Source organism: Phycodurus eques, chromosome 13 (genome assembly GCF_024500275.1).
Source record: "Phycodurus eques isolate BA_2022a chromosome 13, UOR_Pequ_1.1, whole genome shotgun sequence".
NCBI lineage: Eukaryota > Metazoa > Chordata > Actinopteri > Syngnathiformes > Syngnathidae > Phycodurus > Phycodurus eques.
In genome coordinates this window covers 6,113,031-6,240,691 of record NC_084537.1, presented here as the reverse complement: position 1 = coordinate 6,240,691, position 127,661 = coordinate 6,113,031, and the positions used below count along the sequence as shown (strand labels likewise).

The 127,661-nt window shown below is 40.4% G+C and overlaps 3 protein-coding genes across 5 annotated transcripts; 2 read left to right on the top strand and 1 right to left on the bottom strand.

The window, feature by feature from the left end:
- Positions 1–46,900: 46,900 nt before the first annotated feature.
- On the top strand, positions 46,901–48,880 carry klf17 (Kruppel like factor 17). The gene is made up of 3 exons (XM_061694427.1): positions 46,901–47,045; positions 47,116–47,986; positions 48,073–48,880. Exons 1-3 carry the CDS (start codon positions 46,977–46,979, stop codon positions 48,246–48,248), a joined length of 1,116 nt encoding a protein of 371 aa, XP_061550411.1. The 5' UTR covers positions 46,901–46,976; the 3' UTR covers positions 48,249–48,880.
- Positions 48,881–49,842: 962 nt separating this feature from the next.
- Positions 49,843–56,304, bottom strand: ppp1r35 (protein phosphatase 1, regulatory subunit 35). The gene is made up of 6 exons (XM_061694580.1): positions 56,046–56,304; positions 54,545–54,755; positions 54,238–54,376; positions 53,618–53,739; positions 53,441–53,531; positions 49,843–50,293 (listed from the first exon to the last, which is right to left on the bottom strand). Exons 2-6 carry the CDS (start codon positions 54,725–54,727, stop codon positions 49,989–49,991), a joined length of 840 nt encoding a protein of 279 aa, XP_061550564.1. The 5' UTR covers positions 54,728–54,755; positions 56,046–56,304; the 3' UTR covers positions 49,843–49,988.
- An 11,345-nt stretch (positions 56,305–67,649) lies between these two features.
- slc6a9 (solute carrier family 6 member 9) lies at positions 67,650–121,454 on the top strand. 3 transcript variants are annotated; one of them, XM_061693745.1, is made up of 13 exons: positions 67,650–67,705; positions 100,981–101,137; positions 106,100–106,231; positions 107,133–107,400; positions 109,201–109,333; positions 109,488–109,622; positions 109,935–110,038; positions 112,453–112,690; positions 113,402–113,536; positions 113,943–114,042; positions 114,641–114,741; positions 116,191–116,361; positions 117,587–121,454. In XM_061693745.1, the coding sequence occupies exons 1-13, from the start codon at positions 67,676–67,678 to the stop codon at positions 117,827–117,829; spliced, it is 1,947 nt and encodes a 648-aa protein (XP_061549729.1). In that variant the 5' UTR covers positions 67,650–67,675; the 3' UTR covers positions 117,830–121,454. The 3 variants fall into 3 exon arrangements, with proteins under 3 accessions (XP_061549729.1, XP_061549727.1, XP_061549730.1); XM_061693743.1 differs by lacking the exon at positions 67,650–67,705 and adding an exon at positions 84,097–84,375; XM_061693746.1 differs by lacking the exon at positions 67,650–67,705 and adding an exon at positions 93,946–94,077.
- The last annotated feature ends 6,207 nt before the right edge of the window (positions 121,455–127,661 follow it).

Sequence of the window (127,661 nt, the reverse complement as noted above, 5' to 3'; positions counted from 1 at the left end):
CTCCTTACATTTCTCTTATTCTTCCTGGTTCTCTTTGTGCTCGAAGAAATTGTTTATTTTCTTCAATAAATGCATTTCCATGAGCAGCAACATACAAGTTGTTGCATTTTTCTTCAAATGCATTTCTCTCCACTTCGACCTGTCGAATTTTCTTGCTTTGTTTTTCTCAATCAAATACAAATTCAGTTCGGTTCAATGTCTCTTCTTTCATACTACAATCTTTCCGTTTTGGGAATTCCGTGCTTGGCGTCTATTACTGGAATTCTAGCATTCTAGCAAGCTGCCGGTGCAATAATTATTACTGATGAAGCAATTACAGTAGGACTAAGTAGGTGGTTGTGGTTAATCATGGTAGTTATAGCCAAAGGTGTTGGCGTCGAACAGGGGGGAAAAGGGGGACAAACTGTTCCAGGGCCCTGAACATTTGGGGGGCTGTGATCATTGACAAATCATTTTTAGAAGGAAAACTCCGTCCCGCCAGATTTTATACTTATAAAGTATTCAGACGGTATCCTATGACAACCCCCGTTCCTGCGGATGACTTTTCGTAGTCATTCAGTAATCCTTCACTCCATACCGTATTTGACATGAGGTAATCCCATAATTAAAGTTGAAGTTTGTCAAATGGGAAGAGCCAAGTGTGGTTGTTTTTGTTAAGATATTTACAAACATTTAAACAATGCTTTGTTAGTGGAGACTTAGTGTACACGAGTGCTGCTGTTATAGTGTTTGCATACATTGGGCACACACCCACTGAGAACAAGTAGCTTTCCAAAGCTTCTGAGAAATTGTTTTTGTATTTTTTGCCTATACAATCTGTTGATTAGTAGTATTTCCCCCCCCCCCCCCCCCCCCCTCTTCTTTTGAAGATGAATAACACTTTCTTTTCCTCGCTATTTTCACACACAATATCTACACTTGTGGGTCTGATCAGTGTACTTTCTGACATAATTGCACCAAACTAATGAATAATTAGAACAATGCAATGTAATTTAAAAATGTTACCAATATAACAGCACCTGAACTCACTCGCTAACTACATCTCCATTCAGTCGCAAACATGCAGACCTAAGTCCAAATCATTCAGCACAAATAAGAAAATACAGTTGGTTTCTCACAAACCTTTTTACAAGTCAAAGTCAAAGTCAAATTAATGAATTAATGTCGAACATTTCCCAGACAAAAAGTTCCAAAATTATTTTCAGGGCCAAGTACATAAAACAAAATACTAAACCTTTAAACATAAAAGAACAGCAAAAAATATAGAACACAAAACGGGCTAGATTTGAAAAAAAAAGGCATTTTTTCTTGTTTGAATTTGATCAAAAACTAAATAGTACCCTAACCTCCTAATGCTTTAAATTAATGGCAATATTGCATCTTAATGGCCAAATCAAGTATTTTCAGCAAAGCATGCATGTGGCGTTTCTGCCACGTTTGTGGTGTGTGTTGCGGCAGGACTCGCCACCGTTGTTTTGGAGTGTGTCGCTGCAGGGGATTCTATGTGGAATATGCTTGGTTATATTACTACGTGTTGCGATATCCGGCTTACTTTTTGATACATTTCCATCTAAGTGTCCAGAATTGCACGTCACATTCAGGGGTCATTTAATCATTTGGTCATTACACAAAGATGGACAGAAGTCAACATAAGCACACAACATAATACTGTACAACTATGAACTATTTATGTTATCATACTTGTTCAAATAAACTGATTGTGATCTTGTAAGCACATTCAGTTGTAATTTTGATTTGAATCAAATATAATATGAATATCAATGTTGGAGGGAATGCATTATAGATTGATACACTAATAAGAGTGAAATATTAATCTTCATGAAAACATGGGCTGGTCTAAGCCATGAAACTCCATTGCTGAAAATGTGTCCCACTGCAGCCCCTGCCTCAAAGTGATGTTATATGCTAGTCTCCCATTTCTTGACAGGTAGACAATGTGAGCAGGCATTATTTGAAATGTGTGTTTTAACAAGTTCAAATGTGTTTATGCTGGTGTCCTGGTTCTATGAAAACAATCTTTAAACGCTTGAAACGCTTGAAAGACAAACAAGATGATTGTCGACCCAAGGCGGAGGAAAAAACAAGTAACACCGCTTGTGAAAACCTTCAAACTCCATGGTACCCACGTCAGCAATGACCTCATATGGATGGACCCACAAAACGCAGTACATCATCAGGAAAGCTCAACAGCGACTGTACTTCTTGAGGAAGAGAATTCCTCCCAAATTGCTCTGTAATTTCTTCAGAAGCTCAGTGGAGAGCATCCTGACTAACTGCATCACAGTATGGTATTGGAACTGTACTGTACGAGACAGTAAGGCTCTCGGGCGTATCATTAAAACTGCACAACATATCTGTGAGGTAGCCTTCACACCACTACACCTCATTTACAACAGCCGCCATGCCTTTCCCCCCGCGGACTTTTAATACATACACCTGTACCTACTAACCCTCATACATACATACAGTACATACATACATTTGCACATCCTTTGAGGCTTGGGGTGCTGGGGGGGGTGACAGTTATGGGTCATCATTCCCCTGTGACTGTCTCGCCTCACCCCCACCAGTCACCCCGATTTTAATGCACGACACCCCACCACACATGATCACGGTCAAGGGATAATGGTCACTATAGTAATAGGGTGGGTGTTGGGTATTCACATTTGTCTTGGCTTGACTCCTGGGAGATTCACTAATAAGTTCCATAATAACACAAGTTGGGTTAATCACATTTTCTCCCAAGGTTGAACCTTCTTCTGGGCAAAGAGATGTGTGTGGTCGTGGTAAAACTATTTAAAATGTTTTTTCATATTGTCTCTACATCACAGATTTTCACCTGTTGTGGGTGGGTCTGGAACGTGTCCTGCGTGATACACTGGGGTTCACTGCAGTTGACTTGATGCCTCAGGCTCAACCTGACAATGTGGCTGAAGGAGTGGAAGGGGTTTAGGTACAGTACATGGTCTGTCTCGTGTTTTACTATTTTCCACTTGTGTCACCTGCTTTATTTGCTTAAAAGTATGTTTTTGCGGCTTTTTACTCTAAGACAACAGTACATTATTTGCATTGCACCTCAAGGTGAAAGATAATGTACATTTAAATGAACATTGACATTTGCTCTTTGCTTTTTCCAAATAGGAGACTTAACACATTTAAAAATCAGAAGTGAGGAAAATGTCAGTGTAAACACAGTTGAACAAATTCTGTTTGGTTCTTCTTGAAGTTGTTTGCTTTGCAAATATAAGACTTTGGTTGTAAGTTGAAGTTTTCACACATAAATAGACTAGCATAAATTATTGCGTTTTTGGTAATACGGTGGTACTTTGAAGTTTGAAGGGCACAAATGTTGCACAACCATGTATCATCATGTCACACGAGCCTTCAGTGTACTGCAGCAGGCCTGGGTCGTGGATTGTACTGTGTGCTACATCTTTTGTTATCTTCGACACTCCTACTTGTAATGGTAGGCTGACCGCTGAAAGATGAACCACAATGGAGACAACTAAATGTAGAACAATTACGCAGACTTGTATGAACCAAAACAGCACACGGGTATGAGACACTACAATAAAAGGAAATAAAATGAAAAACAACGATGGCAGAAGGTCATCGCGAAAACAAGAACACGTGGCTAGCACAAAAAGAGGTGGACTGAGCAAACCAAAATGTTGTGGGTGTATTTCACCCAAGGATGATGAAGAGACCAGGACGAAGGATGTTAGTGCCAGACACAACCAAGTGTGGCTTCCAGATCCTGATTAGCCCACTCGGTCTGGCCGTTCGATTCTGGATGGTATCCTGAGAATAAGCTTGCTGATGCTCCCATGGTTCTGCAGAGCGCTTTCCAGGCCCGGGATGTGATTTTGGGTACCTCTGTCAGAAACTAAAGCGGAAGGATTGCCATGGATCTGAAAATGTACTGAAAAGGTGCTGGGACAGAACGGCCCCCACTCCTGATTCCGAAGCATCCACCTCTACAACGTAAGGCAACTCCAGGTGAGGATTTGTAAGAACGGGTGAGACGTTGAACAGATGCTTCAAATGTACAAACGCCTTCTCGGCTTCTGAGGTCCATTCAAATGTTATTTGACAGATGTAAGATTTGCTGCTGAAATTATGGATAAATCACCTGTAGAAATTGGCAAAAAAATCTGAAACAGCTTCCTTGATGTTGGAGTGGGCCAATCAACCACAGCCTTGACATTGGCTGTATTGGCCTGAAGTTGACCCTTCCCCACAATGAACCTCAGAAAATGAACAGAAGTGGAGTTAAACTCACACTTTCACAAACAATTTGTTTTTGAGAAGGCGTTGTAACACCAGGCACACCTGTTGGCGGTGTTCCTGATTATTGCGAGAGGAAATCAGAATGTCGTCTTCCGTAAGTAAACAAAACAGAACTGGTTACTCATATTATCTAGAATGTCATGTTTTGGAAAACATCAGGTTCAGCAATAATGCAACACTTTCCTTCCAGTGGAGCCGCACCTCAATACCAACCAAGGTTCAGAGCAGCTCGGAGGCTCCGCCCACCTATCAACCAAGCAAGACTATTGCTTGAGAGAAAAATGACATCACCACCAGTCAGAAACACAGAATATGAAACTACTTCTATTGAAGCATGCATCATACACCAACCACTTTGGAAAGAAATAACTCATTCATGAAAGGCAGAACATAGGTCTGCTATTGTGGTTCACTCAAGATAATGAGCATCCCTCCAAAAAAAAAATTCTCAACTCAAATATATCCAGAGGAGAGTATTCAACACCCTGCCCTCATACACAGAAAATGAAATACTTAAACACTCCCCTCCAGGGTTTTAGCAATAATGCCATTTCCTTTAGTTTTTGCTGTGGACTGAAAACATTTTGATTTGCTTTTATTTAAAGGTACTTACATCTGGATCTAATATACAACTTAGAAGTTTAAGTTTGAATCCACCCATTTTCCATGCGAGGAGAAGTATTGGAATATGTCTAACAGGTGTGTTTTGTTGCCCTGTTGTGTACAATTACTGTGATTTCTCGTGTATAATACGCACCCCCAAAGTTGACCTCAAAATTCTGGAAAACCATTCTACCTAGGTATAATGCATTTTTACAATGCATGATTTTGCTTCTACCCATATAATCAAAACATGAAATATGATCTGTATTTTGTTAGTTTTTTTCAAAGAATTATTCTGGTTAAGCACTTTATTTGAACACATAATACTTTTTTTAAAATTGACTTGCTCTTATTTTGAAATTCACAGCCCTATTTTTATTTAGTAAATTAGAAAACACACATTTGTGCTCATATATTTGATTACCCAGGCAGAATTTGTAAGACCTCTAGGTGGCGGTGGCATTTTGGAAATAAAGTGTTTTTACAACCACTAGATGGCGGCATACATTTATACAATGTGAAAGTTTTTTCCATTAACTGATGGCGTCATGCGATGATGGTTATATCTATTGTCTATTGTGCATAGAACAGCGAGAGAGCGGCATGGCTGCGGCGTTAACTCTGATGAGTACAAAACATTTTGGAGTTTAAAATATGATATTTTATGTACAGTAACTTTTTTTTGTCAAGCCATTCGCGTTTGTCAATGGATTTGGAACTAGGAAGCACACTAACTCATCGCGGCTCATGAAAGTGACTTGTCTCTGATGAGAACAGTACGTCAATAATGTCACCATGGCCATGCACATGGGACTGGTAAGTTTGGATGAAATGTGAAATGAACATTTTCAAGCTTTTTTCTTTTCCTCCTCCAAGTGCATGTGTCTATGTATACCGATACATACTAGGCCTTGAACCGACTAGTCAACGCATCGACTTCACCTCTGTGAATGATGGTTATAGCTTGTAGTCGGTTAATTGCCCATCACGTGTTTCATCACAACTGACCCCCGACTCATCGAATCACAAATCACAGACGCCTTCAGAGTCTTACAGACAGTCTGAACTTGCAACCATCCACTCAACACAACTGCAGGTTTGCTACAATACATTATTGCAACACATTCCCACCTCTTGTACTTTTAAAAAAGTATATGGAATTATGAAATACTGTAACGAGTAGGAACCCTGCAGTCGCGTTATGTGAATCGGTGTTAGAGTTTGACGAGTTCAAACTGTCTGCTCCACCATGAACGTATCGGAATGTGATTGGATAAGGAAATGTCTGAATGTGATTGGATGAACAAGTCGGGGGGTGGGTCCTGTGCACCTGAATGCATAAGTAAAGGCGTCCGCACTGACGTCACTACAGCTATACCGCGTGCAGTTTTGAAAATGTACTGCAGTTCTTTCCAAGTCGGGGTGTGGCTACAGCTGGTATTGTCGAGGACGCCACAGGGTGAAGTTTCCACTGCATTTTGTGGCCATTTCCGTGGCCACGGTTTATGTGGAACCGAGAGGAACGCTGAGTACGTCATCGCAGCATGTGACTAAAACGGACCAATCACGAGAGATGAGACGCAGCAAAAAAAAATTGCCGCGTGCGCGTAAGTGACGCATAGGGCCAATGTGTCGGTCACGTGATACAATGTTGTCGGCCGGGCGAGCATAAAGCGGCCTTAAACTTGTGTTTGGAGGCACATTGTCAGGGCTGCTGTCTCAGCACCCTGAACCCCTCCCTGTGTGTGTGTGTGTGAGTGTGAGTGTGTGTGTGTTCGCAGGTGCAGGAGTGGAGACACGAGTTGGAGCTGGGACCAGCTGCGATTCATTATCGTCAACGGTGTACTTAAGCCGGTCCCCAACGCCACCTCGTCGCCAGATCGTCTTGTATAGTCACACTGTCAGTCGCATCGAGCTCGCGAAGTCGTACATACTAAATCTCCACACCTGCCTGCCTGCGGAGCCCCCCCACGCCTGCACACCCTCTTGCCTGGCGAAGCCCTCTCCGCCTGTTTCCTCGCCTTCACACCTGCCTGCCCGTGGATTCCCTTGTCTTGCCAAGCCTCAGCACCCAAAATTCTACCTGGGTGACTCTCCCTCCCCTTTTCTGCATATTGCTTTTAAATCAACGTTACTTGTTTGGCTCATCTCTGCTGTTGGAGCCTCTGCTCCATCACGAATCCTAACACACACAGCCAGTTGACGACTGAAAAAAAAATATGTATATGTATATACGTATATATGCCCTGCGATTGGCTGGCGACCGGTTCAGGGTGTAATATATATTCAGTATTTTTACCACTGCTGAAAGAAATTAAGCACACTACAAATTGGATTGTGAAAAAGATCACCTTCTACTTCAAAACGAGCGAGAACACACCTAAAAATACCCTCCGATCCCTTTTCACATCTTCCACTTTCTTGGCCTCACCTAGCTATCTCTCACCTCTCTCCCGCCATGCATCTCTGTGCCTGCATGGAGGAAGAGGGATTTTGATGTTGTCCCAGACAATGGACAATTTGGGTGATTTCCTGTGTGCCAGTGTCATATGATTTTGTCCTGAGGGTGAGCTGATCCTGAGCCTATTGTCTGTCTGGCCTGAGCCGTGGAAGTCAGACTTCCCTCTTTCTCTCAGTCTCTTTTCATGTGGCCTGTGTGAATGAGCCTAGTCCATGGCTATTGTGGTGTGATTTAGTGATTGCCTCATAGGATCCAATGACTGAGGGCTTGACATGCAGTATTAACAGTGTATTTGATACTAGTAGCCATACCTTTCACAGGGATCGTCTCTCTGCGTACGAAAGACACATGCATTGTGACAAACAATAGCTTTTGTTTTGCTGGATAAAGGAGGTTTTAGAAGTGTATTATCATCCCGCCGATTAGATTTTAATGTTAAGTTGCACTGATGATGATGGTGGTGATGATGATGATGAGCCTTTTGTTATGTTGATGACATTCATTGTCATATCCTTTCAAAGATGAATTGAATTTCAAGCAAGCGGAGAGTTATAGCGTCAGTGCGTCTTGTTGGTCGAATTCCTTAGGTGTGCTTTTTGTGGAATGGCGGTGTCAAGCAGTCAATTACAGGTGACATGAGGAAGCATGAGTGTGCATCTGTATGATATGCCAGTTTACACACTGGATTGACGTGAATGGCAGCAATGATCTCAATCAGGAAATGTCAGCCTGAATGTTGGGTTCTTTTTTTGCAACAGCATGTTTCTGACAGGAGGATTTAATTAACCACGAATGTCAACAATATGAACATTCAAAGAGATATGCCGCAGGTTTCTTCACAGAAGCACTAATTTTACTTGTGTTTGGAAGTCTTCTTCAGGCTGTTTAAAAAAAAAAAAAAAAAAAAAAAAAAAAAAAAACCTCCAGAAATATGCTTGTTGTCATTGAACATGTTTTTGTCAAAGTAAAGCCAAACACAAGTTCTTAATTTACCTGGGTCATGGCCTCTTCAAGTGTCATAGATACTGCAGGTTTGGGAATCTCTTGCTAACTCATGATTCAAGTACAATTCGATTCGAATACTTATAATTTTTAAGACCATCATTATAACGACCCATGTTACACATACATTTAGGTCCATTATCTTTTATTAAAGCAAAATGAAAGCGATGAATTCAATGACAAATGTTTCCATCACTGCAAAAAGCCACCGGTGGTGTTTCGTGTGTCGAGTACGGTATTTAAATTATTGGCCTCTTCTATACATGACCCCAGAACACACCGCAATAAATAAAATAGAACAGCGTGAGGTTAAAAACCCATATTCTTAATGACAATGCAGTTATTTTCTGGGAGCCGTAATTTATTTACATATCTGTCTGTGAGCTTCCATTGGAGCGAAGGGCCCTGAGTTGTGGGGCTGGAAGGCAAGTGTCTGCTACAACAGCCTCACAGCCTGAGTTGTCTGGGAAGTGACTTAACAAAATGTCGTTGCTGTCAGCAAAGACATGAATGTGATCATTTTGTGTATGATACAGTTATCCAAATACCTGATTTGCTTTCACTTCACACGATTTCACTGTACCAACTGATTTTACTGATGTTTACCTAGCAGTAATAATAATTATGAAGCGTTGCCACAGTTTTATTGTTTTGTTAGTGTTTACCTGAAATTGCTGCTCATAGGACATATCGGAAATTCTCAGATGTCCCATTTTAACTTCTGTATTTGTTTCCATTTATTCATGCATCATGAGCTGGCAAAACCTTGCAGATATCTTGCTGTAAACCTTTTTGTTTTGAACTGACACTTCTAGTTTCCTCTGCACATCCTCCTTTGGAGAAAAAAACGAAGAACAACTGTGCCTGGGCCTCCTTGCTATCCCAATACAGAAATGTAAATTTAAAAGGGTCGTAAGTAAGCCTACTGCTGTAGACAGAAATGAATTGTTCCTTGGCTTCTCAAAAGTTGCTTATCTTCAGGGTTTGCTCCAAATGACCACTGAGTTGCCCGTAGGGTTGGCCATCGAGAATCGAGAACTGAATGGAACCGATTGGAACCGGGGCTAACGTCCCGGGTCTCCCGGAATCGTTCATATTTAAACATTTCGGTTCCCAGTTCTGATGCTTACAGTCTGTCGACCCCGAAGATGAAAGTGGTGAATAACAACTAAGAAGAACGTGCACAAAGACGTGCTTGTGCCCAACGGCGACGGCAAACTAAATTGTGTTTTAACTATGTTAAAATATATGACCAGTCGCCTCAGTGCATTTCTTGGAATAAGATTATATTATGCAAAGGCGGCTGTCACGCTGTGTAGAAGTCTGATGTGCTCCCTCCCGCGTCGAGCCTCAGCCTACACCACGCTGAACTTCAGTCAAGTCAAACTAGGTGAGTGAAACAATAAAATACGTCTACGCCAACATTGAGGCAGCTAACAAGTTAAACGGTGGGTTGCACTTTTGCAATGATTTTTTTAGCGTTTATTTTAGTCTTCAAACCAACCTATGAGCCGATGGCACAAAATAAAAAGCTCAACATTGAGCTAAAACTTCACCAAAGGTCAAACTAGTAACTTTACATCGCAATGAATTGGGAAAAAAGTCACATAAATGTTGTCTCACAGTATCACAAACCCTAACCTTGTGTCTCATCGGTGGGTAGGTAAAGGAATCAACGTTTGATAGTATTTGGTTCCATTTATTACTTTTTCTTGCCGTGTAGGTTTACTTTTGTTTTCAAAATTCGAAAGTGCCGTATGAAGTTATTTTTCATGCCAAAATGCTGAGTTCTGGTGCGTACCCTTAAAAAAAAAGACTACAAGCTTCAAACACAAAGTCAAGTTAAACACTTGCACATACAAAACCATTTGATGTGATAAAAAAGTTGCAAATAACAATTTTAACAATGCTATATTTTCTATTTTTTTTTTATGAAACATTCATTAATGAATATTAAGTCAGTTGGGTTAGTTCCACACACAATGCCTTTTAGTTCATAGGTTTGACATTGATACTGGTTATAATGAACCATTTATATGTTATTTATATGTTCTTTATGTTATAAAGAACCCCGAGTCAAATGTTCATTTTAGTCTGTGCTGCGGGCTGCTAAGAAAATGGATGTTCATAATTGCGACACCCTTTATTTAAAACCATGCAAACGTTTTTGACCCAATCCCATAAAAAGAATCGAGAATCGTTTGAAACCGGAAAGGAAATGCGGAACCGGAATCGCTCAAATTCTAACGATGCCCGACCGTAGTTGCCCGCAGACTCTCTCTTACACAGACACACACAAGCCACCAATATAGTTGGTTTTGTATTACAAAGTGATGGCTTGCATAAGCTGAAGCTAAAGTAGTGATGATGAGCGCAGCAAAATGTTTGTGTGGAAACATGGGTTATCTCGGGCTTATCTCGAAAGGCATGACAGCCGCAGACTATATTTAAATGAGAACGGTTATATACAACTAAACTATATAAACCAATAGATGGGATCATTTGTACATAAATAAGACAAGTGATGAAATTGATACTTGAGAGAAATATACTGTAGTGTTGTATGTTGCTCTTAAATGCATGTTATGAATTATTTTAAGGTCATTGCTTATATATGTTATAATTTATATGGCATATACATTATAGAATATGCACTTATGAAGAAATATAAATACATAATTATATTATGATTAAATACTAAAAAAAAAATCATTATTCAAGAATTAAACACTCATTGGCAAGTGCCCTCCAATCTTCGCTCTCTACTCACCATCCATACCACCACCCGCGCTCTCTGTTCCAGCAGTTTTATTAACCTCTTCGTTCCCAAAGTCTGCATTACTTTTGTTTGATCTTTTCAATTTTCTGCCGCAAATGACTGGAACACTCTACAACAAATAATAAAACTCACCTCATTCCTCCCAATATCATTGTTTAAAAAGTGAGCGAGGGATACTTTACATGATTACTGCTCCAGTTTTTTAGTTATGCATCATATGCTGTGATGTGACGTATTATGTAAATATGTAACCATATTACACTGTACAGCATATGTATTTATTTGTACTTGCTTTCATTTTGCTTTGTTTTAGTCTTCTGTCTGCAGCCAGGTTGGCATTGCGAATGAGAATTTGTTCTCAATTGCTTTATCTGGATAAATACGGGTTAAATGAAAAACAAATACATTTGAACCCTGAAGAAAAACTGAATGAAAGCAAAAACCTAAATACAAAAGCTACAATGAGAAACACAGACAACACAGAGCACAGGTTACAGAATCACCACAAATGCTGCCAACTAGACAAAGACTGAACAGAAAGAGCAAACTCAATACATAGTGTTATAACAACTAGGTACAATAAGACAAGACGCAAGTGGAAGTAGAGTGCTGATTGGAGGCACAGGGAGGCTGGTCATAGCAAGATATGCGTGTAAGTAACAACCACACAATTAGTGAACAGATACAAGAAATAACGTGGTCCACTGCAGCAAAAAAATCCAAACCAAAACCAAACAAAATGGGAACTGTAGCATTAGTGAGTTTTAAATGTGAATGGAAATATCAGTAACCAGTAATCTATGTTAATACTGCTTTTGCTCTGCGTAATTATTTCACAGTGTCAACATTAGGCTTGACATCCTGGAATTCTGTGAAAAAAAAGAGAGACAAGACATTTGAGAGTTACAGGAAATTACTTTGGGCTTCAAGAGGAAGAGCTTCCAGTCAAAGGCTTACGTCGCTGACCCAGACAGAGGCAGTCCGTACATACATGTTGTGGGTATCGAGTCTGACTAGACCTGAGTTATGTCCAAACTAATTCAACATTTTCGTGTAATACAATTTTTGTTCCTGGAATGATGCCGACCTGCGGGTTCAGTGTCTTGCCCAAAGACACTTTGACAGCAGACAGTCAGAGCAGGGATTCAAACCACTGACCCTTTGGTCAAGTTTCTTGCATCTTGGATCATGGCAAATTGGGCCATAGACAACCCCGATAGACTGGTTTAACCAACAGGTTTTCACTCCACTATTTTGTAAAACAAACAAACAGGCATAAAATGATCTGGCTGACTTCTGGTTGTGAAATGCCATATTGTGTTGTAAAATCCAATTAATGTTCTTTTAAAGGTCCCATATTCTACCAAGCCAACTTTTTCTAGTATTTGGGATGTTATATTGGGTCGGTGGTGCCTCAGTAAACGTGAACAAATTATTAAAATCGTCCACACATTCCTGAGTTACAGACGTTTTTCTGTCGCGATGTCTGAAATCAGCTCATCTGAATTTCTCGAGCTTGTCTACGTCACTAGTGATGATCTCCGCCTACCTCTTGGCATCTGACCCATCAACTGTCAACATAACAAACGTGTTCTATATGGACAGAGATATGGACAAAGCGGATACAAAACTGGGTCAAACAGAAGTAGCTGTGAGAGGGACCTTTTCTGAATACTCGTATGACAAAACCGAAGTGTTTTTTTAAATGAAATTGACACTTTTGTACAAAGTCCATGTTGGAGAGTCACTCTATAGAGGTCTAAATAGCCAAAATATGGGACCTTTAATACATTAATTTCTACAAACATGAATCCAATCGTCATGAACCTTGAACCTTGTTATTCACCTTAATTCAATCCACTCTGTCGTCAAGTGAAAAAGACATAGACAGTCACAATATACGTCGCTGTCGTAGACAGATGAACAGATATATTTATAATGATAATAAAGATAATATTAAATATATATTATAATTATATTATTATTTTTTTATATTAAATAATAATAATACTGCTATAAACACATGTCCTGCGTTTGTGTACTGTATTATAAAACAGACTAAACTAACACTACAAATCTAAGAGTGACCTAAAACACAGAGTATTTTTCTATCCTTGTTGAAGCTTTCCAAAAAGAAAAGCAATTCATTGTTAGCTCTTTGTGAAATTAGTGGTCGCATGCTACTTTCGCTCGCATACTGTGCATCTCCTGGGGGCTGAGCGCCCCTGTCCATAAAACCTAGTGACGAGAGTTATTCTATATTCTAGAGTTAATATTTGGGGGTTATGTTGTTTTAGACACCTGTTATGAAAGTAACTGCCAAAATCACTCACTTGACTCAACTCATGTTCATGTGCTGCAGTAGGATTTGCATAATTCCTCAGAAATCCCGTTTTTCTTTGTCACAATAACAGGTTTAGCTAAATGGAATATCTCCATCTCCAAAGGGGCTGCAAAACCAATCAGTTGATGAGAAACAAGACTTGAAAAGATGGAATATTACACCTGGCTACCTGAATGCATGATTAGTCCCAAGACACTAGAACAGTGCAAGTCATGTACAGGTGTGTTTGTTTGATTGGATGCCACTGCCGGACTGCCCCTCCGTGATTGGTGGCCCTCGTCTGCCATTCGGTCCACCAATTGCCACTAAACAAGATTGCCGAATGGCTGTTGGGATCCCATTTAATCATTTCATATTAGACTAAATTGTACTCTAAGTGATCAATAACTGCACCTTTTGCTTTGTATGCACTGCTGCCACTTTGTTCAACTGGAGCTGAGTTGAACTGTCCTTGTGTTGCTCGCACTGACAGATGGAATTTGCATGAGTACTGAACTACAGACCCTTTCCAAAAAAATAGAATATCATGGAAAAGTTTATTTATTTCCATAATTCCATTCAAAAAGTTAAACTTTCATACATTATGAATTAATTTCAATTTAAAATGTCAAGAATGTATTTGTTTATTTAACATAATTTGGGCTTCCAGCTCATTAAACCCACAAAACCAGGAATTCAAAAAATTATACAAAATTTTGCAGGCCATAAATGTTTTAAACTGAGTGTCACACACTAATCATCTACTAAACTCAAAGCACCTGCACAGGTTTCCCCAGGCGTCATTAAATTGCTTCAGTTTGGTTCAATTGTCTCAGTTGGGTTCAATATGGGGAAGACTGCAGACTTGATAACTGGCCAGAAGACCATCATTGATACCATCCATAGGATGAGTAAGCAACAAATGTTCATAGCTAAGGAGGCTGGCTGTTCACAGAGTAACAGTGGTGTGTCCAAGCATATCAATGGAAAGTTTCGTGGAAGGACAAAATGTGGCAGGAGAAGATGCACCAGCAAAAGAGATGCGGATTATCAAACAGAGACGATTCAAGAATCTTGCAGAGATCCAGAAAGATTGGAATGAGTCACAGCTTCAAAAACCACCACATTCAGACGGATCCGGGAGATAGGCTACAACCGTCGGGTTCCTCGGGTCATTTGTGCTTGATAAATACACCCCCAAAAAAAGCAGCACTGTACACCGCAAAATGCAAAGTATGAGTCCTGAAAGTATTTTAAAGCCTGACAAACACAAACGCACAGGAAATTACAGTAAAAATAAAATATTCCCCAATGCAGGCAGGTGGCAGTGGCAGGGCATAGGGGTATGGGGGTGGTTTTGATTTTTATTACACATTATTATACTATCCCCTCTGTGCCTCCACTGCAATTCATATTATCTATGTATTTTTTGTTTGTTATTGTTGTTGTTGTTTTTGACATTTTACTGCCCCTCCTAGGTTCCAATATTTTGGTAAACTCTGTAATATAAAAGGAAGTAGACTCACATTCACCGTGCGGTAATTTTATTGCATGTGTCCCAATCAAAGTAAACGGACCGCACTTATATATAGCGCTTTATCGACACCTTCAGAGTGCCCAAAGCGCTTTACAAAGCACCCATTCACACACCAATGGGCGGTTGCTGCCGAGCAAGGCGCTGCCAGGTCCACTACGAGCAAATGAGGGTTCAGTGTCTTGGCCAAGGACACTTCAACATACAGACAGTCAGAGCCAGGATCCCAACCGGCAACCCTTTGGTCACTGGACGCCCCGCTCTACCAACTGAGCCACAGCCGACGGTAAAGCCGAGTCTCTTCAGAATGACTGCGTACGATGGTCCGTGTAAGCACCATCCCTCAACGAGTGACCGAGTTACAGAGTGACTGTGAACCACATGGCTGACTCATGAACTGAATGACGTATCATTGCAAGATTTGGTGACCGAATATTTTCAACAAATCTCATGAACAGAACTGTCAAAAGAACTGCTGTTCCTATCACTAATTTACAGGAGTGTAAGTGTAACACGTGTGTGTGTGTGATAAGTGAGTGAATAATAATGGAGCGTAAGGAGAATGGAATGGAAAAAAACGGAAGTGAATTCTACTTGGGGTTTCCGATTGAGACTGTGCTGTGGTGCCAGTGTTGCAATGGCATCTAAATAGAAAATCTCCAAGAGCCAATTTGCGGCCAATCTGGACACTTTGAAGTTTGTCGGCGGTGAGACCCCATGCTTCCTTTCCGCATTACAGAGTCACTTTGCGGTTGTTTTCTCAAGGGAATGAACAATACGTGCCTTGAGCCATGCGTGTGCATTTTTGTGTGTGTGTTTGTGTTTATCCATAATCCGACAAGGCAGAGTACAGGAAGGGTGCCAAACTAAATGCCTCAAATTGTATAGCACTTGTTTAGCTCTCTCTCTTTCCCTCTCTCTTGACATTGTCACACAGTAGAAATTCCCTATGCATATGTAAAATAATATTCAAAGATGTTTTCAGGTCGACTCAGTCAAGTCTGTCCAACATGATGGGTTTTACTTTCGGTTGTAGATGGCCACTCTACAGTAATAGATACATCGATCCTAATACCTGGTTGCAACCTGTTTTACCTTCAGAATTCTCCACATTCATTGTGGCATAGCCCCAACAATGTGCTTAAAGCATCCTTCAGAAGATCTGTCAGCTGCACATCCATGATGAGAACGTATTGTTATGTTTTAAGAAACCAATTTGAGAGAATGATGAACAATGGACCCAATGGGACAGACAACATCCGCCACATTTCACTATCGCCAGCCTGACACTCAACTGCCAGAGTAACCATGTCTAAAATGCATTTGGTTTTGGATAGGCTGATGACATATTTGCATTAACAAGAAGTTGACCTTAATGAAATAGGCAGTGAGTGTTATTGGTTATTTATGTTGATACATTCCGATTCACAGATGATGGGGTTTGTAGAGCCCTGCAATATATTCCGTGTTTCATATCATCCTCCACTCTCTTGTGCTCACTACCTTTATTAGGAAGGACCCTACAAGCAAGCAACAAACAAACTTTTCACGTGCCATTTTCTAAATGACACACGCTTGCCAGCGAGAATGGCTGAGTTTCAATTTTCCACTGCTACGAGCTAATAGTCTCCGGGGGTAGCATTTCCTTCATGGAGGAAAGTGCAGAAGACATTTACCCCGTGCCATAGCAGTCCGGCTATGGACCCACTTCAGTCTGCTTCCTCCATTTGTGTTTGTCTCAATCAGTTAATCCTCGATTATTAAGGAGATCCAGTGGGGGTTAGTTGGTGGTTTGGCCAAAGTGTCTTTGCTCGAACAAAATCTGTTTGTACAATGGAATTAAAATGAAAAAAAAGAGGTAAATAGAATGTGAATGTATTAGAATGGTTTTGGAGATTTCTAATATATAAAAACAATCATAATACAAAAATAACAATTGTGAAATTGTATGACAGCTGCAAAGGTCACTCCCTCAGGTAAAATCACAACTTTTAATCAATTTGACATTTCATACATCTGACACATATTCATAGTTTGTCCTACACAAACACTTAGGTACGAGTGATTTGTGAACCTCTTAATTTTGGGGTTCTCAGGCCACACAGACTGCAGGGATTTCAGGGGGCTTTCCCTCCACTTCCCACATGCACGGTTGAGGTGAACAGTGGAGACAGGGCTGCATGGGAACTTGTGATTACTCATGATCAGATGAAGACAAAATGATTGAGTTCCTGTTCAGGCGACACACTGATGTACAGTACACGCTGATGATGTGCACCAAGTACTTTTGGACATAAACAAACAAACCAAAATCAAATGATATGTGTAGCTATTATTGTATATGTGTGCTTAATGGCAATTTGCAAAATAATTGGAAAGGCAAGTTTCAGGACAAGATGATTGAAGAGAAAATGTTATGTACGTATAGTCCATATTTCAAGCAAAATTTGCATTTAGCTTAAAACATCATATGATCACTATAGGGATGTGGGAGTGACCCCATCCTACAAACAGTAATATAATAAGCGCGGGTGAAGTCACAGTCGGGACTATAAATAGAATATCAATAAATCGAAACTCATAGGAAAGTAAGTGTCATCAGTATATTACAATAGTCCACGCTATTGCAGGAAGATGGCAAATGAGTTGAGCAAAGTTGTTGAACAAGATACGTTGCTATAGTGGATGCAAAAAAATATATTCTGTATATTTTTCAGGACTGCTAGTAGAGTTACTAGTTCACAACCAAGGTGCCCCAAACATGTCCCACAACTACGGGTAAGTGTCGGTGTGTGGGATCTCTGTCCAATGGACCCTGTTTGCAGTTTTGGGGCCTATTTGTATGTTCACGATCAATACTGAGTGTAATATTGTTCTTTCTCTGCCATGAAATTAGTTTTGCATTCCTGCTGAACATTTTAAGAGTTTCGTTCACTTAAAAGAGTGCAAACTTAGCCTTGCCTATCTTTCTAAGTATATTAACTGCTCCTTCTGCCATCTTGACAGTTGATGTCCCTCTGGCTTAATCCCAGAGAGAGATGTGAGCAGATCAATGATGACTCATTTGAGCTAAACACTGTCATTACTGTCAATCAGATCAACGAGTAAGGAGGACTGAGAGAGTGAGTGCATATGGGAGAGTCACATAGGAATTCTAATTGGCATAGGTGGTGTTGGCTGTATAATACAGTTGATGCAGTCAATGTGCTTCTACTCTATCTAATCTATTGAATGGTTGAATGTCATTTTGAAGCTTCCTGTTTATTTTGTAATACACCAGCTTTGTATTTACAGTGTCTAAACTGGGTCTCAAGAAGACTGGCATAAAAAAAAAAAAAAAAATGTAGTATACAGAGCCTTTCCCAAAAATTAGAATATCATGGAAAAGTTTATTTCCATAATTCCATTCAAAAAGTTAAACTTTCATAGATTATAGATTCAGGGCCCACAATTTAAACAATTTAAAGTCTTTATTTGTTTATTTTTACATAATTTGGGCTTCAAGCTCATAAAACCCACAAAATCAGCAATTCAAAAAATTGGAATACTGTGAAGAAATCAGCCCAGATTTTGCAGGCCATAAATGTTTGAAATGGAGTGTCACACACTAATCATCTACTAAACTTCAGTGGATTATTAGAGTGGAATGAGGCGGGAGCCACAGCTTCAAAAAAACCACCCCATTCAGACGCATCTGGGAAATGCGCTACAACTGTCAGGTTCCTCAGGTCAAGCCGCTTCTGAGCCTGAGCCAACGTAGGAAGCGTCTCAACTCGGCCAAGGAGAAGACTGTTGACAACTGGACTGTTGGCTAGTGGTCCATGCTCCTCTTTTCTGATGAAAGTCAAGTGTTCCTTTCATTTGAGAATCAAGGTCCAAGGGTTTGGAGGAAGATGGGTGAAGAACAGAACCCAAGCTGCTTGAGGTCCAGAGTGAAATATCCACAGTCAGTCATGATTTCGGGTGCAATGTCCAGTGCAGGTGTTGGTAAACTCTGATTTCTTAAATCCAAGGTCACCGCAACGGTCTACCAGAATGTTTTAGAGGACTTCATGATTCCTTCTGCTGAGAATCTCTATGGAGATGCAGGTTTCATCTTCCAGCAGGACCTGGCCCCTGCTCATACCACCAGAAGGACCAAAACCTGGTTTGATGCCAATGCCATCACTGTGCTTGACTGGCCAGCCAACTCTAAACCCCATTGAGAATCTAAGTGGTCTGATAAAATACACCTTCAGTGTCTGTCATCTGCTCAAACATGAGGTTCATAATCCAATTGGCCTGTAACAATAACATTTCTTTCAGACAATATATTTTCTCCCAAAATATCACAATAAGTTTTTATTTGATTTTATTATTTTTTTAATGCCTCTAAAATCATGAAAAATAAGGCCAGCCCTTATTATTTTTTCATTATTTATTTTATTGCTTTTAAATCAGCATTATTATTATCATTATTATTATTATTATTCATTCGTCTTCCGTACCGCTTCCTATCCTCACTAGGATCACGGGGGTGCTGGAGCCTACCCCAGCAGACTCTGAGCGAGAGGCGGGGTACACCCTCAACTGGTCGCCAGTCAATCGCAGGGCACATATAAATAAACAACCATTTAGAGTCGGCAATTAACCTACCACGCATGTCTTTGGGATGTGGGAGAAAACCTACGCAGACATTCAGTAGTTTGACAGCTCATCAAGAAGTTTCATTCCTTGCATTTGTCTCACGTTAAGTCGATTGGCATCCGCATTGGAATTTGATTTAGGATTTTTCGAAAATTCTACAAAAATCACACGAAAACATGTTACTGTAAATACGTAGTCAGAAAGAAACAAATTTCTATCCTCAAACATAACAAATGCACACCCCCGTCTAAAAAGGCAGCTGTTGACGGGCGGCCTTGAAGTTCCTGTAAGATAAAAATGTCTTCTTAGTTTAACACACCAAAGAGAACGATGTTGTTCACAAACCTGCCAAATTCGAATGATTAAAAAAAAATCAGTGTATCTAAATTAGGCTTAAAAAATCGTGCAAAATCAAACTGTTTTCTTCTCCTCTCGAATGCTGAAACCGCACCCCTCTCGAACTGTAACTCAAATGCCACAAATCTTTCTTATGCTCACACAACTCTACATGTTTGAGACATAGAAATACGTCTGCTTAAAGCCTCCGGTGGCTGGAATAGTACCACCATGTTCCTGGCATCGCTCACTTAGGCCACACCCCTTGAAGTCGTACATACAATGCTACAGTTGTTGTTGGGACTCAGTTTGTCCCATTAAACAAAAATTACACTTTGTACAACCACTTTATCTCTTTGCATCATATTTTATTATGTTTTTATGCAACACGATAATTGTCTTTATTTTTTAAAGAGTGACCAAAAATGGTGGGGATTTTTTTTTTATTTTTTTGGTGGCATGTAATGGAAATACTGGTATTTCAATTACGGTAATTTCAATGGGGACTATCGGTTTCAAATATGGGTAAATCGAGTTACAAGCTTGGTCACGAAATGAATTAAACGTGTAAAAGTCAAGGCACAACTGCAGTCACTTCTTGATTATATATCTTGTAGCACTTACTTGAAGCCTGGAGACAAGGTCTCTTGTGTCACTGTTATATACTGTACGTCTAGTGCTTTGTCCTATAGGCAGGGCAGCGGGGCGAACGCTCATTCGAATGAGAATTTGATCCCACATCTTGTGACTCGACTGTGGCAACACGAGGTCCAGTCCTGTGCGCCCTCTACGCAACCCAAACGGCATGTGGGTGACCCGATTCAGGCTTTCGTCAGTCTGTCCGTGCTAACTCAACATGACCTGTCGGATGCCTGAGCTCAGCTTTGCTCTGTCACAATGGCTTCCAGGTGAAAGAAGTAACCCAGAGTAAATACACACGGGGGATACTCTAACATTTCAACACACACATACATATGCATAAAGATTTGGACAGGATATCTTGCATCTACATGTCTATACTGTCCAGAATGTGACACAAACGCATGCACACACACTCACGAATAAGCCAAGCTTTGTTATATAAACAAAGATAAGACCCTGCCCTACTAAAACTTGCTTACTTACCTTTCTGTTCAGCGCTTCTTTACACACTTTGATCCCCACATGAGAGATTACTGCTCGTGTTCGCTTGAACATCCTGAGTTGTTCTCATCCTTTTTTGTTGTCTTTGGCAATGTAAATATGTCAGTTCTTGTCTGAGATCGTGTGGGTCGACAAGTTCGACTTCAGGTTGTACAGTTAGGCACGTTTTTTTTTTTAAGCGTGTGTATCGAACACTGAATGATGAAATGTTGGACATGATTTTGACTTGCATCCCAGATAGTTTACATGCTATTCATTCATAGGAGCCGTTAAATATGTCAATGGGTAGAATTGCGTGCTTGACAAAAACAAAAACAGAATAAGAGTGCGGTGTTGAAAGCAAATCTGTTGACTGAATTGAAAATAACCCGACGTTTATCTGCTCTCAGTGATTTTCATGTCATGCAATGAGACACAATAGCTGTGTAAAATTATTATTATTATTATTTTTTTTTTAAATCTAACATTTGTCTGTATCAGGCGGCACGGTGGACGACTGGTGAGCACATCTGCCTCACAGTTCTGAGGACCCGGCCTATGTGGAGTTTGCATGTTCTCCCCGTGCCCGCGTGGTTTTTCTCCGGGCACTCCGATTTCCTCCCACATCCCGAAAACATGCGTGGTAGGTCGATTGAAGACCCCAAATTGCCCGTAGGTGTGAAGGTGAGTGCGTATGGTTGTTTGTTTTCGATGTGCCCTGCGATTGGCTGGTGACCGGTTGAGGGTGTACTCCGCCTCTCGTCCGAAGATAGCTGGGAGAGGCTCCAGCGGGCCCGCGACCCTACGGCGTGGTAATGAAAATGAATGAATGAATTTGTCTGTATCAATCAAATTGGATTCTTATCATATATATATATATTATTACAGTTGTGATTCTCTTTTATACTGTTTTTACAATATTTTTGTTATCCATTGCTCTTTCTTCTCTGAATGTATTATGTGTTTAGGCCGGCCACGATAGCAAATTTAAAAAAAATATATATTTTCCCAAAAAGTTTCACGATAAACGATAGAATTGTGGATGTTTTTTTTTTTTATGCCATTGATAAAATGATATGACAGCATAATAAAGAATTGTACACATCTTACAAATTCTGCCCTTGTAGTCAAACATATGAGCACCGCTGTGTAATGTTCTCTCATGTACTAAATAAAAGTAGAGCTGCATTTTACAATAAGAGCAAGTAAATAAAATGAGAAAGTTATATGAAGTTATAAAAACAAAAAAAAAAAAAAACATTGGAATGTCCTCTTTTTTGTTTGTCAAACAATTTTACATATTTGAATTTCACAAATCTGGACTAACATATATTCACGAAAGCTTCTAATTTTTGCTTGTCACCTGTTAGCCCAATGCTTTATTTTTATTATTTTTTTTACTCCCACCAACAAGTCCTGACATACAGTGTTTCAGACTGAGTGTGTTCCCACTCCAGCAGTGTTATTTGCTGTTATCCCAAGACTACAGGGGTGTTTGATATCGTCCCCCGTGGTGCCCTCTTTAGACCCTCTTAAGTGCCCGGTGGGCCAGCCCAAAGGCTAGGGCTAGCCTGTGATTGTAGCCCCCAACCGTGTGCGGAATGAGGGGGCCTGCCTCCCTCCAATTACATTCAAACCAGCCCCATGAAACGCAAGGCTTTACGGCTCTTATCCAATATGAACCCCAGGCAATAGAGGGCAGGGAGAATAGGACAGCAGCAGGTAGTAATGGTGCTTCAATGGCAACAGGCATTCCACAGTGTGAGGCCTCTCCCACTGCAGGGTACTGCTAGGGCGACAGGTGAGCGATGGATGGTGGAACTGCAGTGTGGATTCACACAATGATACACGAACGCATTCACCCAAGGCATGCCTCGACAAGTACCACACGCGCGCGCACACACACACACACACACACACACGAATTTACATTGATTTCCTGCAGATGTGAATTTCCTGCGTGTCATAACTTTATAATTAGTTATTCAAAATGTGAGGGCAATATTATTATTTTTAAAGTTCCAATTTAAAAACAAAGTCTTCCTTGAACCATGCCCTAGGCCTTTGTAGTTTTTGTGTAATCCCGCTTAAAAAAAACAATGATGAAAACATAACACCCTTGGTGTAGGTCAACAATAGTTCATTGTTGCGCAGCAAATTCAGATAGAGCTTTAAGATTAAATATAAAATAATATGGCCTGATTGCCTCATTCCTGTATGTACGAATACCGCTAATCAGAATCACAAAGATCAAAACATGGCTGCGTCATGGTATTTATTTTGTTATTTTCTACATTTACTGTACATTAGCTAAAAACCAACGGAGAGAGTTTGAGGTATCGAAAACTTGGGCCGTGCGTCGCAACTCATAATATGGAGCTCACTTTGGCACCATGGGTCGTACGGCACCTTCATTTACCTGCCGTATTCCCATTGTTCTTTCAGAATTTTAGAGTCTATTTAACCCAAACATTAAACAGTAAATTGAGCTGTAGGCCATCCATAAATAAAAATTGTAATTTTATGGTAGACGGGACCCCGCAAAAGGGGGTGGGAAGCGATTGTAGCCCCTGCTGTGGGGCCTATTTGCTGCACCTTTGATTGAAATGTACTCCATAAAACAAGCAGCGCAATTTTCTTTTTTAACCTGAATAGATGTACATCATTGACATTTAGTTTCATTTTAACCTGATTCTTAATACTAAATGTGTTCTCATTTTGGGGGGATTCCAGAAATGTACATGTGCAAACGAGGATTGGTCATTTCCTCATGGAAATATTGAATTTACAACCTTAAGAAAAGAAACGAAACCAGATATTTGATGTGCTCTTGTCCCATTCATTTAGCATTTCTAAATGTGCATATATCTTGGCCAATGTCATCTTCTTTCGATTCTTCCAAGTGAGCGGGAGCCCAGAGGAAAAGGTGTTGGCCAGGCAGTGTTGTCCTGCTGTTAGCGCACTATGCAGCCCCATGGGGTAAACTAATAGCATCCCAGCCCAGCTCCCGCCACGTCTTGGCGGGTTTAATTAAACACGCATTGTTCAGCCTTTACTATATATATTTACAGCACATTCCCGTCCTAAATACCTGAGCGTAACTTGAGCCGGACCTCCCGAGATTGTAGGGATTCAGTTGATTGTGATTTTATGGTAGGCAGGATTTCAGTCAAAGGGGATGGACCATTATCGTTGCCCCTGCTGTGAGGCCCATTAGACAACTCCGTGACGCACAGAAGTGGTAGCACGTAACATCTTGCATGTCTCTTGTATCAAAGATTAAAGGCTGCATATTCACTATTCACCCCCCCCCCCCAAAAAAATAAAAAAATAAAAGAAAGAGGCATCTGAGCTCATCGCTGGGACAACATTTTCAAATGTGTCTGTTTTAGATTTGGTGATAAAGAAACAAAAAGCGCAATGTAACTTGCAGTGAGTCATCTCTAATCAGCCCACACCTAGAATGCGAGGGTGGTAGATAGTTTGAACATTTATTATTTCGTTAAAGCCCGGGAACCCTGCTCAAACCAGTTTGAATCAGTTGCATCAGTGAGACAGAGTGATATAGTGCTTTTTGATTTTAATCTATTTGTGATGCTTAGAAATAAGCAGTGAGACCGTTCTCAGGAGAATGGCCAATGGAAAAAAAAATAAAAAATGTCACTGTTACCACTGTGCAAAATGGTTAATATTTAGTTTTGTGATCTTAAGGAGCCATGGCTGGTTTTTAGCCTGTGATCGTATACCCATGATCCCTTGCAGAGGGTAATTGCTTTATGGCATCTGGCCACTGGCATCTAAGCAATGGCTATGGATACACTTCCTTTTGCTGAGTAATTACCAAAAATTCTCTCTGATGTCTTATCACTCACAGTGCCCTTCAGTGTGACTGTGTGTTTATATAGCGATGTTCTGTATCATTATATGGTAAGCTCGGATTTTGCCACTCATGGGCAACATGCAGGTCTGTGTTTATAAAGATATGGGCTAACTATGTTAATAAACTAAACATTTACTGAAACGACATGTTTTTTTTTTTTGGAGGATGTTTAAACTAATCTCATAGTCTGTTTGCATAGAAGCAGTCATTACTTGAATATCAACCTTAATCTTAATATTATGAAGATTACCTTTACAGTTCAATGGAATCATCAACTAAATAAATGTTGGTTTACAGTGGACACCCACATACTGTATTTGTTGTTCAGTATTCACAAAGTTGCCTATTTGTGGATTTTGGGAGGGAACCTATCCTCTATTATTTGCGGACAAACTCATAATGTGATAATTTTCTGTAATGTGGCAAAAAAAATAAATAAAAAATAAATCCCCAAATATATTTTTTTCCTTTTCATCACAACGTACTGTGTATTCACCTATGTATGTACATGACATTGGAACAACTGTTCTGGATTGCAGTGTTTAAAAATCTCTCACTGCAACACACACCAAGTCTGCGTGCGCAGTATTATCCATGATGTCACGCAGTCGCGCTTGCAGTCTTGTCGGCCTGCGGTGGCATGTAAACAGCCCATGTCCCCCATATCAAAACCACACCCCTGCTTGTACCACACTTTGAGAATCACTGATTTCAAATATTAATACAGGCAATCATTTTGTGTATGGTGTCTTCAGTGTTGAAAAAGGTCGAAACCGCTTTTTGTCTAAATAGGAGGAGAGAACAGGTGTTTCCTGCCTGCGAATGACACCGGTGGAAAAGGCGGAAGTTGTGTTATAAGTTTTAAAACAATTTGATTTGATTTGATTTCGGCAAAGTGTGGATGTCCAAAATTATTCATGCTGTTTATTAATTCATTACGTGCATATCCAGTGTTCAGAATTGATTGTTTATTAGAATGTTCAACTGTAGATCAGTGATGGGCGACTTAAATGATGGAGGGGGCCGCAATTTTTCGTCAGTGCTACCAGGCCACAAGACTGCACACTTCCTAATCAGATGTATGACAAAAATGCCATTCTGAATATATACTCTAATATATATACTCTAATATATACTCATACTCTATATCTGTTTTTTTTTTATTGAACCAAGAATGTACATCACAGTATCTTCATATATTTCATGCTCAAATGCACGCATAAACGATCCACGAAGGGTTTGAAGCAAACAACAAAATAACCCCATTTTGTGAATTTTTAAAATTGTATTATTATTTATTTTTTCTACAATACAATACGCTTTTGTTGAGCGTGGCCAATAGATTGGTCGCTCTTCTTTCCCCAGTGCCATGCAATGCTGAACGTTTTGTTCGTAAATGAGGACATTAATCATTATCGTTTAAGTGTGTTTATGCTACCTGGAGTTTGTTGAATGTATATCTTAATTAACTGTCAGATTACATTTATGATGCACGATATTAACATGAAACCGTTACTGTGACTTGTGTGTCCTTCCGTTGTAAAACAGAAAATACAGTTTCCTGGCGTCTCACCCGGCTGTGCTATCCTGTGCATCCTCGTCATGACACGATAAATCCTCCGTCTCCGTGTTGAAGGAGTTGCCACTTCCTTGAGTGACTCAGCAGTTCCTCAAAATCAACTGTACTTGACAATGTTTCTGTATTTTTTCTATAATGGTGACCTGTCTGTTGAGGCAGTCTGCGTTCTAGCGGTGAATGGTGTAACGACAACTTAAAATCACATGCAGGAATGGAGTAAAAATACTTCCTGTGAAACGTGAAATGCTATTTTCAATGCAGTTCCAATTTTCGATTTGTCTCTTTATATGCAACGAGTTATAAAGCGCACACGATAAACTGTACTAAATTGCATGTTTTTCTTCACAAAGTTTTTGCAAAAGGAAACAAACAAAGGGAAAACATGATATATGATGATATATATTAATTACGCAATGATTTTTCTGGTCAGACCCATTTGACATCAAATTAGGCTGTATGTGGGCTCTGAACTACAAAGAGTTTGACACCCCTGGTTTATGTGGTGTAGATAACAAAATCCAAAAGAAGCAAAGAAATGAAAAAACATGTTTTGTTTGGTGGTGAGCTGTGAGATTTTTCAAATGTAAATGTGTTGCCTCGGCTCCAAAAGTTTTAAGAAACACTGTGTTAATGTATGTAGTTTTATCTTCATATGTATAAATAATGCTAAAGCATGGCAGTCAAGGCGCATTCCACCTAATGCGTTGACATTGAAGTTTGTCAAAACTACAAACATATAATAATGAACAATGAACTGGACCTCTCAGCGTTTAAAGCTCTGTGAATTAGCATCCTACTGTTTTCGGTGGAGTCACCTTCCGTCTTCTCACGGGTGAAATAAGGTGTGGCTCTCGCTCCCTTTGCAATTAGTGGAGAACACATCAGACACACTCAGCTGGAGGTAGTTTGAACGGTCTGCACAATCCTGCAGGTCAATCCAAGCAGTTTTTACTTGACAGGTTTTCCAACGCCTGTCCTTGAATGCATCATCAAGAGATGAATATGAGACAAGTGATCAACGGTCCAGCTTTTATTTCCAGGTATTCACATCTGCTTCTGATTCGCAGCTTCGACGATGGCATTATTTTGAGTGAGCAAAGTGTTCGCACAGATTTAAAATAAATGAGCACACCTATACTTACTTGCAATCCTACATTCTCCCTTATTTGCTACATTGTACTGTATGTCTTTTTTTAATGAAAAGTTCACAATTGCTATTATCACATTTGACCTGATGTCACACAAGCAGTTCAGCGCTTTTATTTGATTTTTTCTTTGCATGTACGTTTCCCTCATTTGCCACCAATTTCAATGGTATTTCATCAGTCAGTAATGTAAACTATCATTTATGTCATTGCTGTACTTACCGAAATTGACCGTGATGAATTCAGAAACATTTAATGGTTAAAATGTAATAAACTGGGCCATTAGTCATTAAATGTCAACTTTGTAATGTCGGTCTGTGCTTACCAGGTGCCCTTGTCACGTTAAGCTCTCATATGCTTGGTCTCACACGCAGCATGTCATACCCTTCTGCCAAGTTAATAATGACCAATGGAAATATCTGTTTATCCTGGGCCTCCCAGAGCGTGTGCGGGCTGACCTTTGGCCCTTCTGCAGGTGAAATCTTTGTTTTTGTTGTTATGTCCGCAAATAGATCAGAGTGTCGGCACTGCGCTTTGACCGCCGCTGACTTGTGAACTCGACTTCCTCTTTCCAGGGAGAAATTGTTGCGGCATTTGCCACCGAGCTGGATTGAGTTTCCATGGGAAAAAAAGATACAGTGGAACATGCTGGTATATTTAACACATTGTTAGAGTCAACAATTTTATTGTACGATAAAACATTTGGTGGCATGTTTATACTAAGCTGCATATGCTTTCTGTCCATTCATAGGCCTTAACAACAAGATAATGTGCTGGCAATTGCTCTACAGCATAGGCAATGAAGCTGTTTAAACTATTAGTAGGTACATTAGGGGCAGTGGGTCGATGCAAATGGGAAACCGAATTGCGAAACAAAAAAAAGTAACCTGGGAATAACTAATTTACATAATAAGGGGGAAAAGGTTTTCCCCCGCAAATGTTTTTTCTTAAAAGTTTAATACTCCTCTTTTGTTGTATAACTGGTATAGTTGTATTTTAGTTGTATATTGTTAGTAAAAATACTGGAAAACATTTTTCTTTTTTACATATTTTGTTCACCAGTGTACATTGGTACACTGATTACTGTCATCCATCTATCATTGGGGTATGACGACCATCTTATAACATCCACGTGTTTTATTAGCATGTACTGTATATGCCTCATTATTTGTTGAAGAGGGAAGCACACAGCAGGAAATTACAATCTCTAATACAAACGTCTTTGGGGTTTTTTTTCATTTTTGTCCGGTCAACATAAACAACGTGAAGCCCACATTTTGTAAACAGCTTCGTGTGACCCTGAACAGAATAAGCAGTATAGAAATTGGCTGAATGGAAAGATGCTGTTGTTGATTAATCTTAAAAGAATGCGCGGAAAGTTGTGATTTTTTTGTTGTTGTCACAGGTTCAATTGAATTGTATTGGATACACTGTCGGTTTTGTAATCAACATGTTTCCTGGTAGGAAGGGTTGAAAAATACTGTTCAGGTTGAGGACGAGGTGTCACGGTGGCGCTGGAGATGCAGCAGGATCTGGTGACGATCAGGTCTTGTATCTTCCACACGCATGTCCTGAGGGCCCAAACCTTTTGTGCATGAAGCCGTAAAACACCAAAATTGGCAGTTTGATACATGAAAGAGGCTTGCGGAAGTGAGTGTGCTAATGTGAGGAACCTGCATAGGAGAGATTCACCATCCATTTACTTTGGATTGGTTTGACATATGAAGCATTTTCTTTGATCCTCTGGCTCGCCCACAAAATTACCACATTCTCATGTGGGCAGGCGATGATACTGACTGAGAAAACAGGAGGGTGAGTGCGCAGAACGCTGGGAAAACAAAGGGACATGGCAAGGGGCGAGATCAGAGTGGTGAAAGAAAAAAAACGACTGGAGGGGCTGGGGGGTGTTAAGGAAGTGAGAAGTTACTATGAAGGGCTTTGGTTTCGTAGGCAGAGAATACAAAGTGTCAAGAAAATGGAGAATGGAGGGGTCACTTCATCCAAAAGGCTGTGTTTCACTGTCACTCGGTGACAGGTGAGAGGAGGTATAACGCAGATTAAGCATAACATGCCACTGAGAGGTACTCTTTAAAAAAGAAACAATGCAAGCCTGTACGTTTACTTTAAGTGACGATGACAAGATAGAGAAGAATGTTTTACTTTCGCCACTTTGGACAAGTTTTTCGTCCAATGATTGCAATGTCAAGAGTTGACAACTACTATATATCCAAAATTGGGCAATTCAAAAAGCATGAACGTTCAATTCTGACTTAGTTTAGAATACTCTTCTCAGGATATATAATGTTGTGCCCAGTGATTATTGCATAAAACAATGCAATAAACAAGTGACGTACACAGCACTTCTTTGAACCAATGTAACATAGCATTATTTGTAACTATTAGCACCATTACTTCCTTGCAACACAGGGAGCACAAACTAAAGTTAGCTTCCAGGAGATGAAAAAAACCCCAACAACAACAGGTAGATGACTCTTTTGAACAGGGATTGAGGGTGTAAGGACATGTCACTGGACTATAGGAGTCATCTAACTAATTACTGTCACCCCCAGGGCATACAAGGTGTCAAGAGGTCAGAAGTCAAGGACATCAATCAGGGTTCACCTGTCTCCGCAAGCCTTAGGGTATTTTTTCTCGGGACTGTTTTATGTCCTCTTAGCCTCTCATTCATATGACATCAATGTTTTCAAAATTGAAAGTATCTCAAAGAGGAAGTTTTAAAAACAGTTGTTATTATTCCTGTCTAAATTGAAACACTGTCAAGATCATGTGCCATCTGGTGAATAACTCTCGCTGGACGTTGGTCAAATAAAGACTCGAGTGTGATAAAGACATGGCACGTAAATCACTTACTCACTAAGCCTGATTAAATAGTCATCACTATAAACGGAATTACAAACACGGTTATTATGTGTTTTGACTACACACAATGGAAGCTGTTAGCTTTCTGCAATGCTGAGAAAAATTAGTTGGCATATGGTACATTCCAATTTATACAACTCTTAAAGTATTAGCCCCCTTATTTATATTTATTCATTTCTTACTTTATTTCTCTTCTATTTTTGAATTTCTTTGGCTCGTGGCATCTTATTGCAGCTTTTTGGGATCTTTTGGCTGACTTCATTTTGGCGGGACAGGACTTTGGACCACTTAGCCAAGGTAAGACGCGACTGACGTTGTCTCTGTTTCAGGCGTGACTTGACACCAAGAATGCAACACTTGGGCCAATTCCATGTACCCTATTCAGGGTCGTGGGGAGATGGAGCCTGTACCAGCTGACTTTAGGCGAAAGTTAGATCCACCCTAGAATGCTCACCAGTCAATCACAGGACACATATGGAGACCCACCATTCACACTCACTCTGTCACTGAGTCTAAAGAGTCGCAATTTAGAGTTGATTAGCTCTCAATTATGTTACAAGTTAACAGGATCCTTTAGAATGGTGCAAACAATTGTGTTTCATCAAAATTGGCCCTTAAGATTATTGATATGAATAATTTTCCAAATTACTTTGTTTTGTTTATTATGGACAGCACAAGAGCATTGGACAAACCAGGTGCATTGCTCTAAGTGTTTTAACACGAGAGCTCATTCTCAATGTAAAAATCAATACAAATTCCAGTCAGAAAATGCTAATTCAACAAATAAAAAATAAACACCCACACAAAAGAAAACTTCCATACAATCATGGAAGTCGTAAGAAATCAGTGCTGTCACAAATGCACAAAAGATAGCACTCAAAGGCTTCTGTTACAGGTTGCGTTTTGGGTGTGTGTACACGTGTGCATGTGTGCGCTGGTTTGTAATAAAAAACCTGTCTGCCAGTTCCTATGAGAAAGCAGCAAAAGACTTCTTTTTGTCTTCTTCTTCTTTTCTGTCCATGGATGACCCGAGGCATTAGAGAAAGGTTCCAGTCGCAGTGGTTAGCACATCAGCCTTTCTGTGTGGAGTTTATCTCCTCATGCTTGTGAGGGTTTTCTCTGGGGTCTCAAGCTTCCTCCCACATTCCAAAAGCATGTGTCTTAGGTTAACTGAAGACTGTAAATTGTCCGTAGGTGTGAATGTGAGTGCGAATGGCTGCTTGTCCATAGGTGTCCTGCGATGGGCCAGTTCAAGCGTGTACCCTGGCTCTCGCCAAAAGTCAACTGGAATTGGCTTCAGCTTACCGACAACCCTATAGTGACGATAAGCAGTACAGAAAATAGATGGAAGGTTCCAACCGCAACAGTGTAGATCACGTTAGTTGTATCAGATACTCTACAGGTACAATCAGTAAATAACTCATTGCCCTGGGAACGCCCCTTTTACATCTCGAAAATCGATACAGCGCCATGTCTTGGTGTGATGTCAGCGACAGAACTGGTGACGAAATTTGCTGCACAGTTGGTGTGGACAAAGGAATGTACTATCCTACAAGGTGGCAGTATTGACTCATATTTTATATATCATCTCCAGAGGTGCGTAGTAACGCATTACATTTACTCAAGTAACATTTTGGATAAATTGTACTTGTCAGAGTAGTTTGAAGACATCATACTTTTTACTTCTACTTGAGTATTTACAGTATGTTACGAAGAATTGCTTCTTTTATTCCGTTACAATGATCGACATGCAGCTCGCTCCTTTTATTTATCCGTGATCTATTTTTAGACTTAATCTTCGACTTCCGCATAGGGCGCCGTTGTATCAATCCAACGTGATCACTAGTGTCATTTGACTCCAATTCACCAATCAGACGGCTAAAGGCAGTCACACGACCGCACACAAAGCCATCGCGGGCTCATCAAAATGACTCATTTTGGGAAAAGAAACATCCGCATGAGTGTTTACTTTACAGACTCCGAAAGACAACAGCTTTATGAATTCATTGTAATCTTACATCTGCCTAAATTTGGACATTTCAGCCCACTTCTAACTTGAGAAAGATTTGAGAATATGGCAACATTAGCCCTATTTTATGGTCATAAAAACATGCTTCTTGGGGATGCATGCCATGCTGTAATCGCTCTCTCTCTCTCTCTCTCTCTCTCTCTCTCTCTCGCACGCACACATGGACACACACACACACACACACACACACAATAGCAATAAGTCTGTTCAGCAAATAGCGTCATTCGGTCATTTAGGTGAATAAAACAAATCATGTTTTTGTAGGGACCATTGCACGTGTTGTTGGTTTCTGGGCACTTTAAAAATGAAATGGTGGCAGTTGTGTGTGGACTCCCATATGTTATTAATTTTTATTTTATTTGACTTTTATGATCTGATTTTTATTTATTTATTTATTTATTTATTTTTTAATCAGAACTTTCTCACCAGTTACTCTGGAGTAGTTTTTTGGAGTAGTGCTTTCTTACCCTTACTCAAGTCAATATTTGGTGGACAACTTTTTAATTTTGCTTGAGTCATTTTATTCTAAAGTAACAGTACTCTTACTTGAGTCCAGTATTTGGCTACTCTACCTACCTCTGATCGTCTCTGTCAGGCGGAATCCCCCCCACCTCCAAAATGGCAACTTTTCTTAACTGAGTTTCAAAACACTGCTTTGTTGAAGTTGGTATATCTTATATTGCCTTATATTACTTTATTATATACTGTTGCACACTCACATCAACACGACAGCACCCCCAAAATTATGTTCAATCACACATTTATTATGCTAAAAAAAATTTTTATTTATTACGCCGTCGTTGATTAAGATGGTTCAAACACAGCACCGGGCGCCAGCCGTGCCCATTAACATCTGTTCGGTTACACGACGCAACCACTGTACCGAGCCTTTGCTTCACATGAAGCAAACTCCATGTGTCGCGTCTTTTTCAAATCTGAGCAATGCAGTCAGTACAAGTGAGCTGACTAAACCTGTGTATATAGATGAAAATTAATCTTACCCTCCATACTGAATGTCTCATGTGGCTTCCTTCCTTCTTCAATGAAGGATTACAGCAATCGATTTTAACAAAACAAGCATACTCAAATGTATCTGACGTCACTATTTTCACGTTATTGTCTCAAAAAAAAAAAACATGCAGACTTTCAAAATAGACGATTACGCTGCAGGCTTCCGCGGAACAAGCAAATAAGTGTATTACAACACTTCAAGAGCATTTATAGATTTCTTCTCAAGCTGTTTTCACCACTTTAAATTTTTTAACAATTAGTAAAAAATAACAGACGAAGTGGGGACAGAACAAAAGTATCGATTTGTGGAGCAACTAAGAACAAACACTAGTATAAGGAAATTTTCTCGTCTTCTGTCACTGATGTCAGCAGGCTCACTCAGGTTTCGACCTAAATGTGGATGGGTTGAAATCTGGCTGAAAATCAAATATGTCATTGTAAAACAAACCCAAAATGACGACTGAGTCTATTTTGAGGAGGATTTTTACTGCAGACATCTTGTTAAGTCCAGAACTATGCAATAAGTGCAGGTGTTCGCAGTATAGGAATAGGTCCTTTAAGTGTCCTGCTAAATGATAGGGTCAAGGTTCTATTCGGCACATGCATTGAAGGCCAGTTCAATCAGCAACATATTGTACTATCACAAATGCTGCATACAAACTACACTACTAAAACAAAAGGTTTGGCATGTGTTAGCTGAAATTGTGAAAAGGAGCCTTTACTCTTATTTGTACACATAGAAATCAACCACACCTGAAGCTGCTGCTGATTGAGCCTCAAATTTTGGGGTCAAATACATTTGTGACTTGACATTTTGCAGGTATTGCCCTGCAAGTGGCAGGCGACCATTTCATTTCCCATTTCTCTCGTCCGAAGATAGTTGGGGTAGGCTCCAGCACGCCCGCGAGGATAAGCAGTACAGAAAATGGATGGATCTTGCAGGGATGTTTTCTGGAGCAGATGTTTTCTGCTTTGTCTTTTGATCATTTTGACAGAAACCAAATAGCACATGCATTGCAAGTTTGCAGTTCCTTCAGTGTTTTTTTTTTTTTTCTGTACAATTACTTTCAGCTTGCTTTGTCGGTAATATAAAATCAACATTTTCTGCATTTAAAATAAAAATGTGCTTGGGGGGCATGTTTCCCTCAACCAGATTTTGGTCAGATATGTGACATGTTTCATTTGTACTCATTAATCTCTTTATTCTGAAGATTTTTTTTTTCTTTTGCCTGGTAACATATTTCTTTATTTTTGCTGAGGCAGGTAGATTCTTGTTGACTAAGTTTTAACATATGATATCAAGGGTCAGAAAAGGTCTGGGTGCATGTGCTTTCTTTACTTGATGTGACATATACTAAATATAACATAATACATGAGATAACATACCTTGACAAGATGTGACTCACGAGTAATTGTGAAGTTTTTTCCTTTTGTCTGTCCTACTGCAGCTACCTTTTAATGTGACATTTTCTTGCACCACCCAAGCATTTGCAACCTTCGTTTTTACTGTTCTTAACATTGCTACTTTGTTTAACCTGATATTATAATTTTTTTCGGGTCACACCTTAATTGGTTTAAATAGTTTGAACACTCATCTATGTCACAAGCGCTGTCATCTGGCCACACTGCAGTACTAATTTGTTGTAATTTACTGTTGGTTTGTTGTTGGTTTTTCTTCTTCATGTGGTCACGGGGAGTGATGCTATCTCCAAACCACAGGCGCCATTCCTGGATCAAATACAAAACTGCTAATCTGCTTTGTGGCAAAATGTGTGGTCTGTTAATGAAAGATGGGCGCCTGTTTCTGTTGATGTCTGGATGTGTGAGAGACACTGAGAACAATAAATGCTTCTCATGGACTGCTCGTAGTGTTCAGTGCCAGTTGCATATCAAGTAACTTGTGACAGTCCACATGTTTGAGGTAAAAGTACGATGTTTAAAAATGCCTCCAAATCAGTGGTGTCCAAACTACGGCCCACCTGCCGTCAGTTTTCTTTTTTTTTTTGCGGCCTCTGGCATATACTATACTTAACAATTGACACGGCCTGTGTCCTTTGCCTGCATTGTACAATTTACTTTTTTACAATGGATGGCAAGGCAGGAGAAGAGAAGAAATTCGTTCTAATTCCTCACATGTTGGTTCTGAACGGTCCAAGCATGAACGGGGCCCTGTGCGAGACCTCCCTAAGGCGCTCCCGCTAGAAATGCCGCTTCGTGCGGGTGCACATTATCGCACATGCCAGAAACCACCACTACAAGTGGGATACAGGGCCCACTGCCACCTAAAAATTCAGAAAACTTCTTCACAAATTATAAATATTTTTTCAATCAAATATAAATGTATAAACATTAAAGAGTTGCTTCCCATATCTTTGCTGACAGTGGTGGAATACTTTTCGCATCCATCCAGTTTCTGAACCGCTTCTCCTCACTAGGGTTGCGGGTGTGCTACAGCCTATCTCAGTTGACTTCTGGGCGAGAGGCGGGGTCCACCCTAAAGCTGGTTGCTGGTCAATCGCAGGGCACCTATCGACAAACAACCATTCGCACTCCTCAATCAAGCTATAATGCATGTTTTTTTGAAATGGGGGAGGAAACTGGAGTACCCAGAGAATGCAGGCACAGGGGAGAACATACAAACTCCCCACAGGGAGTCCCGATTTGAACCCGGGACCTCTGAAGTGTGAGGCAACCAGTTGTCCACCATGCTGCCCCATGGTTAATCAATTACAGCTAAATAATTTGTATTAAGAAAGTGGCCCTTGCATCCTTCGATTTTTCTGTCTGTGGCCCTTGGAAGAAAAAGTTTAGACACCCCTGCTCTAAATGAAATGGAAAAATCCTGTCTTAACAATTATATAAACTACGGTAATTTTCTTTTAGCTTCACTGGATTATTCATGATAGCAAATGTCAGTGGTGATGCATAAAAATGTATATCCAATATTAACTATCAGGTTCAGCACCGTTCAGAATATTGACCCAAAATATTATTACTTTAAAAAGCAAATATGAACAAAATACAACAAATGCAACAGTTGTATGTGGGATGAGGTCACAATGACATTACATTCATCTTGCCCGTGAAATTTTTTGTCCACGTCACTTTCAATTGCATTTTTATGTTTTTTTTTCAAGAAGGCTGACTGAAAGTGCTGTGGACACCTTCGTTCAACAAACCCCAATTCTAATGTAGTTGGGACGTTGTGCAAAACAATGCAATTTCAATGTACAATTGCGAGGAATTTAGGGGTTTCTTCATCTACGGTCCATAATATCAAAAGATATTTGTTGGAAAACCAACATGTAATGCCTGTGACCGCGGATACCTCAGGCAGCACTGCATTATAAACCAGCTTCATTGTGAAAAGAATATTGCCACGTGGGCTCAGGAACACTTCTGATAACTATTGTCAGTTAACACAGTTCATCGCTGCATCTATAAATGCAAGTTAAAACTACCATACAAGGCGAAAACTTGCCCATCTGTAAAGGCCCCATTAATGCGGAAAGGTACATAAGATTTTGGAGCAACCTATGCTGCCATGCAAGCCACAATTTTTTCAGGGACCTCCCGGCTTATTTCAGTAAGACAATTGCCAAGCAACATTCTGCACATGCTGAAACAGTGTGGCTTTGTAGTAAAAGAGTGTGAGTACTCGATTAGCCTGCCAGCAGTCCAGACCTGTCTCCCATTGGAAATGTGTGATGCATTTTGAAGCGCAAAATATGACAACACAGACCTCAGACTGTTGAGCAACCAAAGTTGTAGTACATCAAGCAAGAATGGGCAAGAATTCCACTGACAGTACAATGCTTCAACAATTAGTGTCCTCAGTTCCCAAACGCTTATTGAGTTTTGTTATAATGAAAGGTGATGTAACACAGTGGTAAGCATGCCCCTTGCCTCATCTTTTTTTGGAACATGTCGCAGACATCAAATTCAAAATGAGAGAATATGTCCCAAAAAAAGAATAAGGTTTGAACATTAAATACCTTGTATTTGTAGTGTATTCAATCAAATATAGGTTGAAAAGAACCAGTAAATCATTGTATTCTGTTTTCATTTACGTTTTACATAACGTCCCAACTTTATTGGAATTGGGGTTTGTAGTTGACGGCATTTGCTCATAATCTTGAAGGGGTCTTATGTCTAATAAGTCCTATTCTTCTGTTAATAATAATAATATCACATGGTTGAAATAGTTAAGGTCCAAGATCAGGCTGCTCGATGCTTGCTTCCCTCAGTACTCGTTCAACCTCTCCTTCAAGCCTCCAGGTTGTAATTGTTTTTGGTGCTATTTAAACAAGACTTCTAACTAAAAATGGACAAAAACAAAAAGAAAAAACGTTTGCTATCATGAGTTTGGAGCCTGAAAGTGCAAACATTGGAATTTTTTTTACTAAAAGATAACGAAAACGTTCTCGGTGGAGTTGCATTCCTTGCATACATCAATTTCTAAAACAGAAAGCAGTTGGTGTTCAAGCTGGTAGTGTTTCCTCTTAACAAAGTGACATCACCCACTGCTGGGCTGGCATGCCGATTAGTGTTTTAATTGCGATAGGTTATTGTGAATAGGGATCTTCTTGCAAATGTGTATGCAAAATGTCAAAAACCAAGGGGAAAAATATTCCACGTTTTGCTAGATGTTATTTCTCAGCGCAAGAATCTGACTAAATATTAGGTGCACATGCAGTATCTGGCGCAAATGTCGAGTTGTTGCATATTTTTTGTCATTGTTACTTTATATTCAGACACTCATATCAGTAAAATGAATACATTTTCAAAAGGAAATTCAATGGAGTATGTCTTTACTGTTATTGATGAAATTATATGAACATTACGCTTATAATAAAGATGTTTAAATGCAATAATTAAATTAATGTATGAAAGTGTTTATCCCGCTATTTTTTTCGTTTGGATTTGTTTGAGGCACTACAATTATCCATTATTGTAATCTCTCCTGAAACTCCATCTCTATAATCTCGGGAGGCCAGAATGTAGGACAGAGAACGACGCCGTCCTCTCTGATTGGCAGAGGCCTCACAATTCATGAATAGTTTAACCTTCAATTTTGGTGTGGATCATTTGGGTCCAGGTTTTAAATTGAAACACTAGCAGACATTTGTTTTTTTGAAGTGATTTGCTCCCTATAACCTGCATTGACCTTGAGGTTCCGCATAATCCATTTCTACCTGTTACTAAACGAAAGGCATATTTTAGGAGCGCATAATAGAGACCTGGCCTGATGATCCAGTCAAGCTGGTACCAGAGAGGTTTCATGTGTTTCTTGTTATTTTAAAGATACAGACCATAGTGTTGCTGCCTGAAATGCTGCCTTTTTTTTTTTTTTTTTTTTACAGTAAACTATGCAGTGTGATGGCAATAAATTCAATAAATTCTAGTTTACATTATCTAATGGGTCAGCTATTCAGTCACCTGCATTCATGTTGATCATGTGTTTTTAAAATATTGTTACCATTTGGAGGAAAACGATTACCTTTAACATGGTCCACCACTAACAGGAAAATATTGTACAGTTATGAGCGAGGAACATAAAATGTCAAATATTACTGCAATAAAAAATACATTCCAAAATAAACTTTTAATTCTTTTCTTTTTTAGATTTTGTGTAAAATATAATGAAGGAACTGTAAGAAAAATATTTTTAAAAAATATTGACTGATGTATTTATTTAATATGGAGAGTATAAAAACTTAAATTCTCAGTTAATTATTGTTTATTTTATTATTATACTTATTTTTAAATTCCATGAGGACATTTTCACTATGGTGCACAATCATGACCAAATGTTTTGCCACTGACTGAAATTGTGTGGTTCACATTGCTTCTGCATCGTTATATTGAGCACTTCATTTTCTAAATGTAGCCCAAAAACCTTTGTATGTCAGAGTAAATTGGAGAACTCGTGACGAATAATATATAAGTATGAACCTTTAACAAGTATGATTTATTTTCTAATACTGTATGTTTTCTTAAACTGTGTAAATCCTTCTTGTTTTCCGGTGTATATACTGTATATTAAAATATTATTTATAAAGCATTTACAGTAAAGTTAGGGAAAAGAAAAGCAGCAAAGTTAGGGAAACAGCATTTTAGTGGATTTTGTGGTTGTCATACCTTTTTGTTCAGGAGTATGTTCGGGGGGTGTTTGACTGAAAGCCGAATAAACTGAAAACCCTCCCGTATTTACATAAATCATTCATTTGACACATTGAAATTTTCATGTGAAGGTGAAAAGGTCAGTAATTACATGTACGTGAGTTTCTGTTAGGATCTCGTCCACGTAATGGTGCCGTGCATTATCTCTTTTCTCGAGTTTGTTTTTGTTGCTCTGCTTGTTGAAACATACCATTAAAGGTCGGAGGCAGACTTGGTCAAACAACGGTTATCTGAAGTGGATCCCATTAGGCCTCTAAATGTGACAGAAGGTTGGGGGAGGGTTTTTACATGGCAAAGCTGGTGAGCACATATCATGACAAATTGGGGGTGAGAAAACGTGTCACCTGCATTTAAAAGGCCAAAAGATGGATGCATGCTGGATATGTTGTGTGCAAATCGTCTACAGACCACCTCAGCGTTTCAGAGAGGTTTGCACAGCACACAGGAATTAACCTGTCAGTGCTATAATCTCAAGAAAATTGCACCATTAACCGCAAAAAAATGACAAATGAGGGCCAACATGAGAGCTTTCTGACAAAATGCAAAGTGCTTGAAACACTGATGAGCCCACAAAATAGGTCTTCTGGTCCCGGCCAGAGGAGCAGCACGTGCTTGTCTTGATGACACCGGAGATAAAGTGACTTCACACAACATGTCCTCATGAGAACTATGGAGGCTATCTTAAAATGTGGTAATGCACTCCAAATAGAAGAGGACATATTTTTTTCATAGAAATTTGTGGCAAGTTCTGGCTTTCTGGGCTATGGGGTAGGTTGGCAAGATGGAAGCCTTATATTACCAAGGGGGAAAAAAACAAAAACAAAAAAAAACACATGAAATCTTCCAAACGCATGTGAGAAAATATGTTCCGGTCTGATAATACCAAGGTTCAACTTTCTGGCAATAATTAAAAAAAAAGGCTTGTTTGGAGCAAACACGACATTGCTCATCAGCAAGAGAACACAAAAGCTACCGTAAAGCACGGTAGTGGTTTTATTCAGCTGGGAATTGGACTTTGTTCAAGGTGCAGGGAATTATGAACAGTTCCAAATACCAGTCTGTGACCTAAAACCTAAAATCCAAAGAACATCTGAACTTTATTTGGAGTTAGTCAGAGCCACCTTAAATGGTGCAAGTTGTGTTCTGACTCCTCTCTAACATGAGTTTGAATGTGAATGATTAGTTCTGACCTCAGCCACATCCCTTGTTTCAAGAGGGTGTGCGCACTTGTGCAGCACATTATCTTAGTTGTTTATTCTTACTTCCCCTCTCTAAAAGATTTCATTTTTGTTTTAAATTCAATTGCACGGGTTGTAAATGCTATGCCCAATGAGGTACTGATTATTGTTTTTCCTGTTTTCCTGTTACCAGTTTCAATATATGAAATGTAAACTGGATTCATTGATCTTTTCTTCTAAATTTCTCCTAAATTTGTAAACTTCCCAGTCTCGTCGCCCATCTAATGAAAGGTCTCACTGACTGGTCCCAGTCACTCAACCGTGTCTCTTTCCTTTTGTCTCTTGTGTCTTCTAGGGTTGGTGAGGGGGGGGGGGTCAAAGGGTGTAATTGGCTGGGCCTGCTCAGGTGAAAGCACACCTCTTGTCTGAGGACACAAAACCGTCTCCCAATGTGTGTCTGTAGCGTTGCAAGGTCAAAAGGACCTACCGTGTTCGGACAAACACAGACACACAGTCAAACACAGATCTCGCCTCACTCAAGCTTCAGCTCCAACAATCGGCCCAGATACCTGGGAAAGGTCATTATTTGCACTCCTGTCTGTCTTCCAGCTTTCAGAACACTTAGCTGCCGTGTCGGACAAGAAACAGAAACGACATTTCTACTCAGTGCAGCCCAGCGCTCCGCTAAAGCCGAGTAATCCGGGGCAAAAAAACCTAATTGAGATACCTCCAATATATGCCTAACTACAGTATAAGATTGCATGCATTGTTAAATTAAGGGTTGAAAAATACCACATCTTGTAATGTTAGCAAAAGTGAAAAGAATAAATGTCACCTTCAAATTGAAACCCACAATGCATACCCTTTGTCCACCGCACGGTACCGACACTGATCTCACAGTATTGACACCTTTCCATTGTCAAAAGCAGCATGACAACGTACTACCGCTTGTACCTCGTCGGCCGCGGTTCCAAGCATGCCGAGCCGATGTCAGATGAGCGACAAAAAACTACTGCTGACTGCTTGATGCTCTAACACATTTGTCATCGTTTCATAAGTTTTGCAGGTTACACTGCTAGAAATGACAGAAAATACATAAATAAATTCAAGGTGACATTGGCTTAATCTGTTGCCCCGCCTTACCGCGAGACCACCGATGTCAAACTCAAGGTCTGCGGGCCAGAACCGACCCGCCGCAGTTACTCTGAGACAAGCAACTGCGACGCAATATATGCAAGGAGTTGGGCTCCGATGTATCACTTGTTAGCACCTTGCTCACCCACGTAGTGAACCAGCTGTCTTTAGCTTCTTATGTCCCGTGAAGTAAAGGAAAGAATAGCGGTATTTTTAGAGCGCACTTCATCATCTGATGCATGTCACCTTTCTTAAAGTTGAGCAGGTTGTCTGCATTTGCACGACAATTAGTGTTTTTTTTTTTGTCTTTTGTGTCTAACAAAAGCACAACAATGGGTCTGATTTTGACCCTGTGGCGTGTGTCTCGAATGTCATGGTCGGTTAGCGGTAAGGCAGCTAAGCCAATGAAAGACGAGCTACATTAGCCAAGATAGATGAGAAGTTATGAATTTTTTTATTCCCCCCCCCAGCCCCCAAAAGCATACAAACTGCACCCGAACGCATCGCACACGTTATGGTTCCACAGCAACCCAATACAATTTCCCTTTTTTTATCACGCGCTTCCTCCTCTTACATCTTAAAGAAGAAACCGATTGTAAAAAATATTTTATTTTTTTTTTATTTATTTTTTTTTTATTTTAACTTCGACCCATTTGTTTTAATGGATGACACACACAATAATGGCCGAAGGTAGTATTAGTGTCATCAGAGTTTCGGCTGAAATTTCTTGTTATTCTTGAACCTAATGGACAGAAGGCTTCATCAGTCTTTGCATTGTTGGTTGTCCTGCATTAATGTCATAACTCATAAGAGATTTATCAACGTCAGTAACTGCACTTAAAAGCTAAATATCTGGCGAGCAATGCGAGATTTGAGTACCTTCAACATTCCATCCAGACTGCACAGCATGTTGATGAATAACGGCAGTGGGCAAAAGATTGTAATAGTATGCCTTACAAACATGTTTTGATTACATCAAAATGCTGTCACGCCAGTGTGTTGAATTGGTAGCTGATGGCAGCTCCCTGTCACTGACTTAGTTTATTTGAATTGTCATATATATGTCCTACCTGTCCTTCACAGTTATACTCTTTCATTTTCAGAAAGTAAACAAAGATGAATTCTTGGTGGGAGGGCAGCGGTACAGTGCATGGTTCTTGTCAAACCTGAGGAGGTACTTCATGTAGCCCGCAGTGTTTTTAATCTGCTTTCTCTGCAATGGGTGCATTTGCATGACATTTCTACTTTGAAAAAGTGAACATGCATACGTTATTTTTTTCCTAATTACACACTGCAATTCTCAATATTCCAGTTATTCTTCTTATTTAATTCTGTGTTGTTCAAGATTCTCACTACATTTAGCATTTTGTATGCACTTCTTATGCACCTTTATCTTGTAATGGAAAACACACATCTAACATGTGGAGCCGGTAAATAGCCCCGAAGGTATGAGTTAGCTTGCTGGTCGGTGGCCCTAGTCACATCTTTGGACAGCAAAAAGAAAGAAGCGAGACCGGTTTCTTCCCTGCTTTAGAGGATAAAAGTGCAAATCCCGAGGCTAAGCAGGAACCAGGTTCGCCTGGGGATTAAGGCTATGATCACGGTACAATAGCGATTCAAGATGATCTCGTATTATTTTACAGCAGTGATGTAAACCAAGATGAAGTTGGCAGCATGTATGTGCTCCTCACAAAAATACGTTTTCAACAGAACGATCACTCATGTTATTGATAGGCTTAATTCAGGTTAATGTAGAAATAAGAAATCATTGTTTTCCCTGCACAATTGTGGGGTGTGGAGTTCAAATTGAAGAAGAAGAAGAAGAAGATTGGGTCCTACCCCCAAAAACTTGAGCACAGATTTGACTTGAATACAAATAATTATGACATAGGAAGCCATTCTTATACAATACACTCAAAATATTCAAAATCCATGTCAGGGAATCACAACAGTTGCAGAGCTAACTGCTTCATCGTGAAAGTTTTGTTTATACTTGACGTGTATATTTTGCATCACTCTTGTTTTAAACATCTTTCGAAGCAGAATAAGAGATGTTTTCAGTTCATTATCATAGTCCTTCCACAAGTTCACTCCTCTAACAGAGACACCTCTGTTTTTAATGATTAGGTTTGAAACCCCCCCCCCCCCCACCCCCCAAAAAAAAATAGAGACAAATATTCTTGATTAGGTGTTGAGTTTTTGTAGTGTAGGTGGAAGTGGGATAAACATCATGACACAATCATCAAATGGAGATGTACGTAATGATTTGTTTTTAAATGCTTAAGGAAAAAAAAAAAAAAAATACCTGAAATGTGAAATCATATACTCAAACAATAGCACTGTTATTAACATTCATAACAGCCTCCGTCACTCTCTTAATGGGTTCAGTGTAGGACTCTGCACTCTGCTGCTTTTCCACATGCACATAAATTCTCTGGCGACGTCGTTTTGGAATTGGAAAACGGTGTCGGTAAACTCAAATAAACTTTGCGTTCCTTGAAGTGAACCCTCGGTCAGTGTATCAATATGCGTACTGCAATATTCTGTTCGTAGACTAATTAGGCCCACTGATATGCTAAATTCAAGCACTGCTTAGTATGTGGCCACCTGATCTCATTAGGCGAACTCTTGATATCTTCATTAGTGCTGAACACATTTAAACCATTTAGCCACCTTGAGCCGTCTGCTTAATGGCGCTAGATAAACCTTTTAGCGCCATCGCTAACTAAACACTGAGGTGGGGCGGTAATCTTTTGTTTGATATAACAAGTGGTCTAATTAGCATATGGGATCATGTCTTGCGACAAATCCCGACATCGAACATGATATCGAGATTAGAATCATGCTGAAAGGATTTTATGCAGGAAATGGAACATTGGTGCAGGAAAAGGCCCCCAATGAAGTAAGTTTGACTCTTTTGTCTAAGGAAAGAGTCGGAATGACTGAATTGTCGGTCCTGAGGTTGCAATGTTGTTGCAAAGCCCTTTTCTCATGATTATCTGTAGAGGCTTGTTCATATCCCCCCCCCCCCCCCCCCCCCACCAACTTCTGATATCTTTCCATAAGGTAATAACCGTTGGTGTGGTTTTTTTTATTTTTTTTTTATGCCACACAAGCTAGGGCATTTATCTGAGATAAAAGCTGGTTTTCCCCGACATTGTTTTGGATGAAGTGTAATTGCTGTTAGTGCATGTGTGCATTTGACTGCTTGTTCCGAACAGAGCTCCTGTTTGCACACACACACACACACACACACACACACACACACACACAACGGTATGTATGGATGAATAAAATAACGAGCCCCCCCAACCCCCCCACAATGTGAGAGTCGCAGTTGATTCTTCTGTTGCCTGAACATGTTGGCACACATAGAAGGAACCATATTACAGCTTCTTGTAGGAGCTAAATTATAACTTCTGTAATTGTTCAGAAGAAGAAAGCTGCTATAGCTAATAAAATGTCAAGTTGTTTTTTGTTTTTTTTTTGGAGGGAGGGAGGGGTGTAATTAAAGTGGCTGGAGAAAGAGTGAAGATATACTGCGAACGCGCTTTCTTTTTATATGTGTTTTATTTTTTGTATTTTTTTTTTAGCTGCAATGGACAGATGTAAAATAGGTTCCGTCAAGTGGGGGGGAAACAACAACAAAAACAAAAAACAAACACTTAACAAAATGTATTTCTTCTTTGTAAACTCTAAGGCCGTTTTAGTGTATCAATAAGATGGCATGCTTCGGCTCTGTCTGACTGTAATCTTCAGTAATTGTGTTTAGAAAACACTCAAGCTGGACGGCTTCCTCCCTTTTAGGAGAGTCACAAAGGGAGAAACCTGAGCCTGGGGTGCTTTTTCTTCTTCTTTTTTTTTTTTTAAATCTCAAGTCTTTCTGTCTGTTTTCACCATTTGTGTTCTACCTAACTTACACGATTTTGATCACACCATTGATGGGACGTGATGGAGGATATTTTTTTGTTTGTTTTTGTTTTTTGAGCATGCATGTTTGTATTTGCTCACGGAAAAAAAATAATAATAAATCAAATTGAAAATAATGATCATTTGTATTTTATGGAAGTGGCAAATGCTCTCCGCACTGAATATTGAATTTGGTTTTGATACATTTAATCTATCTTTGTATGTATATGTAATTATAAATACACACGACACTATCTGTAAAATGTCAATCAAAGGTGGGTCTGAAACTTAAAAAAAAATATATATATGGTTTTAAATTTCACAGTTTGATTTCACGTGACATTTTCTGTTTTTTTGGCCTAAATCAACTTTTGATCATTGAGAGAAACATGCCGATGAACGAGTCGTTTCGATGGGCCTCTCACACGTCGCACATTTGCGGATCAATTCCGGACAAATGAATGGTGCCGCGTGAGAGATTAAATTAGGGTTCGAGCGAGGACGGGTGCCGGGAGCTGTAAAACGGGGGGGGGGGGGGCATTTGCCATCATTTAGAAGATGCGCCATCATTCAATGCCGTTTGCATGTGCACACAGTTGAAATAATGTGAGAGACAGAAACGGTTGCATCATGTTTGCAGCATATTGAAGGTTCCCGCGAGTGAATAAAACCACAACTGGAATGCGTTTTTAAATGCGAATCAACCGCTGAATGGCTTCAATGTTGACGGAATGAAATTTGGGAGGATTTCGCTGCGTGCATGGCACGTGATGCGTGGGCGTTGATGGAAGGCAGGGGGGGGTGCCACGCCCCCCTAAGGTACTTATAAAAACTCTCCCCCGGCATCCTTGAACCCGAAGCACTCCGTGGACAGAGGGGAAACTCTCTGCTGGTTTTTCCACTGCTCCTTTATTCTTCTCCGGTGGTTTGGTCTGATTTGCGCCGGTCTGCATGGCTTTGACTGACATGGCGCGGCCGACCTCCGGCGCCGCATCGTGTCCGTGTCTCCAGCCGTTTCACGTGAGTATTCCACATTTGCGCAAACTTGTAAGACTCGCGACTTAACGCCGGCGGTGGTGATGTTCCGCAGCGGTGTCAAGATGAACGCGCCGCAGACATCCAAGTGGAGTTCAGCATCGTCCAGTCTCCGCTTTTGTCCCCCAAAGACGACGACGAGCTGGGCAGATTCGTGGACCTCGAGTTCATCTTGTCGAACAGCCTGGGTTCGGACGCGGTGAGCGGCAGCGGGCGCACGTGCGCCTACGCCCTGCCCGAGTCCCCGGAGAGCTGCGCCGACCGCTCCTCCCCGCAGGAGCTCCACGGCTACCACGGCGCGGTCCGCTTCACGGAACCCGACCCCTTGCGCGGTCTCATGGCGGAACTTCTCGCCCCTGACGTCAACTACGCGCCCGAGAGCGAGAGCTCGGCGGGAGACTGCCGAGAGTACACCCAGCTGGGTGCGCTCGATCCGGCCACGCGCGCCGACAGTTTGGCTCACTACAAAATGAAAACCGAGTCCAGCGGCCAGTCGTGTATGTTGGCCGGCGGGGACTCGACGGGGCGCCGCGCATTCATGCAGCAGCAGAACGCGACCGCTGGGTTCGATCCGGGGCGCGCGGACTGTCATCTGGTGCACCTGGCGCATCTGGAGCGCACGCGTCATCAGCTCCAAAGCAACTACTCCGGCAGCCCTTACCGTTACGCGCAGCACGACGTGCCCGCGCGCTTCCACGGACACCACGGCGCGCACGCAGACGTACGGCGGCTCATGCTCACGCCGCCGCCGTCGCCGTCTCTTTTGGATTTGTACGCGCAAGACGAGGCGGGCGGCGCGAAGCAGAAGCGAGGGCGCAGGTCGTGGGCGCGAAAGCGCGCCGCCACGCACAACTGCGAATTCCCGGGATGTGGCAAAACGTACACGAAGAGCTCGCACCTCAAAGCGCACATGAGGACGCATACAGGTGAGCGCCGCCATTGTTAAGCGCCCAAACATCTCAGCGTGGTCCAAATATATGCTCCTGTCGCCCCCCCCCTCCCCCTCCCTCAGGTGAGAAACCCTACCACTGCAACTGGGAAGGCTGCGGCTGGAAGTTCGCCAGGTCGGACGAGCTGACGCGTCACTTTCGCAAGCACACTGGACACAGGCCGTTCCAGTGCCACCTGTGCGAGAGGGCCTTCTCCCGCTCCGACCACCTGGCCCTGCACATGAAGCGGCACATGTAGACACCGCGGCAGGGAGATCCTCGTCGCCGGGGCTCGGCCTCCGCAAAGCCTTGTACATATATACATACATATATATATATATATATATATATATATATATATATATATATATATGTGTGTGTGTGTGTATATATGTATATACCTGTGCATTCATTGAGCTAAATAACTTTAGCACGTCTTCAATAAGTTATTGACTCTTGCTGAAGGCCTGCACGTTGGGCAGGACCCAGAATGCTGCACCTATGTGTTTTTGTTTGTTTGTTTGTTTTTGTTATTTTACCCTTTAAAGTGTACACCGGTGTCTTTGATACTGCTTAATTTGTATATTTTTCTGTACTTTTTTTTTTTTTTTTTTTTACTCCCAATTTTATCACGTTGGCAAAAGTGAGAAATGTCACTGACAAATTCCATCTTTTTTTTTTTTCCATTTTTTTTTTTGGTGACAGTATGAGTGATTCTGGTTCCAAAGCAAAAAATGAAGTGCAATCACTTAAGATCGCAGGACAACTATTATTATTATGATGATTATTTTTTAATTAAATTATATATTTGAAGTGAAGAAATGCATTTTTACAATTTTCTTGAATGGAATTTGTACTTCAGGGATCTAAAATAAAAGTAGTTTAAAACATTGTGAGTGTGCACTTTTCATTTCCACCCGCAGGTATCTGCGACTGTGTTATTCCCCCTCAGCAATGTTCGCCAGTTCTGAATTAGTTTCAGCTATATTTGTGAGTTACTCAACCTAATTATGACACAATATCAGAAAATGTGTCTTGCGAGAGAACGCGTTGACTGCTTGTGGAAGACTGCCCTCTGGCGGCCAGGGCTATAACTGCATGGATAGTGCTTTAAACCAGTGGTCAGTTGTCACCCTGATTTTTTTTTTTTCTTCTTCTTTCAGATTAGACCAAGAATTTTTGGACGACGAAAAGGTAACAAGCCTATTTTGATAATGTAAGGAGTATAACATACATATATCTGTTTTACAATGTAGGAAACAAAAGTAAAAAGGTGTCAATATCCTTGAATGAAGGCCAGAAACAGTGCGTATAAAAAGTTTTGAAGTAACGACTGGCACGCACGTTTGTGCAAAGGCGTGAGAGTACTTCGTCACACGGCACAGGAATGCACGCTCGGTTTCCGCTATTTTTACTTTGCAATTTTTTTTTAGTAGTTTATAATAGTTAGGGAACACTGTCATAAAGCCAAGTCCTCCTGTATTCACATGACTTTTGGATTCACGTGAGTGTACTAACGCTGTTCTTGTACGAGACCCACCTTTCAGTTCCTGAGCCTAGACCTAACCATGAGCCAAACCTAAAATTGGGTTATGATTGATATGAAACTCAAAGAGCATTTCCACGACTAACGGACTTTTGCTTTCCAAAATAGCAACTTATCATCTCTGAGTCAGTGTTACAGAGTACTTGTTTGATGATTTGACATCACCTAGCTACAGTAGGTATGTAATAGGTGGTAGAGATCTTCAGTTTAGTATGGATATATGTGTATCACATGATCCAAAAAAACAAAAAAAAAAACATTCTACTATTACAAAAACATATAAAAATACTTTATTGAAATACTACGAGTCCAGGGTGTACTTCTTGCCCAAAGTCAGTTGAGAGGCTTCAGCTTGCCCGTGACGCTAACGAGGACAAGCTCGATAGCAAATGGATAGATGAAACAAGTGAAAGCATCTCGACTTTTGACATCACACTGTGAATAAACGGTGTGTTACGGGGTGGCTTCCCAACGACGCCGTCGTCTGTAAAGGTCAAACGTCGAGGAGGCGGGGCGAGGTGCTGGGATAGGGTTGCCATTGACTGGCTCCTCTTCCACGGGGAGGGGCTTCTGTCTAAACAAGTCAGAGGTCAAAAAGATAAGTGGGGAGGGGCTTTCTGCTGCTTTGTTGTCAACGCTTCGTGGCGGTGGGGCCAGAAGCAGCCGGTCCTTAACGGCTTGGCTTATCAGCTGACTCTCAGGCACATCCACGCTGACCAATGAGGTGAAAAGGGTCTGAGACCGAGAGACGTTGATTCCTGTGAAAAGAGTGCAGACATTTGAGAAGTGACGTTGGGCAGAAAATTGGGACGGGAGGAGAGGAAGGCAACACGAGGAATCCACAGATTAATTCAGTCTCAAATGATTTCAAGCCTTTAAAGGCTCTCCTTCAAAACGTTAAAGGCTCATTCATACTTAAAGACCCTGTAAGGTGAATTCAGATTTTGTTTCCCCAAAGTACATTATACGTTTGAAGAACATTGCTGAAAACGTGCAAAGACAGAACTGTGCAGTACTTACACGTAGAGAAACAGCGTTAAATAGATTTTCACCATTTCAGTTTTCCTGATTTTTTCGTGGGCGTGGCTAAAATGGCGCCAAATTATACAATGGGACATCGAGCATGACTCGCCCCTCCCCCACTATATAAGAACTGATTGCTTTTGCTCACGTCAATGCTATCTGGTGCAATTGTGAGCTACTTGGTTATACTTTGCCCATTTCTACCACTACAGCATGCAGCTAGCTAGCTAGCTATGGCTGCACCCTTCAAAATGCATTTCCCCTGGATGCCACAATTTACAGAAGAGCTTGTGTCGTAATGTGAATTCCCAAGTGTTATGTATTTTGTGTTATTCAGGCTACCACAGTTGGTTGAAAGGTAAAACGTGGGTATACACTGTAACCAGCTCAAATGTCTGACATTAGTGTGAACCACAGGCTGTACAACATGTGCCGCTGCGTTTGGTTCACTTTTGCTGGACTGTCTCTGTGTTATCTGCACACACCGAGACAACACCAAGCAAGGCGGTAGGCCTGCGCAATTAATTGAATTTTAATGGCGATCGCGATTTTGGCTGCTACGCTTAAATGAGGATCGTCTGTGATTTTTTTTACATTGAAACTTAGGGGACTGCTGCATATGAAAAGTGCTTCATTTGCAGTCAGCCTGGCACCAGGGGGCGAACGGCGTGGTTAAGGCTTCACTATGAGCCATACCCGTGTTCCAAGGCCAACTTCAAAATAAAAGTTTTAAATGGTATTGATGTCCAATGTAGTCATATATGAAGCTTTTATTTTGCAGTTGACCCTTTCAGGACATTGGCAGAGAGGCCGCGTGTCACGATAAGACACTATTAACAATGGCTGTAGCGGCACGGTGGCCGACTGGTTAGAGCGTCAGCCTCACAGTTCTGAGGACCTGGGTTCAATCCCCGGCCCCGCCTGTGTGGAGTTTGCATGTTCTCCCCGTGCCTGCGTGGGTTTTCTCCGGGCACTCCGGTTTCCTCCCACATCCCAAAAACATGCATGAATTGGAGACTCTAAATTGCCCGTAGGCATGACTGTGAGTGTGAATGGTTGTTTGTTTCTATATGCCCTGCGATTGGCTGGCAACCAGTTCAGGGTGTACCCCGCCTCCTGCCCAATGACAGCTGGGATAGGCTCCAGCACGCCCGCGACCCTAGTGAGGAGAAGCGGCTCAGAAAATGAATGAATGAATGAATGAATGTAGCGGCTGGCCTGACCGCAGTAAAAAAAAAAAAAAAGTAAATGTAGTAAAATGGAGAGGGAAATCACAACTGTCGAGTTCTTTGCAGTTTATGACCGTGCACGACTGACCAATGGTCAAGCAGAACAACGGAGAGGTACCCTTCCTTGACAATTCGCTATACTGACGGCGATTTTCAGATGAAAAGTCAGTACTTACAGCCTAATGTGATCGCATTTTAAGCATGAACTGTATTTGCCCCATTAAGTTGCAATTCGTGACTGCACTTTGTAAAAGCATAGTGATTCAGTTAGCCCTTGGTAAAGTAGAATTTTTTTGGGTGGATGAATTTCTTATTTTTAGCGATCATTTATTCTTATTTAAAGATTCATTTTGCACTGAAAACTGTTGCATATTGCTTGTTCAAAAGGGGTGCAATAAAAATAAAAACTTTTCACTAACATGAGGAATAATTGCGATCAATAATAGTGATTACAATATTGATCAAAAATAATCGTGATTCTTATTTTGACCATAATTGTGCAGACCTACAAGGCTGTGACGTATTGGGACAAGCCTGCCGCCCTTCAACAGCCCCCCCCAACCTGTTAGCCCGCGAGGTAACTGGTGCCTAGCGCCACTCGTTGTAGATGGAAAAAGTCCAGCCACAGGAGTCATTAAGTGGAAGAATGACAGACGAATGAATTAGTGATACGCCGAAATAAAAATTCTAGACCGAAACTGAGGAAACCAAGAACAAAAACTGAAATTATTAGAAGAATTGCATGACTATGACTCCAAGAGCTGCCAACCTACAGAAATTAGCTTTCAGAACAATTTGTCTCAATTTCCATATTTTGAAAATTTGGTCAAGGCCAACTGGAAACTTGATATAATATAATGACGATACAATCTTGATAAAATATATATATCAGTGGCATAAAAAAAAAATAGGATCAGCATTTCTGGGCCCAATCACCGATCAGCGAGTTTAAAAAAAAAATATCACAAGATGGAGGAATGTGTCAATTTAAATGACCTGTTCATTTACTGTATATACTCGTGTACTTAATTGCTCCAAAAATTAGATTTACAATAAATAATGTATCTTTGTTCCGCTATTTATGCCAGTGAGGCATAGTGACAGACAGAACAAATGGTCTTCTATTAGATGGCAGGAAGTAAATACAGAAATTAATGTGTCCACTTTTTGTGACATTTTTGTTTGTTGGTGTGCCGTGAGATTTTTCAATCTTGTATTCTACTCAGTCAAGTCAAACCACCATTACAACATGACAAAATAATGACTGCTAACCTACTGTAATTAAGCGACGCGCCCTTTTAAAACATTTTAAAATAAATATAGAGTACACAACCGTGCATTGGCCACAGTTTTCGCCTGCGTGATTCACTACCTCCGTGTTGTTACTGCGACAAAAGTATTTCGTTTGAAAACCAAAAATGCTCTTTCGGCCAAAGATTTTCAGTGACCAAATTTCCGGTGGATCCCTAATACCAATGTATTTAATTGTCAGTTGAGCGGCTTGATTTCTCAGGATTTTTAAGCCCCATTTCATATACTTGGCATTGTTTTTATTCATTCAAATTTCACAGGCTTGTTAACAACACTCTTCTCTGCGGTGTGTCATATTTATAAGACATGTTTGTTTTCACTTTAATAAAACACTCAGGTTACCTTGTATCGCTCTGTAGTTGATCTGTTTTTTCGTTTGCTCCACTTTCTGTAATGTCTCCTGAATGGCTTTCTGGGTGTTAAACTCCGCCCCCTGGGAACAAATAAAAATGGTAATATTGCATGCGAAACATATTTAAATGGTAAACACATGTTCTTTTTATTGATCAAAAAATAAACCTGCAACGCCAAGAGCTCTGCCTTTACGGCCAAGGTGCTGTTGAGCTCAACCTCCTCAAGAGTGTCCGGATGGTCATTGGACACTGCAGCCGTTAGCTCCGCCCTCCGGTTCAGGGCGCCATCTATCAGAGGAGAAGTGGTCTTAGCTAGAATTTCAGGAAAGTACTGGCCTTGCACATGTTTACACATGCCCATGCACATGGGTACTCACACTAGGCAAGTGGTTTTCAAACCTTTTACACCGTGAATCACTTCAAGAAATACTTTAATAATTTCCATGTACCACCACAATGAACAACATTAAAATACTGCAGCGTAGTAGGCCCAAGTGTTCATCTAAAAGTGGGCAGTGGTTTTACATGTAATATTAATGTAAACAACTGTAGCATGGCTTGCACATTTTGACGTTGCAATTTATTTGTAAGCCTGCGATTCATATTGCGATGTAACATCATAGGTAGCGTACATTTGTTGTTTCATGATTTGTTTTACGTGACAGTTTCTTTGCAATGTGACAAACTATTCACAGTAGGATTGCGACTGGTGGAATGATGGGCTTGCCACAGGAGAATGAGTACACTTGTATATAGGACAAAAACGAAAACATGGGAGTCACTCACTATTTAGCTTCTGGTTCCCATGGTGATTATCTCTCCACCTCCTCTGACAGTTGGTTGGTTGTTGAGGAGGTGCGTCACTGTTCAGTGTGATTTGCGGCTCAGGTGTTACCTTCACGACCACAGGCTCTTTAAAACACACCTGTTGAGGGCAATGGTTGTCTTTAGTTGTTCACAAAGGTTGTAGACTGTTTTGGAATCAGTCTCATTTGATTGAAGTTCACATTTTATTTGAAAACATAGCTAACAAAAGTCATCAGTTCCGAATTAACGCTGCATAATGCTGTTAACAGTGGCTATAGCAGGTCACCTTTTTGTTTGTCTTTCTTCGTGTCTGTTCGTTCGTGTGTCGCTTTGGTTGCGTGGGGGCAGGACTGACTACGACAGACAGGTCAAGTTCAGGACAAAGTGTCAGCGCAAATGAGGAGGAGACGGGGATGGGGGCCACTGATGGAGAGGGTGGAGGTGAGAGGAAGGAGACTGAGCCTTCCATCCTGACGACGAAATGCAGTGGAGTACCCCTTGAAAATTGTGGGGGGGGGGGGGGGGGGGAGAATAAAAAAAATCATTAGGAAACGGCGAAGTTCATCAAAGCAGATGTGGCATGATCTTTTGAATGTATGCGGCTTTTTCCAATGTTAAGATCTCATATGGAGCTCATACACCTCAGTTGGATATTGTTAGGTTGGTCTTATAACTCATTCATGTCAATCCACATGGCCTGAGCAAACAACATGTCAGATGACAACCAGTGGCTCCTCGGCCAACGACAGAGTCGGCTAACGACAGAGTTCTGCACATATAGCAACGGTGTAATGAGAGGTTTTGGAGGATGCAAGTCGGAATGCACCGGTCTATCACTAAAGTCATAATGAAAAGAATGTTTTGACTCACTTAAAGGTAAAAGCTTGTTACGAGATAAAACCTCTTGTTCAAAAGCCAAGAGGCAGCAGAAATGACACAGTGCAGAATACAACATTCATACAATAAATTTTAAATAAAGACTAAAAAATAACAGTGATATTAAAATGTATGGTATCTGATTTAAAAACAGTGAACGAGCCCAAATGCTTTCGAGTACATACATGGTGGGTTTTTTACTCATTCAAATTTGGCATACGTTAAGAAATTTCTGGGGCCTCCTTAGCGGGTTAATGATTTCATACGTAGGGGCCAAATGTTTAAGATTTGTTTAGGTGCAGTTTTGGCGAAGAGCCTAATAATTATTATTTTTTTTATTATCATTTATCTCAGACACTTTAGTTATTATACATTACAATGCCAATGTTCGATGTTCTTTAGAATTGAAAGTTAACTGTTCTTAAAAAGAATGTACTTGAATTATTATGCTCTATCAATATATATCAGGGGCACAAAAATACAATATATATATATATATATATATATATATATATATATATATATATGTATATATATAAAGAATTTGCTATCGTGAAAATAATATATTGAGAGTGCGCAAGAGCAATTGAGAACACAAACATGTGCAATATAGCGGTACCGACTCGTTGCTCCAGGGCCAGGACTCATTGTTTCCTGACATGTGCATCCTGAGTGTCCGTGAACGCCGCGCCCCGTACGGTTCCTCGAAATGTATGAGGGTCGTAAAGCGAGGACCTCCCGGAACATGTCCACACAGTGGTAACGACCATATTTATCGAAGACGTCAACAACACAACCGACAGTATGTCACTCGTGTGACAAACGCACCAACCAAACAACGGAATCGGTGAACGAGCTAACGCGACATCAAAATCAATCAATCAATCCGTCAGCCTGTTAGTGAAGCTTACTTGAGCAGAGCAGCGTCTCTACCCGAGTTCGAGTGGAATCACGAACAAACATCCGGGGCACAGTTTGTATTTCCCTGCGTTGATGTCAATGTAGTTATTGACCAATTACCGCCAGTCTGCCACCTATCAAAGCTGACAGGGGCATGTCAACGCCAATCGGACATGTCCAATAATAGTAGACGTTTTTTTGCTGATGTTTTTTTTTTTGTTCCGGGAATGAAAAGTTTCGTTTCTCAGTCAATTTCAACTCCGTTGTGGGTGCGCCTTCCAAAAGCATGTCCGGTTCCGGGTTCTGATTTCACCAAATGTCACAGCGACACCTGGTGGTGATTCTTTTTCAGCGTGTGCAATGAATGACTTTTCTACCGTACACACCACCATGAGATGTTTCCCTTTCTTTTTGGTTTGAATGGGGCAATATATTTGAATCAATCAGATCTTTTATTTGGTTTTGGTTTTATGCAAAACGGTCACTTGTCATTTAACGACGCCGACCCTAATGTGAACCCCGTTGGACACAACCACCAGAGACTACAACAGTTTTCACAGCCGCGGCCGCCATGCTGGAGGCCGCCGCATTGTTTTGTTCCGGTGTTTACTTGAGTGAACCTTTTTATTGCTCAGTTTTTCTCAATGTCTTTATGTCTCAAAAGTATTCTGTCAATTGACTGTCTGTTGTCGTACTCGAGCGGCTGGCCCCAACTTTGTCATTGTGTTGTGTCCCTGCCACCTACATCCAAAGTTTCTCGATACACTGTCAACATTTTAGCAGCTCATCTGAGGGAGATTTGCAAAGTTTAGAACATCGCTGATATGAACTGACGAGGCAGTTGTTCTTTAACTCTTGCACAATTCCCAATCATAGTTTTACAACATTCAAATAAAAAAAGAAGTGACTTTAATTTAGCTCAAAAGACTTTACATAGGGTATTATTAATTTTGCCGTGAACTCATAAATTGGCAATAACAAATCCACAATATGATTTATATCAGCATATACAGTACAGCGCACAGCCAGTGAATAGTAGCAGCAGATTGTATTGTGCCGTTATTGTATTATTTAGTTAAAAAATAGCTGCGACAGAAAGGGCTCGAAAAAAAAAAAAGAACACATCATCAATATTGAATTGGCTTTCTTATTATATACTGTATTTTGGTTTCTTTACAGCAAGCTGCATGCACACAGATTGTACATGCAGGTCCACCTCAATAAATTAGAATATAATGGAAAACATCATTGAATTCAATCGTACTATTCCAAAAGTGAAACTTATTTAGCATAGTATAACAATTCTCTATACACACATAGTGAAATATTTCATGATTAATTTTTTTAAATGTTTTTTATTTTGAAGATTATAGCATACAGCCAACTCCAAATACACCATCAGGGGAAAAAAGTTTATATTCCATAAGACACAATCAAGATGTTCTTTAAATAGAAATAAGGTAGGGATTGGAATTGGAATTGTTTGAGTAATTGTATTGCACGACTGTATTCTGTTATTTCACCACGAGATGTCCACCTTGGTTCAGCTGAACATGTCAGCAATTTCACAATGATTTTACGATAATTTTTTTTTTTTTTTTTGCAAAAGCATACACGTGCACACCACACAAACATCTACTTGCATGTTCACAAAAGAATGAACGATGCCCGAACACGTGTACGCCACACAATTAAGTGGCATCGGCTATAATATTAATTGTAGTTTTTTTTTTTTTTTTTTTTTTAACCAAAAATGCACATACAATGCAGTTCATTTCAATATGGGCAACTCGCCTAATTGGTTTGGCACGGCAATCAGCATACTGATATTTGAGGACCACAACTGCTATGGCAGGAATGGTTGACCTGTTTCAGGAACAAAAGTCATGTTGATCAAAAAAACTCAAAATTAAACAGTGACATTAACAACTGTCGCATGATGCAGCAATACTGTTTTTCTCAAAAGAAAGAAAATACCGTATGTCATTTGCTTTTGGAATTAATTTACTTCCTGCAGCTATTATTGAGTTTCCCTTGAGCGATGTATAGTATGATGCATTAAATTCGACAAACAAATAGATTTCATAGGAAAATGCAGAGGGAAACCCTTTAAAATAATATAAACAAAACAAAACAATACTTCACCTGCTTATTCAAAAATTCTAGCTTGTGGGAACAAGTGAAAGTAGTGGGTTAATTGTATGGTTGGGTTCTCAATCTTTGCTTCTACGGTAATTGCTAATTATTATTACATGTTAATTAGGGGCGAGAATCTCTCACCCCCCATGATTCAATTCAATTATGATTCAGACGGCTACTATGAATGATTATCAAATGCATCTTCATGCGTTTGAATCCATACATACTGTTTATTCCTTTCATCTTTTTTCCTGACATACTACTCTTACAATGGTGTTTGTAATGACCCATATTTCCATGATGATAAAAAATATAGATGGATACATTTACTTCTATTGCATTCCATCAAAACAAAAGGAAAGTACATATAAATATTTAACAACAAACATTTCTCATCATAGCAAAAAGCCAAATTGTTTTTTCCTATCTTGCACAAACTTGACAACGGTTTCAATAATAAATCTTATCGTGATTAATTTTAATTGGGCTCTGTCGCAGTCTTATCACACACAATCAATTACAAAGGGATGGTGCATCTGCGCTCATGGAGCTGGAAGCCGAGGCGCTCCGTGACGTTACGTCACTGACGTGTGAGGTGGCCGCCTTCCTCAGAGCCAGAGTCACACAGACCTGAAAGTCAGGTTGCATCCATCCATTTTCTGTACCGCTTACATTGGGTTAATCTGGGACCGTGGGTATTAAATATAGTGCCATATCATATGTAAATGTGTTTTGGTGTGACAAATAAACCCCTTGAATAAACAGCTTTCTAAAAATCTTGAGTTGCACAATTTGTTCCCTCCAAACATGCTGGAGTCTATACCAGCTAATTGCGGGCGGGAGTCCGGGTACACCCTGAACTAGTCGCCGGAAAACCGCAGGGCACATATAAACAAAACAACCATTCGCAGTCACATTCACATCTATGAGCAATTTAGAGTCTTCAATTGCAAACTCCACACAGGCGAGGCCGGGATTTGAACCCCGGCCCTCAGAACTGCGAGGTAGATGCGCTAACCGAAAGTCAAGTTAAATGTCATAATTTCTAGTTTACCATTTTTGGGTTTTGCATCACGGTGTAGACAGACTTAAGTTGCAATGGTGGATTGAACGGTAGCTTCACAGTTAAAATGAGCTTTTAGCTTTAACTTAACGTTATTATTATTGACTTGAAAGAGATCTTCAAGCTTCAACAAAATTAATATGTCATTTCATTGCTGAAAATAAGTCATTAGAAGACAAAATCAATCAGCCTATACGCAATTTGAACAACTTAATACTATTTCATATGATCTTTAGAGGCGGCACGGTGCCGACTGGTTAGAGCGTCAGCGTCACAGTTCTGAGGACCTGGGTTCAATCCCCGGCCCCGCCTGTGTGGAGTTTGCATGTTCTCCCCGTGCCTGCGTGGGTTTTCTCCGGGCACTACGGTTTCCTCCCACATCCCAAAAACATGCATTCATTGGAGACTCTAAATTGCCCGTAGGCGTGACTGTGAGTGCGAATGGTTGTTTGTTTCTATGTGCCCTGCGATTGACTGGCTACCAGTTCAGGGTGTACCCCGCCTCCTGTCCGATAGTAGCTGGGATAGGCTCTAGCGCGCCCGCGACCCTAGTGAGGAGAAGCGGCTCAGAAAATGCATGGATGGATGGATGATCTTTAGAGTTAAGTTTACGGCTCTTGTCGAATGCTCTCGTTGGGGGCCTCATCTAACCGCTGTACTGAGAGCGAAAGCGTACTTATTTACATTATGTTATGCAGAGAGTATCAGTCAAGCGAATCTAGGTGTATCAACTAGGTTGCTGAACTGGGTGGTCAAAGTAGGGTATGTCAGAAGTTCCACATGCATGTGTTCCACAGTAGATAAGCACAACCCTAAACCAGATGCACTCCCCCCCCCCCCCCCCCCACAAAATCATGATCCACTCAAAAGCTTGCTTGTTTCCTCATTTCATGAACGACTCAGGCAGTAGCACACACGTCGAAAGGCCATGAGCTCACAAAATGAGCAAAAATGCATTGTAGCAGTGCTAATTTACAAGAAATTGTTGAGAAAAATGCATACATATCGAGGAAAAAAGGTTCAAAAGGACTCGTTTTTATCAAACTGTACTCTCCTTGTGTGTGGAACAAATACAGACCATTCGTGTGGAAAGGTAGGCTTTTTACATTCATTGACTCCCCCCGCCCTCCACCTCCCATTAACAACTCAAACAAGTAATTTTCGCACCAGTTTTTATTTTACATTTACAATAGTAGTAGTAGTGATGTTTTTTGTAGGTTTATATTTTTTTATATAATTACATTTCAGCAGTATCATGATAATACAGCTAAAGCGGTTAGTTTGGAATTTGGCATTTTTGACTTATTATGACAGTTTCAGAGAAACTTTTATAAATAATAAATGAAGCGAATCTGTGGGTATTTTTGGTAATTATTAATCATGGATACACACAAGTGGTTGAAAATTCACCCACCTGTAGTTGTAGCTGAGACTCATGTTGTTAAATGAGAATATACTGTGGCTCGTTGTGTGGTCCTGGGAAACGGCTGCACCCCGGTTCCCTCAGAGATGGAAAATGGACAATAGCTAACAGACTTTGTACATTCAAATGTGCTTTTTCCCGACTGTGTTTGTCGCAGCCTACACACTTACTCTAACCTCAGGAGCTTCCGCGGCAATATGTGAAAGCTCTTTTCTCATCTGTGGAGTCGGCGTAATAGCTGCCCAGATGCAGGCCCATGTGATTCAGCTTGCTTTTGAAAAGGACCTCACTCAAAATTTGCTATCTGAGTGGAAGGAATGCATTGATGAGAAGGGTCGGCGCGGAGAGACGCTGCCTCACGCAATATTGGCACATTTCTCAAAATAGGTTTCAAATGTGTGTTTGTGCGTGTCTGTTTCATACATCCAACGCTGTTGAGCGTCTTGTTGGTTAAGTTTAACATGACGATGATGTGCGTCTGTGCTTCGTAAATAGAGGAGGAAAAATATGTACTGTCTGTAATTGTGCCCCCCACGAATTTTATGTACCCCCGTTAAGACAGGTCTGGCGAGGGGTCTGGCCACCATATAAATTGGGCACACATCAATGATCCGGTCGTACAGTCGGGGTCAATGACACAGTCAATGACAGTAGCTAATAGGCCCTTTTTTAAAGTTTCACTTTAAAAACACAAAATCTGGTGTGAAAACTTATGGAATCTGAACCACTTCAGTTGTACAGCTACTTGATTGATAACTTTCTGAACATTGAGGGGATCATGAACATCGAGGGGATCCATAAAACCAGCTTACGCGGGTCTACTGAAAGAGAAAGATCTCTGGTTACCAAAATTGTGACGACTGCAGCAACAGCCAAGGAACGGTGATGGTTGGCAATTTCAAGGGTCCTGGGGAAAGCGAAGAAGTGAGGCTCTGGCCTCTTCCTTCCTTCAAAGGAAGTTGCTGGTTCAGGAAAATGGTGGTTGATGACCAAACATGCACTGTAAGAATGATGCCCCTGTGGTCATGCAAGGAAGATAATTACAATTGTACTCGGCCCAGTTTAGTTGATTGGAGCTGGAAGAATTGTTTTGAGTTCCTGGTTGAGTTGCTCTTTTTGCTGTTGCATTGTGTAGATGCCTAAAGAGAGATTGGAAGATGCTCCATTTACTTGATAAAACTGAGGAAAATAGTGGGCCGTTATCAAAGACAAGATCAGTGGGATAACCAAGGATTTTGAAGACCACTTTAAGTGTAATTTCCGCTATTTATTTAAAAGATGGGCGTGTCGGCATGAGGCCAAAGTGCGCCATCGCCGAGAAACACTCAACAATGGAAAGGATGACAGTATGAAGCTTAGATGGATGGCTAGTAATGAAATACAAACCAATATGGGACAGAGGCCAAGGTCTGAGGTCTGAGGAGGCCAACGCGTGCCTTGTGAGATACTGGTTCTGGCTTCAGACCATATAGGAGGCAACACATTTTCGGATATCGGCTAATGTGGAGTATCACCAGAATCCTTGTAGAAGTGCTCTTCTTGCATTTTCCTTGTACATATGTAAGTCCCAGAAATGCTGGTATCCATGCTCAAAAATTGAAGTTTAATTTGTATTTATATTTTATTCGGATTTTCAAAGAAATCTTCAGTCCTCTGTATCGGCAAAGGCAGGAATTTCACCCCAGCTGACTCTGGGCGAGAGGCGGGGTACACCCTGAACTGGTCGTCAGCTAATCGCAGGGCACATATAAACAAACAACCATTCGCACTCACTTTCACACCTACGGGCAATTTCGAGTTTTCAATTTATCTACCATGCATGTTTTTGTTTTTTGGGTGTGGGAGGAAACCGGAGTACCCGGAGAAAACCCACGCAGGCACGGGGAGAACATACAAACTCCACATAGGCGAGGCTGAATTTGAACGCGTGTCCTCAGAACTGTGAGGCAGATGTGCTAAGCAGTTTCCACCTCCTTGGTAAAATATGACATCTTTAAACATGTATTAATTTTGGAAACATTTGAATAATGCTGTTTGAGAAGTTTAGGTCACATGAGTTGCGCTGTGGCACCTGAGGCTCGAGAATTGGAGTATTTCACCCAATCATAAGTCTTGAGCCAAGTGTGCACAGTATTATGAGTTTGTTCAGCAGTGTGCGTCAATGACCTACTTGGGCCATATTTGAGTATTTTTTTAAGGAATGAAAAAAATAACGCCGCTTCCTGCAAATTGAAAACACAGCAGCATTTTGAATACTGTCATACATTTCCTAAAAATATTGTGATTTCATTTTGAGGCTATATTGCCCACCCGCGACTGGGAGTGTTTCTGCTTCGCATGAAATGAAAGCATCACATAGGTGTTGTACCGCCTTCATATAATTGAGGTCACTCCTAAGGTTCTCACTCCAACCATTTGCATACAACCTTGTAATGTAAAATGAGATAGGATATGTAGCCAGTGATATTGATTTTACCTGTGAGAGGAAAGCAATGCAATGAAACATCAAAAGTCCATCGTCCAGCAGAAAGCCTCCTATCATAATTAGAAAAGCTTATCTGGTTGGTATTTTTTGAGAAGCTCCTCGCATCCAATAATAATATCGAAAGGACATTCCAGTCTGAAGACGAAGTCAACCCTGAATTCACCAACAATCAGTCTGGGTCCAATATACGATTCTGTTTTGCTGAGCTGCGTGTGTGAAACAAGTATAACACATATCATGCCACTTTCATTATCATCACACACAAAAGCTCAGTGGCGTACAGTCTGGGACTTCAAGACCTTCTCTGCTGGCCTAAACACTATCAAAAGCACTACAATGTACATGACATTGTATTAAATTATTTCCAACAACCTTTTGTCTTTATATTATAATGTGTCTTGGCTGCCCAGCTCCTGGTCGTGTGTGGGTTATTTTAGGAATGTATTTTTTTTTTGTCCAAACAGATTTCAGCTTCAATTTGTTTCCATGTCAATATAATCTGCACAGGCCCTTCAATGCCCTAAATGCTGGTCCATGCCATGTACACACAATAGCAACGGCTGTTTCTTTTTCAAACCAATCACATTTGAGATTCAATGAACAGGGCCAACTAGAAAGCTCATCGTGATACTGGTATTCTTGTGTCCTTTCATTGGTTGATTAGAGCAAAAGCTGAACAGTCAAGCAAATTGCCAAACATGGTGGTAGTATTTGATGGTATGGGGCTGCTTTGCTACTTCAGGACCTGCAACACTTGCAGTGATTGGTGGAAGCAAGCAATCAGTTCGTGTCCTCAAGCTGAAGCACATTCTACACCAGGACAACAATCCAAAACAAACCACCAAGTCAAATTTAGGGCCATCCATCCGGGGGCTGCGTCCGCCGATCACTGTGTCCACCTGCTGTGCTGTGCTTAGCGCCGGAGTATCTATCAGCAGACGTCGGCTGGATATGGAGTTAGTAATGGACAACAGCTTGCAGCCCTAACCTCCACCCATGGCTGCTAATGAGTCCCAGCCCTGGCATATCCCTGGCCCCCCAAACTGCAAGGTTTGCCACACTGCTTGACCTTGGTTCCAAACTTGGCGTGGTAATAATAAAACCCGTCGTCACCTAGTGCTGTGTCTGTAGTGTCCTCCAGGGGTGGCGGCGGGGCCCACGTGAATGCGAGTGCGAATGTTTGTTTCTATGTGCACCGCGATTGGCTGGCGACCAGTTCAGGTTGTACCCCGCCTCTCGCCAAAAGATAGCTGGGATAGGCTCCAGCACACCCGCGACCGTAGTGAGGCCAAGCGGTACGGAAAATGGAATGATGATATCATACATGTAAACATGAAAGAAGCTCTGCGGTGATACATTGTAGAGGTTGAAAGTTCCTACAGGTGCTTGGAAACGGTCCCCTTCCAACATCTCCAACATCAAATGTTCAACATCTCGACACAGAGATACTCAAACAGAGTTCTGAACCCAGATCACCGTCCTGTTGTTACCACCACACCAAGTGCCACACGAGTGGAGGCGAAAGATAAGAATGAATGACAAACTTTACTGAATGTTTATGTTTTATGTTCGTCCTCCCGTGCTCAGTGCTGATATCAGCTTCGCAAAGGGTGCAAAATGCATGAAACAATCCACAAAAGGCCACAAATGCCAATGCAGCGGACTGTAGGCCAAAACACTCTCTTCAATAAACACATGTAGCTGGTACTACCCGTCATGAAGACATGTGCAGACACTCGTGAGAGGTAGTGAGGTAATGCGTACGGACACTACTTCACAAGAAGAATCTTAACAACAAAAGCAGCATTGTTACTGGGCAATTGGGTGAATCTATTCAATGGCCATGATGATGGAAATTGTACTTATTTTTAGGGAGACTCGCTGAGAACTTGGTGGTGTTGTTGTCGTTCTTTTACCTAAATCACATCAACACACACACTCAGATTTTTGCATTGAAGGTAATACATAAGCAACATATCAACACCTTATACATATTTAATAGTCGCGTCAAATATGCGCTGTGTTCGGGGTGGTGGTGGAGGTAAGGGCAGGGGGAATGGGCTTGGGATAGACCAATCACGATCATCTTTGCATCTGCAGAGTTGTGAAGATTGTTGATTATATTTAATTTTAATGTAGTCCCGCTTGAAAGTGGACATTTGTGATGATAGTAATAATTTAGACACGCAGATGGTTCATTTGTGATACCTGTCAATGACATGATGTCATCTTTGGTAGACTTTCCCATGAAGTGACCTCATCGAGGAATGATTGTCTCATTTCCTCCAAACATTCTTACCTCCTGCCACCTCGCTCCTCTGTCAATGTCCTTGCTCCCCAATGGATTTTCTGGTGGGAGGAGCTCGCATGAAAACATAGGAGCGAGGAGCAAGGAAGTTGCAAATATAGAAATGAGATGAGCCCAGAGAAGAAAGTAGTAGTAGAAGAAGAAATCGTCATTTTGTGAATGGTATATTTATTGTGGTGAATGACTTGTAATATGTTATCCAAACACTCAACACAACCACTTCCATTCATTTGTGTCTGGCACTGTAATTACATTTTTAACATACTGCAATGTTGATGAGAAGTGTTTGGCCTCAGGGAGTGGGAATGAGCGTGATTGGTTGTTTTCAGACACAGCATGATGCTTGCAGTAAGCCATCTGCAAAGGTTAGCCATTTTATTTTGTATTTTGACGGAAGTAGGATATAAAAATAAAACAAAAACATTCTGTTAATCTTTGTCAACATATATCTCTCAGAGGTAACAAACACATTTGGTCTCCGGGGCAGTTTAGTGTATCGGTAATCTCTTACTGCCACTCCTCCTGGGATTGTCCAATAGACTCGCCTCCACTACACACACATGCTTTGTGTACATAAATATTAGTAGAGTTGGATCAGTTCACTCCTGACTTGTTCTGTGTCACACCACACACCAGTCAGGTGCTGATGCTGAAGTTTGTATTTTCTATTATTGTCTTCCTTCTTCAAATATTAGAATATTGGATGGTAAATTGAATGAATGAATACTTGGTTTTGTCTCTGAATATCTTTTGTCACTGCGCGATGTGTTTTTGTAAGTTGGCTGTCCCAGGGCATTGTTGGGTTCCTGTTAGCGCTGGTGTAGTATTGTATGTACAGTATGTAACACAGAATGGTGACTATATTTGGGCCCTTTATTATGCTTTTGCAGGGACACTTTTAGTACATTGTTAAAAGTTTTTATCTTTCAGTCTGTACTGGAGTCAGAAATGGTAGTAATGGTGCAATCCTCACAGTGTAGTGATTTATATTAGCTGATTAGATTTTCCAATTACCTGTAGTGAGAATATTTAAAAAAAAAATTTCAGTGAACTTTAGAAGCAATTTCTTCAGCTTTGCAAAAAGAGCAAAGCAGTAGTGTTTAAATATTTGGAGTTCTTTTTCAGTTCCAGACAAATGTTTTCATAATCACATTAAACAGCTCATACTGAAGTGGTGTTGATAAATTTCGTTGTTTGTGAAACTTGTTTAATATGACAACATCCTGATAGTCCTCATCTTTTAAAGCAGGTGATGCTGTGGTAACATTAGTCTTTAACTTACCTTTAACTTTACCTTTAGTCTCACGAAAAAAAATATGACTTCGTTCTCAAACTATGTATTTTTTCATTTCAGTGTGGCTCTATAAATTTAAAAAAAAAAAAAAAAAGTCCCTACAAATCAGGTACTGATCAATTGGCAGTGGAGTTTCATGTGTCTCCAGAAAATGTGGTCCTTTTAAAAAGGTAATTTAACTGTTCTAGACATGTCAAATGTTATTTGAAAGGGACAAAAAAAGTACACATGAAACGATGATGCTTGTTTTCAGTGTTATCTTAAATATTTATTGCTGTTTAGTGGTGGTGGGGAGTTCAATTTATAAACAGCAGCAGTCAGTGGGTAGTCCAAGCATTTCCTCCAAACTGTTAATCTCATCGCACAAAAGGCCACTTTGTTATTGCAGCTGCTTTGCTAAAAAATGCAAATCTATTACAACATGTTTTTTTTTTTAATCTAAATTATTTCTTAGAGAATTGCTTCCATATCATTTGGTCAAGTGTGGAGTTGTTTTTTTTTTTTTTTAATGTGTTTTTTAATTCCGTGGTCATTTAATTTAACTAAGCATAAGGTCAAAAAAAGTGTTTGGAAAGTGTTGCCTCAATCTTTTCAACCCACCCCACAATCTGCCCCCCAACCCTCACGCCTCGACTCACCCTATCCCTCTCTGCCTGTCACATGCTCTTTTCACAGCATAGAAAAGTTTCTGGATTAGGGCAGAATTAACACAAAGCGGCGACGCCACTCCAGCTACATTCCCAAACAACACTTGAAGAGGCACAGGAGGGACAGCGACTGAGAGAGTGACGCGACTGGGTGAAGACACTCGAACGAACGCCACCTCAGAAAAACCTCCAAACTATTGATAGTAGGGGGCAGACAAGTTCATCTGAGAGAGGGAGGGAGCATCAGAGAGGCAAGGATCTTTGGCCACGAGGTCCTGAAGGATGGAAGAGAAGCAGGTTGCAGGGATCCTGGTGAGTTCGACGATCATATTCATACACACTTTCAAAAGCACTCAACAAATCCCCTCTCCTTTAACATTTTAAAGGTGTATTTTTTTCAATATTTTAAAAGTTCTGGCTTAACTGAGCACTGCACATACCATAATAGTTCCTTCAACCTATTTAAATTCGGGTAGTTATATTTTTGGGGTGTTTGCTTTTTGCTTCTGATGAGTGATCTGGTGAAGACGGAAATGTGTTAGTGAAAGGCCTTTGCTGTTGATGAATCTTAAACATACATTTGGGGTCAGTGGCGTTCTGGTCACCACTTGCTTATCCATTCTTTCCCATTTAGTAGCAATGTGACAAGTGGTCGGCATCGTTGTCAAATTTTCTAAAAAACATGAAATGAGCACTTCAAAAGTCTCTAAAATTCTCCATAACAAATAAATTCAAGAAGAACAAACAACATGACCTATTCTTACTGGCCACACTGCTCTTCTCATGAATAAATTTCAATTTGCTGTATTGAAGTTAAGTTTTAAGGACAAGTGACACGATTTGAAATCAACTTAGAAACCCCTCAGATTTATAGCCTGTACAAGCTTATTGATGGATATTTTTACCTGGAACTTTTCAACCAACTGGAGAAGGGGTTCCTGAGTCGCAGATGAAAAGAAAGGATTTAGGAGATACCGTATGTTGAGAAATAATGCAATTATACTGTTTTCCTTTAATTTGTCAAGATTGACTAGATTTTTGATAGGCCATATCACACAAAAACATTTTCCAAAAAGACGATTATTTTGGATACCAAAAACTTAGTTTCTCCGGAAACCATCATTGGATTTTCAAAATTCTTGGTGCATTGTATTCAGTTTGAAGTGACCATTACAACCAGACACAACATTTGACAGGCTGTCATTTTCAAGAAATCTTGTCCTGTTACTACATTTAGTCCAAGTCCTCAAGTCCATCTTAAGAAAAACAAAACTACTAAGCAAGACCTCAGCACTCTTCTGACATTCAGACTTATCTGAAGGTTAGCTTTCCTCCATAATGGCATCTTGTCTATTCCTTTCCATCATTTCTGGCTCCACAACTTCAAACCCTTTTTCTTCAGACGAGAATGTTATCAATCGCTCCTGCATGCTTCTCTCTTTCAGTTCTAAATATTAGGTAGCTGGAGAACAGAAGATAAGGTTTCTGCTTTCAGAGCCATTTGAGAGTGTGAGTGGACAATTGAGCCACAAACTCATGGCATTGTTATAAACTGCTGGAAAGCAAATCACTTTGTGTCGAAATCAAAGTGATCTTAAAGTTCCAATAAAGTATTTTTCCCCATTTGGACGACTGCTTTTGGGGAACAAATAAAAAAGCAAACAGGTCATACAGTAAATGCTAATGATTAGAGTTAACAGAGCCGGGTTTACTAAGCTAAGCTAAGATCAGCAGAATTTAAAAATAGAAGTATCTATTCAGTACCAAGTCACATGAAGCTCTTAGTGTTGTAGTTGATGACACATGAATGCATTTGTACAAAGTAAGCTCCGTCCCTATAAACGCCTCTCCCTTATAAACTTCTCATCCCCTCTAGAGTTGAGTACCTGCCATTAGGTAAGGGTTATGAATATGGGAAACATAAATTGTGTTTCTATAATCCACATACCCTTCGGCACATTGAGATGAAGATACAAAGGTGTAAGTGTGTGTGGGAGGGTGATACACTAATCATTGAATTCCCTCCCAACTAAATGCCTTCATTGTGCCTGACTGTTTTGTTTGCATCCCATCCTAATGTATTTTTGTGAGCAGAGCAGGGGGAGGAGTGTAAAAGAAATGTCAAGCTTATCTGTGAAGGTGAACCACACATACAGTATAGATGGTTGTGTAACAAATGTGTGATGTGATTGCAGCTGACTGATGAATTTTATTTGGGTATTATTGTAAACCACATCTCTCACATACGTAGGAGTATTTTAGTGGAAATGCTATGATGCAATGATGTCTTTATCTACAACCCCAATTCCAATGAAGTTGGGACGCTGTGTTAAAAATAAATAAAAACAGAATACAATGATTTGCAAATAATGTTCAGCCTATATTTAATTGAATACACTACAAAGACACGATATTTAATTTTCAAACTGATAAACTTTATTGTTTTTTGCAAATAATCATTAACTTAGAATTTTATGGCTGCAACACGTTCCAAAAAAGCTGGAACAGGTGGCAAAAAAGACTGAGAAAGTTGAGGAATGCTCATCAAACACCTGTTTGGAACTTCCCACAGGTGAACAGGCTAATTGGCAACAGGTAGGTGCCATGATTGGGTATAAAAGGAGCTTCCCTGAATTGCTCAGTCATTCACAAGTAAAGATGATGCAAGGTTCACCTCTTTGTGAACAAGTGCGTGAGAAAATAGTCAAACAGTTTAAGGACAATGTTCCTCAACGTACAATTGCAAGGAATTTAGGGATTTCATCATCTATGGTCCATAATATCATCAAAAGGTTCAGAGAATCTGGAGAAATCACTGCATGTAAGCGGCAAAGCCACCAACCAACATTGAACAACCTTCGATCTCTCAGGCGGCACTGAATCAAAAATCATATCACCACATGGGCTCAGGAACACTTCAGAAAACCAATGTCAGTAAATACAGTTCGGCGATACATCCGTAAGTGCATCTTGAAACTCTACTATGCAAAGCAAAAGCCATTTATCAACAACACCCAGAAACGCCGCCGGCTTCTCTGGGCCCGAGCTCATCTAAGATGGACCGATGCAAAGTGGAAAAGTGTTCTGTGGTCTGACATGTCCACATTTCAAATTGTTTTTGGAAATTGTGGACGTCGTGTCCTCTGGGCCAAAGAGGAAAAGAACCATCCAGACTGTTATGGACGCAAAGTTCAAAAGCCAGCATCTGTTATGGTATGGGGCTGTGTTAGTGCCAATGGCATTGGTAACTTACACATCTGTGAAGGCACCATTAATGCTGAAAGGTACATACAGGTTTTGGAGAAACATATGCTGGCATCCAAGCAACGTCTTTTTCATGGACGCCCCTTCTTATTTCAGCAAGACAATGCCAAACCACATTCTGCACGTGTTACAACAGTGTGGCTTCGTAGTAAAAGAGTGCGGGTACTAGACTGGCCTGCCTGCAGTCCAGACCTGTCTCCCATTGAAAATGTGTGGCGGATTATGAAGGGTAAAATACGACAACAGAGACCCCGGACTGTTGAACAGCTGAAGCTGTACATTAAGCAAGAATGGGAAAGAATTCCACCTACAAAGCTTCAACAATTAGTGTCCTCAGTTCCCAAACGTTTATTGAATGTTGTTAAAAGAAAAGCTGATGTAACACAGTGGTAAACATGACCCTGTCCCAGCTTTTTTGGAACATGTTGCAGCCATAAAATTCTAAGGTCATGATTATTTGCTAAAAACAATAAAGTTTATCAGTTTGAACATTACATATCTTGTCTTTGTCGTGTATTCAATTAAATATAGGTTGAACATGATTTGCAAAACATTGTATTCTTTTTTTATTTATGTTTAACACAATGTCCCAACTTGGAATTGGGATTGTATTACAGCATATGGTAGATAGTATAAAGTTCACAAGACAGGTGAACGTGTTAAATAAACCCAACACAGGCTGAGTTTTACAGCTGGAGATTGTGATAGTGATTCTAGCTAAAAATAAGACTGAAATAGCATCAAGACAGAAATAAAATATAAAGGTTGTATAGAAATAATAGAATGGTAAGTCATGGCCACACATAAATCAATTGTGTTTTGGACGGTGTGTGTGCATGTGCGCATGCGGGCACGCGTGTGCCCGCCTTCCTGTCACCAATTGGCAAAGTATTGTCTTCTTTCCGGTTCTTCACTTCTCTGTTCTCTTTTCTCGTTTTCTTTTTCATATTTATATTAACACTATTTGTTAAATTTTCAAAGTAATTTACCATTTGATTCTGTTGCTTTCATTTGGTAGTAGTTAAAGAATGTTGTTTTGTGTGGTACATTATTACAACATGGCTGGATTAATTTATGCTGTTACAAACGGTTGGTGGATGGTCCCATCACTGTAAATCTTGTTAACACACAAGGCACTCACTTCCTGCTTGGCTGGTGCAATTCTGCCGCCTCTCTTTCTGTCTAAACTTAATTCCCGTTTCGAGGGAGACACGCATCATCAATCTTCCAACATCGGCGTCTTTGACTGCCCTGGAAGCCACCACTTCCACTGAACAGATGAGCAGATTGCCACAAGCCTTTATAGGATGGGTAGATGTCTCTTTGTTTTTTTTTACTCCGTGGTTACTTATTTCCACTTCTTGTTTTTCTCTTTAGATGTATGTGTAGGGCTGTGTGAGTAGAGGGAGAAGATGGAGGAGTTCAATTGAGGTTTTGACCATTTTCTGCATAACACTGTTTTTACGTAGTGCTTCTGGTTCTGTAGACGCTGATGTCCTTTTGTACCGCCCATAGGAGAAAAAGGCATAATACAAAGTAATAGAAAAAAGATCTAGTACGGTAGTAGTATGTATGTAGTAAAGTATGAAACTGCAAAAGTTCTGCTGGTTGGTTGGCTTTTTTTTTTTTTTTTTTTTTTTTTGTAGCTTTAAGTATAAACTACACAACCAATTTTACCAAACCTCTGTGTGTGCATGTACCAAGCAAGATTTTTTTTAATCTAAGATTGTTATTTAAAAAAAAATGTGTCAGGAATGTTTCACTTTTCAGCTCTGTCATCCATTGTAAAAAGAAAAAATTCACATTGCCATTGTTTTACATCTGAACCATGCTAGTGTATGGATGGAAAAATGAACATAAAATCACTTTTGTTGGTTGAGCCCTGGGAGAGGTCTGCGGTCTACTGGGTGCCATTGTGGTTATTATTTTAATCCACTTACAGCGTTACAATTTTGCTGTTTACTCCTTAAAGTATGTGCTAATTTTCTGTTCTATTATATTGGTGCACCAGCACAGACATTGTAGCACTAACAATACTTTTAGTTTTGTTAGCAGTTTTTACGTACATATGTTGCCACAAAATACAATTATCATAAACTGTTTAACATTGGCAGCACGGTGAGCAACTGGTTAGAGCGTCTGCCTCACAGTTCTGAGGACCAGGGTTCAATCCCCAGCCCCGCCTGTGTGGAGTTTGCATGTTCTCCCCGTGCCTGTGTGGGTTTACTCCGGGGACTCCGGTTTCCTCCCACATCCCAAAAACATGCATGGCAGGTTAATTGATGACTCTAAATTGCACATAGGTGTGAATGTGAGTGTGAATGGTTGTTTGTGTATATTGTTGTCAGTTTATATCTTCCCCGCAATTGACTGGCGACCAGTGTGGGCTGCACTTCGTCTCTCACACAATGACAGCTGGAACCTCATGAGGACAAGCTGTATAGAAAATAGATAGACATCCAAATATATATATATTTTTTTGATGCATTTATGGCATAAGAGATTAGTGTCATAAATGTCACACATATTGGCCTCTGCATTTTACCATATTTATGAAGTTAATAATCCCACACCTGGGGTCACACACTGGAACACTAAGCCATTTTCTAAGGGAGTCTATTGCGGAAGTTGGGTGCCTTGCTCAAGGACACATGAGCCTAGCTAACTGCGCAATTTGGTGGAGTTGAACCTAAAGTCGTTTGGTCACAGGCCAGATTTTTAACGACAGGACTCACGGCTGCCCTCTTTTTCCAGATGATTTTTACAAAGCTGTAATTGCACAATTCCCGTGTACCCTCTGTTTGTGTGTTTTGTGTATGTGTGTGCACGCGCATGCAGTGTATCCCCGGGGCACCATGGCTAATGTGTGCTCTAGGCTGTGAAGTGGAAGGAAAAAGAAAAGAAATAGTGGAACCCACGGCTCCAAACCTCCCTGGGATCACAATGCACAACGACAGATAAAATACTCACATCAAGTCCACAACAACACACACAAGCCTTTTTCTGATTCCAACACATATAAGTGCTCATCCCACAAAGTTGGATGTATTAAAATATCAAACTTAAAATCCACTAACTGTACAGTCTATCACAGGCTGCATAATGTTGTTTATTTGCATACCAATACACAAATAAAAATAATGTATTTATTAAGTGTACTACATGTGTTTTTTGTGGACACTCACTACAGGTATAGTTCAACAGTTGTTATGTCTTCGTTCGAATTCGTTATTATGTAATGGACATACTGAGTTGCCAGTCAGCCAGTTCAGTTAACTGCAGTGCTCAGCAAGCGTGTTGACTGCAGCTTGGATGAGGGAGCAACAAACAGATGTGAATGAAGAGAGAAAGTGTTGTGCGGGCATTTGAGGTTTGAAAAGTCAGACATGATTTGAGTGTCTGATCTCACCCACCTGATCGACCAGCTGAATGAGGAGGGGAAGCAAACGCAAGCAGCTGTAAGGGTCAGCGGTAGCTGTGAGAGCAGTCATACAGGTCACAGAAAGAAGAAAAAGAAGAAGAAGAAGAAGAAGTGTTACAGGTCATGGGTAGTCTCACAGGGCAAAGTCTGCAGTTCAAAACACAGGCAGCACCAAAGTGTATTCGTAGGCAGTGGCCAGGGGTGGCAGTTGCACATCTTTGTGTCGGGGTCCAGTGGCCAAACACACAAGTTGGACGCAGTCCACACAGTTTCACAACGTACATTTCTCTGAATAGGGCACAGGTCACTATATAGTGTACATAGTTGTACAGAACAGTGGTGACAGTAAAATGTGCAGGACAGTGGTGACAGTAAACGGGACAGGCTATTGCACAGACTGTAATACATGACACAGGTAGATGTATAGGGCCCTAGTGACAGTGCAAGGCACATAAGTAGTCCTATTGGGCACAGGCGAGGCAAATGGATTTCAGCCACATTTGGTCGTACAGGGTAAAAGTCATAGAAGGCACAGGAGCCAGTAGAAGACACACATACTGAAGTTGTACAGAACATAGGGAGTCATGCAGACCATAAGCTATAGTATAGCCATTAGCAGCTGTTCAGCGTACAAGAGTTTGCACAGGTAGACATACACGGCACAGGGGCAGTACAGGATGCAAGCACTTTCAAATGGCATGGGATTTCATACAGGCACAGGCATGCAGTGTACAGGCACAGGCTGTTGTACTTGGCACAAGCGGCTGCACGGTGCACTGTGCCAGTGCAGAGCAAAGAATGTTGTACAAGATAGGGACACTTGTTAAGAAAACAAGCGGTTGTACTAGGAACATGGTTCATAAAGGGCACAGGTCGTTGTAAGGGAAGTCATAGAGGGCAAAGATACTATAGTAGAACAGAGCACAGGTGGCAGTGCAGGGCATACAGGTCACAAGCAATCCTGCAGGGCACCTGACCAGAGCACAAGTGGCAGTACAGGGCACAGGTGCCAGCACCGGGTGCAAGTCATGAACAGGGCAAAGGCAGCTATTCAGAGCACAGAAGAAAGCATAAGGCACAGGCAGTGACCAGGGGTGCCTGATGTTCATTTGATGGACGAGGTCCACAATTGCCACTACTGGTCACAAAAGTAAGCCACTACCACCAGAGCCAAGCCTACATACAGTATGTTTTAAGGAGAAAAAATGTCTCATTCTCCTTCGGACCTTAACTTTTTATGATGAAAAAAAAATCTCTGTGATTTTCTTCCCCTTTCTCTCATTCTCTCAGTTGCCACAAAAAAGACGTGAGCTCGAAAAAACGGACGTCACTCTTTTCCCCTTGTCCTCTGAAGTCTCTAAAATGATGGGCCCTAACACAACAGGGCTCTTAAATCCCCGACAGCTTCATTTAGCAGTATACTTTTCTACGGTTTCCCATTGAAATGATTTTAAAAGGCATTACAGAACCATATTTAGGTAATTTGTCGCGCTTGAACCCAACCTGCTCCCTCGTGTGTGTATATAAGAGGTGAATAGCAGCTGTAGGGGTGTCTGATTTTCTCAGGCCAAGACAACTCTGTCTTGCTTGTACATAGTCCTTCTGTGTTAGTTATTAATTTTCCTTTGATAATCCCTCTCTCATTTACTCACGTTGAATTTGTAAAATTTCTGGTTTATTGTCAAGTACAGGCGATACCTTCTGAAATATTAACATTCTTGTGCTGTGTTAATGCACCTCCACAACCCAACCAATGGAGAAATTCAGGTTTCACAGTGTGGGCAGCAATCATTTGTGACACCAATCTCGGTATTCCAGATCTCACTATCATTGCTCATGTGAGAATTTAAGTCCTCTGGCAGAACGAAAGAGTGCTCAATAGCACCTCCTCCAAGGACCCAATAATGGGTGGGTACTCTGAGCTGCTGTTTAATGCACAAGCACCAACAACAACAGTCAAGACCCATTCCTGCACCCAAAGGCAAAGGTATGCTACCCACTTGTTCACTGGAGTGAATCTGAAAATACAGACACCAATATCGCTCTCACCAAGAGTGACTCCAGAGTAGAACATGGCTGTGAATATTCTCATTCATTCCAGTCAATTAATTCTCGGGGCATTGAATCAATCGCAAAAAGGCTTAATTAAATGATCTGATGAAGTCTGCTCGGATGAGAGGCGAAATATCTTCGAAGACAACTAGAACAGTCCAGTTGTGATCGACTCAATGTCCAGAGTAGAAGAAAGTTCAACCCCTTAAAATGAGTGGTTCCAGAGCTCAAGCCATGTAGGCGACCTCAACTACTGTTTACTATACCTTGCAGGAACCTCTCGATTGTGCACACCAGCTCAGCCTCTTTCTCTGACAGAAAGTTGACATTCCACATCCCTAGAGCCAGTTTTTGCAGCTCAGGATTGAAATGACAAAGTCCCTGCCTTCGGTTCACAAACAGCTCCCTCTACACCAAACCCCCTTGGCGCCTCCAACGGGTGGTGAGACCATGGGAATGGGCACCCATGTTGCTGGCCCACCCTCATGGCTGGCTGCCTAGGGGGCCCCAGAAGCGTACAGCTGGGCAAGGAAAAACTAAGTCTACTGTTTATTTTCATATTATCGTAGGGGGTCTTGTTAATTGTGCTATGTCTTGTCACTCATACAGTAACTGTTTGTTCTACTGTAGTGACCCTACCAGGGCCATAAAGCCCCCAACAAATCCATCAAAATGTATACATTTATCAGATGTAATGTTTCACCACAATTCTACTGTTTTGGACAACATATTTATTATCAAAGTTTTACCTTTACCTTTACCTTTACCTGGAAAGATAGGTGCTATGAATATTTTGCCCACCATATACTTTAAACTCACCCCCTATATTTACTGGTATATTTCATAGTACATTTCATTCTAACTGTAGTCTGGGGTTGTGTCGAACTATTTATCCTAAAACATCCATCAGTATGCTGCAGTCCAGTTCAAGACCACTGCAAATACTGTACAACCACAACAATAAACATGCAGTGGACCCTCGCTATTCACTGGGGATAGGGACTGGTCCGTAAATAGTTAAAATCGGTGGAGATATATATACAACCCCAATTCCAATGAAGTTGGGACATTGTGTTAAACATAAATAATTAGCTGGCTGCAACACGTTCCAAAAAAGCTGGGACAGGCTCATGTTTACCACTGTTACATCACCTTTTCTTTGAACAACATTCAATAAACGTTTGGGAACCGATGACGCTAATTGTTGAAGCTTTGTAGGTGGAATTCTTTCCCATTCTTGCTTGATGTACAGCTTCAGCTGTTCAACAGTCAGAGGTCTCCGTTGTCGTATTTGACGCTTCATAATGCGCCACACATTTTCAATGGGAGACATGTCGAGATTGCAGGCAGGCCAGTCTAGTACCCGCACTCTTTTACTACGAAGCCACGTTGTTGTAACACGTGCAGAATGTGGTTTGGCATTTTCTTGCTGAAATAAGCAGGTGCATCCATGAAAAAGACGTTGCTTAGATGGCAGCATATGTTTCCCCAACCTTTTGATGATATTATGGACTTTAGATAATGAAATCCCTAAATTCCTTGCAATTGTACGTTGAGGAACATTGTCCTTACACTGTTCGACTATTTTCTCACCCACTTGTTCACAAAGAGGTGAACCTCGCCCCATCTTTGCTTGTGAAAGACTGAGCAATTCAGGGAAGCTCCTTTTATACCCAATCATGGCACCCACCTGTTCCCAATTAGCCCGTCCACCTGTGTGATGTTCCTAACAGGTGTTTGATGAGCATTCCTCAACTTTCTTAGACTTTTTTGCCACCTGTCCCAGCTTTTTTGGAACATTTTGCAGCCATAAAATTCTAAGTTAATGATTATTTGCTAAAAACAAGAAATTATATCATTTTGAACATTAAATATCTTCTCTTTGTAGTGTATTCAATTAAATACAGGTTGAACATGACTTGCAAATCATTGTATTCTGTTTTTATTTATGTTTAACACAACGTCCCAACTTCATTGGAATTGGTGTTGTATATTAAACCCCAACAATTCTTGAATAAGCAGGGATAAACCGCCAATAAGCTTTTTTGGGGGTTGGTTTCCCCCAAAAAAACAGCAAACAAAAGATGAATAAATAAATAAATTTAAAACAATCAGAAAAATTTCAAAAGAAATTGAAAAAAAATCCACAAGTAGATGAATCTGAGGGTGCTGAACTGTGAGTATGCGGGGCTCCACTGTATTGTTAAATTAGCGCAATTCTGACAGTGTTTATCACAACAAACTATCATGTTATTAAAAGTCAAATTGTTTAGTATTGGCTCTTAAAATATTGTACATGTCTACCTGAAGTTGTGAGTAATATTTATTGCAGGTCTATATTTATTTTTCACTACTTTTACCCCAGTTGAAATTTTTCATTAAATGTTCAACAGACTGACCCAGATATCTTGTGATCACGAGATCTTTCACCAATTTTAAAATCATCACATGTAAAATGAAATTAATTATTTGTCCGGTAGTTGAAGATGGTGAGAGACAGATATGATTAATTTTTGCCCTCCCCATCCTTTGTCACATTACAAGCACGACAGTGACTTCAGCCACGTGCGTCCAACTTCAGTCACATGTACCTTGCTTTTATTCCCAGCACTGGTCCCATATGTTTGTCAAAATGTGTGTGTTGTGTGCTTTTTTTCAGCCTGATTTGTTCCCCTGCTTTCCCTCCGATGAGCCCCGCTCTCCCTGGGGGTCCGAGGCCGAAGCCTCATGCTATTTATACAGACCCAACAGCTGGGGCCCTCCCAGCCAAAGCAGTGGGGGTCGGGGAATGAGTAGAGAAATTATCATGGAAACTTCAGGTTAAACGAAGCGTTGGAAATGTCTCCCTGTTCACTTTTTTTCATCTCGTCTTTCTCTTGGTGCTTCTTTTACTCGGGGAACCAGGGCAGCCGGGTCAATTGGACAAGTATCCAGCATGATTTATATGATTTTTCCAACATCTAAGTCCTCATTTTCTCAATTGCTTCTTTTTAAATTCTCACAGCATTGATCCTCATTTATTACACTACCTCTGCTTCCAGCCAAAGATGCACAGGGGACTTGGTAAACCTAAACAAGAAATGCACATTTTCAGTCAGCTTCGTGTGCAATTTAACACATTTAGTCCTTTTTGTCATGTTCAACAAAGCCAACCTACTGATGCAAAGTTCTATCTATCTTAGTTCCATCTTTCTTTCTTCTCAATGGCTCTGAGAGTGTGTGTCCTGTTGTGAACTTCAACAAATTTGTGTTCTCCCTGCTCTAGCCTTCTCCAACGCTAGCTCGCCTTCACTTGTGTCATTCTGTCTTTTCTCTACTACTCTGCTCTCATGTAAGTCGCTCTTGAACGAAGATCGGTCGTACGAATGCTTCCTTCAGTTAAGGGCCTTTGTCGCAGTTAGAGGTCCCATCACAGGCATGCTGGGCTGATGAGAGGTGAAGCGATATTAACCTAATTGTTTTAAGGGACATATATACAGATTGAGGAAGATGTAATCAGTGTAGCTGCAAGTTGGCCTCATTTAAGTTTGAGTTTTTTGTAGAAAAGCAGGTTTTATAATAGACACAGATTACATGACACTAAGTCACGCAGACAGCCATATATTCTGAATTGTTTAATGGTTTCTTAGGTTTGTACTACCCTTTATTTACAAACAGTAACCAATAGTTGTATTTTGGGAATGTCTTTTTAAACAGTTGATCATTCATGCATTGTTTTCATTTGACTCTTAAACCCCACTGGCAACTTTCTGTTGAAAAAATGTCACACGTAGCCTGATTACCTCAGTCTGCCTCTAGTGTGTTTAGTGAAGTAGGAAAGAACATCCAGTCCATAGGACATGACTGCTGGTTTAATATGTAGAGTTAATACAACAACTTTTCATCTGTTTTACACTTTCTTTGTTTTGAAATATTGGTTAAACATTCACTCACTGCAATGTGATAATTAGTAACTTAGCTGTCAGGATACAGGTTGCAAGTCGGACCCAGATGGAGAGAGGACAGGGAGGTGAGTTTGTGAATAATGGTTTATTGCAGCTCGGAAGCAAACAAAGGAACTCCGAGAACTAAATCCGGGATTGGCAGGGTTCCAACGAGGACCGGTCTGGCAGGGTAGGAGTCCGTGTTGTCGTTGGGCCGCAAGAGGTGAGCACTGGTTTGCAGGGAGCAAGGGCAGCTGGCAGATCGACGTAGAACGTTGATAGTCTGGCGACGAGTTGGAGTCCCACAGCGTCTTAAGAGCAGTCAGGTGTAATTAGGATGACAAGGTGCAGCTGCTAGACTCCAACTGGTCAACGCTGCAAAGCACTCATGACACACACACACACACGCACAATTATAATAATGCATTCAATGAATTGATTTCTACAATGATTCAGATGGTTGCTCGCTGTTCACAAAGGAATGGAATACTTCAGATATCCACCACACATGCCCACGGAGCTTACGTACCTGACTGCCTGTAACCTGTTCAAATTCACCATAATCACGTTAGACCAGTGGTCTACCTACTGTGCTGGACTTAGACATGGTCCCAGCAGGCAAAAGTTCAGACCGGCTTTCTTCCACCAAATTGGCACATGCGCTGAACACATGTCAAAGGACACACCATTGTTGCACCGGTACGCCCAGCTTGTCACAAACCTGTCCACCAAATTGGCAAACACATGCCGCAAGCCTTACGTTTAAGGCTGCGCTCCAGCGCAGATGCGCTGTCGAAAAATGTACAGCCCCGAGTGTTTAGAAAACATGAGAAGACGAATGTACAGTACAAGGGAAGCTGTGAAGTAGACTCATGTGACAATTGAGAATGTTAAAACATTCGATGCATGTAGTGCATCAACTGTGTGACTAAGCTTAAAAGGGACAAATTAGGGATGATTGACTTTTTAATTGCTTGGAAACAAATAGTTGGGTCTGTCAATCACTCTGTTACCCATCAAGTATGAAATTGAACAATCAAGTACATCCATCCATCCATCCATTTTCTGAGCCGCTTCTCCTCACTAGGGTCGCGGGCGTGCTGGAGCCTATCCAAGCTGTCATCGGGCAGGAGGCGGGGTACACCCTGAACTGGTTGCCAGCCACTCGCAGGGCACATAGAAACAAACAACCATTCGCACTCACAGTCATGCCTACGGGCAATTTAGAGTCTCCAATTAATGCATGTTTTTGGGATGTGGGACGAAACCGGAGTGCCCGGAGAAAACCCACGCAGGCACGGGGAGAACATGCAAACTCCACACAGGCGGGGCTGCGGATTGAACCTGGGTCCTCAGAACTGTGAGGCTGACGCTCTAACCAGTTTACCACCGTGCCGCCCAATCAAGTACATATTTTTTTGTAAATGAAAATGAGTACACATCACAAAAACATGCGTGGTAGGTTGATTGAAGATTCTAAATTGCCCGTAGGTGTGAATGTGAGCGCAAATGGTTGTTTGCTGTGCCCTGCGATTGGCTGGCAACCAGTGCAGTGTGTACCCCGCCTCCCGCCCGAAGATAGCTGGGATAGGCTCCAGCAGCCCGCGACCCTAGTGAGGTGAAGCGGTAACGAAAACGGATGGATGGATGGATGAAAATGAGTCTGTGAGTGAGCCGTTCTGAATTTTACATAATAACCACCTCTACGCTGAGTTTCTCTGCCCTTGACTTGGAAGCTAGGCTGGGAGAAGAGCCTGAGCCACTTTCAAGCGATGCCCGGAGTACACTGTCTGAAAAACCTCAAAGCCAAAAGGCAAGCGGAGCTGAATTGCATTTTGTTAGATGCACAGATTAGCATGAGGTAATTTGCTTTTGATAAGTGGTTGTTGACACAGAGGGGGTGTATTTTGTTTTTGGCGATGGGTACATACCTACACTGGTTGGCACACTAATTAACAAGAGTAATTAGGTGGCTTGCTGATGAAGTGTTGCCTCCGCAAGAGACAATAGAATCCCTGCTTTCCTGTAGAGGCGTGCGTGTGCTTCCCAGTTTGCAGTCGATTTCTTTGATTCAAGACTAAGTATATCACCCCTCACGTCGACCCTAGTCATCATTACTAACAAAATCCATATCTGCTATTGGCCAAGCAGTATGTTTTTATTTCGCCCCTGTCATTCAAGTAGACTTTTTCAAATTGTTTGTTTTATGTTTCTATGTTTTACTATTAATAGTGATTAGTTAAAAAAAAAATCCACTTGTTTGGTCAATAAGAATGCAAAAATAGCTATACAGTTAATAAATATTTTAGATGGCGAACAGTTTGACCCTGGTAGAGATTTGTTCTGCTTCCAAGGTCTTCTATTGGTTGTTGTTTCAAAGTCTGAACATATTTGTAAACACTGTAAAAGAGGACTTTAACAAGCAACAAGCATATCAACTTAAAGCTTGACAATAAGGATTTTTGATGTTATAGATGCAAGTTGTAATTTCATGAGTCCATTTGCGGCTTATGCCCTACGAACGACTGATAGTCCAAGGTGTCATCCACATTTCTCCTGAAGTCAGCTGGGATAAGCTCCAGCTCACTTGTGACCCAGAACATGACAAGTGGTATAGAAAATGGATGGATGGCGTTTGTATTTGAATGTTGAGGTTTTTGTTCTTATGACAAGATTATTTGTTTCACTGTGTGTTCATTATCAACAATCGTTTCGTAAGTTTGTTGCATCTGACCAGCCCCAGTTGTTGTGGTGGTTATTAAGTGTTCTTTGTTATGCTTCTTTTTTTATTGCCCTCAGCTCTTATTGCCTTCAGCTCTTCCTGTCAGTACACTGGACAGGGCGGGTATATGTCAATGATTCCAGTGTGAGATTTTGAGGCTTTAAGTTGAACACAAATGAGTGACCGCTTGCCATGGTTTATCTTCTCATGTTAAACATATTTGACGGTGATGAACTCAAGCTGCAGTGCCCATTGTCCAATCCTTCTAAACACCCGATAGGCAATCTGCCAGTTGCCTTTCAGCTTTTGACATCATATGAACTGTTTCACTGAACAATGTATTAGAAGACATTGTCTTATTTTGCATCTTGGCTCATGCGTTTGTTGTTATTTCAATTGTGCCTTAATTTTGTTGCGCTTTTCCATATCCATATATACCTCCCTTTCTTCTCGATTCTTTTTTGTTTTGAAATCTGACATTTGCCATTTTGTGACAAACACGCACAATATGTGCAACAAAACAGCCCATAGGCAAGAGTTTGAATTTGAAAGGATGTAACTCAGTGAACATGTTGCAGACAAGACCAAGTAGGAGGGCTGTGCTCTCAGTATGACACAGCGGAGGGTGTATGTGTGTGTTTGGTGTGCAGTGGGTGGCGGGTGGGGGGCATTGGCAATGTCAGGTTGTAGAGACAGACGAGGATTTGGAAGAGTCAAGTGCCACTGAAAGAGAGGTTGTTGGTGGTCTGCGGAGTTGCAGCAGCTGCCTCTGAAAACAAGTGGAAGAAATAAGAGAAACAGAAAGAGCTTGAAGGGGGGCAGACGAGTCTGACGTCACTTATTTGTTGCCTAACTTTAATCTGTTGGGAGAATGAGTGAAGGAAAAAAGTGCTTGGCCGCAGCCCATACGTGCTCTAGACGCATCGTACTTTACTCTGCCAATCAGTGTACAAGTTCAACACAACACACAAACCACACAAATTCCTCTATCCTTCTTCCTCTCGTCTGCTTATGTATTCTGCCAAGGTGCTGGAGTGACAACAGGCCATTCATTGTGGATGAAGAGGAGAAAGACTGTGGATGTTTCCTGTGTCTTTTTTGTTGTTGTTTTTTTTTGTGCAAGGAGGGCGGATGCAGAAAAAATGCGGGAGGTGGATGTGGCGGTGAGGGCACATATTCCAGAAACGGTGAAATACGATTGAAAAAGGGGTCAAAAAAGAGAAAGTAAATCAATGCGTGGAGCGAGAGCGAGTGGGGTGAGTAAAAACCAAGAGGGTGAGGGGAGGGAGAACTGGGATCACAGAAGGAGGGAGAGGGGTGGGGGGTAAGGGAGAGAGAGTGGGCTCCCATGCCGAATGAGTGAGAGAGGCGGAGAGGAAGCTGAGCTCCATCCGATGAAATGAGGTGAAAGTAATTCAGCATTAATCAAGCCAGAGCAAAAGGGAGCAAATACTGGGTTTTCTGCCCTCTTATTTGCTGAGGACCTGAAAGGCAAGGTGTGAATGACGGAACCTACAGGGTCCAGCTGAGTAGCACCACTGGATCACAGCATCACATCATGTCTGAATCGAACACCATTGCTGCTTCTACTGCAGACCAGGTCAGTCCCAGATGTTTTCATTTTTAGTTTGGATTATTTTCTACTTGCATCAAGAAGCACATCATTTTTACTCTCTGCACTGGAGAAAGCATGAGGGGTCTCGTCGTGGAGCAAAACAGAGTTCCGGTCAGAGGTGAACTGTGTTTAGATCCTAATTTGAAAGTAGTTAGAGGCAGTTTATAGGCGCAACCAAGTTGAGCGTGTTTCTTAGACTATCAAAGAAACGATTGTTTTGCCCAGAGCTGCCTGGACAACGGTACGGGCTCCTGAAAGAATTGAATTCATCAAGACGAGCTATTGTCTACGCCGCCTTATTTTTCGACGATCATTCAGGGGGTCTGTGACGACTCAATACCCCCCACACCACGTGAGGAGGGGGACACAGCTCTTTAAAAACCTGACCACGTGTGGCGGCCCTGAAAAGTTTTTATAAGTAATTGCAGTGGGAAGTCCGGGCTTGCACTGTGAGAGATGGGACTGGTAAGGAAGTGGGCCGTACCGCCATGTGTGTGAATGAGAGTGACAGAGTATAGAAGTAGAAGTGTCCAGAAAAGGAAGATATTTATGCCCACAGTGCCCTCCCCCACCCACAAGCCGCTATAATCAGACACATTGACACAGTCGTCCTTTTTTCTAAAGATGGCAGCTGACTTTGAAAGACTTTGAAACAATTAAATTGCCTGCTCTGATGAAGATAAACAGGTTATTTATGATATGTCGGTTACAACAAAAAGTGCGCGTGCGTGTGTGTGGACCCCACCATGCTGCCATGCGATGCTTTGAGCCAAGTCTCCTGTTTCCGACAGCTCCTGTCGACTGAGTCAGCTTGTCAGCGATCTGTGGGCAAATACACTTGTACACACGCTTTGAGACGTATACGCAGATGTTTTGAGGCCTGCAGTCTCACACACAGTTTGTGCTCCAAACGGGATTGTGAGTAGAAGTTTAAAGATAATTAAAGTTGCATGGTGCGTGTCAATATGGAAGCACCGCTTACACAAGAACCCAAGCCCTAATCTTTGACAGACAGGATCAATTATAATTGCGGACAATTCACATAGGTAGGTTTATGGATGGCAATATTGGTCCCAAAATATCAATATACAGTGAATATGGTGTGCGTTCAAAGTTGACCAAAGTGTGACATCATCAAAAATCTAATAAAATGAAGCAACACATTTTAAAGAAACGATATTATATGTCTCATTGCATTCATTAGGAGCTAGAAGTGTGGAATCCACAGTGGCCAGTTGTTACTGGCATGACTGCTAAAGAACTCCCATGGAGGGTGGGTCAGGCTCTCTCTGACCCCACTCATGTCAAAGGTCCTGAGTACCGCACAGCACATTTAGCTGTGACATAAAACTCACGTTACTTGATGGTCTAATATATTTGCTAAGTGCTGTATGTCAAAGAACATTGACAGTGTCAAAAAAAGGAACTAGATTCTCCCTAAATTCTTTGTCAGATAAACTTGTTCAACCAGGACCATCAGAACATTGTTCTTTTCTTTTTCATTATTCAATTGGCACTGATGTATTCAAACTTGTCAAACCGTAATGCCAGAACACTAGGCGTCATTAATGCAATGTATGTCCCAACAAATTATATTTGGAAAAAATCTAAAGCGCTCAATGCAATAGACCTTTAAATGGTGTGCCATCATTGAATTGAGTAAATTCAAAAACTGTATAAAACATTTTAAAACATTCTAAATGTGTGTAAAACAAACATCGACTCATTCATTTCAGTGAGCTCTGGTCGGGCAAAAGCATTATGGACGTTGTAAAGATAAAGATATTATGCACCGTTTCTCAGAAGAAAGTCCTTCATGCACCACCGACATGGATTAGGAAGTAGAAATCTCATAATTAATGTTTGTTTCTCAGCGGTCCTGTGCAATCGTCCAAGTAATACAAATGTTAATTATATTTACAACTGTTTATATTGTTCAAATACATTTGAGCCCTTGATATTAAGGGAGCTCTCTGTGCTGTGTACTCTGTATAATCACATTTTTTGCTATAACAGGGCTGTAATTCCTAAATTTGAAATGGCATATTTTTGGAAAAAACTCTTAAATTAAAGCCAAAGGTCTTCAGTTTACATCACATCTTAATTGTGAAAACCTATTGTTGTGATGTATGACGGAAAAATCCTGAACTGTGTCTGCTCATGCTTTCCTTGGCACAGAGGTCCACCACAATTTATGTCGCTTATTATAAATTTACTCTCTGTGGTCATATCAACGTTGATGATTGTTTTAGTTGTGGTCAAGGGGTTAGCACTTGCAATGTATGCGTAGCCATTTCAGACATTTGAATGACATCAGTGGGTTTGGCAATTCGCCCAAAAAAAAAAAAAACTCAATAGAAAATGTATCTAACTACTGTGTTGAGTGTACACATTTTTCAAATTCCTTTAGTGAGTTAGCACATTCTGATCCTTCCTCTCAGCGGGAGAATGAACTCAAGATATTAAATAGTCTGAGGTTCTTTGATTTCTTGACATACTTGACTAATAATTAAAATAATGAGTTCTGATAAACAGGAATTCATTGAAGTGAGCCTCTTGTGATCAGTTCTGACATCCTCTCCCTGGAATAAAATATTAGATGAGATCATTAGAACTTCAGAACAATCATCAGAGTTAACTGCCCAGTCATTGCTTTTGACTTTACGTCGTCTAAAAGAATTAAGCTTTGTTTTTTTTTTTAGCTTAAATGTGACTTAAATCTATTCTTGAAGTTCCTCTGGAAATGACGTATTCATGCGCACTGCACATTTATTTGCGTTCTCCAAGTAATGATATTTTTAGCGGCACAGTTGATCATGGCCAATTTGAGAAACAAAAAACAGAATAGCTTTAACAGATTAACCTAAATTATTGGTTGGATTTTCTGCATTCCACGGTGCTATGCCAAGAAGATAATGAGGCGTGTTGTGATGAAAAGTACTGGGATTCACCAAGTTTAGTTCCAACACCAACACATACACATACAGTATGAACGTATGTCTACTATTTGACCATACAGTACATAGACATTTTTAGCCTGTCACCCCTGTAGTTTGTCAAGGTTTCAGACTGATAATTTCGGTGATGACAGATTCTCTTCAAGCAATCACCCTTACCTTTAAATTTCAATGGTGTGAAACCCTAACCCTAACCCTGCTTAATCTAGATTCCATGTCATGCTTGTACAAAAAGGCAGCATTTGTCATGTACAGTACATTGTCAAAAGATTCACAATTAATAAATACAGTATGTGCAAAAACAGCATATACTGCTGTAACAGGCAAGCCACACCAGTAGCTGGCAAAGTCACTTTATAAAGAAACAGCATGCACACGTGAAGCACACTTCATTGCTATTGCCCACCTTAAGGCATAACAAAATGCAACATTTGTAGTTGTTATAAAATGTATATATGTTCTGGCAGGGCACCATATTGGTACAGACAACTCTTATCAGGGGACAGGTGTTGCAATTTATGGGATGGAAGTGCAACAAAGTTCTGTTTACTCATTGCACCAAGGCTTAGCAAGTAATACATATAAGAGATGCGCGAAAAAGAGAAAATATGTGTGTGTGTGTGTGTGTTCATGTGCGCATGTGAGTGCACACTTTGTCCAGCTTCCAAGGGTGGCTTTAACCTTCCGTCTCACTCTGACTTGACTTGAAACTAAGCTCCAGGCTCACAGCTGCCTCGCAGAAAAACATGGTCAAACTCCACAACACACAGACGGCAAACTGAGAACACATTCATGATTGGCTGGACAGAGAGATGTGAGCTCCACTTATGAGTTGGAAGAGTTTTAAAGACTATCGGAACAGTGTTATTGGTCTACTGCTGGCCAAATGTAATCACTTGAGCATGATTGTCGGGAGCTCATTTTTAATGAGCATAACGGACTCGTTCTAGTCCTTGTAACTAATATACAGTAGAACTTCTATGGGCAACACATTTAAAAATATATATATAATGAGAATAGAAATAAACAAACTGTCGTCGCAGACAGGATTTGAAATACATCATTTCCCATACGGTATTTGGGAAGGATCATGAGCAAAACGGGAAGAACAGACCAGGACATATGTGTAAGAATTACCAACTTTGGAATTCCCACACTGCATCCTTAAAAACCAAAATATACATATATATTTTATCACAAACATAAAATCAGTCCTTTTGTATTCTGTGAGACATGGCACACCAATAAAACAGCTACCAAAAACCCTCAACCATTCATCAACAGATGCCTGAGACAAGTCCTACACATCAGATGGTTTGAGAAAATTACCATTGAAGAACTTTGGAAGAAAACACAACAACTGCTCATTGAAATTCAAATTGAGAGACAAAACTGGGGATAGATAGGACAGATGGCAACAACAAACAGCATGTCTGGCACTAAAGTGGAATCCACAAGGAATGAGAGTTAGAGGAAGACCAACGACAACTTGGAGGAGGTCAAACAATAAGAAATTCCGCAACTGGGTCTTTCCTGGAACCAGATGGAGCTGTTGTGGAGGAACTTCATTGGTCAACGAAGCCCCCACCTGGGGTCAAAGCGTCTCCAGGCTAGCATTCTCCATAAAGGTGTATAATATATATATATATATATATATATTTATACAGATTTTTTATATTAATACATAAAAACAAAATCCCTTTGCTTATAAGTGATGAAGTCAAGTGTATAATTTTTACTTTTAAGTGATGAATTGCATAGTTACACTGGAGTGCTTTGCGTCACATATTTTTTCGGTCTATATTATTGTTCTACTCTTGCGTTTTTCTCCTCGTGAGAACTTTTTGAGCTGGAAATGTCATCTCAAAAGAGCAGAATATAACATTTTACTCTACTTTTAATGCACCGCATCTTATTACTTACTTTTATTTGTTATGTCGCTCCTCAATTATAAATGACCTTTTATCAAGTCTTAATTCTACAAATTGGCAATAAATGCAGCTGTGCTCGAATACGGATCTTGATTACAAGATATTTAAAAAATATTCCACTCTTGAACAGCAAAACTGTTTGTTGGTTTTGGGCATTCATTTGCATGGTAAAGAGCAAAATGTAGACTTTTCTGGAAACCCCACTGTTATCCTTTATGTCAACATGCTAAACGGTGGTCTGTAAAAATGGGAACACGCGTTAAGTCTTCACTATAGGCTTGCTGGAACACAGTAGCCAACACTTACTCTCAGATTTATATATCTAAACCCAAACATATGCTGACAAAGTGTATTCAATAGATTCTGAGCAGTTGGTTTGCAAGCACTAGTGTAACTTCAAGTGACATTGCGCCCTACTGGCCCAGCTTGGAAATTACAATGTTTTCAGTCATCTTTGCAGCCTTGTGCTAAAGGAGATTGTGTCGACAAAGTCTTCTGTAAGTGAAGATAAAACATTTTTAATACATTGTTCTGATGTAAAGTTTGATTACTTTGTACTAGTCAATCGCTCCATTCATAAAATGAATGACAAACAAATGGCATGTCATCAGAAGTTGGTTCTCAACATGGTGTTGCTTAAAGTAAGCAGGCGGTCTTTGGTTAGGGTTAAAGGGTTTACATCTTGAAGATTGTTTTGTTGGTGGTCTTGTCTCCGTTGAAGCTGGTTAGCTCTCAATCAGAGGAGTCGCGCATAGACTATGGCAGATAATGTGTTGTAATATACACTTTCTGTATCACTTTCAATTTGATCACATAAGTAGCTCAGTGTTGACGGGCTTCTTATTGAAGAGTGAGAATTGGGAGGGTGAACTGGGTTGGGTTGGATCTGAACTAAGTATAGGTGGGTGCAGTTCCAATGGAGTCCAATGTCTACTCATCCAGTTTGAACGTACTCTGGACCTCAAGCCTCATTGCCATCTTGGAACACATATGACACGCACAAATAATCATTAAGTAGTCATAGAAATGATCAATGATGATCAATCCAACATAAGGTCGGGAAAGAAATTGAATAACTCGGCTCAGTCGACTTCAAAAAATTGTCGACACAAAATTTCTCCCTCGAAGCTCCGCCGGAGCCTAAACAAACAGTTCGCCCAGAACCATGTTTTTTGCCGCCGGAAACCATGTTTCACATGAACATTTATTGCAGATGGACGCAGTGTTGGGCCAATTAAACCTTGCCGAAAATGACAAAGGAACGACTGTAAGTGATTTTTAAGACACTGTTAGATGTGTAATGTACATATAACACGATAAGTATGAGTGAGCTGAATGGTAGTTAGCATTTTTTGACCTAAAATGGTAATCACTAGCGCGCTAATGCTTATCGCGACTGCTAACCATTTAGCATTTTGCTGTCTGAAATTCTGTACACTAAATTTACATAATACACTCATTACCAGTATATGCAATTTAAGGATTGAAGTCCATCCCTCATAAATGAGAATAAAATGCATGTTAGTAGTTAAAAAAACAAACTTTTTTGTTTTGTTTTGTTTTAGTGACAGTGGGGGGACGATTATTATTCAATTGTCGATCAATAATCAATAGGAGAATCGGTTCTAAAACGATTTGATAGTGACAGCCCTTCTCCAACACTCCCACACCAATTATACAAAGATAAGGTGATGTTTATTCATATTTTGAACTTGCATGTGGTTTTGTCACTGTGCTTTCTCCCTCTCGAGCAAACACACTGTGACAGTACTGTGACTGATAGACAAGATATTTCATCAATAAATGAAATTCCAGTCCACATTCTGCACACATCATACTCATATGCAAAAAAAAAAATCATTTTCACTCCTAAAAACTGTTGACCTGCAATTAAAAGGGAAGAAAGTAATGCATTTTCAAAACTACCCATTTGTATTGTTTGCTTTCGAACAATCTGAAGCTAAATTATCAAGGCCTAATTTTAATGGTGCCTGTGAGTGTGTTGAACTTCTGTTCCAATGGAGGTGTTGTGTTGAGCAGAATAATGCTGCCCGGAGGAGTTGACTTAGTAGTGGTCTGTGTGGATTAGACCAAGTTCCCACTGCTGACATTATGATTTTCTTTAAATTGCAAACTAAATGAGATGGAATCAACAGCGTCTCTGATGGTTGAACCCAGTGCACTACATTATTTTCCCCATTTCCATCCATCCATCCATCCATCCATCCAGCCAGCTATACATTTACCAATTCCTAGTTGTTGGCAATTTATGTATAGTGGTACTAATTTAAGCAATTAAATAAGCCCAGTAATGCTTCTGCTCGACTGCTTTTATTGTTGTGGTTCAGATTACTGTACTTATTTGTGTGAACGTTTGGTCTGAAAAAGAGGCTCGAAAAGCAAAACGAAAAATGGAGAAATGCAGCACACTTATAGACTGCAAGCCAGTGGCATTTAGCTTTTAACCTGAGTAAATTAATTACTTGACAAAGCAAGCCTTACAACAATACATTTCAGCTCCACTGCTCATATAATTGAGCACAGCATGCATGTTAAAAGGAGAGGTGTGTGTGTGTGTGTGTGTGTGTGTGTGTGTGTGTGTGTGTGTGTGTGTGTGTGGTGATTATAGTGGGAGGGTTGAGGGGGATGCAGGTGAACAGCTTGCGAGAGCCAACAACTCCGCAGGCCATTCTCGCGCATCACTTGACAGCCATACCCATAAAGGCCTACGCACAAGTGAACTTGTTAAGCAAATGAGTGAATAAGCAAGGGGTGTGGGGGGTTTTGTTGTAGGATGTGCTGCGCACGGCTGTGGCTTCCTGACTGTCTGCAAACATCACTGTCTGTCAGTCTCAAATGCTTCTATTTTATACTTTCTGCTGATCAGTCTTTTTTCCTCAAACAGCTCTCAGGATCCATCTCTATTTCAGCCTGCCTCATCCTATTTCTCATTTGCTCATTCTCATGTTGACAGACTGCTCTATTAGAGAACAGGTTCGGATTTAGAGATTATCCTCAAATTGCCCTCCTTCTAAAATGAGGAATAACTGCAATGACAAGTGTATCTATTAGATTAGTAGCAAATGTGTGTGTGTGTGTCTTTTTGTCTATTTTTGCATTATTCATGCATGTGAATATCCCATTGATATGACATTTGTCACCTTTCCTATAATATAATGTCCATTTGTCTTTAAAAAATAAATAAAGGAAACCAACAACCCCTGAGTAGTAATGATTGCAGTAGTATGAGGGACAGCTGACGATGTGCAAGAGGCAGATTACACCTTGGACTGGTCGCCAGAGATTCCCAGGGCACACATATGGACCCATGACCGTGACCGGCGTAAAGCCGGCGCGGCGAGCAGCACAACTGTGTGCCAGGGGTGGATTAGACCAGTACAGGCCATTTCATAGACCAGCGCAGCCTGGTGGATTCAACAGTGAGCGGGCTGTGTGTTGACAGCGGGCTTAATTTGCCGCCAATCAAAGTGGCTGCTCTTGTTCCCTTTAAATGTGGCGTAATGACAATGTGGGCAGGTACCCTTCTTCAATACAGGATGAAATGGTATAAACACTGACGACTTAACTATGTCTGCGAACTTCCGCATCTGTCTGCATGTTCCCCTATTAAATTCACCAAAACTGTGTAAGACCAGCTGCGCCGGCATTTACATGTGGTCTGAGCAGGCGTAAATTTAGAGCGACTTTCTGCCAGCAAATTGTCACTCCGCCAGGCGCATCTCCAAGGGCACACCCTCGCTGCGTCGGAACGCCCAGCTTGGCGCAGACCGGTCTGCCAAATTGGAAAACACGTGCCGGAAGCCTTACAAAATCAGAATCCCCCGGCATTTGCGCCCCGCCGCAAATGCACTGTAGAGCCCACAGAGACAGAAAATCATTCACACTCATGGATGGAAACTGGACCCACGCTGCTTGCACTTGTCAGGCGAGTGACAGTATGTTTGCCTACACTAGAGCATGAGTGTCAACTCATTTTTCATGTTATGGTTTCCATCAGAGGGTTTCATCATATATTCAATCAACCTACCTGGCATGTTTTGGGAATGTGGGAGGAAACCGGAGTACCCAGAGAAAACCCACACAGACACGGAGAGAACATGGACACTCCACACAGGTGAGGGCAGATTTGAATCCTGGTCCTCAGAACTGTGAAGCAGATGTGCTATCCAGTCGTCCACCGTGCCTCCCACCAACAATGTTTGTAATAAAATTTTCATCAGATCTTGAGCTAATTAAAACATCTTGCGTGCTTCCATTAAGATCCAGATCTAAAGAACATACAGAACACATTGCATTGTTTTCGTGTGTCCGTTTGTGTGTATATGTCAAGACTTCAGAGTACTGACGTCTATGGGAAAGTTAATTGTGACAACTCTCTTTAAAACTCCTCATAGTGTAATACCCGCATTAACTTTATATACACTTGAATAAACACACCTTGTTCATGTTCAGAATTCTTTTCAGTATGTATTGATTTCAAACATAAAATGTTTGGCTCCCCTCGCTGCCCTTGGTCCCAACCTCAAACCCCATTCGAGTTGCTTCTTGGCCACACCTCCCCTTCACTACCACGTTTCCCTCTTCCCAAAGAAACAAACACGTAGACATAACTAGCCCGCAAGCCCTCCCCCAGGGGGAGGTATTTCAGGACTCCAGCATGCTGTGTGAAGTCCTAATAGTATCAGGAAGTTAGTGAGGTTGGCCAGTCATACATTATTTGGACCATTAGAAACCGATGCTGCTCTTGCAAGTTACTCAACATGGAACATCATGTCAAGGTAAGCTACCTGAAAGACAAAGCTGATGTTTAAAAAAGTGCAAGAAAACCGAAGGCAGAAAAAAATCCAAACAAAAAGATCGACACCCATCACAATTGGTGCTCAGTCATAGAGCTAAAAGCGTTTTTGCGCATTGAGTTAAACTTCAAGAGTTTCAGATTGCTGTGGTTCATCCTCATGTGTCTTCTAATACTGTGTAGCTGTATACATGCACAAATCTTACCAATCAGGTCAGTGTTGGCGCCAATACTGACCTGACATCCAGCATTAGCTTCAGTTATGATTGTTTTATATGTACGATAATATAAATATTATTTATATTATATATACTATGAGAATTTCAACATGGTGGCACGGTGGAAGACTGGTTTGCACATCTGCCTCACAGTTCTGACGACCTGGGTTCAAATCCGATGGTGAAAGAATTCATTTCAACATCATGTACCCCTATGAGAAAGGCCACAGCAAAAAAAATATGCATCTTATTTGACATAAGCTAACGATCACCAATTAGTTCCAAGTGGACATAGGAGGGCTGTCATCTTTTAGGTATATTACATAGTAATCTCAGCATTATTTCAAGTTTGACATTTTTGTCCTACAGTTACAATGGACAGATATACAGTACAACACCGAAGGGCCACTTATTTCCCTCATACCCGTACTCATGTAACAGAAACATAAGCAGCAAAATCAACAAACTTGTTCAGAACAGTATAGCACTCCTACTACAGTACCATCACATTTCGATAAAACACACTGCTGCTGAACCCTGCAAAGCATGCTGGGAAACACTGCTCACAGACTCCCCAACATGCTACAGTAAGGTACCATATATAAAATAAGATCATACATACACTAACTGCAGAAAACTTGCACAAATGCTTTGAAACATTGGGAAAGTTTAGAATCACAACATGGCAAGAAACAGCAGTTGTCCATAACGTTTATTTTTCTATGTTGTTTTCTGTTTAAATACGGTATATGATCATCCATCCATCCATTTTCTGAGCCGCTTATCCTCACTCGGGTCGCAGGCGTGCTGGAGCCTATCCCAGCTATCAACGGGCAGGAGGCGGGGTACACCCTGAACTGGTTGCCAGCCAATCGCAGGGTATATGATCGCTTCGTGTTAAATAACAAAATTATAATTGTGTCAGAAATGGATAGAAATGAAAATTCCTCAAAAAAAACAACAACCTCACAATATTAAAATGTAGCTCGTGATTGCAGACGTACACCAGCTTGCTAATACAATACTGAGCCACGTTTGCAGTGTATGGACTGATGTAATCTTTAGTCGTAAGAAAACCCTGGGTTTTCTAGTGTTAAACTTCTGGATGGCCAATCCACCATGGACATCCTTTTCGACCCTTCTATCCGTGACACCTCATCAATTGATCGCTATTATTCAACCGTGCACGAGGATGAATTCGGTCTCTGTCCAAGAGGATCTTTTGGTATATGTGGTCCCAATGGTAGCAAGTTGAGAAGCCACATTCTACACTGTCTTTAGGCCGATTACTTTCACCTCACAGCTCACTCATAAAGAGGGCTTTGAACCGTCTGTTTTGGTGGGGATCCGGTGGGCTTTTTGTCCCATCATGGTTGAGTGGATTCAGTCATTGCAGACAGACATGTTTACTAAATTCTGGATAGGTTGAGTGAAGATTAGGTGTGCCACTTTGAATAACTGAGCGTGATCATTGATTGCAAGATAATATGTGCATGTGTTCAACGAAATGATTGAAATGACATGGGAGGCTTTTTGAAAACAACTATTTAAATGTAGTATCACATGTTCCGATTGTACATATTTGCATTTATATTTGTCAAATGAATATCAGAGGTATGTTGTTGATTTTGTGGTGTCCCGAAGCAGGGGGCAGCAAAGTGACAGAGTGACAGATGTACACACGCTTCACAAAAGTAAACAGACTCAAAAACGACCTTGAAAATAGAGGAAAGTTGCTAAAACCAGGCAAAGGCCATGTGTGGTCTTACATAAAGCCCAGATGGTCCACAAAAAAAAAAAAAAAAAAAAAAACATGGGACAGAGAAATGGAGTCAGTGACTGTTGTGTGACTGACCACACAGCTCATAGGAGCCAACACCATAGGCCACAACACCTGGGTGGAGACATCAGGGTCTCTTATGTTAGAAAACATGTCATGAGAAATTCAAAGTTCAAGTTTTGCCCAGGGGGTCCAGCTAATAAGCAAAGGTTACCTTTCTTTGATTTATGTTAGCTCTTAGCCTGGAGGAAAACATCACTTTGTCTTCACATTGCTAGATTTTACAACCAATTGTAAACATTTCAGCATGCCTTCAATTTCTAATATCTGTTACAATTATTTCTTTTACTTATTTGTCGTTGCACATACATTACGTTATACTGTATGTTTTGCTTGAACACCTTAACTTTTGTTTTTTAAAACATCACAGATAATGAGTAATTGTGTAGTTGTTAGTAAATTAATTTTACTTTGGGATGAGGATTCAAATTCAGGATTTCATTTTTTGGCACTCAACCAGTAGAAGTATTTCATCCATCCATCCATCTATTTTCTATACTACTTATCCTGACGAGGGCCGCGCCTGCGTGGAGTTTGCATGTTCTCCCCGTGCCTGTGTGGGTTTTCTCCGGGTACTCCGATTTCCTCCCACATCCCAGAAAACATGCACGGTAGGTTATTTAAAGACTCTAAATTGTCCGTAGGTGTGAACGTGATGATTGTTTGTCTATACTGTATGTGGCCTGCAATTGGCTGGTGACCAGTACAGGGTGTACCCCACCTCCCGCCCCCAGTTAGCTGGGATAGGCTCCACCCTAGTGAGGATAAGCGATGTAGAAAATGGATGGATGATTTGTACAGCTAACATGCCTGTTGTTGTTTTTGTATGAATGCCTGCTTTTGACAAAAGCTCTCTTTTTTTTTTTTTTTGTATATATAGTACTTCCACTAATTTATTTCAATTACCAGATATTCAAGACATCTAATTTTGAAGATTTCCCCAAAACCTTCCATGGAAAGTATACGCCGAGCCTGATTACCCGACATACTATAGGACAGTTTAATCTATCTCAGTAGTTTGTTTACTGGTTGTTTACTAATTAGGACGTGAACAGAATTCCAAACAAGTTAGTGTTATCATGTTAACATTGCAAGCCTAACGTAAAGCACTGTGTTATATTCCTTTTTGAAAGTTGCTGGTGTTTCTTTGAATAGAAAAACTATAATATCAGTTTGACCACAACATACAATTTTATGTCAACTAAATTCCATCTCATTGCAACACATCTTAACACAAAGTCTCACTAACTTTTAATAATGATTCATTTTAGTTCATGGTGGGATATCATAGTTATTGTGAAAGTGTATACCTAATTATGGACTCTGTAATCCTTCCAATATCGTTCCCATTATTTTCAGTATTTGTTTAGTTTTACCTTATTATGGACTCTGTTATCCTTCCAATATAATTCCCAGTGTTTACAGTATTTGTTTAGTTTGAGACTTTTGCCTGAGCCAACATATTAGACTGTGTGTTTATTCATCTGTGTGTGTGTATCTTCTGAAGGCACTCTTTCCAAAATCAACCTCAGACACGGTCCGAGTAATACGTGGACCGCTGCGAGGGCACATCTCGACTGCTGGGACGAGTTTCATTCTGAGCAATCACCTCAACAACACTTGCTTTGCTCTGCTCCCTGTGTGTTCCACCTGCTCCAAGATCATGGGATGCTAAAGACAGAGCCGTTATTTTACTTTTCTGACATGCAAGCACAGCTAGACTTAAAAGACTTTCTGAAGAAAAAATGTCTGCTGTTTACTTTTTGAACTTGTTGCTGTGTGTGGGTGTCCAACTGATTCAGCCTCTTCCCTTACTCATGCCTCTCGGTTGAACTACGGCACCGCTCGGCATAGTGTAGAATTTGCGCTCGTGGCTGTCTTTTAATTACTTTATTTTCTTTACTCACTTCTTTCCTCTGTATGTGCCAGCAGAAAAGTGTTTACCTACTCATCAGAACTTGGTTTCCTCCAATTACAACAAAAAATATCAATGAGTCTTCATTTATTCTATGTAAACTCTCTTGCAATAAATCCTCAAATAGTGGCCTGCTTTGAAAAGACAATAAATGCATGCCGCACCTCACGATGGCACTGTGGCTGTGCAGTAAATAACAAGGTGGGGGAGATGAAAACAGCACAGAAAAACCGGTGATGCCACAAGGTGGCCTTAATTACGTGAGGTGCACGTTGGCTGAAAAATGTAAAAAATATATAAGACGTTATTTACCAAGACAGTGATGTAGTGGTTCATTTGTGCAGGCCGTATGGGTTCACTCAGTGACGGTGTGAATGTCTGTGAATGGCTGTCTGTCTGTGTCCCGTGTTTTACTGGTGACCAATCTCGGGTGTAGGCTGCCTTTCTGCTGAAGTTGGCTGGGATAGACCCCAATATCCTTTGACCCTGAACAGGACTAGGAGCATAGAAAATGGATGGATGCATTTTATTTACCTTTGTATTATTATTGTGAAATACATTTGCATGAAAGGCCTTCCTTCAAATACAGATGCCTTACAAATGCCTTACTCCTAATACAGGCCAACTTCTCTCAGCCACAGCGGGCTTCATGTCTCACGAGTTAAGAGTGGCCGTCTCGCAACCCGAAGGATGTGGGTTTGATCCTCGGCTCTCTTCGAATATGTCAAAGTTTTCCATTTGTTCCTGATGCCGAGTCATTGTTAGTTCAATGGGGGCTGAGTGCTTTCAGTAGCTTCAAGGTCGAAGTTCACTATACAAGTGAAAAGCCTTTTACCATTTGCTGTATGACAATATGTAGATATGTAATGCTCATGCTGAGCCATTTCATTTTTTTTATAAGTCATAAACAGCTTGTACCTGTTTAGTTAATTGGAGGACAGAGTAGCTAATGATTCAACCTACTTTCTGTATTACCATCCTTACTTTTTGCTGGATATTCATCTCATTCCTATTTTCAGAGGAGAATGTTCAAACAGAGCATCTTCTGCTGGTAACTGTTTTCACATTTTAATATAGCGTGATCAATGTAAAACTGTATTTCAATTTCAAGTGCAAGTGTGTTCATTTGCTTCCTCACACACAAAGGTCAACATAGAGTCTGTTTCTAAATGATGATTTTATTTATTCAGGGGAAGAAAAAAACAAAACATCATGCCAACAGTCAATATTGTCATGGGTGTGTGTTCCGGTTTTTGTTTTCCCCCTGTTTCCCACACACACCTGCTCCTGTGCGCATCTTCACCACCTGTGCCTCGTTCACCCTAATTACCCTTTGTATTTAACCTCGTGTCTCATTCCCTCTCATCACCAGTTTGTTGTACCTTGTCGTCGCATTCCGTGTTTCCACGTCACAGACTCACAGTAAGACTTGACCCTGTTCCGATTATTGATCTCGCCTCTTTGCCTCATGTTTTTGGATACTGTTGCCTTTCTTGGATTGCCTGCCTGTGTACCGACCTACGCCCGTATATTAAACCTCTCTTTTTGGAAACTGTCCATTTGTTTTGGAGTCGTGCATTTTTTGGGTCCTATCCTCTGTTCCGTTCATGACAAATATGGTGGTGGCAAGGTGATGGTCGGGGTCCGCTTTGCTATTTTAGGATCTAAAGGACTTGCTGTCACTTGCTTTACTGGAAAATCCTGCAGGCAAATGTCCAGTCATCAGTTTGTGCCCTCAACCTCAAGTGCTATTGGTTTATACAGCAGGACTGACCCGTAACATACTAGCAAGTCTACTATACCTCTGAAGGGCAGAAAAAAACAAAATGAAGGTTTTGAAGTGACCATGCCAAAGGTCGGACTTAAATGAATTGAGAAGCAATGGTATGACCTCAAACGGGTAGTCCTCGGTCGAAAACCTTCCAATATGACTGACTTCAAACAATTCTGCGAGGAAGAGTGGGCCAAAATTCCTCCACCCTCATGAGAAAATCTCACCGCCAGTTATCGCTGGCGAGGGCGGCTCAATCAGTTAAGTTCAGGGGGTACGGGATATTTTTTCCCCCTTGAAAAAGAAAATCATCATTTAGAAACTTTTTATACTTTATATTTACTTGAGTTGTCTTCGTAAGATGTTAAAATGAGTTTGATAATCTGAAATATTGAAGTGTGATAAACATGAAAAAGGAAATCAGAAATCAGGAAGTGGTAAATACTTTTTCACAGCACGGTAGCTGAGGTTATAAAGCAGGTCAGGAGAGAGAGAGAGTGAGAGAGAAAGAGCGCGCGACCATCTGATGGCAGCAGATGGAAGCTTGAAATCAGGACGACAAGACCAAATGCTTATGGGTTCTTCTCAAGGCGATGAGTTCACTTTAGATCCTGTCTACTCCACTGCATTCACTTCATGCTAAACTTGCAAATGAAAGTCCTTTGCATTTGAGATCTATTGACCCTAAGTACCTGCTTAAGATGAAATGGAGAGAGAGAAGACATGCCGTAGTAGATGTCTATTGAGTACACTGATTGGATGTTAACCAATTGAAATGATACTTAAAAAAAAAAACACAAACTAATGCAGTATTTGTAGTTATTTTGACAATAAAATTTTTGAATCATCATTTTAAATCGTTAACGGTTGTAATAGTGCTTCATTTATAATCCAGTCACTGAATTGTGTCTGTGCTTGTCCGCAAAAGTGTATTGCCACCAGTATAATCGTCGCCTCGACTTTCTGAATAGAATTCAGAATTTATATATTCCTGCAGGTCAGCATAATGCCGCCCATATCCATGTAAAAGGAATGTGTTTGACATGCACAGAACATTTCTGTTGGATTTGCTGCAGCGGTGACATGTGTAACACATTGACTGGCTTTCACATGAGCTGACCTTCACTGTGTCCTTGTTGTAGAATGGAGCAGTTCCAGGTGAGCCAGTGAAGAAGGATGAAAACTCCCGGCGGGGGAACTGGGGGAACCAAATTGAGTTTGTCCTCACGAGTGTTGGCTATGCTGTGGGCCTGGGCAATGTTTGGAGGTTTCCCTACCTCTGCTACAGAAATGGAGGAGGTAGGCATTTTATCATAGAGAAACGTATTGCATGCAAAGGTGCATAATAAATCAAACAAATCCACAGAACAGAACAAAAAAGGAATGAATGAAGACCAAAAACAAATACTTTTATTTTGTATTTTTGTTTAGTTCCTTTAACAGTAAATTCTCTACTCAGTCATGCTTACTGTACAATTTATATTTACCTCAGTATAATTGGATGAAATTGAATTAGGAACGCGTCATTTGGATGTAAATCAGGCATTTACAGCTCCATTTAGCAATGTTTTTGGACATGACGCCTGTATCAAATGTAATTTTTTAGTTCACTGGCGCATGAGTCCTGATAGCTTCCACAAAACAAACAAGATTATGTTAAAAAAAAAAAAAAGGTTTTCACAGCGATTTGATGAAGAAAGATTACCACACATGGATTCAGATATTTATGGCACACTGTAAATTTCTGCGCTCACCCGGCTTTTTGGTTTATCTCTCCGTCGTAATTAATGTGGCAACATGAGTCATGTACCATTAGGCCTATCAATACAGCTCAAAGCTGTGTTTAAACATCAAGGGCTCCAAATTCGTCGACTGCGCAGTGTGCACCGGAGTGCAAATGGTGTACATCTTGATATTCATGCCCACGCAAGGCTTGCTGCACGTGTTTGCCACCTCTGCAGACTGGTCTGCGCCTAGCTGGGTAGTTTCGGCGCAGCGAGGGTGTGCCCTTGAAGATGCACTAGGCGCAGTGAGATCTTGGTGCACAGAAAGTGTGTAAAAACCTAGGCCTGCTCATACCACATCTAAGTTGTTGCTAAGGGATCTAATGTGATTTTGAGGTCCTCAGAGGTGTGTAGTGGATGACAGATTATTTCAACAGTGGGGATCCAAACCTCTTAATTATTGTACAAATATATAATCATTTAATGTATTCTTACCTTTGTCATCATTATTATATTTTATCATTATTATATTTTTTTCCTGGCTGGCACGCTGCTATGTGGGCCGGGGACGGCGAGGTGGAAATGAACGATCTTTTGAGGGGATATAGTCTGCGGACATACAATATTTAAGTCACCAGCGATTTTTCACCGGCTCATTCTGTATTTAATAAGGGTATACCGTTAACGTTCAGTGATCCAGTCACGCATGGATCGCTGAGTCCTCTTTCGCTCTCCTCTATATGGCGTCAACATTTGAGACTATTTGTGCTGTTTTTTTAAAGGGTATGCAATAACCCGCTTCGATTGGACAGGATTGAGGTCGGCACATGCATGAACGATCATGCATGACTGGGGATGGATTCATGAGGTCTGCAGACATGTTTAAGTCGCCCTCACTTATCACCAGCTCATATTGTATTCAATCACATTATCTTTTGCCACCCTGCGATTGGCTGGCGACCAGTTCAGGCTGTACCACGCCTCTCGCCCGAATGGATGGATGGATGGACGGATCTTTTGCCACACCGGCCAAGGGAAAATGCTCGGTCAGGCATGGATTGATCTCTCCATGCATGCGAGACCGTCATTGCGCCTCACTTAAAAGGAATGAATGAAATAAGACACTTTGATTGGCACAGCTCCTTTTGCTAAATATTAAATATAATTGCTGTGCGCGTCTGAGAGATTACGTCAACCCAGTCTAGTCCACCCCCTCACAAAGTGACGCCACGCACCACACTGGATTTGCGCAAGTCACGAAAATAGAGCCCCAAGTTTTGTCTTTCATAGGGAAGAGTACACATAGCTGATGTAGCCCATGTATTGCTTCAGTGTTCCCCAACCTTTATGGCATACAGGCACCGATTTTTCATTAGAACATTCTCACGGCACACCACCAAAAAAAAGTCACAAAAGTATGAAATCTGAAATAATGATGATCTCGTTTCAATTTACTCGTGGATTTATTTAATAAGTAGTCTATGAAATATGTGGTTATTGAACACACAACTGATAAACTTGCAGAAAGCTTGGCTTTTCTATTAAACAGTGAGAGAGTGTCGGCCTTGCGGACCAAATCTGTAAAATGGTTCCATAGGACAGGAGCCTGATAAATGGAAATTCTATATCCCATTTCTTCCTCTTTTCTTCCTTTTAGATTCTGGGACCCCAAGTTATTGTGAGCTTTGTGTAGTGCTCTAGTAGGCACCACAAGGTGTTTAGGGTATAGCGGTCCCTGATTTTATAGTGCTATGTAGGTGAGGAAAAACATTTAGATTTTTATTCAAAATCTAGGAAGTCAATGGAGTGAGGCTAGCACTGGAAAGGTGTCAAAGCCTGCATTAAGGTCTAATAGGACAAGTATAGAGACGCGGACTTTGTCGGCGTCAGTAAGCAGGTTGTAACGTTCACTAGCACCGTCTTGGTACTATAGTGTATATATATTTATAATTTTTTAAATCTTGTTTTTGACTTAGCGGTTTAAGCGGCTAGTTTCTTTTGGTCTCTTTACTTATGTCTTAGAGGTGTGATGGAATCTATATTTGCCCACAGAGAGGTAGCTGCATCATCTACAAACTCATCCATTTGAGCTGGACTGAAACTGGTGTTGAGATTGTCTTTTTTGGTAATGCCTAGTATTGACTCAATGATAGGACCAACGGCCTCCTTTAAATTTAGCGACAGAAGCATCTAGTAAACACACACTGGAGTTTGTTATGCCTGCGTGAGTGCATTCGACTAACTAGAAGGTAAAGGTGGATAGGCAGTAGTCAGATAGTTGATGATTTTGTGGGAATATTGTTAAATTATCAATGTTAAGGCCATACAGTAGGTCTCTGACTTTTTCAAAACTATTGTGAAATGCTAGCTGATTTGCAGCAAATAATTATTTGCTCACTTCAGTCAGGCAAGTTTCGTGGCTGCCATTAAGCCTCTTCTAAAAAATACAACGCTGGATGCTTTCATGTTAGCAAGCTATACACCTATCTCAAAGTTCCCCTTCAAGCCAAGATTGTCGAGAGAGTTATTTTTCATCAACTGAGCAATTTCTTAAACTTAAATGGACTTTTTGACAGATTCAATCATGTTTCCGAACTCAGAATCACAGAATCAGCTCTTATCAAAGAACCAAATCATATAAGGTTGAATACTGACTCGGGGAAAGGTGTCAATTCTGGTCTTGTTGGATCTCAGTGCCGCTTTTGATACGGTAGATCATAACATACTGCTGAACAGTTAAATGTGGGTTGGACTAAATGGAACAGTCCTTAAATAGTTCAGGTCAAACCTGGAGGAAAACAGTTGTTTCATAAGAATTAGAGGTGCTCAATCTCATCGAATGGCAGTGACCTACGGGGTCCCTCAAGGCTCATTTCTTGGACCCTCCTGTTCAGCCTGTATATGCTACGCTTGGGTCAAATTCTTCAGAACCTTAATGTTGACAATCATAGTTATGCAGATGACACGCAGTTTCCAGATGACTACAGTTCAATTGAGGTGATGTGTCACTGTCTAAAACAATATAAATGGATGAGCCAAAACTGTCTTCAATTAAACCACAACAGTCCCAGTCAGCTTTATAATAGTTCTGTTGGTCTAATAGTTTAGAAAAGTTCTGCTACTGCTCTATAAACCAATAAATGGTTTTGGTCCTGAATACATGAAATAAATCTTAATGGAATATAAACCCAGTAGGGCTCTAAGAGCTACAGACTCAGGTCAAATAGTGGAGCACAGAGTCCAAAACAAACACAATGAAGCAGCATTTAGCTCTTATGCTGCACACACAGGGAATAAGTTGCCAACAGAATTGACGTTTCTTTCTTGCACTGTATGCTTTTTTTAAATTGTATTTTTAGTTTACTCTTTGTTTAAATTTTTTACAACCTTTTGTTTTTCTTTGTTTTTAAATGCTTTTTATCATTTAAAGATATATACACCTTGTGTATGAAATGTGCAATATAAATAAATTTGCTTTGCTTGGCTTTCCTCAACAAGGCAAACCCAACTGTTTCTAATAAAAGATGAGCTGTCATTTTCAACATAAGCATGAATGTTAAAGTCACCCACTCTGATTATTTTATCTATACTAGGAACTAGGCTTGATAGCAGCTCTGAGAATTCAGTTAAGAACTCAGAGTCAGGGCGGTAAATGACAAATAATGGCAATGTTATTGGGCCCTGTGAACTTCAGGAGGAAGGTCGAAAACAGGACTTTCAAAAGCGTTAAAGTTAAGTTTTTTATTTGATAGAGGGGTAGATGCAATTGGGCTGACACATTTATCTTGACTAAACCAGGTTTCAGTCAAACAGAAGAGATTCATGTGAAGGTCTGAGATCAGACCATTTGATATGTCTGCTTTGTTTGATTGGGATCTAACGTCATTTCTGTGCAGTCATGGGCCAGCATGGGAAATTAATAGGGCATTTACTAAATATAAAAAATAAGATACTGACAAATACAGCAAGCTGTTAGAGGAGCATTATGTCATCTCCTCTAGAAAAAAAAAAAAGTTGTGGATTATAGCTTGAATAGAAACGGACACAAATGCTTACACAATCTCATTAAACTGTTTATACTGATGATCGTGTTGAGTAGCCAAACCTCCATAATTGTTTGAGAAACTTATACAAAAGTCTAACTTGTCAATATCCTCAACAGTCACTATCTTTATGGTCGCAGTGCACGTTTATGCCTGCAATATCACAACTTCATTATTAGACTATTATGACTTTTGCTTTCCATTATGTACTGTAACGTTACAGATGATTACAATTCCACTGACTAGTTCAGCTCTCTTCTGCTACCAATGAAACAGATATTTATGTACGACATAGTCATGCCCGCCCCCCCGCCTCCCCACCAATATTTCATTAATTGTCTCTCTTTTAATCTTCTCTCTATGTTTGAAGTAATTCCTCCATCTCCTAATGTAAGTTTGTTTCCAAGTTGGCTTGATATAATCGGAATTCTCCTGGGCACTCGTTCTTCTTTACAAGCTTGTGTTGACTGAATCGTGACTGTCTCCCCTTCCAGGTGCCTTCATGCTCCCGTACTTTATCATGCTGGTGTTCTGTGGCATTCCACTCTTCTTTCTTGAGTTGTCCTTCGGGCAGTTCGCCAGCCAGGGGTGTCTTGGGGTCTGGAAGATTAGCCCAATGTTCAAAGGTTTGTGTGTTTGTATGTGATTCTCATGAACGCTGAGCTGGAATTTTTGGAGACTCATGTGATCCAACTTGTCAACTGCCACCCAGAAACCATTTAAAGGCAATACTGTTCTTAAAAAAATTGTCCTAAAATGGCACTTTAACTTTAGTTTTGTTTAATTTTGACCAGGGATATTTTCTATTAGTTTTTCTACTGTTTTGTATTGAAATGCAATTAAATGCATTTTTCCAGAGTTAACAACATTCCTGTCGGTGTCAATTATCCTATTCAGTTGTCCACCTAAATCCGTTGAAATTGAACCATGTTGCTTTTATGACAAATATTGTTATATAATTAAAATGAAATTAATTTAGATTAATTACAACGCCTCTAATTCGTTAGAATTAACATTGATAAAAAGTAGGGGTGGGCCTCAATTTAAAAAAATTATCTATTTCATTTTTTTTTTGTTTTTACTACAAAATATCCTAGTATGTTTTCTTCAGAAGCAAACTCTTATAAAAGTAAAATTTGTTTTTTCAAACAGTAAACAATCTCCCAGAGTTTATCAAAGTTTCTCCAAAATGTGACTCATAATTCAAATGTGGATGGGGCCGCTTTGTCCAAAGTTCAGGGTTGTGTTCACCTGGGTCAACACAACTTCAGTGTTTGAAGTGGAGGATTGGCCAACCCGCCACTTCAAAGTGGGTTCAAGCCTTTCAGTTGCACGTGAAAACCACAAACATAAATCAAAATGCACTTATTCAAAAAGTAAATGTAAAAGTAAAGTATTTTTTTCTTAATCTAATACATACACTGAGGCAAGTGAGGGTGATTCATTTTTATCATTGTAATTATAAGTATTTAATGTTGTTATTCTAACCGTATTTACCACAAACTAATCCTTTCTTCTTCCATGCAGGTGTGGGCTACGGCATGATGGTGGTGTCCACCTATATCGGGATCTATTACAATGTGGTTATTTGCATTGCCTTCTACTACTTTTTCACATCCATGACAAACGTACTGCCATGGACGTACTGCAACAACCCCTGGAATACGCCTGACTGCAGTGGAGTGGTACCCCAAAGCAATGGCAGTATGGCTAACGTCACTCGTAGCATGGTGGACGGAGTCAGTGAGTTAGTAAACCGCACCAAGAGAACCAGCCCCAGCGAGGAATACTGGAAGTAAGTCTCAGATCATTGTGAACATCTTGAATCATGGGCAGGACGGTCGACGAGTGGTTTAATCACCTGCACCACAGTCAAGAAATCTGGGTTTGAATTGCAGCTCGGACCATCCTGTGTGTAGCTTGCATGTTCTCCCTGTGCTTCAACATTCTAAAAACATGCTGAGGTTAGCTATTTTGTGTCCATACTGGATGTGCCCTGTGATTGACTGGTGACAAGACCAAGGTCTACCCAGCCTTTTGTCCATAGTCAACTCTGATTTTTGGAAAAGAATGCCATTGGAGGCCATACAAGGATTATGCAATTCTGGTTTGTTGTGCTCGAGGACCAACATGCACCTCTAAGATAAGGTTGGCTCACACGTGCTTCACTTCGGCGGACCCGTTTCAAACATTTGGACTAGATGCTTTTCATCAATTTTTAACAGCCCCATTAGTTTATTGGTGGACATTCCCCATTTATCTGAAGTCAGGAGCCACTTACTGGAGACAGTTTTGAAATAAAAAATGGATAAAAACTGTCAGTAAAAACGGAGCGTTTTGGCCACTTGCTCATACAATAGTGTTTCAGAACGCATTTTTACAAGTAAAAAATGCAAAACTTAAAGAAAAAGGTCTCACAATTGAAGAACATTGCCGTTGTTTCAGCATTTGTGTCCACCATGCCGTCACACTGAATAAAGCTTCTCCGGTCAAGTGTACAAATACTGTGATCAGTTGAACAGACACTCAATAACTCAAATTTTCAATCCAAATATATTCCAAGCACAGTATCAAAATGATTCTTTTGGGTTCAGACAAGCAGTTGATGCACATGTGGGTGGTGCCAGCATGGTATGCGAAAGACAGCTCTGTGTGAAACGGGATTATTTTAAAGATGTTGTCTTCAGTACAGCTAGTTTCATCAGTGCGTTATTCAAGCATGAATGAAATATGATGGGAATTGCTGGACCTACCTTAATTTGTTAATTTAATAATAACCATTTGCACTCACATTCACAACTATGGGCAATTTAGAGTCTCCAAATAACATACCATGCATGTTTTGGGGATATGGGAGAAAACCGGAGTGCCTGGAGAAAACCCACGCAGGCACAGTGAGAACATGCCAACTCCACACAGGCGGGGCCGGGATTTAAACCCGGTCCTCAGAACTGTGAGGCAGATGTGCTAACCAGCCACCCACCATTCCGCCACATCTAAATTCGAACTAGTAGTAGTTTAACTAGTACCTAGTTTGGAATTAAACTCAAAGTACATCAACCTCTAAACCACAGGTGTCAAACTCAAGGCTCATCTTTATTTGCCAAGTATGTCCAAAACATACAAGGAATTTGTCTCTGGTAGTTGGAGCCGCTCTAGTACGACAACAGACAGTCAACTGACCGACAATACTTTTCTCCACTACACACACTGACTGGTAAACAAAAAAGTTAATGCCAAGTCCCGTTGACACGTTATATGTATTTCCATTTGTATTTGTTTTTGGTTTTACGTGTCTTTCATACTCCTTCAAATGCACTGTGTGAACAGTATGAACCCAGAGTATGAATATGACTCAAATAAAACAATGGCCTATGTTTAGCACACCAAAAAAATGTGCATCAAACGCACAACTGTAAATTCAATTTATTCCAGTGTTATGCAAATATGAGCTGCTGTAACTTAATAATGGTGCAAAAATCAATAGAGGGGGTTAAAGTCTAGAAAGCAGTTTTGAATACAGCAACCTAGTCAGTAAAGAGAAAAAAAAAAAATTTCCTACATGCTTGTAAAAAGGCGCATGTGTTTATTTTAGACACTATGTTTTGGACATCTCTGATGGCATTGGGAACTTTGGAGAAGTACGCCTCCCCATCCTGGGCTGCCTGGCTGTGTCCTGGGTGGTGGTCTTTCTCTGCCTCATCAGGGGCGTCAAATCCTCTGGAAAGGTCAGTCAAACATTTGTGAATATTTTAGAACTTGTACGTTGAGAGTTCCAAGTTGGACCTGATGAAAACAGACCGAGCAAGTAGATTTCCTCTTATCTCGCTATTCTGTTTTGCAGAATTCATTAAGTGGTTGTGTACATGTTTGCATTTGCAGGTGGTGTACTTTACAGCCACGTTCCCATATGTTGTTTTGACCATCCTGTTCATTCGCGGGATTACTCTAGATGGAGCCATCAATGGCATCATGTATTACTTGACTCCGCAGTGGCAGAAGGTCCTTGATGCAAAGGTATTTTTTTAAATTGCTTTTTTGAAATCTTAAACGATACCATCTTAAACCAAAAATACTTCAGCTTCAGGGGTTAATTATAATTTTGAATAATTAATAAATTAACAAAATTAGAAGCACATCATGCTTTCCTGTTGTTGTTATGAAACCCGATCACAACATTGGTCTACATGCTGATCTATCAATCGCTATGAAAACCCAGACATCTGTTATGTTACGGGAAAAACCCCTGCAATTACATAGATAGAAATAACAATTGCTCTATCACATACACTTTCATACACTGTCATCAATTTGATGATGTTTTTCTAGGTGTGGGGAGATGCTGCATCACAGATTTTCTATTCCCTGGGATGTGCTTGGGGTGGTCTTATTACCATGGCTTCTTATAACAAGTTCCACAACAATTGTTTCAGGTACTTCGAACTGTTTTTAAATCCATGTTTCTCGGCAACACACAGTAAAAGTACTACAATTCCCAAATGACTGTTCGATCTTCCTTGTTCCTTACGGCCGTGCTGAAATAAATACATTTAAAATAAACTCCAAAAGTTTACGTATGAAATGAAAACTAAGGGGCGGCACGGTGGACGACTGGTTAGAGCGTCAGCCTCACAGTTCTGAGGACCCGGGTTCAATCCCTGGCCCCACCTGTGTGGAGTTTGCATGTTCTCCCCGTGCCTGCGTGGGTTTTCTCCGGGCACTCCGGTTTCTTCCCACATCCCAAAAACATGCATGAATTGGAGACTCTAAATTGCCCGTAGGTGTGACTGTGAGTGCGAATGGTTGTTTGTTTGTATGTGCCCTGCGATTGGGTGGCAACCAGTTCAGGGTGTACCCCGCCTCCTGCCCGATGACAGCTGGGATAGGCTCCAGCACGCCCGCGACCCTAGTGAGGAGAAGCGGCTCAGAAAATGGATGGATGGATGGATGAAAACTAAGGATATTTTTGCTATAATTATCATTAGTTTTAATTAGTTTTGTTTACGTAAAATGTAGTTTCAGTTAGTTTTTTCAATTTTAGTTTTATTGTACTTAGTTTTCGTTCACTATAATAACCTTAGTTCAAACCAATATAAGTGTTTTTTTTTTTTTTTTAATTATCAAGCAGAATCATCGATCAAACTCTTGACCTCCTTACAGTGTGGAAGTGAGCCAATGATCACATTGTAGAAAACATATTTGATAAACTAATGATAAACAAATGAAATGTTATTATTTTATAGATCATGCCATCTACTGTATGTCATCTCATGTCTCATGTGGTGTAACTAAAATGTTTGCTGAAACTGATGTGGTGATCAAGCATATCATGATGCATTGGAGTATTGGCAAATGTTTGTGTCTGGCGTTTGTGAATATCCTATTCCAGGTTATTTGTGTACTGGGCTGACCGCCACAGAGCAGCGTCTTATTAGTTGCAATAGTCTGTGAAGCTCGATAGGCCTAAAATGATGAAGAGGCAAAAAGAAAAGGCAATTTTAGGGAGGAAACGTAAAGCTACTCTAGCCTCGAGACAACTGGTGAGAGGGACAGGAATATGTGACATTCGCCAAATGAAGGCCACCGAGCCAGGAGCCAAGTTGAAGGGTGAATGCCCTAAATGTGATTTGTATTTGAGACAATGCGATGTGAGATGGGGCAATACAGCAGGAAAATCACAGATTGTTGGGAACTGGTAACTGCACTGAACACCACGGGAGTGGGGCAATGAATGAGAGGAAAGGCGATAAGGAAACAAAGGATTTAGTAATTTACTCTCCTGAGCTCGTCCACACTTGCTGACAAGAGCGGGGGCATCGGGGGGAGAGTAGAATGGCTGAAAGTGTCAACTGACTCGAAGCTATCTGTGCACACAGCTGCACTCTAGACTAATCTGCTTCAGCGGTGTCGTCCCAGTGGACTCGTCTGCAACCTCGCAGATTGGTGCACATCAGTTGGACCGGCAGGTGGAAGGCAGGGCAAGAATCTCTCGTGACGTTTATTGCTTGCAAACAAGAACATTTGTCTCAAAATAGGTTAGACCTCTAACTACTTCTTTTACTTACGGTAGATCTAAAACGTCTACACACCCAACTTCAAATGTTAGATTTTTGTGACATAAAAAAAAAAAAAAACCAGACCAAGATCAATCTTTTCAAAACATTTTACACCAATAATGGTATAACCTAACCGTAACCTGTGCAACTCAACTGAAGAAAAAGGAGCTCTTCAAGAGGAGGGAAGTGAAAATGAACAACTGTCAAGAAAAAACCTGAGATGTGAATCTGCTCGAATATCTGTGCCCTCATAATCTGACACACACTTTGAGGTTTTCTGCAAAGAGTGGCCAAATATTGTCACGTCTAGATGCGCCACTCTGACTCACTCTTGAATACGACTACCCTAAAAGACGGAGTGCCGTAAGGTGCTACAACTAAGTCATAGTTACAGGGTGTGCACATTCAATCAATCAGGTTATTTTAGGTTTTTAGGTTTTATTTTACTCTGAGAAGATGAGAAATCAGATTAGTTGCACAGGTTAAATGGCACAATCAGGCGGATTTATTTTCATGACTTATCATGATCTCATCTTTTAACATCACAAAAACCTGGCGTTTGAACAGGGGTGTGTAGACTTTTTATATGCACAGTATGTGGATATAAAGTGAACATTTTGGGAGTTTTTTTTTTTTTTTTTTTTTTTTGTGCCAGCATATCTGTGACCCAGAGAATAGAGTAAGGTCTATAAAAGTGTGGTGTTTATGGGTGCATAATGGGTGCATGTGTTATGGGTGCATGTGCCTGAGCAGCTGTGTAATTACTGTCCAATCTGTGTTTCTATGTACAGAGACAGCATCATCATCAGCATAACCAACTGTGCAACCAGTGTGTACGCTGGCTTTGTCATTTTCTCCATCCTGGGCTTCATGGCACACCACCTCAACGTGCCCGTGTCACAGGTAGCAGACCATGGCCCAGGACTGGCCTTTGTGGCCTACCCAGAAGCCCTCACTCTGCTGCCCATTTCTCCACTGTGGTCGCTACTCTTCTTCTTCATGTTAATCCTTCTGGGACTGGGAACTCAGGTAAGGCTTGAACGCAAGTTCAACCATAGTAATTTTTTTCTATACGCCACATAATGTGTGAGTTAACTGTATTATGTAGGGCATGCACATATGCAGTAGACAACCTAATCTAAAGTAACCCTCCCTGCCCTGTTTATAGCATAGACATGAAGATATGTCCAAAGTAAAAAATTGTATAGGAAAACAAACTATCATGAAAGTAGAGTACAATAATTGCAGTAGTAATGATTTTAAATAGGTAAATTGGTTTGTTTTCCTCGTAAATACATTGCAAAATACTGTGAATAATCATAAACGGTACTTTTATATGGTGGTGGCACACTTATGCAATCGTTTTTAAATGTATGTTGATGATATGGTTGAGGTAATGCTAAAACATAAGTGGTTTACTATGAGAACTGGCTGCTGGCCCCTCTGAGTCAAACAAATGATCCAATAAAAGTAAAGCCTTTTTGACCTGTTTTGTCTGCCACTGCTTGTTGCAAACAGACTTTTTGTTCACAGTAAAATATTTGGCAAATATGGTCATGCTGTACCTCCTCAACAAAGGGTGCAACCTAATCATGTGCCAGTGTGACGAGAGCAAAACTTGGTGTACAGCCAAACTGCTTTCATTATCCTAAACTTGAGTGTAGCTGCCTACTCTCAAGGGCAACAGTTTTGCATGTTTGTGCAGATCTTCTATTTTTCACCCATTTTTTTCCCCTTTAGTTCTGTTTACTGGAGACACTGGTGACGGCCATTGTTGATGAGATTGGCACCGACTGGATCATCAGGAACAAGACTGTAGTTACACTGTGTGTGGCTATTGTTGGATTTCTCCTGGGAGTTCCACTAACAACTCAGGTAAGTCCACATCACATGCACACCATGGCTGAAATCATTTTTGTTTCCCACTGTGGGATTTACAGTATATTAAAAAAAAATGCTGCATACAGAACATTGATTGTTTTAGTTGAATTCACTTTAGTGTTGTGTTTGTAACATGGGCCAAAAATAGTGTCCATTTGTTGAGTGTTGATTAAGTTAGGACACCCCTACTACTGTTGAGTCAATGTTATTAAAAAAAACAACAACTTATTTTAAATGTATTTTATTTCATCTGACCTTGTCATTGCATCCTGGTTTCTTTTTTTGACCAACTTTTATGAAACGAGTACTGTATCATGAACACGCGATCATACATGTACATGTAGATATTTTGTACCGTAATTGAGAATTGTTTTGAGCCATTTTCTGTTTATGTCTGCAGGCAGGAATCTACTGGTTGCTACTGATGGATAACTACGCTGCCAGTTTCTCTCTGGTTATCATCTCTTGCATCATGTGTGTCTGCGTCATGTATGTTTATGGTAAGGAGTTGCATGGGCTGAACACTTCTTAAACTCTTCATTGTTCTTGTGGAATGGGGATGAACCTTTTTTTGTAAGAAAAGACTGGTTTTTGACTTAGTATTTATTTTAGGTTGGTGGCCTAGTTTTCTTTGTCAATGGTAGGCCATTTTATAAACTAAATAGTTTTCCAAACTACAAACACAGTGGCACAGTTTGTTAAACAAACCAATTTACCTATTTGAAATCATTACTACTGCAATTATTGCACTTGACTTTAATGATAGAATCTAGTTTTTTTTTCTTTTTTTTTTTGCGTCCTACTTAATGTATTTATTTACTTCACCTTATCCAGGTTAAAAAGTCACCAATTGTGGTAAACACAACACAGAAACAGAACAGAAATTTTGAACTGTAGCAATAGCATCTAAAATAGCATTAAGACCTGAGATGCATCTGGCCTGGTAGACTAATATGCAATGTTACTTCTTCATATCATTATTTCATATCTACCATTTAAAGTTTCAATTCATACACATTGTTGCTTTAATTCTGTTTTTTGCATGGAGTTCAATTGTAATTTTCCTAAATCACTACTTCACTTTTTTCTTTCATTCAGGTCACCGAAACTACTTTAAAGATGTCGAGATGATGTTGGGTTTCCCTCCCCCGCTCTTCTTCAAAGTCTGCTGGAGGTTCATCTCCCCTGTCATTATCTCTGTAAGTTAACGCTCACAACAAACAGTCTGCATACCGCTGGCACATTTTAGGAATATGACCTACATTTGGAGCTAATCTGTTGGGCTTTGTTTCCAATTCCAACCTCAGAGTGCAAATCTTTTTGACTGGGAAATGGACATATGCAGCTGCTATCAGTAGAATTTCCCAACCACACATACAGTATTTGTCCACTAAGCTGCTAGGCCAACCAATAAATTCATTGTTGTGGATTACTGGTCGGATTCTTGGCATTTTTACCCTTTCCATCACTGACAAAAAACTGTTCTCCAGACCTCTTGAATCAAACCAATTGCCTGTTGTTATGCTTTCACAATTTCACCCATTAGTCAATTAGTGTCAGTGCACATCTAACTGGGGTTATTATGTCGCTCAATAAATGTTTGACAATTAGTTTTCTGTTAACAACTAATACACTAAGCCAGACATGCTCTTGCATGCCAGAAAATGCAAGCGCACTCCTCTTTCATTCTATCTTTCTCCCCCCCCCATCTCTCTCTCTCTCTCTTTTTCTCTTCACACACACACACATTCACGCACACACATCCACACAGACACATTTGACATGAAGCGTTATAAACAGGTATGCCACGGGCCCCATTGTAAGGAAAATCCAACTCATGGCTTAGCTTTGGAAGATTGGTAGGTGGCGAATGTAGGCACTTTTCTATATGTGATGGTTTCCTTGGGTGGTTGTGCATTTTCAGGTTATGTCCCTCTTAAACGCACATGGGAACCAACTGGACCTTTTCTTTTACGGAGCCTTGGGCGCCGATGATCTGTGACATTTCTTAGTGTGGAAAATGAATTCTCACACATTGCCGTCGAGGCGCCAAATGTTAGTTTGAAAGTAGTCAGCTTACTTGGAATCGCCATCAGGTACTTTGACAGGATGTGATTTCTTGCTTTTTCTTTTTTTCCTTCCTCCTTTTTCCGTCAAATCCACCTGTTGCCCGTACGGACCGGACGGGCCAAACATTCGGGAGATCGACCGGCCTGCCTAAATTGTGTTCCACGCAACGTAGGTTGAGACATGATGGCCCTCTTCCCGATAAAATAATTAGATTTTAACGCTTAAACTTAAATCACGTTAAACCGGAAGTAACGCAGGCGTCGCTTCCATCTTATTCTTTTCTCCAAAATTAATTAGGTTTTTATCCAAACCAATATACGCTACACTCACAATGAGCATCTTGTGAAAGTGTAATACAAAATAGTAATAAAAATAAAATTGTAACAAAGAAAAGTGAATTAAAATTTAAAACTTCATACCTCTCTGTTTGGGACAATCAGCAATGCATTATTTTCTTTGAAAAGGCACAGTCTACAACTGTTGAATTAGATCTACTGTTAGATTTGGCCAGTGATTGTGTATTTGTTCCATTTTCTGCAACAGTCACTTATTCACTTGCTTCTCTTTTGTCCCCACAGTTCATCCTAATCTTCACAGTGGTGCAGTACAAACCCATCACCTATAATGACTACGTGTATCCCGGTTGGTCTCTGGCCATTGGCTTCTCAATGGCGCTGTCCTCGGTGGTCTGCATACCTATCTATGCCTTCTACAAGATCTCAAGGTCCCCAGGGGCCACCTTCAGAGAGGTATCAGCAGCTTTGATATTTGCTTATTGAGTGAAACCCCACTATTCATGGGGGAGGGACTAAGCCCTGCCACAAATCGCGAAAATCCGTCAGCCATTGATGCCCACCAATAAAGATTTGTCATCTTTGAATTTTTTAATTGTATTAATTAGTTATTCTCATTATGGGGAAAGGGAAAATTCAACTCACATTCAGCTGCAAACTTTGTATTGCAGACTTCATTGCCTATGAAAGTCGGAAGATGGCGGCGTAACACTTCTTTTCAAATTGACAAAGCTATGGCCTGACGAAATGAAGGCGTCCCGTAGGTTCAACGTAGTTGCCTGGCACCAAAATGACACTAAAGCCATACCTTTTATAATACACGTGGCTTTGGTCTTAACATAAAAACGGAGAATAGTGGAGGATGTTTTTTAGAAAACGAAGGACAAAGCTCCCCCCAGAAATCCATAAACTGCGAAGAAGCTGGGTTTGTGTGTGTGTGCGCGTGTGTTTATTTTGAACATGTACAAATAAACGAACAAATAGCTATTAGAAGTACACAAGGCAAACAAACAATATCAAAACAAAACAATCACCTATGCAAACAACCAAAACAAAGTTAACAAAAAAAACAACAACTCTAAACCGATGATGATTAACTCGCTTTCTCAAAAGGGAATAGGAAGAAGTGTCATTTATCTGTTTCTACCCTTTAGTCTGTATTACATTTTGAATATTGCAACATTATTTCATAATTTTCATAAACTAATTCCATAACACAATATAATATTATATACAATATACTACATGCAATTGACTTTATTTATTAACCACGTGTATACATGTTTAATTATACATAGTATACTAGCTGCCAGTTATGCCAATCACTGATGTATACCGTTTTTAAATGCTTTATAGATCACCTTTCATAAAATGATATGAAAGTGCTTTCCGTAGTTAAAATCAATGCCAGCCCCCCTCACGCAGACCCTTTCCAAAAAAAAATGGATATCATGGTAAACTTTATTTATTTCCATAATTCCATTCAAAAAGTTAAACTTCCATAGATTATAGATTCAGGGCCCACAATGGAAACATTTTTCTCCACTTTCCCAAAAAACATGCGTGGTAGTTTTAATTGAAGACTAAATTGTCCTACAGACAATTAGTTGTGAATGTAAGTGACTCCATTTATGTATTGCATCATCCTCTAAATCACCTGTCCTCCTCTTTTGCCGCTCAGCGGTTGAAGCACGCGTGCCAGGCAGATCCGAAGTGGGGGCCGGCCCTGCGGGAGCACCGCACGGGTCGCTACGCCCCCACGGCCTCCGAAGACAGTGCGGAGGTTCATCCCTTCAAGGAGAAGGACGAGGTGAAGGAGGAGCAGCGGGAGGAGGAGAATGAGAGGAAGGATGAAATCAGCCTCACCATCCAGGGAAGCAACGGCTCCACCAACACACACAACAACCCCAACCCAAGTGCATAGATGGCGTCCCGCTCTGTCACCCACGACTGATGCCATTTCCCCCTTCTCCTCTATCTGCACCACACTTTCCCACAGTCCTCTGTGGGGAAGATCCCTTTTCGCTGGAGACCTTTACATATTGTAAAGGCTTATTCTATTCAATCTAACCTCTGCTAGCTACCTGCGTGACATCTTTATGGGGAAAAAAAAACAAGGCACAAAAAAAAATAAAAATAAAGAATAAATTGGATCACTGTCCAAAAGATTTCCTTTGTACATTTGCGTGTGTGCGTGGATTGTTTGTGTTTGACATAATTTAATAATTCAGTTTGTTTTCCCTTACATTTGTCTGTAAAAACACGTACCTGCATATGCCAAGTTCAGATGCAGTTCAAGGTATGGCGGATTGTAAGGCTGATTGCGTCTGTCGGACTCGCAGCAGCACAGAGACACACGCCTGTCATCTCATTATGGACCTGCTGATTCAGATTTATACACATTATAAGGAATATAATTACAAACACTAATTTACACTGGGGGCATTCATTATGCACGTTTTACAATGCAGTCACCTCACACAAAGTTGATTTGAACGATTGCTGGTTTTTCTTTCTTACTTTATGACGATGATGAGACGCTGAGTACAACCAGAAGCTTCCAAGATGGGTGATTGACTGTGAACATTTTTTTTTTTTTGAATTTTTATTTATTTTTATTTTTTTTTCGCCACTAGAGCTGCTGCTTGAATCAAAAACTTTCGTCACTGTCTCCCTTTCATACATACCGCACACGCACACATTATAGCACATAGTTCTTTGCACATACAGGTAATTTAAAAAAATAAAAATAATAAACACCAGGGCCATTCTCAGGTTTCAAGTAAACTTTGTGGTGTGCCTGGGGAGACCTCATGAATGAACTCATTGAAAAATGATACATTCTACAGTATATAATATTACCCAACACGGACACACAAACACACACACTGGGTGCGTCTGTGTACGGTATTTGATGTATCAAGAAGTGATACCTCTTCTCTAGTCTTCCAGCAATCCTTTTTGTGTGAAATGAAATTTTGGGATGTGCATTAGGGAGAATCTTAAATGGAGGAGGTAGCCAGTGAAGGCATGATTGGTTTTTATCTCGTCTTACTTTGTGTGGTTGTAGCAGTCCACCCAATGTGCTGTGTCCTGTGTTCAGGTCTGCACAAGTTTATCGTCTTCTGAGGCTGTGATGTGATGTGGAAAAAAAAGGGCAGCTTGTTTCCAGAACAGCACCCATTTTGTTTGAGTTTTTATCATAAATGTGAAATGTAGTTATATAGTTTTGGACGAGAAGTGTCATTTAATCATCTCACTATAGTGGTAGTGTAGTAAATCATTATTAAGACACATTGTTTTATTTTGTATAAAAATAAAAACTTGAATCAGACTGAAATATTCATGTTTACCCTTTCACTTCTGATTTATTTTGAGATCTTGTGAGAGAGAATAATTGATGTTGATGTTTTTAAAAGTAAACATTTGAGGTTTGTCCTGCTACAAACCCTGCACAAAACTACAATACCATTAAGTGTGTGTTTCACATGGTTGTTCTGTATTTCCATCTTTGGTATGTTTTGTGGACACCTGAAAGTCCACTGGTGCAGATTTGACTACTTTCTTGCGTGCGTGGTGATGAACCTTCATTCGTCCAAGTTATTTTCAGAGGCAAAACGCTATAACAACATGTGATACAATATCGTATACATTATATTGCAATCTAAAGTGCATTAAGGAATAGTGCAACACTTTACATTGTTTATTCTTGTACATTGAAAAGTGTAAGTTTGAGTCCCCAGCCAATAAGTAAGAAGTAGTGGTAATAGTGAATGCCGAAAGATTTTTACCACATTTATTTGAGCCCATCAAGCCAGCTATTATCCAATTCTCCCGCTATTTTTTTTATTTTATTATTATTATTATTTTTTTTTTTAGACTAGTGAAAACACTTTTCTCCCAAGATCAGTCTCCTCTTGTCTGCTCGCCACGTGCCATAGTGCAGTTGCTAAATGTTTCCACAAGATGGGCCCATGTTGACATGCACAGCAGTCAAGTCACAGTACCGCTCCCAATGTGGCCAGAGATGCACTTGACATAATATAGGATGTCAGGTTATAAAACAGAGCTCAAATGATTTCTGTATTATTGCAGTTCGAAGTAAAGACATCATGTTGTCTGTCCTTTTAGCTCTACACACCCCATATCTCAATCTCTGCTGGCCCGCAACTCTTCTGACCTTTGTATAGAAAATGTACAAATTCTATAAATAACTGTGTGTAAGTTTATCTCTACTTTTATTCTGAGCGCGGCGAGTATGAGAGTTGTGGGTTGCGAAGTCATTGCCTTTGGAGTTGTCATTTCTAGTTGTTTAATGTAGATGTCATGTATTGTGTACTGCATGTAGTGGATAAGCTTTTACTGCTGAGTCTGCATGTATCGCAGACGTAGAGTTAATGTCGATGTACCTCTAATCTTGACTTTTATTCTGCTAATCATATAAAGCCCATCTTTTAAAACTATTTTGTACTATGAGAAGAAAAAGAAATCAACCTTTTTATCTTCCAATTTCAGTCATTGTTTATCTGCGTTCCATGACACTACTGTGTTTTTTTTGTTCTGTTTTGTTTGTTTTTTAAAGTATATTATCAGAAAACATAATATATCCAGCTAGTATTGTATGAGTATTGCCAAACAAAAAAGCTTTGGATTGAAACTTGAACTACAGACAAATGGTCAGTTTTCACAGTGAGTGGTCTCGTGTATGGACAGTGGTTGCAGCAACATAACATTGTTTCTGTTTCTGTTTTTTATTTTAATTTTGTTTGTTTGTTTTACGTGTGGTTAAAGCTCAATACCGACAGTGGCCACTAATGATCACACTAATACCAGACATTCACAATTTTAAAACCTGAGCAAAACAAACACCAAATAATAATAATTATATTAATATCAATGATAGCAATAATAGTTGATTGATGAAGAATGATTCCACAGATTTCAGGACCCATTTTTCATTTCGCAGTCTGTGGTATATTCTGCATAAGGTATTTATAATATGGTTAGCGCTGCATATTTTAATGTGAAAAGAACAAAAAAAGCACACTGGGGTGCAAAATGTTGCTAATATTGTACAAAATCTACGACCCTGTTTGCAACATTGCCTCTTGAAATTACCACTTCTCCAATATTTATCTCATGTAATATTAATTTAAATGCACTTTTTAATTTTTTTTTTTTTTTTTTTTTTTTTTTTACAAGCAACAAGAGGAAATGTGCTTTGACTATGAATGCACATTTCCATGTTGGAAAAAAAAAAAAAAAAAAACATTTGCAGTGATCCTACAGAAAGAAATGGTGCGTGTAGTTCTTGAATTGCTGTCTTCTTACCATGTATAAAATGTTACATGGTAGGATTCAAGAGGAAATGCACAGGTTAAAAGAGTACAGTTCTTCTGATACCTTCTATCATATCTCTATCTAACTGTCTGTTCGTCTTGTTCTTCAACCTTTAGGGCCAAAATGCATTGAAATGTCTTAGTCCTGTCAGCTGTATATTGTAAAACTGTTCAATTAAATTGATAAATAAAAATCTATTTTAAAGATCAGCATTTGTGTGATTACGTTTGTCAACATGAATAAACGAATGATAGTCATGTGCTCATGCCCACATTAGAATCACTTATCTATGATCTATAAAAGCACATTCCTTTTAATACATCCTCAGCATATTACATACTTAAAGCAGACATTTTGATGGATGAAATATTGAAGTTTTAAAAAAAGATTACATCGTGTCATTTGTTGACAACAAAATAATGTAAGAATGAATGAAGCCCAATTCAACCTATTTTGGACTGGATTCAAAATTGTAGTAGTCAGAATCAAAGAGGGGAAATAGTGTAAGATCACAGGCTTATCCAACCTGTGTGAATTCTCAAGAAAACTCATACGCGCCAATGGGTGGTCTTCTGCCGGGGATCCTCTCCGACCTTTCAGCGCATCAATTTGCTTTGATTTATTATTTGAGAAAGGAGTCTGACGGCATTCAGTCAGGATTTAGAATGTATCACACTACGTATTTAGCACCAGTGAAAGTAATGACCTTGTTGTTGCTTCAGACAAAGCTCTCGTCTGCGCAGATCTTAGTGCAGCTTTCAACACAATTGCCCATCACATTCAATTAGTTTTTCACCCTACCTGGCAAATCACTTACGGTATGTAAATATCTATCTAAAGTCTAAATAATAACAACTCTGTGCATGTAAAAGTCAGTCATGGTATCGTGTAAGGGTCGTGCATGGACCTGTAAGGTTCAGTGTTTACATGCTCTTTCTTCTCTTAGGCCCGATACTCACATAAAGATAATCTGGCTGCTTTTATCCCGATTTTGCCCCTTCTTGACCAAAGAACACAAATGCTAGACTATTTGGTGTTTTATAAGATTATTTTTAAAATATTCTCCTTAGGTCTGAGATCTGAGATTGGATTTGTCCCGATAATAGGGTTTGAAACGGGTCAGGGCCAACAATCTTAAATATTAAACATGTTCAATATTTAAGACCAAAACTCTGTGTCTCGTGTGGGGAAAGCCAAGTAGTCCCGAATCGTGGTTCTGTGAATTGTGACGTGGAACAGAATGTAAACAATCCAAGAAGCGATCTGATTAAGGAACAATGAATCAGAAGTAAATTAAAACAAACATGTCCTACTCTTGTTTTTTTTTTTTTAAATAAAAATTAGTTCCCTAGACGGTAAGAAGTATTTACCAAAGCAAGTCTTTTATTTGACAACATCACCATTCGATAATACTCCCGCCTCCAGTTCTTTCAGAAACACTGGGGAAACATTGGTGCAACATATACGGAAATGTTTGTTCTTCTTCATTTATGTTAGCGCACAGGTGATCATGTGAGATTGCTGCCTTGGAGGACTTGTTTCTAGATTGGTGGCAGAACAGAATCTTTATGTGTGTAGTGTTTTGTGTTGAGATTATTGGAGCACACCACACACAGTGGTACCAAAATCTGATTATCTATCTTCATGTGTGGGGTCTGTAACATATAAACAATCATTTAAGATTTGAAAAATCCTTATTGTATGTGTGTCCCAGGTTTAAGGTGTTTAACTTCACTATTATGCAAATGACGCACAACTTTAGTTATTAATGCAATCTGTTGAAACGAATTAGTTCCACAACCTTCAGGCGTGTCTTAAATAAGGTCAGGAATTGTACATTGTGACAGACAAATTCTTATTAAAAAATTCAGATAAAACTGAAATATCGATAGTCTTTTGGATCCTTCTGGAGCACCATATGCTGCCATCCAAGCAGCATTTTTTTTTTTCCACGGACATCCCTTCTTATTTCAGCAAGACAATGCCAAGCCACATTATGCACTTGTTACAACAGCGTGGCTTCGTAATAAAAGAGTACAAGTACTAGACTGGCCTACCTGCAGTCCAGAGTCCAGACCTGTTTCTGATTGAAAATGCGTGGCGCATTATAAAGCGCAAAATACGACAACGGAAACCCCCGGACTGTTGAGTAAATGAAGCAGTACATCGAGTCAGATGGGATAGAATTCCACCTGTAAAACTTTAACAATTAGTGTCTTCAGTTCCTAAATGCTTATTGAGTGTTATTAAAAGGAAAGGTGATATAACAAAGTGGGAAACATGCCCCTCTCCCAGATTTTTGGGGATTTTTTTGTTGCAGGCATCAACTTCAAAATGAGTGAATATTTACAACAACAAAAACATAATAAAGTGGATCAGTTTGAACATTACATCTTTGTAGTGTATTCAATTGAATATAGGTTGAAAACGATTTGCAAATCACTGTATTCTGTTTAGATTTACATTTTACACAGCATCCCAATATCATTGGATTTGGGATTTGAACTACCAATAAAATCTTTTACTAAAATCCCAAATAGCGGTGCTAAATTGCATGCTCACTCATTGTAATGCCTAGATCAAACTACAGAATTTTAGCCCCGATATTGAAATGATTAGCCATCATGTGTGATTTCCCAGATCGGGCCCGACACATTTGGTTGGGAACGACAAAACTTCTTGTGGTGTGACATAATCCATGACGGATTTGGCCCTACAATAGCCCTACGATCCCAAAATGAAAAGTTTAGCATATTTAATTTTTGGGGATATTCCCATGTAGTGTGACATATCGACCACAACTCTCCAACAGCGCACCTTGACGTCGACCAATAGGTTTGCGTATTGTGACCAGCATGCATCGCCTCCCGCGCTTAGCGTTGTTAACGTACAGTATTTGGTTGCCGTTGTCAACATTTATTGATGCGCACAAACCAATGTTTACCGAAGCTTTGGCGCATGATTCGACAGAACGTCGGCATGTTTACATACAAACGTAAGCGCTAGAACTAGCTTTCTAGGCTACATAACATTTTGTTGCCTGCTTGCGAGCCATATCGTATTAAATGTACGTGAACATACCTCAAGCCCTTCTTCGATGGACAGGCGAAAACATCCTCTCCTGAGCATGATTTATTTTTTCCTCTTTTTGTTCTTTTTTTCCCCAACATTCGATTGTTTGACAGCAGCTTGTCACCATGGTAACGGTTGTATCTGGTTGCGGTGAAAGATGACACATTTTCTGTTCATGTCTCCCCGACAATGTTTTATTTGACAAGATAAAGCCCAGTGATTATAAAAGACGGGCTACGGTGGTATTGGCATACAAGTCATGTAGTGTTGCCATTGTCTGTCCGAGATACGGCAAGATTTTATGGCAGTAGTCTGACATAGTGCAATCGTGAAAGACCAAATTTGTCTTGTCGTCTGATCCAGACATAACACAGACATGTCAAGCTCCCGGCCCCCGCAGCAATTTTGTCTGGCCGGAGGGATCAATTTGAAGTCAGCACGACATTGGCCCGCACAGCGGCATCAGCCAAACGTGCACGTAATTCCACGAGCAGTGTCTTCGTAAACAGTACTCACCCATAGTGAGATTTACAGGTAAGTAAACTATCCCGTTCTACAGGTCTTTATATTATATATGTGGCCAGCCATGACAAAACTGCAAGTCAGCCTGAGCCAAGTCACGAAAAAAAGAAAAAAAGTGCTTTTTTTTAAAGAAATTTGTGATTTTTTTTTTTTTTTTTTACAGAATATGTAAATTGAAGTCATGAAGAAGCTGTTGGGGATACGAGTCAGCCAGTCAGGTACCAGTTTCAAAGGAGCCACATGGCTACGTATGCATCCGCTTGTGCGTCCGCTTGTGCATTTTAAGTAACTCCATCCATTTTCTGAACCGCTTCTCCTCACCAGGGTCGTGGGCGTGCTGGAGCCTATCCCAGCTATCTTCGGGCGAGAGGCGGGGTACACCCTGAACTGGTCGCCAGCCAATCGCAGGTGCTAGTAACTGTGATTGGTAATTTTGGAAGCTCTGTTTGTTGTCGATTGAATGAAGACGCATTGCCGAAGAACTCGTGGTTGTGCCAGCGCAAATCTGACTGCAAAAATTTAAAGTGAAAGTGACTGGCAAACGACAACGGCGAAAAGAACGCCAACTGACCTCTAATTTGAGGCAATGTCTTCTTCACGGTCGTTACAGGGCAAACCTGACTGCAAAAAGTGTTTTCGCCATCGAGAATCACACGTTTGTAGGATTGGGACCCATAACAAAACTATATGGACGTTATTCACTATTATTATTTCCTGTCAAGTTTGAGACCAAGTAAGTAGAGGGAGTTACACCTGAGACTTCATGGAGATGCCTTGCTAATCTCAAATAAGTGCTTTTAATGTCTCATTTATTTCTCATTTGGAGAAGAAAATGAGTAATACTGGAGCTCCTATTGAGGAATATGCGAGTCGTGCACACACGCACGCACACGCGCACACACGCACACACACACACACACACACACACACACACATACACACACTGCAAATGTTGGAACCCATAAGATACATGTCAGGTTCTCCATTAAAATATTACCAGGATACAGAGTTAAGATTTTGAGGCAATTCAAATAATATAAGACTTGAATCATTTTCTCCCAACTGACTGGATTTCTAATACCATTTCGAAACAACACTGATCATCCACTTCATAATATCTTGATGGAGCAAAGGAACAGTGTTGGAGGCTTTCTCTTCACTGTAGGACTGAGATATACAGAAGATCTTTGTACATACAGTTATTATCAGGCTTTATAATTCTATAGCGAATGGCAGAGGAGAAATGAAATGAAACAAATGAAATTCTCTTTTGGGATGAATAAAGCAATCTGGATCTGACTGAATCTTAATATTCTTTATTAAAAGTCAACAAAGCATTGAACAAAAATGACAGTGACTTTTTATTTTTCATATTGCTGTAATTAAAATGATCATTACAAAATCTTTAAGGGACACTTCACCAAAAATAAAAATGTAACATTTAAGGACTCGCGCTTATGCAGATTTAGATGTGACACAGCTCATGATGTAAACTATAAAAACATTTTTTTTAAATAAAGCACAAATTACAACAACCAAGTTAAGAATCCTTTAAATCTTGATATCACAAAATTCACATTGTAATATCTCTATGGTTCAACATACTTGAGGAAATGTAATAACATTGTGAGGAAACTTCAACGCGCACAACATTAAATGTAGCCATGTGATACATGGCGGTTCCACGGTTTCAACTCTTCAGAAACAATGCTAAACTTGGACACGTGATGAACTGCAGGCTGTCGAGAATTTCAGCGGAGTCCAAGGCAAAAAGTCTTCACGAAACTTTCTTTGAAGAATGATTTTATTTCTCTGTAGAGTAGGAAAGCAATTCAGTCTCATCCCAAAGTTGTGAAAGACAAGGTGTTACTGTCAAATACCAAGAACGTTCAATGACTTAACCCAAAGTTTCACAACTTAAAATGTGACAATGTTGTGTTTTCAAGGTCTGAAAAGTGCTTTTAATTTTCAGTTACAGTAAGTGCTTTGTATTATTTTGAAGGATTTCAAACACCAGTACATACCCTGTATATTATATATATAATATTACTCAAGACACCATGTAGGTCATAGTTTGAAATAAGAATGTAAAAAATAATAAGTTAGCAATTATGGCATAAAACCAATGATTCTATATTAGACTGATCTAGAAGTGGCAAAAATCTAAAGAATCAAAATTAAATCGTGACCATAAGCTTTATAATACAATCAAATCTAATAAAGCAATTAAAATAAAGAATTGTGTACAACAGTGTACACTATACAGCAATAGACAACTATTTCATCTGATCCCATGAATTGCGTCACATGACCCGTTTGTTAGTTTAATATACAGCATCTCTAAAGAAGATTGCGCGATGACAGAAAATAAGTATGAAAATAGTGAAATAAACGATATCGGGCAGTAAACTTAAATGTCTTATCTCATACGCAATATCTGTGGCAGTCCAGTGGCAAAGAGTGGGATTTCGGCTACTTTGATATTCTGTTATTTTTGCATACTTCAAAACAGAATGATTTTGATTCTGAATAAGTCGTTTAGTATTATCCCCAAAATGGTATTCATACAGTTTCCAATCTTTTGACTTGGTATGAAGGGGGAAGGGTGTCGATCGATGATCTGTGAAACAATGTGTTAGCTGTTCTCTCAGTAGACAGCAGCAGCGTCCCCTGAGGGAGCAGCATCTTCGACCGAGCAGAGGAGATGTCTCCTTCATGCTGTCCGCCATTATTCCACAGCCCTCTCCCTCGACCGTGCCCTGAATGCAAAATCAGGGTCAAAGGTCTGAAGCTCAACATAATGGCCCATAACGTGATAACGG

Coding starts and splice junctions, on each gene's coding strand:
- klf17 (XM_061694427.1), top strand. CDS start 46,977: ATGGCTTTGACTGACATGGCGCGGCCGACCTCCGGCGCCGCATCGTGT. Junction 47,046..47,115: donor CGTGTCTCCAGCCGTTTCAC/GTGAGTATTCCA, acceptor GATGTTCCGCAG/CGGTGTCAAGATGAACGCGC. Junction 47,987..48,072: donor GCACATGAGGACGCATACAG/GTGAGCGCCGCC, acceptor CCCCTCCCTCAG/GTGAGAAACCCTACCACTGC.
- slc6a9 (XM_061693743.1), top strand. CDS start 84,334: ATGTCTGAATCGAACACCATTGCTGCTTCTACTGCAGACCAG. Junction 114,043..114,640: donor CTGCGTCATGTATGTTTATG/GTAAGGAGTTGC, acceptor TCTTTCATTCAG/GTCACCGAAACTACTTTAAA. Junction 114,742..116,190: donor TCTCCCCTGTCATTATCTCT/GTAAGTTAACGC, acceptor TTGTCCCCACAG/TTCATCCTAATCTTCACAGT.
- ppp1r35 (XM_061694580.1), bottom strand. CDS start 54,727: ATGGAAGGCTCAGTCTCCTTCCTCTCACCTCCACCCTCTCCATCAGTG. Junction 54,377..54,544: donor GAAGAAAGACAAACAAAAAG/GTGACCTGCTAT, acceptor TGCCCTCAACAG/GTGTGTTTTAAAGAGCCTGT. Junction 50,294..53,440: donor CAACTACAGAGCGATACAAG/GTAACCTGAGTG, acceptor CTCTTTTCACAG/GAATCAACGTCTCTCGGTCT.